At 42.3% G+C, this 144,179-nt stretch overlaps 2 protein-coding genes and 1 long non-coding RNA gene across 4 annotated transcripts; 2 read left to right on the forward strand and 1 right to left on the reverse strand.

Moving 5' to 3' along the window:
• Window positions 38,981-40,525, reverse strand: LOC100739644 (major allergen I polypeptide chain 1-like). The gene is made up of 3 exons (XM_013994895.1): window positions 40,419-40,525; window positions 40,095-40,282; window positions 38,981-39,131 (listed from the first exon to the last, which is right to left on the reverse strand). Exons 1-3 carry the CDS (start codon window positions 40,477-40,479, stop codon window positions 39,102-39,104), a joined length of 279 nt encoding a protein of 92 aa, XP_013850349.1. The 5' UTR covers window positions 40,480-40,525; the 3' UTR covers window positions 38,981-39,101.
• On the forward strand, window positions 52,767-55,061 carry LOC100739673 (major allergen I polypeptide chain 2-like). The gene is made up of 3 exons (XM_003481826.4): window positions 52,767-52,873; window positions 53,405-53,586; window positions 54,826-55,061. The coding sequence occupies exons 1-3, from the start codon at window positions 52,807-52,809 to the stop codon at window positions 54,925-54,927; spliced, it is 351 nt and encodes a 116-aa protein (XP_003481874.2). The 5' UTR covers window positions 52,767-52,806; the 3' UTR covers window positions 54,928-55,061.
• LOC110261275 lies at window positions 59,440-102,142 on the forward strand. Of its 2 annotated transcripts, XR_002345313.1 has the most exons (5): window positions 59,440-61,014; window positions 61,319-61,543; window positions 62,892-62,930; window positions 96,954-97,040; window positions 100,170-102,142. It is a non-coding gene; the product is annotated as an uncharacterized LOC110261275 (long non-coding RNA). The 2 variants fall into 2 exon arrangements; XR_002345312.1 differs by having other exon boundaries at window positions 96,954-102,142.

Below are 144,179 nucleotides of genomic sequence, written 5' to 3' on the forward strand. Positions count from 1 at the left end.
GCTTTTGTGGAGACTGTTGAGTGCCGGGTCCACTCATGTGTGTGTGTGTGTGTGTGTGTGTGTGTGTGTGTGTGTGAGTGAAACAGAGAGAGGTGAGAAAGAGGGAAAGAGGGGGGGATAGGAGAGGAAGTGATGGAGATTGGGAGGGAGACAAGAAGGGGCATGAGAGTGCGAGAGACACTGAGAGAACTGGATATTATGAGAGAGATTTTGAGAAAGACACTGTGTGTTAGAATGAATGGCTGACAGAGATGGTAAGGGCTTGATCAGGAGGTACTGGAAGAGGGAGATGGTGAAGAGGCAGAGATGGTGAGAGAGGCTGAGAGGGAGACTGAGTGAGAATAATGGAAAGATTGAGAAAGACACTGAGAGATGTGACACTGACCAGAGGGAGAGAGAGGAAGCTTGAATTAACTGAGTGAGGCCAAAAGAATTTAGGGTCCTTGCCCCACAAGGCAGGGGTCCACCAGGACCAGGTGATTTAGAAATGTTTGGATGGTCTTGGCCACAAACAGAAAAGGTTCACCTCCTGTAAGTGACAAAGATTGTGATATATGTGTGTGAGATGTTAGCCTGGGATGGTGGGCTCTTAGAGGTGGGTCTTGAACATGGAGTGCCTGTATGGTCTTAGGGCAAGAGGAGACGGTGCTGGTCCCTCTGGCCAGGAGACACAGATGAGAGCTTGCTGAACTGCAGGTAAACTTAAGTGCCTCCTGTGGGCTTTCTCTGGAGGGGGCTAGAAGGGGTGGGCAGTTGGGACTGTGATTTATGGTACCTGAAAGGGGTTGGGTACAGGAATCCACAGCAGCAGAGTTCCAGGGAGCAAGGTGGGTCAAGGAATGACTTGGGGTCAGGGGACCAGTGGTCAGGGGTTGAGCGTGGTCGTGTGTGGGGTTGTGCTTGCCACCATCTCCTTCCACCTCAACTCCCACCCCTGAGGCTGGTCTCCTAGTCAGCAGATGCCCCCTGGGAGGAGGGTGAAGGGGGAAGAACAGGCTCAGCCTGGAGGGGCTCCAGGAGGGCCTTGGGTTGGGATCTGAGGACAGGTCTGGGATTGGGGGTAGTGCTGACGTACCTGGTGACCAGCAGCCCTGGAGGACCTGCCCCTGCGTGGTGTGTGGGTATCAGATCTCTGTGCCCGGAGTGGGTGTGGTGGGTACCTGGCTGGGAGAGGGGTGTGTGTGCACATGCCCTGGGGACTCAGTGACTGTGGGGAGCAGGCCTGGGTTGGGGGGGCCATGTGAACTGGGACAGAGATGGGGAGGTTCCTCCTTAGTCATCCCAGGAGGAATTCTGTCTCCTGGGGTAACAACTACTCTGAGGCTATAAGCACTCACCAGGCCCCTGGTTCCTGAAGACACAGAGCCTGGGAAGTATCTGGGATCCAGGGGAACATGGAGAACTCAAGGGGACACAGCTGGAGTGGAGGGTGCCTTTTCCCTCCCATCTTCCTTCTCTGGTCCTGAGGATGCTGCTGGGCTTCCCTTCCTGAGTCTAGGGTGTCACAGGTAGGCCTCTTCTTGTCCTTCAAGGACAAGAAAATGTGAGAAAATGACACATAAGCTTTGCTGGGTCACCATGTGATGTCAGAAGCTTGAAATTTCAGGTCTCTCTTTTCTTTTTTTTTTTTTTTTTTTTGCTCTTTGCTTTTTTAGGGCCTCACCCTCGGCATATGGAGGCTCCCAGGCTAGGGGTCGAATTGGAGCTACAGCTGCCAGCCTACGCCACAGCCACAGCAACCACGATCCGAGCCACATCTTTGACCTACACCACAGCTCACAACACTGGATCCTTAACCCACTTAGTGAGGCCAAGGATGGAACCTGCAACCTCATGGTTCCTGACTAGATTCGTTTCTGCTGTGCCACAATGGGAACTCCTCACATGTCTCTCTTGACTCTAGTACTGAAGGCCCACTCTGTATTAGAGATGTGAAGTGGTGTTGGAAACTGTTTGAGACATTATGGAGAGATTTAATTATGTATAATAAAAGATCTGGTGCAGTCTGAAAAACAAAGGTGGATTATTCTTCTCACTTAGGTGAGCGATTCTCAAGTAAGACATTTCTACAGTTTGTAGGTGGTTCCCTGTGTGGGAGGGAGAGTGTCTGTGTCACTTCAGCAATGGTGTGTGTGACTTTCTATGCACACCTTGTAGCCGTGAGACCTGCCACTGAGTAGCTGGCTGGAGGACATGTGACTCAGACCAGGTATGGTGTGCGAGGTCCCTCAGGCTCTTGCTTTTGAGGTCCTAGTCTGGTTTTGAGGTCCCAGCAATGTCCTGGACTCAGGTCAGCTTCCTCCCGAGAAGGGGCCACGAAGCCAATGGAAGAGCCTCTGCACATTGTCCTCGCTGGAGGTGGATGTTCGGGGGCAGATCCCTCTGGCAGGCCTCTCTGCAAGGCCCACCTGTGTCCCATTCTGCGTCTCTTCCCCTCCTCTGTCTGCTGCAGGGGCCTCATCCCACCTCTCGTGCTGCTCTGAACCTCCTTTGCCTGGTCCCGGAGGGGGGTCTCCCTTCCCGCGGGCCCTGGGCTCGGAGCTGGGCCGGAAGCCCATCAGGAGGACGTGAGGGCCCGTCTTCCGGTTGCAGCGGCTCCGCCAGGGGAGGCCGCGGCGCGCTGGGAGGGCCGCAGGCCGCCGGCACGGGCCCGCGGGGCGAGGCGTCGCCGAGTTCGCCGTGTCCGCAGCGACCTTTGGCGGGACAGGCCCGGAGCCGGGGCGGCGCGGGGCTCTGGGCGGGGCTCTCAGGGTGTCAGGGTGCGAGAGGCCTGGGCCGCCGCTGAGAAGCCACCACCGGGCCGCTCGACGACGACGCTCCCTCAGGGAGCCCCCGCCTCGGAGGCGACGGCAGCGGGGCTGCGGGAGACCGCGGGAGACCGCGGAGGATGAAGGAGTGGAAGGAGGAGGTGAGGCCGAGATCCAGATCCAGGAGCTCGGCCGGTAGAACGCGGGTTCTCCAGTGGGGCCCGCAGTGCCTGCCCTGGGCGGGAAGAGCAGCTGCGGACACCGCCCCCACGACTGCAGGAGGAGGAGGAGGAGGCGGAGGCGGCGGCGGCGGCGGCCATCCGGCAGCCAGAGCTCGAGCAGCACAAGCTGTGGCATCTTCCAGACCCCGGCCACCAGTGGCCTAGCTCTCCCAAATCCAAGTGTGTCGGTAGCCGAGACTGCCTGTGGCTCCCCTTCCAAAACGCAGCCATGGCTGCCACTCACCTCTCACAAAGAAAGTGTGGAGGAGCCTCTTGTGGCTCAAACCTGACTAGTATCCATGAGGACGTGTGTTCGATCCCTGGCCCCCTCAGTGGGCCTTGCCCTGTGAGCTGTGGTGTAGATGCTGCTGCTCCGAACTTACATATGCGGCGTGCAGCCCTAAAAAAAAATCAAATAGAAAGTGTGGATACCCTTCAGTGAGGTTTTTGTTTTTTTCTACACAGATGCACATAAAATTAGTTTATTAATGACTACATTTGAAGCCAGCCATTTTGATCTAGTGTTTAAATAACAAGCTGTTTAATATTAAAGCAGAAGATACTGCCACAATGTGGCAGAAATACAGCTTTATCCATAAACCCTTTACAGCATTATACATTAAACACTATTTTTATTTAAGCAAGGCACCCCTGCTTGTTCTAAAATATGGGATGTGCTACCCCTCTGAAAAAGCAGACGAGGAGACTTAGATTCTTTCCTATCTAGAGCTGGTTTAAATTCTAGTGAAGTCATTAATGTCCTTACCAGTCAGGTCTGTTAGGACATGTCACTTGACAGTTTTTGAGACTAAGCACCCACCGTAAAGTTTACCTAAAAAAAAAAAAAGGTGGTGCGGGGAGGGTGTTTGGACATCTTTTAAGCTGAGACTGTAATTTCCTCCTTCATTATACAGGCACTAATATTAAATGCCTTTAACACAAGGCTTAGAAAGGCAAAATATTTTTAAAGACAAAACTGCCAAGTTGTTGTCATTTACACTTGTCAGTGAAGTTTTTTTTTTTGTTTTGCTTTTTAGAGCCGCTCTCGTGGCATATGGAATTTCCCAGTCCAGGGGTAGAATCGGAGCTACAGCTGTGGACCTACGTCACAGCCTCAAGATCCAAGTGGCATCTGCAACCTACACGACGTTTCACGGCATTGCCAGATCCCAAACCTGCTGAGCGAGGCCAGGGATGGAACAATATATCTAGTTGATGTTACATATCAGAATCTTTTACAACATTGATTAGAATTTATTGGGTGGCTCTTCTATTGTACATGTTTCCTTACTCTTCTTCTTTTTCTTTTTTTTTTTTTTTTTTTTTTTTAGGGCTGTACCCGCTGTGGCATGTAGAGGTTCCCAGGCTAGGGGCTGAATCAGAGCTACAGCTGCCGGCCTATGCCACAGCCATAGCAACAGCAACACGGGATTCCAGCCGCGTCTGTGACCTACACCACAGCTCACAGCAATGCTGATCCTTAACCCACTGAGCGAGACCAGGGATCAAACCCACAACCTCATTGTCAGATTCATTAACCATTGAGCCATGACGGGAACTCCTTCTTACTCTTGTTGCAGGAAGGGGGACACCTTCCAGAGCCCCAGTGTGAATTCTTGTCTAATACTCAGAAATGACTTGTCCAAGGAGATACATGTCCTGACAAAGCAAAAGACTTTATTAGGAAGGGGCGCGCAGGCGGAAAGTAGCGGGATAAAGGAACCCAGAACTGTTCTGCCACAAGGCTCAAAGCCTCAGATTTTGTAGGAATGGGGTTAGTTTTCAGGTTGTCTCTGGCCAGTCATATTGCTCGGCCCATCTTTGGTCTGGATCAAGGTCCTTCATGGTGGCCCCACATCTCTCAGCCAAGATGGAGTCCAGGGCCAAGGATTCTGGGAGGTTGGTCGTCTCCTCCCTCTTTTTGGCCCTCTGGAATTCTTCGGTTAATTTTCAGAACAGCACCATAATCCTTATTAGGGTCTCCTAATGTGAGACGACACTTATTATCATGCCAGGACAAGTTGGGCATTTTCAGTCAATGGTTCCCTGACATTCTGAGTCAAAGAGGAAGTCTTAAGAATTCTGTTGCATTTATTTTTTTGTTTTGTTTTGTTTTTTCTAGGGCCGCTTCCCACGCATGTGGAGGTTCCCAGGCTAAGGGTCCAGTTTGAGCCGTAGCTGTCGGCCTATGCCACAACCACAGCAACATGGGATCCGAGCCGCGTCTTCAACCTACACCACAGCTCACGCCACGCTGGATCCTTAACCCATTGAGTGAGGCCAGGGATCGAACCCACAACCCCCTGGTTCCTAGTCGGATTTGTTAACCACTGCGCCATGATGGGAACGCCTTCTCTTGCATTTGTAATTGCCTGGAGAGCCCTGGGAAGTGATAGTAACAGGCAAGAAAGGCAGGTAACAACTGTTGGGTCTCATGGGAACTCCCTTTGACACCTTAGGTTATTGAGTGTGCCTGTAGAGGGTGAGAGTTGATGACCCAAGAGGGAGTGGACAGATATAAGAATAATGACTTTCCTTATGTCTGTTGTCCCTTAAGTCCTTGCTTTGATAGTTGGGACTATCAGAGGACAGGTCCATCACCATCTCCCCAGGCCAGACCTGCCCTAAAAAGGCATTCTTGGCTGAGGAGTTTAAGTATTACTGGAGAAGCCTTAGGTATGTAGTCTTTAAGTCTGTTTTTGCTTGTTCTCTAATACAATACGCATTTCCAGATAGAACTGGGAGAGACACTTCTATAAGACATTAAATACTATTGCGAAAAATAAGACTTGGTTGAAGCCAAGATGAAAACATGAATTGAGCAAGGGACTAAGCAGATAGAAGTCATTAGTGAGTCTTGTTAAAAGTTAGCATTTCTCCTCTTGCCCCAAAAAGGAGTTCCCTGGTAGTTCAGCCAGTCAAGGATAGGGCATTGTCACTGCTGTGGTTCTGGTTACAATTGTGGCTATGTTTTGATATCTGGCTTGGGAACTTCTGCATGCCATAGGTGTGGCCAAAAAAAAAAAAAAAGAAATTTACATTTCTGGGCTATAGGAGAGGTCATGGAAAACAAAATAGCCTGGTAATAAAAACTGAGATATAGTCAGAGGGGTGGGGAGAAGGAAGTGTGGTCTCAGTTCCTCTTCCTCTTTCAACAGAAACTCATTGGCCTGCATCTGCCTTGGTCTCCCTGCCACAATCATGGGGAGAGTGGCTTTTAAGTATGTTCAAGCCGTCCTCATCCTAAAGATGATCCCTAGACCCAGAGCCCTGTCTTCTGTCATGCCCTCAGAGCTCAACTTGGAGTCATGGTTTTCCTTTTCTAAATTTTATATGGAGGAATTCCTGCTGCTGTGCAGTGGGTTAATGATCAGGCTTGTCTCTCTGGAGTTGCCAGTTCAATCCCCAGTCAGGCATAGTGGGTGAAGGATCCAGATTTGATCCCTGGCCCAGGGAACTTCCATATGTCGTGGGTGTGGCCAAAAATGGAAAAAAATTTAAAAAAAATTTTTTGGGGGCCGCACCTGTGGCATACGGAGGTTCCCAGGCTATTGATCAAATCAGAGTTGTAGCTGCCAGCCTATATCACAGACACACCAATGCTGGATCCAAGTTGCGTCTGCAACCTACACCACAGCTCACAGCAACACCGGATCCTTAACCCATTGAGTGAGGCCAGAGATTGAACGTATGTCCTCACAGATACTAGTCAGATTCATTTCTGCTGAGCCATGATGGGAACTCCCTGATTTTTTTTTTTTTTTTTAATGGCTGCATCTGTGGTGTATGGAAGATCCTGGGCCAGGGATTGAATCCCAGCCACAGCTGAAACCTATGCCACAGCTGTGGCAATGCCAGATCTTTAACCCACTGTGCCGGGCCAGGTTTCAAATTCTCGCTTCTGTAGTAAACCGAGTTGCTGCAGTCAGGTTCTTAACCCACTGTGCCACAACAGGAACTACTGCAACTGATTTTCGTATGTTGATTTTATATCTTGAAACTTTAGTGAATTGGTTAGTTTTAACAGTTTTTTTTTGGCGAAGTTTTTAGGATTTTCTATACATAATCATTTCGCCTGCCAACAGAAACAATTTTACTTCTTTCTAACTTGAATGTATTTTATTTCTTTTTCTGGCCTCATTGCTCTGGCTAGGACTTCCAGTACTATAATGAATAGCAGTGTTAAGAGTGAACACTTTGTCTCATTCACTCTTAGTAGAAAATCTGTCATTTTTTTCACCATTGAATTGACGTTAGCTGTGGGCTTGTCACATATGACCTTTATTATGGGGAGGTACATTTTCTCTGTACTTAATTTGTTGAGAGTTTTAATCATGAAAGGATGATAAATTTCATCAAATGTTTTTTTTGCATCTATTGAGATGATCACATGACTTTTATCTTTCATTTTATTAATATGGGGAATCATATTTATCTATTTGCATTGTATTGAACCATCCTTGCATGCAAGGGATAAACCCCACTCGATCATGGTGTATGAATTTGGTTTGTTAATATCTTGAGAATTTTGCATCTCTGTTTGCCAGGGATATTGTCCTGTAGCTTTCTTTTCTTATGGTGTCCTTATTCTTATCAGAATAATGCTTGCTGTGTAAAATGATTTTGTAAGAGTTCCCTCCTCTTCAGTTTTTGGGAAGAATTTGAGAAGGATTAGTTTAATTCTTTAAATGTTTGGTAGAATTCACCAGTGAAGCCATCTGGCCCTTGATGTCTCTGTGTTGGAAAACTTTAGATTACTTATTCAATCTCCTTACTTGTTACCAGCCTGTTCATATTTTCTCTTTCTTCATGATTCAGTCTTGGTAGGTTTTATGCTACTAGTATTTTGTCCATTTCTTCTAGGTTATCCAATTTGTTGGCCTTCTTTTATTTTCCTTCTAGCAATTGAAATATATTATTCCATTCTCTCCTGGCTTGTAACGTATCTGCTGATTAGTTTGCTAATGGCCTTAAATGGGTTCCCTTGTAGGTGAGGATTCTAAATTCTCCTCATATGCCTAACAGGATTTTTCCTAGTTGTCACCTTACAAAGTTTGCCTTTGGTGGTTTACTTAAGCTGTTCCACTCACCTTTATTATTTATTTTTTATTTATTTTTGGCTGTGCCTGCAGCGTGTGGAAGTTCCAGGGTCAGGGATCAAACCCATGCCACAGCAGTGACTGGGACTGCTGTGGTGACAATGCCAGATCTTTAACCTGCTGCACCACAAGGGAACTCCCCATTCACCTTTAATATCTCCACAACTTAGGTGATAACTTTTATCCATCCAGTTAGTATGGTTGATGCTGAGGCATAATAGGATTTGTTGTGCTATATTATACATATATATTTTTTAGTCTTTTGTCTTTAGAGGGCCGCACCCACAGCATATGGAGTTTCCCAGGCTAGGGGTCTAATCGGAGCTGTTGCCCCCAGCCCACGCCACAGCCACAGCAATGCCAGATCCAAGCCACGTCTGCAACCTACACTACAGCTCACAGCAATGCCGGCTCCTTAATCCACTGAGCGAGGCCAGGGATGGAACTGGCAACCTCATGGTTCCTAGTCGGATTAATTTCTGCTCCACCATGACCGGAACTCTGTGTTATAATATTTTAAAACTTCATATTTTCTGGTGCCTCAACATCCTCACAAACAGGGTGCAGTGTGATAAGGCTGGTCCCTTCCACAAGTTCCCTTTCTTGCCTTTCCATGACTGGTGATTTAGTGACATTCAAATGCATTAGTAAAATCTGCTCAGACCTTTTTTTTTTTTGCTTTTTTACCGCCACACCCACAGCATATGGAGGTTCCCAGGCTAGGGGTCTAATCAGAGCTACAGCTGCCGGCCTACACCACAGCCATAGCAACATAGGATCTGAGCCGCATCTGCGACCTACTCCACAGCTCATGGCAATGCTGGATCCTTAAGCCACTGAGCGAGGCCAGGGATTGAACTGCATCTTCATGGACCCTAGTCAGGTTTGTTAACCACCGAGCCACTAAGGGAACTCCCTGTTTTTTGTTGTTGTTGTTTTTATGGCTGCACCTGTGGCATATGGAAGATCCTGGGCCAGGGATTGAATCCCAGCCACAGCTGCAACCTATGCCACCACTGTGGCAATGCTGGATCTTTAACCCATTGTGCCAGACCAGGTATCAAATTCTCACTTCTGTAGCAACCTGAGCTGCTGCGGTCAGATTCTTTTGTTGTTGTTGTTGTCATTGTTTTTTTTTTTTTTTGGTTTTTTTGTCTTTTGAGGGCCGCACCTGTGGCATATGGAGGTTCCCAGGCTAGGGGATCTAACTGGAGCTACAGCTGTCAGCCTACACCAGAGCCACAGCAACACAGGATCTGAGCTGCGTCTGTGACCCACAGCACAGCTCACGGCAATGCCGGATCCTTAACCCACTGAGTGAGGCCAGGGATCGAACCCACAACCTCATGGTTCCTAATTGGATTCGTTTCTGCTGCGCCACGATGGGAACTCCTGCTCAGACCTTTTGCTTGTGTACTCTTCCCTGACACCCAGTTCCAGTGGTTGCCCGTGGGTCCTCAGTCCTGCTTGGTGGAGGCTGTTCTCTTGGTGCTTCTCCCATATGGCCCCCTCACTCTAGGACCTAGAATCAAAGTCCTTTTATTTCATAGGTCTCTTTGAATATAATTTTTGCAGCCATGTTGAAATGATCCTTAAAGACCCCACAAGGGGATCTTATTCCCCTGTTTACAACACATCCAGCCCCTGTGGCAGTCTGTGAGAACAAATCAGCTGTTTTGTTCCTACCCCTCCTTGGAGCACTTTATCTTTTTTGAGTCCTGCTAAGCTCCCCCCTTTAATCTCTCCCTCCCTCTATTCTTCACCATTTTGTTGAAATCTCACATCCTATAATGAACCCCTTCGGAAGTATTGTCTTTGGTGTTGTGAGGTAATCAATTTTAATACTTCTTTATGCTCTGGTTTGGTCACTGGTGGGAGAAAATAATGAACGAAGGAGTTCGGCCCATCATCTCTGATTGGAAATCTACATAATTTTACTTTTAGTGGCGTGTTGACATGCTGCAGTGGCTTCCCTTGCATGGACATATTTCCATTTTTGACTGCCTTCCTGTTGGCTTGGTGTGGCCAGGATCCTGGAGTTGGATGCGGGATGGCTGACTCTGAGCTGTCGCCTGGCACTGCGGAGACAAGAAGCTCAGCCTGGGATGCAGTAAGTGATATCTGCCTCCCCTCCCTCCTCTACCAGACTTTCCAGAACTTGCAGTTCCTGGGGGTCCTGAATATCTGAACTGGCTAGGGGGGTATTTCCTGCCCCAGGACATACCTCAGCACTCCCAGTCGTGGGGTATTACCTAGAGAAATGCTTTTACAAAATCGACACTCCTGGCAGGGGTTCTCAAACTTCTTTCATGTAAGGACCTCGACATTCTTTTTAAGACAATTAAATAGGATTCTCACTTTAAAACCATCTTTCTACAAAGCAACATGTATCTATGGAGCCCATTAGGAAAATTTAAATAATTTACTTCTTGTAAAACATTGTCTACTTTCCTACTGGAATTTAAGACATTGTTTTGTAAATCAGTAGTGATAAATAATATGGTAGCTAAGATTTGTGTCTGGTCTTATTATTATTATTATTATTTTTACTTAGGATAAAGTCCTAAAAGTGGAAATGGTAGTTTGAACTGTTTTCAGATTTAAACTGCTTTTGATGCATGCTGCCACCTTACCCACCAGATCATTTGTGCCTACTGTCTTTCCCATCAACAATATGAAAATATTTTTTCTGACACCTTAACTCTCCCTGGGTATTGCCAGTTTAAAAAAGTCTGTTCTGTTTTGGTGAAAATGTTTTATCGTGCATTATCATGCATTGTTATTATTGTGTTTATTTTTTGATTATTTGTGAGAATGAACAACTTTTCTCTGTGATGGTCATATGCCTTTGTTTTTGTGATTTTCCTATTAATGCCTCTTTTTCCAGTTTTCTAATTTTGGGTTGGAATGTTCTTAAACATTTATTCATTGCAAAAGAGAAAAAAATATAAGAATTTGATGGGAAATGCTTTCAAATTTTGATTACTTTGGGCATAATTTTTTTTTTTTTTGGCTTTTTAGGGCTACACACGTGGCATTTGGAGGTTCCCAGGCCAGGGGTCAAATCAGAGCTGTAGCTGCTGGCCTACACCACAGCTACGGCAACGCAGGATCTGAGCCACGTCTGCAACCTACACCACAGCCCACGGCAATGCCAGATCCTCAACCCACTGAACAAGGCCAGGAGTGGAACCTGCAACCTCATGGTTCCTAGTTGGATTCGTTTCCACTGAGCCACAACGGGAACTCCTACTTTGGGCATAATTGATCCCCTTTTAATATTGAGTAACCCTTTTTAGAATGCAGTACAGGTTTTCCATTTACGAAAGCTATTTCATGCTGTGCCTCACTTCTTTTTCTGGCTCTGTTTCATTGTTCAGAACTTCAGAGCAATGATAGACAATAGTGGGGGTGGCATGGTTTGCTTTTCTCCTGGCTTTAATGGGAAGACCAGGGAGGCAGGTTAAGTTCAGTTTTCTGTCTGGTTTTGACTGTTGATTTCATGATGAACCCAGGAGTTACACTTTGATAAAATAAGTAAGAAGAAATACTCCAAATTCAAGAATGTTTCCTGCATTGTGTTTAGCAGCTCTCTATATTCGAAAACAACCCTGTAAGTGTGTGAGAGGTAGAGTCCTGGCATGCATATGATTTCAGGACAACTTATAAAATATATGGGAAAACATTGCATTTGACTTAAATATGCTTTTTCTGAAATGTTAATTGTTGCGGAAATAGTATAGCAGCTTTAAAGAGAGGTGGGGACATCCTTGGTCCTGGGTGGCTCAGGGACCTGGGTCACAACCCTTGCTCTTATAGGGACAGGACTGCAAGGTTAGTGGTGTGCTGGTTCTGCCTAACTTCCTGTAGTCTCATCACTGTGGCCTTCTGTCCATTCCAGATGAAGATGGGGAGAGGAGGTGAAGGCAGGGAGCGAGGGTAGTGGGGTCGGGGGCAGCAGATTAGGCTGGTCCCCTCCCACCTTCCCTTCTAAGGTCAGTACTCAGCACTTCCCCCTTTAGCTAAAAAACACAAGCTCAGACTTGGTGAATGGCATGTCAAGTTTGTCAGGCAGCCTTGCCCTGACAGGTACAGGTCTTTGGGTGCAGACAGTGATTCACCGGGCCTGGCCCTGAATCAACCCAGTAGACAGGAGGGAGCAAGCAATATGCAGAGTAGTGGCTGGAGAAGGACTGGGGCCATCCAGGATCTGACACAGGCACTTACCAGTCTGGATAGGCAGCCTGGGCAGTGACTGGTGCCTCTAGTTGGGGCTTTGTGTCACAGTGCAGGCACCCTTTTCCCTGATGTGTTTCTGTGGGGAGAGGTGGGACGCCAAAGGAAGGGGTTTCCAGGAAGGAAAGGGAGAGAGATGGGCGTACCAGAATGGGACGGCTAAGGACGGCTAAGGATCCAGGCCTGAGGTCCAGCACCCCAGGATCACCATCCCAGGCAGTTGCCCACCTGCCTGGAGATTTCTTGATGAGAAATAGGTCGTTATTTGTGTTAAGTGGGTTTTCAGGGAAAATGACTTCTGCTTTGGAAGGAGATGAAGGGCAGTAAACAAGAGAGTGTGTGCGTGGCCCCAGACCCTGCTGCCCTCAGCCCCGGCTGCACCATGCGTGTGCTTATGGGTCTTTATGCTGCTGGCCACACAGTCCCTGAGCTGTGAGGCTGTGCTGACTTCCTGCTCTGTGGGTTGTTCTCATGAACCTGCTCCATGTAGGTGTAATTGCCCTCAGTGAGAAACTTGTTCTTGACGTCTACGAGGTGGCCAGGGTTTTAGATGGACTCTGAGGGGAGTCCAGGAGCACAGCAGCCAAGTGCGACCCCCTCCCTGGGACTGCAGGCAGGGGCAGTGGTGGTGGTGGGGTCCAGCCGACTCTGCTCAGTGTGTGTCTGAGAGGGAGAGACCTGCTGTGGGGGCCGGGGATGGGGTAGAGGGCTCTTCCTGGCGTGACAGGATCAGGGTGACTCTCCGGGGGAAAACGCATGGGAAGCAGACTGCTGGGGTAATTCACAAAGGTCTCGGGGAGGGCAGATCTGCAGGAAGGCAGAGCACTAATTTAGAGAGCTTTATCCTAGAGAGAGAGGTACGAGGATGATGTGGGGCCAGGGAGGACTGCAAAGGGGGGCGCCAGCTGCTGGACCTCTGCTCTTCCCCTTCCATCTCCCTTCCTTCTCTGGCCCTGAGAGCTCTGCTGGGCTGCCTTCCCCTAGCTGAGTGGGTGGTGAGCTGAGGTGCCTCTGGAGAGTCCTCTAGAGGCAGGAGATTCATTCCACAGGGCAGAGGGCCAAGGGGTTCCCTGAGGACAGGAAGCCCCTCCGTGCTGCCCAGCTGGGGGGACTGTGGCTCTGACATACTCTGGCACCTTGGAAGGAAGTGCTCAGCGGGGGTGTTCATCTTCCTGTTGCACACTTACCTGTCTATGTCCAGCCACTCACCTGTCACTCCATCAGCCCACATCTAATATGTGTGCTTGTCCACAACTGCTGTGCAGGTGTTGTATCTCCCATGTCACATGCCTGCCACATCATGTGACTGCCTCATGAACCCCACCTTAGCTGCCACACAGGTCACTTCACTTGCATGACACAGCCAGGTGATGCACTTTTCTGTGACAATGCCTGGGCCTTAGGAAGGTTTGTACCTGCATCCCTGATGACTCTGCAGGGTGGTAGTGGCTGGAGGCAAGGGAAGTCACCCTGCTTGAGACATCTACCTTACCTGCTTTTTATTCCATGGGACTTTTGATCTCCAAGTTGAGCCAAGAGAGTGGATAAGGATTTCCACACTGCCAGCCAGCTTCCTACCTCACCTACCCCAGTCTCATTCTTAGTCTGAGCCAGGATGTGGGGCCTGAGTGTTGGCCTTATTCTGAGCTGTGTGGGTCTTGGCCAGGGACTGTTATCCCTGAGGCCAGACCAGGGCGTGGAAATTCAGAAAAAAATCTCTCACCCCTCTGCTCAGAGGTTCCTCTCTGGGGGCCTGCTCTGTTCAGTCCTTGCCTACACTACCCCCTTCTTTGCCTGTTCTCTGGTCTTAGAGAGTCACGTTGACCTGGGGAGAAGGACTGCCTCAGCTGGGGAGAGATGGCGTGATTGAGGGTGTTGGGGCATCTTACTTTGGAACTGTGAGGCACAGGACTAACTCTGACTGAGAACAGTCTCAGTGACCTGAGAACAGAGGGGAATTCTGGCGCCCCTCCGGGGGTTCGTGTCAGGGCAATTACACTGACCTTGTTTCACTTCACAGCAAAACTCCCTGTAAGACGTGACGACTCCCGTTGTCTCCACATCCACATCTTCCACCTGGTCCTCAGGCTTTATCACTTGACTTTCATTCCCACATCTGCACTGAAGTAGTTCTCAGAGAGGTCACTGCTGGCTTCCAGTTACCAGATAGACATTGCCTTGTCCTCTTCTGGGGAGAGGTTTCTCCACCAAGGTCCAGGTGGGGTATACTGAGAGATGACAATAGGGACAAGATATTTAGACACAAATTTTATAGGAAATCTGGTGGATTTGATGTGAATGATGAGGGAAAGGGGGAAATGTAGGTTCTGGGTACCATTTGTGGAGATGGAGAAGACTTCCCTACGGTTAGGAGGATACAGGTCATTTGGGGGAAATTAGGGATTACACTTTGGATTTTGGCCCAAGCTAGATCAGAAATATCCAATAGGAGATTTCTTTTTTTGGCCACGCCTGCCGCATGTGGACGTTCTCGGGCCAGGGATTGAATTGGCACCACAGCAGTGACCCAAGCCACAGCAGTGACAGTGCCGGATCCTTAACCTGCTGAGTCATTAGGGAACTACCAGTGGGAAATTTCAAGTAGGCGGTTAGCTATGAGTTTGGAATTCAGAGATATAGACTGAAGATACACATTTGAGAATTAGTACGTAAAGAGGGTGTTTCAATTTAAACATATCCATGAGATGATGTGGGGAGAAAAAGAGGAAAGAGAAAAGGGTGGGTATTAAACATCTCTCATGTACAACTTTGAATCACGTCAGCCTTCCCTGTTACCCTGGCCACTGCTGAGACTACCAGTTCCATGAAAGTTTAAACCATCTCTAGATTGCTTGCCATCCGTGGTATTCCAACCACCATCCCTTCTGGCCAAGGACTCAGTTTACAACAAATGTCATCTGCCAGTTGTCTCATGCTCATTGAAGTTACTGGTCTTCCCAAGTTTCCCCTCAACCAGAAGCAGTTGGTTGATAATAGATTGCATGGCCTTTTGAAGACTCTCTCCATATGTGGTAGTAGATGGGTAGTGATACCTTGTGGGGCTGATGCAGTGTCCCCCAGGATGCCGTGTTTGTTCTAAGTCAGCAACAATGTGTAAATAACCAGCTTGCTGACTGGCGGAGGCACGTCGGTGCCTCTTGGGGTCTACGTGCAGGTATTTTCCCACACACCTGATTTAGGAGCCTGCCAGTTAAGGATTGGTTGCTCCCACTCTTACCCCTAGTTATCCAATAGCAGCATTTTTGCTTTTTGTCCCTGCAACTTCCAGATTTAGAAGTTTTAGTTCCTGAGAGGGATGCTTTCACTAGGGGGCATAGAACTGGTTCTAAGTGGAGACTGCTTGGGCACTTTGGTCTCCTAGCTCAGTGACCGGGTAAAAAGGAATTTATTGTGCTGACTGAGGTGATTGGTCTTGATTATAGAAGGGAAAGTAGGTTCCATAATGAGAGTAAGGAGAATGTCTGGAATCTCTTACGGTTCCCTTATGTGCTGTATATTATTGTGTTATACCTTATATATATATATATATATATGTATGGTAAAATCAATGGAAAACCACAGCTCCTCACTAAAGACAGCACTGCTGATGGCCCAGACCCTCCGGGAATGAAAGCATGTGTCATTCCACTAGGGAAGCAAGGATGACCAGCTGAGATGTTTGCTGAGAATAAAAAGTTTATGAAAGGAGGAGTTCCTGTGGTGGCTCACAGTAATGAACCTGACTAGTATCCATGAGGACGTGGGTTCAATCCCTGGCTTCACTCAATGGGTTAGGATCTGTCATTGCCGTGAGCTATGGTGTAGGTTGCAGATGCTGCATTGCTGTGGCAGTGGCATAGGCCAGCAGCTGCAGCTCCAATTTGACCCCTAGCCCTGGGGAACTTAAATGTGCTGCAGGTGTAGCCCTGAAAAGACAAAAAAAAAAAAAAAAGCTTATGGAATGGGAACGGGGTGATGGAAAGGCAGCTAGAAATGTAATTATATTTTTCCTTATTATTTATTTATTTATTTTTTTGCTTTTTAGGGCCACACTCATTGCATATGGAGGTTCCCAGGCTAGGGGTCAAATTGGAGCTATAGCTGCTAGCCTACACCATAGCTCACAGCAGCGCTGGATCCCTGACCCACTGAATGAGGCCAGGGATCAAACCCGCATCCTCAAGGATACTAGTCAGATTCGTTTCTGCTGTACCACAGCGGGAGCTCCTAGAAACATAATTATAAATACTAGCTATGAGCATATGAGCAGTTGCAGAAATCAAGACTGTGATCGTAATAAGTATTTCTTCCTTGTTTTGATTATGAACATCTTTGTGTGAACCTACTTGTCCTAAAATAGGACAAGTTCGGTTATAACAAGAGAGTGAAGGGAATATTCTGAGAAGAGGTTAGAGGAGAGTTTGCTGATGGCGCTCTGAGTTCCACAGAAAGAGGAAATGGGCTTTGAGGGGGTTAGAAAGGGTAGGGTCAGACTGCCAATGAAAACTCGGGTGGGGACTGAGGTCAGGGGACTGAGCCACAGTGGGTCAGCCCTGAAAGTCTCTAGGATGAGTGAGGGCAACTAGGAATATGGTGATATGGGCTAGGAGAGGCTAGATGTGGCTCTCTGGAGCTAGGCAACAAGGTAAGTTTTCTTTGATGTTGTAACTCCCCGCAGCTTTCTCCAGGCTGAGTGTGTGGTAGGGAATGAGGATTCTGGGGATAGAAACAAAGCCTGGCCTTCCCTGTCCCACCATTGCTGATATCAGAGCTGAGATGGTAGGGGAAGGACAGTTAAGTTTCTGTTTCTCCCTGGGACCAGCAGCAAAGAGAGGTATCCAGAGCAGATCCAGGGCCAGTGGGGCAAGCTGTTCTATAACAAAGGTTGTGGACACCAAGTGAGATTGCTCAAGAGCTAGCGTGAACCGTTTTCTGTGGCAAATATCTGAACAGAATGTGGCCCTGAGTTCACCCAGCACCTGGTTGTGGTTAGAAATGTGTGTGCTGGGCTGCAAAGCGGGTTTGCTCCCTGGCCTGGGAACTTCCACATGCCAGGGGTATAACCAAAAAAAAAAAAAAAAAAAAAAAAAGGAGAGAGAGAGAGAGAAAAAGAAAAAGAATTGTGTGTTGTTCTGGGGATGGAAGGGAGGGGATGCATGGGGAGATGGCTCCCACTGTGGATTAATCTCAGAGTGGAAGTGATCATCAGTAGGTGGGCAGCAGCAGTGTGGACCAAGCAGGTTAAGCTGGGGAACAGAGGCATAGAGGAAACAGGCCTTTCCTGAGGGCTTAAGAAGGGGTCGGGAGCTTCTCAGATGAGGCCCCTAGAGGGATCTGGATGGGGAGTTTTCAGGAACAGTGACACACAACACAATATAATACAATAGGACATGACACAATGAAACACATCAGGGCAGCACATAGCAGAGCTCAACTGTAGCAGAGCAGAGAAGGGCTGCAGGCGCCAGAAGAAGTCATAGGCAGACTGACTGGAGATGGTTCCCTCAGCCATGCTCCCAGGTCCATGGCCTTGAGTCTCCCACTTCCCTGTGATTATTGCAGAACCCTAATCTCCTTGAGGCTGAGAGTAGGAGCTGGGGCTGGAGTCCAGGCTGAGGTCTGCCATTGACTTCCATGCCTTTAGGCCCAAGTTATTTTGGGAACTGGATGGTCTTCCAGCTGAGCCAATAATGCTGATGGGTATTTCTGGGCATCCTCAGCTAGGCTTCCTTCCTGCCTGGCCAAACTGGCTGCCACGTGAATTTGGTTTTAGGACCTAAATGCCCTCCGTTTACGGAGCTGTATGATTTTCAGCCAGGGGCTATTGGCTCTGTGGCCAGGCTGGGATGTGGGAAATAGAGCCATCTCCAAACAATGCCTTCCTTACATAGCTCACTTCTTTGCCTTTCTGTGGTCCAGGGTGTTGGGATTCAGATGGACTTTGAGGGACTTTAAGGATCTGGGGCAAGAGTTAGAAAGGGACTGTGAGACAGAGACCTCTATCTGAACCTGGAGCCGGCTGACCAGGGAGTGGTCACAGTAGCACAGGGGCCCCCCTGAAAGGGGTGGGATGGGTGGGGACCCTGGTGAAATCCAGAAGAGGCTGCCACTGTGGAGCAGTTCATTTTGAAGTTTGAGCCTCAGCAGACTTAACTGTACCTGCAGCTTCTGAAAGAAGCAGAATCGGCACTTTGTGGTTCCAGCTTCTTGCTTCAGCATAAGGAGTCAGGTGCGTAATCACACACACATTCAACATGCACAAAGCCCAGTAAATCTATTAGAAATATGGTGTACAGAGCTTTGACACACCTGACTCAAACCTTGGAGGCTTTGGAATTGCCCCGTGCTTCCTGGATGAGGGTGCCAGGCTGATGGTGGTCACTGAAGAATTCAGTGGCAGCAATTGAGAGAATGCATGGAGTATAAGATGACCAGGTACCTGTTAAAAGAGTGAGCTTCTTCCAGTCAGAATGGCCATCATTAATAAGTCCACAAATAACAAGTGCTAGAGGTGGTGTGGAGAAAAGGGAACCCTCCTGCACTGTTGGTGGGCATGTAAGCTGGGACAACCACTATGGAGAACAGTATGGAGGTACCTTAGAAAGCTATACATAGAACTACCACATGACCCAGCAATCCCATTCTTGGGCATATATCCAGACAAAATTTTCCTTGAAAAAGACACATGCTCCCACATGTTCATGGCAGCACTATTCACAATAGCCAAGACATGGAAACAACCCCAAATGTCCATCAACAGATGATTGGATTAGGAAGATGTGGTATATATACACAAGGGACTACCTCTCAGCCATAAAAAAGAATGACATAATGCCATTTGCAGCAACGGATGGAACTAGAGACTCTCATACTGAGTGAAATAAATCAGAAAGAGAAAGACAAATACCATATGATACCACTTATAACTGGAATCTAATATGCAGCACAAATGAACATTTCTACAGAAAAGAAAGTCATGGACTTGGAGAATAGACTTGTGGCTGCCCAGGGGGAGAGGGAGGGAGTGGGAGGGATTGGGAGCTTGGGGTTAATGGATGCAAACTATTGCTCTTGGAATGGATTTACAGTGAGATCCTGCTGTGTAGCATTGAGAACTATGTCTAGATACTTACATCGCAACACAACAATGGGAGGAAAAATATGTATACATATATGTGTAACTTGGTCCCCATGCTGTACAGCAGAAAAAAAAAAGAGTGAGCTTCTGCTTCTCTGTTCCTGAAAAGGAGTGATGACTGGGGCCAGCACCTTTGTTGTCTCTGGTGCACTTCATTGGTGCTCGTAAAATTGGCTGACCCAGGCTCCTGGTCCACTGCTTTCTTCATCTCTGTGGTTTGCTCCAGCTGTCACTTCCCCTAAACAGCTCTTTATCCTTCCTCAGCCCAGATTTTTTTTTCTTTTTTCGTCTTTTGTCTTTTTAGGGCCGCACCTGTGCCATGTGGAGGTTCCCAGGCTAGGGGTCGAGTCGGAGCTGTAGTTGCTGGCCTGTGCCAGAGCCATAGCAATGCCAGATCCAAGCTGCGTCTGCGACCTACACCACAGCTCACAGCAACGCTGGATCCCCAACCTACTGAGCAAGGCCAGGAATCAAAACCGCAACCTTATGGCTCCTAGTCAGATACGTTTCTGCTGCACCATGACAGGAACTCCCTTTTAGTCCTGTTAATATGAAAAATTACATCAAATGATTTTTTATTTTATCGCCACACCTGCGGTATGTGGAAGTTCCCAGGCCCAGGGGTTGAATTGAGCTGTAGCTGGGGCCCACACCACAGCCACAGCAATGCCAGATCCTTATCCCACTGAGCGAGGCCAGGGATAGAACCCACATCCTCAAAAAGACACCACTGGGTCCTTAACCTGCTGAGCCACAGTGAGAACTCCCCGTTGAATGATTTTAAACCTGCCTTACATTTCTGGTATAAATGCCCCTTAATCGACATATAGTAACTTTTTAATATATAATTTCATATACTTGCCAATATTTGCTTCAGAATTTTGATGTCATGATTACACTAACCTCCTTAAATCAACTGGAACATTTAGTGATCTTTTCCATTTGTTCCAACAGGCCTAGTTTCCCCCCTTCCCCAACCTGCTCTGTATCCGATACGGCCTTTTTTGGACTGCATCACTGGGTTACTTTGCCCTTTGTTTTTTGATGGGTTGGCAAGGGAGATATGGCCAGACATTGGAAGGCAAGAGGAGAGTGAGACTGGGTTATTTATTTTTCAGCCGCTTTCCTTCAGGGCCGCAGTTGGCAATAGCTGCATTCCTCTCCTGGAGGCCAAAGGGCCTCTTTTCCAACTACAGATCTCACTGGATTTTAGATCTCTTTAGGCATTTTGCTGTTGCTAGCCTGAGACCTTTTTTTTTTTTTTTTTTTTTTTTTTAATTAGTTTCCCTTGGCTCTGCTCATGTGACAGAAATAGGCCATTCATTAAACTCTGTTCATGTATCTTGTGCAAGTGTGTCATTTGTTTCCTGCAAGGACACTGATTGATACCCTATTTGTCTATTCTTTGGAAGTATTTGTACGAGAGGAGTATTTCCTCATGAGTGTTTGCTAGAACCTTTCAGAAGAACCATCTGCATCTGGGATTTTCTTGTGAGAATTTAAAGAAATGTAATTCAGTTTCATAATTAGAGGACTGCACAATCACCAGCAATGGTCTCGGATTCTGATTGGCAATAAAACTTATAGACACAATAGGCATTCATCTGACACTAAATTAACTTACATTTTCGAAAGGATAAAACATGCCCAGCATTTTCAGTGTTATTCAGGGGTCCAGCAGTAGTCTAAAATTCCATATCCCTACACAGGAGAATACCTATTTGGGAGCTGAAGCCAAAGTGCTTGTGATTCCCCTGAGCATATTGCAACAGTATCATGCTGAACCAGAACATCTCACTAAATACAGAGACAGCTCCTCTGTGCTTTCACTGCATGGGGTGCACTCACTTGTAAGATACATATTGTCCACTTTAGTTCAAGGAGGTCATTGCCTTGCTTTCTAATTGTCTTTTATATCATCCTAATCATGTATCATCCAGCATCTATATACCAGTCATGGCCCACCTAGTTCAGATACAGTCCCCAAAGAAGAGATTTCCCTTGGGAATTCTCTGGTGACTTAGCGGTTAAGAATATAGTGTTGTCACTGCTGTGGTTCAGGTCACTGCTTTGGTGCCAGTTTGATCCCTGGCCTGGGAACTTCCATGTGCCACGGGCATGGCAAAAAAAAAAAAAAAGAAAAAGATTTCCCAACAAACAGTATCTTTTTTTTTTAAAACCATATGATGATTTTTATTTTTTTTTCATTATAGCTGGTTTACAGTGTTCTGTCAATTTTCTACTGTACAGCATGCTGACCCAGTTACATATTCAAGTTACATTCTTTTTTCTCACATTATCAGGATCCATCATAAATGACTAGACATAGTTCCCAGTGCTACACAGCAGGATCTCATTGCTTTACCCATTCCAAAAGCAATAGTCTGCATCTATGAACCCCAAGTTCCCAATCCATCCCACTCCCTCCCCCTCCACCTTGGCAACCACAAGTCTATTCTCCATGGCCATGATTTTCTTTTCTGTGGAAAGGTTCATTTATGCTGCATATTAGATTCCCAATATAAGTGGTATCATATGGTATTTGTCTTTCTCTTTCTGACTTACCTCAGTCAGTATGAGAGTCTCTAGTTCCATCCATGTTGCTGCAAATGGCATTATGTCATTCTTTTTTATGGCTGAGAGGTAGTCCCTTGTGTATATATACCACATCTTCCTAATCCAATCATCTGTTGATGGACATTTGGGGTTGTTTCCATGTCTTGGCTATTGTGAATAGTGCTGCCATGAACATGTGGGAGCACGTGTCTTTTTCAAGGAAAATTTTGTCTGGATATATGCCCAAGAATGGGATTGCTGGGTCATGTGGTAGTTCTATGTATAGCTTTCTAAGGTACCTCCATACTATTCTCCATAGTGGTTGTACCAGCTTACATGCCCACCAACAGTGCAGGAGGGTTCCCTTTTCTCCACACCACCTCTAGCACTTGTTATTTGTGGACTTATTAATGATGGCCATTCTGACTGGTGTGAGGTGGTACCTCATTGTAGTTTTAATTTGCATTTCTCTAATAGTGATGTTGAACATTTTTTCATGTGGATATTCTTTGAAGAAAGGTCTATTTAGGTCTTCTGCCCATTTTCCGATTGGGTTGTTTGTTTTTTTTGTTGTGAAGTTGTATGTTTTGTTTGCATATTTTGGAGATTAAACTTTTGTTGATCAAATCATTTGCAAAGATTTTCTCCCATTCTGTGGGTTGTCTTTTCATTTTTTTAAAAAATGGTTTCCTTTGCTATGCAGAAGTTTTGAGTTTAATTAGGTCCATTGGTTTATTTTTGTTTTTATTGTCATTATTCTAGGAGGTGGATCAAACAGGATGGTGCTGGGGGAGTTCCCGTCGTGGCGCAGTGGTTAATGAATCTGACTAGGAACCATGAGGTTTCGGGTTTGATCCTTGGCCTTGTTCAGTGGGTTAAGGATCTGGTGTTGCTATGAGCTGTGGTGTAGGTCACAGACGCGGCTTGGATCCCATGTTGCTGTGGCTCTGGTGTAGGCTGGCGTCTACAGCTCTGATTAGATCCCTAGCCTGGGAACCTCCATATGCTGTGGAAAGTGGTCCTAGAAAAGGCAAAAAAACAAAACAAAACAAAACAAAACAAAACAAAAAAACCCCTCAGGGTGGTGCTGTGATTTTTGTCAAAGAGCATTCTGCCTGTGTTTTTCTCTAGGACTTTTATAGTATTTGACTTTACATTTAGGTCTTTAATCCACTTTGAGTTTATTTTTGTGTATGGTGTTAGAGAATGTTCTAATTTCATTATTTTACATGCAGCTGTCCAGTTTTCCCAGCACCATTTATTGAAAAGATTGCTTTTCTTCTACTGTGTGTTCTTTCCTCCTTTATCATAGATTAGTTGAACAGGGCTTTCTATCCTGTTCCATTGATCTATAATTCTGTTTTCGTGCCAAAACCATACTGTTTTGATGACTATAGCTTTGTAGTATAGTCTGAAGTCAGGGAGTCTGATTCCGCCAGTTCCATTTTTTCTCCCCCAATATTGTTTTGGCTACTTGAGGTCTTTTTGTGTTTCCATACAAATTTTAAAATATTTTGTTTTGGGAGTTCCCAGCATGGTGCAGTGGAAATGAATCTGACCAGGAACCATGAGGTTGCAGGTTTGATCCTTGGCCTCGCTCAGTGGGTTAAGGATCTGACATTGCCGTGAGCTGTGGTGTAAGTCACAGACGTGGCTCGGATCTGGCATTACTGTGGCTGTGGCATAGGCTGGCAGCAGTAACTCTGATTAGACCCTAGCCTGGGAACCTCCATATGCCATAAGTGCGGCTGTAAAAAAGCAAAAAAAAAAAAAAAAAAAATTTCTTTTAGTTCTGTAAATAATGTCATTGTTAATTTGTTAATTTGATAGGGAGTGCATTGAATTTGTTAATTTGATAGGGAGTGCATTGAATTTGTAGATTGACTTAGGTAGTATTGTCATTTTGACTATATTGATTCTTCCAATCCAAGGGCATATATTTGTGTCAGCTTTGATTTCTTTCATCAGCATCTTATAGTTTTCAGAGTATAGGTCTTTTGTCTCTTTAGGTAGGTTTATTCCTAGGTATTTTATTCTTTTTGATGCAATGGTAAATGGGATGATTTCCCCAATTTCTCTTTCTGGTCTTTCATTTTTAGTATATAGAAATGCAATCAATTTCTGTGTATTAATTTTGTATCCTGCAACTTTACCAAATTCTTTGATGAGCTCTAATAGTTTATTAGCTCTAATAGTTTATAAAATTATGGTCTCAGATACTCTTCTCTTCTATGCCCTTACTCCTTAGATCAGTAATTCTCTCACTTTTCAAAGACCCTTTTATTCTCTTCAAAATTATTAAAAGACCCAAATAACTTTTATTTTGTGGATTATCTCTTTTGATCTATACCAAATTAGAAATTAAAACTAATAATGAAAAGTATTTATTTTTAATTTATTTAACAAAATCATTGGCAGTATAGTTGACTTAAAATGTTATGTTAGTTTCAGTTGTTCAGCAAAGTGAATCAGTTATACATATATGTATCTCCATTCTTTTTCAGATTCTTTTCCCATATAGGTTATTACAGAGTATTGAGTAGATTTCCCTGTGTGTACAGTAGGTCCTTATTTATCTATTTTATATATTGTAGTGTGTCTATGTTAATCCCAACCTCCTAATATATCTCCTCTCAACGTTTCCCCTTTGGGGAGGATTGATTTAGAAATCTTTGAATCTGTTTCTGTTTTGTACATAAGTTCATTTGTATCATTTTAAAATTAGATTCCACATATAAGTGATATCATATGATATTTGTTTTTCTCTGTCTGACCTAACTTCACTTATATGATATTCTCTAGGTCCATCTATGTTGCTGCCAATGGCATCATTCTTTTTTATGGCTGAGTAACTCCATTGTATATATGTATCATGTCTTCTTTAGCCATTCCTCTGTTCATGGATTAATTACTTTTTTTTTTTTTGTCTTTTTGTTATTTCTTCATATGGAGGTTCCCAGGCTAGGGGTCTAATCGGAGCTGCAGCCACCGGCCTACGCCAGATCCACAGCAACGCGGGATCCGAGCTGCGTCTGCAACCTACACCACAGCTCGCGGCAACACCGGATCATCAACCCACTGAGCAAGGGCAGGGACTGAACCCGCAACCTCATGGTTCCTAGTCGGATTCGTTAACCACTGCACCACGACGGGAACTCCGGATTAATTACTTTAAATATAACAAATTATATTTGTCATAGATAACATATATTGTGAAAAACTTTAGTGTTAAAAAATTAGTGAGAAGAGTGACCCTGTCTATTTTGTGAGTCTCCTTAATGCCTGGCTTAGTAGAAAACAGTTGGATTCTCATATATGCTTCTTCATTCAATCTGTTGTCATTTACTGTTTTGGTTGAAGTATATGAGGATACCTGGCTTCATTCAGATGTGTAACTGGAGGGAGTTCCCTGGCGGAGTGGATTAAACGCCTGGCATCGTCATGGGTTGTAGCTGTAGAACAAGTTTGATCCCTGGTCCCAGAACTTCTGCGTACTGTAGGTGTGGCAAAAAAAGAAGTGTAACTGGAAAGAAGGTAGTATTTTTTTCTTTCTTTTTAGGGCTGTAACTGTGGCATATGGAAGTTCCCAGTCTAGGGGTAGAATTGAAGCTACAGCTGCCGGCCTACACCACAGCCACAGCAATGTGGGATCTGAGCTGCTTCTGCGACCTATACCACAGCTCAATGCCAGATCCCCGACCCACTGAAAGAGGCCAGGGATCAAACCTGCATCCTCATGGATACTAGTTGGATTCATTTCCACTGACCATGGTGGGAACTTCATATATTATTTTTATGTTATGTATATTTTGATTGAAGTATAGTTGATGTATAGTATGTTACATGTGTACAATTTTTAAAGGTAACACTTCATTTATAGTTATTATACAATTTTGGCTGTATTCTCCATGTTGTACAGTATATTGTTGTAGTAATTTTATTTTATTTATTTAATTAACTAATTTATGTTGGCTGTGCCTGCCAAAGTTCCCAGGCCAGGGTTTGAACCCACGCCCGCTGCAGCAGCCCAATTCACTGCAGTGACAACGCCAGTCCTTAAGCCACTTCCCACTGGAGGTCTCCCCTTGTGGCTTATTTTATACATAATAGTTTGTACCTCTTAACCTCCTACCCCTAATTTGCCCCTCCCCCTTCCCTCTCCTCACTGGAAACCACTAGTTTGTTCTCTGCATCTGTGAGTCTGCTTCAGTTTTGTTTCATTCACTAGTCTGTTGTATATTTCGGATTCCACATGTAAGTAATATCATACAGTATTTGTCTCTGTCTGAATTATTTCACTTAGCGTAATGTCTTCCAAGTCTGTGGATGTTGCGGCAAATGGAAAAATTTCATTCTTTTTTATGTGTGAGTAGTATTACATTGTGTATTGATTTATTTATTTGTCTTTTTGCCTTTTCTAGGGCTGTTCCTGCAGTATATGGAGGTTCCCAGGCTAGGAGTCAAATCGGAGCTGTAGACACTGGCCTACTCCAGAGCCACAGCAACTCGGGATCTGAGCCGCATCTGCAACCTACACCACAGCTCACGGCAACGCCGGATCGTTAACCCACTGAGTGAGGCCAGGGATTGAAACTGCAACCTCATGGTTCCTAGTCGGATTCATTAACCACTGCGCCACGATGGGAACTCCTACACTGTGTATTTATGTTATGTGTATTTACATATACTCACATCTTCTTCATCAATTCATCTGTTGATGGACGCTTAGGTTACTTCATTATCTTTGTAATTGTAAACGATGCTGCTGTTAACATTGGGGCAAATGTATCTTTTTGATTTAGTATTTTTGAGGTTTTTTTTCAATATATACTCAGGAGTGGAACTGCTTGGTCATATGGAAGTTTTAGTTTTTTAAGAAACCTCCACAGTGTTTTCCCCGGTGGCTGCACCAATTTCTATTCCCACCACAGTGAACAGGGTTTCCTTTTCTCCACATCCTTGTCAATGTTATTATTTTGTCTTTTTCTGGGGGGGGGGGCTTTTTAGGGCCACACCCACGGCATATGGAGCTTCCCAGGTTAGGGGTCAAATTGGAGCTACAGCCACATCGCCCTATGCAACAGCCACAGCAATGCCAGATCCGAGCCGTGTCTGCGACCTACACCACAGCTCACGGTAATGCCAAATCTTTAACCCACTGAGTTAGGCCAGGGATCAAATTTGCAACCTCATGGTTCCTAGTCAGATTTGTTTCCACTGCACCACAGCAGGAACTCCTATTATTTTTGTCTTCTTTTTCATGATAGCCATTCCAATAGGTGTAAGGTAATATCTCGTTGTGGTTTTGATTTGCATTTACCTGATGATTAGTGATATTAAATATCTTTTCATGGGCCTGTTGAATATCTGTAGTCTTCTTTGGAGAAATGCCTGTTTAGGTCTTCTGCCTGTTTTTTTGGGTTTTTTTGGGGGGCCATGCCTGCAGCCTGTGGAAGTTCCTGAGCCAGGGATTGAAACTGTGCCACAGCAGTGACCTAAACCATAGCAGTGACAATGATGGATCCCTAACCACTAGGCTACCAGGGAACTCCTTCTTTCCATTTTTGATTGAGTTGTTTGTCTTTTGCTATTGAGCTTTATGAGCTGCTTATATATTTTGGATATTCATCCCTTGTTGGTCCCATTGTTTGCAAATATTTTCTACCATTCCATAGTCTGTCTTTTCATTTTGCTATGGTTTCCTTTGCTGTGCAAAAGCTTTTAAGTTTAATTAGGTCCCATTTGTTTATTTTTGCTTTTAATTATTCTGCCTTGGGAGCCTTATCCAAGAAAATATTAAATATTGCTGTGATTGTCAGATAATGTTTTGCCTATGTTCCCTTCTAGGATTTTTATGGTGTCTTATCTTACACTTAGGTTCTTAAAACCATTTTGAGTTTATTTTTGTATATGGTATGAGAGAGTACTTTGATTTCACTTATTAACATGTAACGCCTAACTTTCTCAACACTATTTGTTGAAGAGACTTTTCTCCCCTGTATATTCCTGCCTCCTTTGTTGTAAGTTAATTGACTGTAAGTTTGTGGGTTTATTTCTGGACTCTCTATTCTGTTCCATTCATCTATCTGTCTGTATTTGTGCCAATATCATGTTGTTTTGATTACTGTAGCTTTGTAATATAATCTTAGGTCTGGAAGGATTTTGCCTCTAGTTTTGTTCTTTTCTCTCAAAATTGCTTTGGCAATTTGGAGTCTTTTGTTGTTCCATGTGAAATTTAGGATTATTTGTTAGAGTTCTGTGAAAATGTTATGGGTATTTTGATAGGGATTGTATTAAATCTGCATATTGCTATGAGTAATATAGCCATTTTAATGATATTAATTCTCCAATCAAAGAGCATGGAATATTTTTCCATTTCTTTGAATCTTCTTCAGGTTCTTTTATCAATGTTTTATAGTTTTTTTTCTGTATATTTGTTTACTTATATGTTTTAAAGTATAGTCATTTACAATGTTGTGCCAGTATTTTATAGTTTCTGCATATAGGTCTTCCACATCTTTGGTTAAATTTATTCAGAGATATTTTTTGACGTGATTTTAAATGAGACTTTTTTTCTTTTTCTGATATTTCATTATTAGTATAAAGAAACAAATTTCTATATATTAATCTTGTATCCCGCTACCTTGCTGAATTAATTCATTTATTAATTCTAATAGTTTTTGTGTAGAGACTTCAGGCTTCTCTACATAGAGTATCATGTCATTTGCAAATAGTGGCAGTTTTACCTCTTCACACCAGTTTGGATACCTTTTATTTCTTTGTCTTATCTGATTATGGGGCTAGGACTTTCAGGACTATATTGAATAGAAGTGGTGAGAGTGGATATCCTTGTCTTGTTCAAGATTTTAATAGGAAGGCTTTCAGCTTTTCAATATTGCATATCATCCTGGCTGTGGGTTTGTTGTAAATGGCTTTTTATTATGTTGAGATGTGTTACCTTTTTTTTTTAAAGAAATAGTGATGCTTTTTATTTTTTCCATTATAGCTGATTTACAGTGTTGTGTCAATTTTCTATTGCACGGCAAGGTGACCCAGTTGAATGTGTTACCTTTATAACTACTTTGGCGAGAGTTTATTGTTATTATTATCATTATTATTATTATTATTTTTTCAGGGCCACACCCATGGTGTATGAAGGTTCCCAGGCTAGGGGTTGACCTTGAGCTGTAACTGCTGGCCTATGTCACAGCCACAACAATGGCAGATCCGAGCCACATATGCAACCTACACCACAGCTCAAGGCAACACTGGATACTTAACCCACTGAGCAAGGCCAGGGATCAAACCTACATCTTCATAGATACTAGTCAGATTTGTTTCTGCTGCACCATGACAGGAACTCCGAGAGTTATTTTTTTTTTAAATCATGAGTGGATGCTGAATTTTGTCATACTTCATCTAATGAGATGATCATGTAATTTTGTCTTTCCTTTTATTAATGTAGTGTGTCATATTGATTGATTTGCATATGCTGAACTATCTTTGGGACCCTGGAATGAATCCGACTTGATCATAGTGTATGATCCTCTTTATGTATTGTTAGATTTGGTTTGCTAATATTTTGTTGAGGATTTTTGAATCTATATTCATCAAAGATATTGGCCTATAATTTTCTTTTTCTGTAGTATCTTTTTCTGATTTTTGTGTTAGGATGATGGTGGCTTCATAGAATGAGTTTGGGAGTGTTCCCTCCTCTTCAGTTTTTTAGAGTGGTTCGAGAAGGATAGGTATAAATTCTTCTTTGTATGTTTGGTAGTGAAGCTGTCTGGTCCTGGACTTCTGTTTGCAGGGAGTTTTTTTTTCTTTTCTTTTTAGCTATAGATTCTATTTCACTTATAGTAATATATCTGTTCAAATTATCTGTTCCTTCTTGACTCAGTTTTGGAGAAAGTTTCATGTCTTCTACATTGTCTAATTTGTTGGCATATAGTATTCTCTTATGATTTTTTTGTATTTCTGTGATACTTGTTGTTATTTTTCTTCTTTCATCTCTTATTTGTGTATTTGAGTCCTCTCCCTTTTCTTGATGGGCCTGGCTAGAAGTTTGTCAATTTCATTTATCTTAAAAAAAAAAAAAGCTCTGGTTTTATTGATCTTTTCTATTTTTTTTCTTCTACTTCTCTTTCTTTCTCCCTTCCTTTCTTGCTTGCTTGCCACATCTGCAGCATATGGGAGTTCCCAGGTTAGGGTCTAATCAGAGCTACAGCTGCCAGCCTACACACAGCCATAGCAACACCAGATCTGACCTGAGTCTGCAACCTACACCACAGATCACAGCAACACCAGATCCTTAACCCACTGAGCAAGGCCAGGATCATACTGGCATCCTCATGGATATTAGTCAGGCTCAACAAGACTTCCTCTGTTGTTTTTTTGATCTTTATTTTAATTAATTTATTTCTTTCCTCTCTTATCTTTATTAGTTCCTTCCTTGTGCTGACTTTGGATTATGTTTATTCTTATTTTTCTAATTATTTTTGGTAGTAGGTTAGGTTGTTGTTTTCTTATTTCTTGAGGAAGGTCTTTTTACTATGTGTTTTCCTCTTAGAACTGCTTTTGCTTCATCCCATACGCTTCTTTAAGCTTTTTTTTTTTTTCCCCTGCACTTGCGGCATGTGGAAGTTGCTGGGCCAGGGATTGAACCTTTGCCACAATGGCAACCCAAGCTGCTTCAGTGATAATGCCAGCTCCTTAACCCACTGCAGCACAAGGGAACTCCAGTTGTGTTTTCATTTTAATTTGTTTTGAGGTATCTTTTGATTTCTTCTCTGATTTTATTGCTGACCCATTGGTTTTTTTAAGTAGCATGTTGTTTAGTCTCCATGTGATCTTTTTCCACATTTTTCTGTCTGTAGTTGATTTCTAGTTTCATAGCATTGTGGTCAGAAAAGATGCTTGAAGTAATTTCTACCCTTTTAAATTTGTAACCTGGTATGTGGTCTATCCTAGAGAATGTTCCATATGTATTTGAGAAGAATGTGATTCAGTTTTTTTTTTTTTGAATGTAGTGTCCTGTAGGTATCAATTAAGTCCAACTGAACTATTCTACCATTTAGGACCTCTTTTTTTTTTTTTTTTTTGTCTTTTGAGGGCCGCACCCACGGCATATGGAGGTTTCCAGGCTAGGGGTCTAATCGGAGCTTTTTCTGCCGGTCTACACCAAAGCCACAGAAATGCCAGATCTGAGCTGTGTCTTTGACCTACACAACAGGTCACGGCAACGCCAGATCCTTAACCCACTGAGCAAGGCCAGGGATCAAACCCACAACCTCATGGTTCCTAGTTGGATTTGTTTCTGCTGCACCACGACAGGAACTCTAGGACCTCTGTTGTTTTATTTATTTTCTGGATGATTTGTCCATTGATGTCAGTAGGGTGTTAAAATCTAATATCATTCTATTATTAATCTTTGTTTCCATTAGTATTTGTTTTGTATATTTAGGTGCTCCTATATTGGGTACATATATGTTAGTGAGTGTAATATCCTCTTCTTGTATTGATCCCTTTATTATTGTATAATGTCCTTCTTTGACTTTCTTTATGGCCTTTGTTTTAAGGTCTATTTTGTCTGATAGAAATTTTGCTATCCCCACTTTCTTGTCATTTCCATTTGCATGAAATAACTTTTCATCCCCTTAATCTCAGTCTGTGTGTGTCTTTCCCATGAAGCAGGTCTCTTGTAGACAGAATATTACATGTTCCCTTTCTCTCTCTCTTTTAGGGCTACGTCTGCAGCATATGGAAGTTCCCAGGCTAGGGGGTCGAATCAGAGCTGCAGCTGCTGGCCTATGCCACAGCTATGGCAATACCAGATCTGAGCTGTATCTGTGACATATGCCACAGCTTGTGGTAACGCCGGATCCTTAACCCACTGAGTGAGGCCAGGGATCAAACCTGCATCCTCATGGATACTATTTGGGTTCTTAGCCTCTGAGCCACAATGGGAACTCTGTTTTTTTTTTTTTTTTCCAAATCTGGTGTGATACTCTAGTCTTTTGATTGGAGCATTTAGTCTATTGACATTTAAGTGGTTATTGATAATTATGTACTTACTGCCATTTTAAACCTTGTCTTCCAATTGTTTCTATAGTTCTTTATTTATTCTTTCCTGTTTTTCCTTTTGTGATTTGATGATTTTCTTTTGCTTTCTTTTTTATTTTTGTGACTCTATTGTATGATTTTGGTTTGTGGTTACCATGGAATTCAAGTATGTTGACCCATAACTATATCTACTTGCTTTAAATTGATAGTCATTCAATTTCAAACACATTCTAAAAGATCTACACTTGCATTCCCTTGTGGCTCAGCAGATTAAGGATCCAGTGTTGTCACTGCTTTGCATGGGTTTGATTCCTAGCCTGGAAACTTTCACATGCTGTGGGTGCGGCCAAAAAAGAAAAAAATTTACACTTTTTATGCCCTCCTCTCCCATATTTTGTGATTTTGCTGTCTTATTTTATATATGCATGTTTATTGTAGATATAATCACTTTTATAAATTTTTTTGATTGCCTTTAATCCATGTGCTCCCTTAGGTAAGTGATCTTCAATCCTTTTATATATTTGCCTTTCCTATTGTGATTTTTCCCCTTCTTGTAGATTCATGCTTCTTTTCTACTTAGAGATGACCCTTCAGTATTTCTTCCAGTGTAAGTTTAATATTACTGTATTCTTAGTTTTTGCTTGTCTGAGAAATTTTCTCTTTTCTTCTATTCTAAATGATAATCTTGCAGGGTGAAGTATCTTAGGTTGCAGTTTTTTCCCTTTTAGAACTTTGAATGTATGATGGCATTCCCACATGGCCTGCAAAGTTTCTATAGAGAAGTCAGCTGACAGCCTTATGTGGGTTCCCTTGTAACTGACTCTTTGTTTTTCTCTTACTGCCTTTAGAATCCTCTCTTAGCCTTTGACTTTTGCCATTTTAATTGTCATATGTCTTGGTGTGTGTTTGTTTGGGTTCATCTTGTTTGCAACCCTCTGTATTTCCTGTACCTGGATATCTGTTTCCTTCTTTACATTTTGATATTTTTCAGCCATAATTTCTTCAATAAATCTTCAAATATATTTTGAATCCCCTTTTCTCTTTCTTTTTCTTCTGGCGTTCCCTATAATACATAGGTTGGCATGCTTTACATCACCCTATAGATCTTGTATGTTGCTTTTTTGGGGTGGGGGCATGGTGTGCAGCAGCTTGATATGGAATCTCATTTCCCAGACCAGGGATTGAACCTGGACCACAGCAATGAAAGTACCAATTCCTAACCACTAGACCACCATGGAACGCCCTCATTTTAAAAAATTTGTCTGCTGTTCTGATTGGGTGAATTCCATTATTCTGTCTTTTAGGTCACTCATTCACTTTCCTATGTCATTTAGTTGGCTATTCATTTTTTCTAGATAGGTCTTTAGTTTGGCAATTGAATTGTCTATTTTTGATTGATTCTTCTTTATAGTTTCTAGTTTCTCGCTATAGTGATCTGCATTTTTATGTACAGTCTTTCTCAATTCAGTTCACATTTTATTACCATTCTTTTGAACTTGGTGTCTAGTAGATTGGTGAGCTCTGTTTCATTACTTGTTCTTTCAGGGGATTTCCCTTGTTCTTTTATTTATTTTATTTTATTTTTATTTTTTGTCTTTTTAGGATTGCACCCACAGCATATGGAGGTTCCCAGGCTAAGGGTTGAATCAGAGCTATGGCTGCTGGCCTACACCACAGCCACAGTCACAGCAATGCCACATCCAAGCTGTGTCTGCAACCTATACCACAGCTCACGGCAATGCTGGATCCTTAACCCACTGAGCAAGGGCAGGGATTGAACCTGCATCCTCATAGATACTAGTCATATTTGTTTCTACTGAGCCATGATGTGAACTCCTCTCTTGTTCTTTTAGTTGGAGTAGTTCCTTTATCTTTTAATTTTACTTATCTTTCTCTGTCTCTATGAATTTAGAAGAAATAGTTATCTACTGTGGTCTTTTTTGTGGGTGTTTTTATGTGGGGGCATCCCACACATAGTGTAGACTGTGTGTCCAATATGTTTAGTGTCAGATATGGTTTTGGTGTGGATGCCAGCCCTGTCTTTCCTCAGGGTGTGCTGGTTGTTGTCCCTTTCATAAGGGGTGTATTTGGTGTTGTAATAACTACAGCCTGTTCTCGTTGTGAAACAGGGCTTCCTCTCTGCTCTGTGGCTGTCACTGCTCTGTCAGGGATGGGGTCTGCTCCATAAATGTTGAAGTCAAATCCCTGAGGGTTGGGTTTGCTCAGGGCTCTGTTGCCCTTAAGTGTGTGCTTTGCTCAAAGGAGGTGACTACTGAGGCCTGTGTGGTCACAAGGAACTTATGTGCCATCTATGCGGGTGTTCGCAGTTCCACCCAGAAACAGCCCAATTTTGTATCACTTTCTCAGTTTGTCTCAGACCTAGTACTAGGTTGTGGTGTGGAGTAGACTGGAGCTAGAGACTGGGGTGCTGTCACCAAAGGAATTGAAATAGCTGTGCTGTCTTCTAGACCTGGGCTGCCTCTATTGGCAGACTTCTCCCAGGACCTATCTGCCTCAGGTCTAGCTGCAAGATGCAGTGTGGAGTAGGTGGAGCTGGAGCACTCCTGCTGGGAAAGGAATTGCTACAGACTCCTATTTAGAGCCTGTCTGCTGAGACTCAGTGCCTAGTCGCTGTGTGTTTCTGTGCTACCCTAGGGCTGTGCACTGAAAAAGTGCCACAAGTGGACCTGCTGCTGCCATGCACATGCTGGCAGTGAGCTCCATAGTTCTCCACTCTGGATCATGCCCCAGGTGCCCTAGTCTCTCTCTGCAGAGCTAGACCAAATCTCTGCCTAATCTTGTGCCAGACTTCAGTGTGGAGTGAGCAGGATGGGACATTTGCCCCTTTGGATTAAGAAGTGTGGCAAGGCAATGGGCACCAGCACTGGTCTCTCTCCACCCGATTGTTAGCAAGTCAAAATGTGTGTGCTCCTTATAAGCAGAGTTGAAGCTTCTTCAGCCACTGTCTCTGTTCCAGTGGATTTAAGAGCAGGCAAGAGGGCTCCTGAGGGTGGGAGTCTGCCCACGAGGACCTTCTCTCTGTTACAGATCCCTCCCATGGGCATTGATCCCTTCCGAATGCCTTTCCCCTCACTTCCTACCTAGTTATGTAGAGATCGTTTGTGCAGCTTTCATTATATGGGAAATATTCTGCCAGTTTCCAGTGTGTTTCCTGTGAGAATTGTTCCACATGTAGATGTATTTTGGTTGTATTTGTTCAGGGGATGAACTCCACATCCTCCTACTCTGCCGTCTTGATCCTCCTCTGTTCTCATATTCTTAATTGTTTATCTATTTTCTACTTCATTGCTGTCATACTTTCTTTTCTTACTGAATTTGTTAGTATAATGGTTAGTAGAAGCCATCATTATGGTTGCTTCTTAATTTACATAGACTGATTGTAATGTTTTACCATCAAATATAATGTTTGTTGTGGTATTTATTATTTGTTTATTTATGTCTTTTTAGGGCTGCACCCACAGCATATGTAAGTTCCCAGGCAGGGGTCAAATTGGAGCTGCAGCTGCCTGCTTACACCGCAGCCACAGCAACGTAGGATCCGAGCCTCATCTGCTACGTGTACCACTGCTCATGGCAACACTGGATCCTTAACCCACTGAATGAGACCAGGTATCAAACACGCATCCTCATGGATACAACTGAGCCACAATAGGAACTCCCCAGTTTTTGTACCCTGCTGAGCACACATGGGGCGGTGAGCATTTCTGCAGGCCTATTTATCTAGCCAAGTGGAGAGTTTGCATTTACCTCAATAATCCAGGAATGGAGATGACGAATCTGCATGTGTTTTCTATGGTGTCTCTCTGAGTGGAAGGTGTGTTTCTGTCTCTTTCAACTCTTTCCTCTTGATGAGCAGTCCTCAGGATCTGCTAGGTCCTGTGCCTTACTGGGGAGATGCTCTTGGGCCACTTAAGAGGACATCTGCCCTTCCATGTGGACCCCTTCAGAAGCCTGGGTTTTAAGCCCCAGCTGCATGGACAGCCTAATGATGAGAATAAAGATGAGCAGAAATATGTCATATCTTGAAACAGAAGTCAATGTGTATGATCTTTAAAAAAAAGATCTTTAAAAAAAAGGAATTGAAGAGAAACTTCCAGCAAAGATGGTAGCACCTGTGTAGTGCATGTATCCATGCAGCCCTTCAGTGCAGTCATGGGGCAAGTGCTGCCAGCTGCTTTGAGCTCGGTCTAGGACTTTGCTCTGTCGGGAGCTTATCTCAGTCCTGATGGCTCTGAGCTGGCTCATAGAGTCTGCTCGCATCTCTCTGTCTTGTTCTGACTCCCAGGTTTGATGAGTGGAGCCTGCCTGAAACCTCCCATAGATTCCCATGGGGTGGGTTTGATGGTTGACCTCCAAAGCCCCTCATCAGGGCAGTTTGGGAATTCCACAGTGTGAAGTCCCTAGAGAAATTGCAAGAGAGCACCTCTCTTTCATACCCACTTTCCCTATGTAGGGTGGTGATGCTTCTGAAGGATCAGCTGGGGTGCCCTATTCCCTTCCTCCTGCTGCTTCCACTGAGCCTCTTCTGCTTGAATTCCTGTGCTTGCTGAACAGGCAGATGGACATAGGTCTCTATGATAGCTGGTGTTCCCACAGTGGAGACCCAGACACACGGACATGGAGTCAGGCAGTGTATTCGGTGGGTGATCTCAGGTGCTCAAGTGAGGAAGTGAGGAAAGGGAGAGGGCAGGTGAGAGAAGCCATGCGGTGGGCAAGTGAGCCTCAGGGCTGGTTGGTGGTGCCTTTGGACACATCCAGCAGAAGTCAAGGAGCTGGGGGTCTGTAGTGTTTGAGGGTCTCCCCATGGGCATTAACTCCCCACACTTTCAGAGTGAGCCTAACCATGGTTCTGCAAGCTCCCTGGTGCTGGAGAAAGCCAGCAGGGAAGAAAGATGCAAGAGTTTGAGGAGAGGATGTCTGCTGGTAGAGGGTTATCCACACAGGGGATTCTGCAGGGAAACTCAGGTCGGCCCAAGTGGAAACGGGGTGAAGCTTCTATGATCTCAGAGGCAAATTCAGAGCTCAGTTTTTGTGAAAGTTAGAGCTCATTTTTTTTTTTTCATTTTAGGGCCACACCTGGAGCACATGGAAGTTCCCAGGCTAGGGGTTGAAGTGGTGCTGCAGCTGCCAGCCTACGCCACAGCCACAGCCATGCAGGGTCTGAGCCGTGTCTGAGACCTACACCACCGCTCACAGCAAGGCTGGATCCTTAACCCACTAAGCAAGGCCAGGGATCAAATCTGCATCCTCATGGATCCTAGTCAGGTTTGTTAACCGCTGAGCCATGAAAGGAACTCCAAGCCCCAGTTTTGGACACTTACGTCCAAACCATCTGAGGATTGGATGTCATGTAGACAAAGATATGGGAGGACATTGGATCCTGAACTTTCTCTCAACCCCGGAGTAGATAATGATTCTTTGGTTTGGAGGAAGGCATTGGGAAGAGAGGAGGAGGCGGGCGATACTGAGGTATCTTCAGGGAGTTCTGTGGAAGGTGAGCAACAGCCAAGAGACAGATTGTGTCCCAGTGAGGAGAGACTGCTCCTCACTCATCTCCACCTCATCTTTGGACGGGTCACTTGTCATATCTGTACACTCACTGTAGAGTGGGGTGAGTGTTTCCCCAAGGCCTTGGAAGACCCACCCTTTCAGGAGTCCTTGGGCTTTACATCTATGGGATGGGGGATTGATGAAGACGCTTCCAGGGTCAGGTGACAAGAAGGGTCTCTGTGCTGTGACCTGCTCATACCCCCTAAACTCGACTGAGCTCCCACCGAGGCAGTTCTCTATTGTAGAAGACCCCCAGCCCAATGCTGGGTGGGGAGTGGTGGGGCAGGGACCAAGAGCCAGGTCTCACTCTGGGCAAGGTGACCTTCCGCGCCCCTGGCCCCCTGGCCCCCCCGCCCAGTCTGGTACACAGGGAGAGAAGCGGCCGCTCTGGTCAGGCAAGGGGACGTCTCTTAAACCTCCTCCCTGTGAGGACTTGGTGATTCCCCCCTCCTGGGCAGAGTGCTGTGGTGGGAGCCCAGCAGATGCTTCTTGGGAGCAAACTCTCGGGTGTGATGAAGCTCTAAGAACGGTGGTGAGGGTCAGGCTGAGAGGAATCAGACTGGGCGGTAGCGGGGCCCGAGAAACCTGCAGCACCCTGGTTGGGGAGCAGCGCCACAGGAGGACTAGGAAGCTGCGGGCCCCTGGCGGTGCCCTCTGAGCTTTAGACCCGCATCGGAGTCCTTCGGTGCAGGCAGCTGAATCCACAGTTGGGTGGCTGGCGTTAGAATAAACTGAGGCCAAGGAGTGGCGGAGTTCAGTGCCTTGACCCTTTGTTCTTTCTCTCCTGTCAGGCCCTCAGGACAGGGGCCCCTTGTCACCCATTATTTTACTTTGGCTTCACCACAGCCTTGGAGGTTGGAAGAATTTCCATTTGGTAAATGGGACTCCGAGGCTCAGAGAAGCCCTGTCACATGTGCACAGTCACAGGGGGAGCTGGCTGGCAGACCGTGTCTCGGCAGCAGCGGAGGGACGGGTTGTGGGGGCGGGGGTGGGTGGCGAGCAGATCCCGCTGCCCAGGAGCTTGTCATCTCTGGCAGAGGCTTTACCCCTCTGTGCCTCGGCTTCTTCCCTTGTAAAGCGAGGACAATTACTCCGATATCTCAGGGATGCGTGGGAGGCTAACATTTGGTTAGTAATGCGAGTGACCTGTGTGTTCCGGGCAGGGAATGATCACTCTGCTGATAGGATTCTCATCACGCTTCCCCAGGTACTGAATGCAGTGCAGGAATGACACCTGGTAGCATTCAAATCCTGCTGCGGTTGGAAGGCACACGGGTGTCCTCCACTGTGGCACTGCCTCCCTCTCCCCCAACCTCAAAGCCCAGTCTCCATCAAGTAAGTACTCTCATGTGAAATGCAAGGCTTTTATTTCTGGAATCCTCTAATCAGACACCCTGACATAACAGGTTGCTGAGACTACTTAGTGCTCAGGCAAGTGGCTTCCTTGGGGTTCCCGGCAAGGGTGGCTCCGTCAACACCCAGGGCTTGAGTATAGTTTTACCTGCAAAGAGAAGGACAGGAAACATGCAAAGGTAAGGCCTCAGAGGTCCAAGAGACATCAAGCTGCACTCAGCACGGGGGCCGGGCCCTGCAGGCATATCTGGAGGTTGGCCTCTGGATCTGAGCAGCTAAATGTGGATGCCTCCCGGTGAAGCTTCTTCCAGTGGAGTAGGGAGACGAGGAGTCCCCCTGGTGGGGTGGGGCAACTGGGGTAGGACAGGGAGAGACTGCTGAGGATGACCTGGCTGGGCTCCAGAGTGGACACCTGCAAGTCCCCAGAGATGAGCCACCCCCAGTCTGTTTCCTCCCTCTGCCCCTGGGACACTTGCAGCTGAAGCATCAGCTTGTGGTAGCACCTTAACTTGGGGCAGCAGAGAGAGGATTCACTTGGACCCTCCACTCTGGGCACCCTAGGCCTAGGGTGAGTGGGGGCGGAGCAGGAGGGGAGCTTTTGGAAGCAGAGCCCTCTCATGTCATGTGGGGCACAGAATGACACTTTAGGGTCCAGGGAACAAGCACAGATGTGGGCTTTCAGTGGGATGGAGCGGGGATTTGAGTCTTTCAGGGAGGGAGGTACTGATGTTTGGAGGAGGGAAAGCCTCAATGCTTGTGGTTTACAGAGGATCCAGGCTCATGTGCTGGAGAGGCTGGAGCTCAGGGAGGCCAGAGCTGAGGGCCTAATAGCAAGGCCAGGTGGTGCCCTAGGGACAGAAGGGTGTGGAGGGTGGCAGGCCTGTGGCCCCGCTCAGGAGCTCCAGGGCTGGCCTGAGTCTTCCTACCCAATCCTTTCCTGCCCTGTAGGGTCTGCCCTCAGCCTCTCTACCTCCTGATTCACGAGGTTCTTCTTCCCCCATATTCCCAGGGAAGGGCCATGGTGGAGAGGAAATGAGCTCCCCACCTCACACTGCCCTGAGCAGAGCTCCCCCACAGGCACCAGAGGCGCAGACACACACGGCTGACCCACCATGATGTTGAGAGCATTCTGCATGTCCTCCTGAGTCAACGTCCTATCCATGCATATCTTCAGTTTTTGAAGAGAGTCCTGTATAAACGGGTTGGAGTTGTTCTCTCTCACTTTTGCCATGTAGTCTTCATAATCTCCTGCCACAAACAGCGCAATTGTCTCCTTCAATTTTGGGCAAACGTCACAATCTGAAACACAAAGAAGGTGAGACTCCCTTGAAAGGCATTCCTCAGAACACACCCTTCTCATCCCCTAGCCAACATGCTCAGTGCTGCCCTGGGAAGGCGTCAGAACCACTGGGGAACCTGTGTCCCAGCCACCCACTTCCTTCTGAGATCAGGAGCAAGACAGCCCAGAGCAGCAGGAGAACTCCGGTCCACTTCATGGTGCAGGTGGCAGGTGCCTCTTACCTGCCTAGAGTCCCTTTATACCTGCTGTTGACACCACGTGGGGCCCGAAGGGCCTGTGTTTGATGCTTTGCTTTCCAAGAGGTACACCAGGTCTCTCTGAGGCCACAGCTTGGCCTGGGGCTGAGCAGGGAGGGGCTGTGTGTGTTGGCAGGATGCTCAGTCCTTGAATCAACAAAGGGTACTGGCTCAGCCTCCCTCCCAAATGGAGGGCTGTGTGTGAGGGTCAGCTTACACAGGAAGCTTACCAATGGAAATTTCCCAAGTGGACTGGCAAAAGGGCAAAAAGGCTCCCAAATCAGGTCTCCTGAATGATGGCCCATGCCAGGTTGCCACCACTGCATGTGACCTTGGAGATAGCCTGGTCTCTACTCTGGGTTTCCTAGGAAGCTCAGTGCTTAGCTAATGGTGTCACATGTAGTCAGTGTCAGGGGAAGGCCAGAGCACAAGCCCTGATGCCCTGGTCAGGCTGTCTGGTGGCTCCTGTTGTGCTTTCATCCCAGTGTCCTTGACCTGCTCAGTGGCCTCCCTTGAGCCACCCACTCTGATCTGTTTCTGGAGCCCTGAATTCCCCCACCTGCTGGTTCAGAAGTTCTAGGTGTTTGGTGACCAAGTCATGCCACGTGACTTTGACAGCACCTTGGTCTATGCACAAGTGTTTTCCCCAGGCTGCTTCTTCTCTTGAGTGTCTCCGTACTGTTCCCACCATCGCCTCTCCAGAGCTCCAACCTGAGGAAAATCCAAGCTCTTTGTAGGTCCACAACCCTTGGTCAGTTTGTACAATCAGCCCCTTGCCCATGCTGCCTCTGTGAACGTGGCCCTGCCCTAGTCTCTCCTCCCTCCCTGGCCTCCTTTCTGCTTCTTGACCAGGCCGAGTGTACTCCTGCCACAGGGCCTTTGCGTGTGCTGCCTTTGCTGCTTGGAGTGCTCTTCCGCCAAGTGACTGCGTGGTTCATTGCCTGATTCCTCAGTCTCTTTGATATCACATGTCAGAGAGATTTTCTCATATTGTTTTACATTTTTTTAATTTAAATATAGTTGATTTACAATATTGTGTTATTTTCAGGTGTACAGCCAAGTGATTAGGTTTGTGTGTATATATTCATATATATGTAAGATATATATTCTATTTTTATTCTTTGTGGCATATGGAGGTTTCCAGGCTAGGGGTCGAATCAGAGCTACAGCTCCTGGTCTATGCCACAGCCACAGCAATGTGGGATCCGAACCGCATCTGCAACCTACACCACAGCTCGTGGCAACACTGGATCCTTAACCCACTGAGCGAGGCCAGGGATTGAACCTGCAACCTCACAGTTCCTAGTTGGGTTCGCTTCTGCTGTGCCACGATGGGAACACCTATATTCCTTTTTTCACATTTTCTTCCATTATAGGTTATTAGAAGATATTGCTTATAGTTCCCTGTGCTGTACAGTAGGACCTTGTAGATTATCTATTTTATATATAGTAGTATATGTATTTTAATCCCAAATTCCTAATTTACCTCTCCCCTCCCCTTTCCTTCTTGGTAACCATAAGTTTATTTTTATGTCTGTGAGTGTATTTCTGTTTTGTAACTAAGTTTGTTTGTATCCTTTCTGAAGATTGTGCATATAACCTTTATATTTGTCTTTGTCTAGCTTAGTTCACTTAGTGTGATAGTCTCTACATACATCCATGTTATTGCAAGTGGTATTATTTCATTCTTTCTTATGGCTGAATAATATTCCATTCTACGTTTTTATCCCAAATCTTCTTTATCCTTTCATCTGTTGATGGATATTTTGATCATTTCCAGAGTTCCCCCCCATTTTAAGAAAAGTTTTAATGAAGTATAGTTGATTTACAGTATCATGATAATTTCTGCTGTACAACAACATGAGTCAGCTATACACATACACATATCCATTCATTTTTAGATTCTTTTCCCACATAGATTATCACAGAGCATTGGGTAGAGTTCCCCATGCTATAGAGCAGGTCCCCGTTGGCCAATTATTATTTTTTTTTTGTCTTTTTTTGTTGTTGTTGCTATTTCTTGGGCCGCTCCCGCGGCATATGGAGGTTCCCAGGCTAGGGGTTGAATCGGAGCTGTAGCCACCGGCCTACGCCAGAGCCACAGCAACGCGGGATCCGAGCCGCGTCTGCAACCTACACCACAGCTCACGGCAACGCCGGATCGTTAACCCACTGAGCAAGGGCAGGGACCGAACCCGCAACCTCATGGTTCCTAGTCGGATTCGTTAACCACTGCGCCACGACGGGAACTCCCAATTATTATTTTTGTGTGTGTGTTTTTTGTCTTTTTATGGCTGCACCTGAGGCATATGGAGGTTCCCAGGCTAGGGGTCGAATTGGAGCTGTAGCCACTGGCCTACGCCCCAGCTCCAGGCATGCCAGATCCGAGCTGCATCTGCGACCTACACCACAGTTCACGGCAACACCAGATCCTTAACCCACTGAGTGAGGCTAGAGATTGAACCTGGGTCCTCATGGATGCTAGCTGCGTTCGTTAACCCCTGAGCCATGAGGGGAACTCTGCATCTTTTTTTTTTTTCAATTATTCTATATACCATAGTTTGCATCTGCCAATGCCAAGCCCCCAATCCATCCCTCCTCCCCACCATGTTCCCTTTGATAACCATAAGTTTTTTTTCAAAGTCTTGAGTCTATTTCTGTTGTGCAAATTAGTTCATTTGTATCCTTTTTTTAAATTGCACATCTAAATATCATATGATATTTTTCTTTCTCTGTCTGACTAACTTCACTCAGTATGATCATCTCTAGGTCCATCCATGTTGCTGGAATTGGCATTATTTTATTCTTTTTTATGGTTAATGTTCCACTGTATATATGTTGACATCTTCTTTATCCATTCCTCTGTCAAGGAACAATTAGGTTGCTCCTGTGGTCTTGGCTATTGTAAATAGTGCTGATATGAACATGGGGGTGCATGTATCTTTCCTAATTATGGTTTTCTCTGGATATATGCCCAGGATAGGGCCTGTAGGAGCATATGGTATCTCTATGTTTAGTTGACTTTTTTTTTTTTTGGCTTTTTAGGACTGCACCCACGGCATATGGAATTTCCCAGGCTAACGGTGGAATCAAGGCTGTAGCTGCCAACCTATGCCACAGCCATAGCAACATGGGATCTGAGCCATCTCTGTGACCTACACCATAGCTTCACAGCAATGTGGGATCCTTAACCCACTGACCAAGGCCAGGGATCAAACCCGCAACCTCACTGTTCCTAGTGGGATTCGTTTCTGCTGCGCCACGACAGGAACTCCTAGATTATGAGGTTCTGGGTCACAAATCAAGCCTTGGTAACTTTAAGAACATTGGAATCATATCAAGCATCTTTTCCAACCACAACGCTATATGACTAGAAATCAACAACAAGAAAAAACCTGCAAAAAACACAAGCATGTGGAGAATAAAGAACATGCTACTAAACAACCAATGGATCACTGAAGAAATCAAAGAGGAAATTAAAAAATACCTAGAAGCCAATGACAACACTGATACAACACTCCAAAACCTATGGGATGCAGCAAAAACAGTTCTAAGAGGTAAGTTTATGGCAATAAAACTACAATAAAACAAACCTACCTCAAGAAACAAGGAAAAGCTCAAACAAACAACCTAACTTTACATCTAAAGCAGCTAGAGAGAGAAGAACAAAGACCCAAAGTTAGCAGAAGGAAAGAAATCATAACGATTAGGGCAGAAAGAAATGAAATAGAAAGGAAAAAAACCATAGAAAAGATGAAAGAAACTAAAAGCTGTTTCTTTGAAAAGATCAACAAAATTGATAAAACCTTAGCCAGACTCATTAAGAAAAAAGAGAGGACTCAAATCAATAAAATAGGAAATCAAGGCACATGTACCCTCATGTTCATTGCAGCGGTATTCACAATAGCCAAGACGTGGAAACAACCCAAATGTCCATCAACAGATGAATGGATTAAGAAGATGTGGTGGGAGTTCCTGTCGTGGCTCAGTGGTTAACAAATCCAACTAGGAACCATGAGGTTGCGGGTTCGGTCCCTGCCCTTGCTCAGAGGGTTGACGATCCGGCGTTGCTGTGAGCTGTGGTGTAGGTCACAGATGCGGCTCGGATCCTGCGTTGCTGTGGCTCTGGCGTAGGCCAGAGGCTACAGCTCCGATTTGACCCTTAGCCTGGGAACCTCCATACACTGCGGGAGCGCCCAAGAAATAGCAAAAAAAAGACAAAAAAAAAAAAAAAAAGATGTGGCATATATGCATAATGGAATACTATTTAGACTTAAAAAAAAAAAAACAAAATAATGCCATTTGCAGCAACATGGTTGGAATTGGAGACTCTCATACTGAGTGAATTAAGTCAGAAAGAGAAAGATAAATACTATATGATATCACTTATATCTGGCATCTAATATATGGCACAAATGAACCTTTCGACAGAAGAGAAAATCATGGACATGGAAAACAGACTTGTGGTTGCCAAGGAGGAGGGAGAGGGAGTGGGATGGACTAGGAATTTGGGGTTAATAGATGCAGACTATTGCCTTTGGAATGGGTAAGCAATGAGATCCTGCTGTATAGCACTGGGAACTATGTCTAGTCACTTATGATGGAGCATGATCATGTGAGAAAAAGAATTTATATATGTATGTGTGACTGGGTCACCTCTGTACAGTAGAAAATTGACAGAACACTGTAAACCAGCTATAATGGAAAAAATAAAAATCATTAAAAAAAGTAATGAAAAAGGAGAAGTTATAACTGACATCTCAGAAATATAAAGGATTATAAGAGACTACTATAAGCAACTATATGCCAATAAAAGACAGCCTAGAAGAAATGGACAAATTCTTAGAAAAGTTCAATCTTTGAAGACTAAACCAAGACAAAATTGAAAAGATGAATGGACCAATCACAAGTATTGAAATTGAAACTGTGGTTAAAAAGCTTCCAACAGGGGGAGTTCCTCTTGTGGCTCAGTGGTTAGCGAATCCGACTAGGAACCATGAGGTTGCGGGTTCGATCCCTGGTTAAAGATCCGGCATTGCTGTGAGCTGTGGTGTAGGCTGGCGGCTACAGCTCCCATTCGACCCCTAGCCTGGGAACCTCCATATGCTGAGGGAGCGGCCCAGGAAATAGCAAAAAGACAAAAAAACAAAACAAAACAAAACAAAAACTTCCAACAGGCGTTCCCATCCTGGCTCAGTGGAGACGAATCTGACTAGGAACCGTGAGGTTGAAAGTTTGATCCCTGGCCTCACTCAGTGGGTTAAGGATCTGCCATTGGCCTGAACTGTGGTGTAGGTCACAGAAGCAGCTTGGATGCTGTGTTGCTGTGGCTGTGGCATAGGCTGGCAGCTGTAGCTCTGATTTGACCCCTAGCCTGGGAAACTCCATATGCTGTGAGTGCAGCCCTAGAAAGCAAAAAAGCAAAAAAAAAGAAAAAAAAAAAAACCCAAAAAACAAACAAACAAAAACCTTCCAACAAACAAAAGTCCAGGACCAGATGGCTTCACAGGTGAATTCTCTCAGACATTTAAGAGAAGAGCTAACCCCTATCCTTCTGAAAAATTACAGAGAAAGGAACACTTCCAAACTCATTCTATGAGGCCACCATTACCCTAATATCAAAACCAGACAAAGATATCACAAAAAAGAAAATTACAGGCCAATTTCACTGCTGAACATTGATGCAAAAATCCTCAGCAAAATACTAGCAAAGTGAATCCAACAATACATTAAAAAGTTGTACGTCATGATCAAGTAGGATTTATCCCAGGGATGCAAGGATTCTTCAATATCTGCAAATCAATCAGTGTGATACACAACATTAACAAACTGAAGAATAAAAACCATATGATCCTCAATAAATGCAGAAAAAGCTTTTGACAAAATCTAACACCCATTTCTGGTTAAAAAAAAAAAAAACATACCTTCAGAAATTGGGCATAGAAGGAACCTACCTCAACATAATAATGGCCCTATATGACAAACCCAGAGCTAACATCATTCTCAGTGGTGAAAAGCTGAAAGATTGCCCACTGAGATCAGGAACAAGACAAGTATGTCCGTTCTCACCTCTACTATTCAACATAATTTTGGAAGTCCTAGCCGTGGCAATCAGAGAACAAAAAGAAATAAAGGAATCCAAATTGGAAAGGAAGAAGTAAAACTATCACTGTTTGCAGATGACATACTATAACTAAAAATCCTGAAGACGCTATCAGGAAAACTATTAGAGCTCCTCAGTGAATGAAGAATGAACTCCCACAGAATGGGAGAAAATGTATGCAAATGAAGCGACTGACAAGGGATTAATCTCCAAAATTTATAAACACCTCCTGCAGCTCAATACCAAACACACACACACACACACACACACACACACACACACACACACACACAACCCTGTCAAAAAATGGGCAGAAGATCTAAAAAGACAATTCTCCTGAGAGGACATACAGATGGCCAAAAAACACATGAAAAGATGTTAGGCATCACTAATTATTAGAGAAATGCAAAACTACTATGAGGTTCCACCTTACACCGGCCAGAATGGCCATCATCAAAAAGTCTACAAACAATAAATGGAGAGGGTATGGAGAAAAGGGAACCCTATTACACTGTTGGTGGGAATGTAAATTGGTGCAACCACTGTGGAAAACAGTGTGGAGATTCCTCAGAAAACTAAAAATAAAATTACCCTTTTATCCAGCAATCTCAGTCCTGGGCATCTATCCAGAGAAAACCATGACTTGAAAAGGTACTTGTATGCCAGTGTTCATTGCAGCACTATGTAAAATAGCCAAGACTTGAAAACAACCTAAATGTCCATTGACAGAAGAGTGGATAAAGAGATGTGGTATATATACACGATGGAACATTACTTAGCCATTACAAGGAAAGAAATAATGGCATTTGCAGCAACATGGATGGACCTAGAATTTATCATGCTAAGTGAAGTTAGTCAGACAGTGAGACACCAACGTTATATGCTGTCATTTACATGTGGAATTTTAAAAAAGGACACAAGGAGTTCCCGTCATGGCACAGTAGTTAACGAATCCGACTAGGAACCATGAGGTTGCAGGTTCGGTCCCTGCCCTTGCTCAGTGGGTTAACGATCTGGTGTTGCCATGAGCTGTGGTGTAGGTTGCAGACGCGGCTGGGATCCCGCGACGCTGTGGCTCTGGCATAGGCCAGTGTCTACAGCTCCGATTGGATCCCCAGCCTGGGAACCTCCATATGCCGAGGGAGTGGCCCAAGAAATAGCTAAAAAAGACAAAAAAAAAAAAAAAAAAAAAAGGACACAATAAACTTCTTTGCAGAAACAGATACTGACTCACAGACTTTGAAAAACTTACAGTTTCCAAAGGAGACAGGTTGGGGGGTGGCAGGATGAGTTGGGGGTTTGGGATGGAAATGTTATAATATTGGGTTATGATGGATCGTTGTACAACTATAAAAAATAATAATATGGAACACTTCCTGAATTTGCATGGCATCCTTGCACAGAGGTTGTAGTAATCTTCTCTGCATCATTACAATTTTAGTATATGTGCTGCAGTAGCAAGCACTATATGTAGAATTTTTGGTGGTGCCATTCTCACCAGTGTGCAGTGATATCTCATCATAGTTTTGGTTTGCATTTCTCTAATAATTAGCAGTGTTGAGCATCTTTTCATGTGACTTTTGTTTTCTTTGGAGAAAATGTCTTTTTAGATTTTCTGCTTGTTTTATGATAGGGTTATTGTTGTTTTTGATATTGAGCTGTATGAGCTTTTTGTCTATCTTGGATATTAATCCTTTGTTTGTTACATCATTTCCAAATATTTTCTCCCATTCTGTAGGTTATTTTGGTGTTTTGTTTATGGTCTCCTTGGCTGTGCAGAAGCTTCTAAGTTTAATTATGTCCTATTTATTTATTTATTTATTTTGTATTTTGTCTTTTTAGGGCCTCACTGCTGACATATGGAGGTTCCCAGGCTAGGGGTCTAATTGGAGCTACAGCTGCCAGCCTATGCCATAGCAATTGCAGATCTGAGCTGTGTCTGCGACCTGCACCATAGCTCATGGCAACGCCAGATCCTTAACCCACTGAGTGAGGCCAGGAATCGAACCCACAACCTCATGGTTCCTAGTCGGATTTGTTTCCACTGCACCATAATGGGAACTCCCTATTTTTTTTTTATTTCCATTAGTCTAGGAGATGGATCCAAGAAAATATTGCTATGATTTATGTCAGAGTACTTTGCTTGTATTTTCCTCCTGGAATTTTACAGTATCCAGTTTTATGATTAAGTATTTAAGCCATTTTGAGTTTATTTTTGTATATGGTGTTAGGGAACTTTCTAATTTCAGGGTGTTTTTTTCCACATGTAGCTGTCCAGTTTTCCCAGCTGCACTTATTAAAGAAATTATCTTTTCTACATTGTATATTTTTGCCTCCTTTGCTGTATATTAATTAACCATAGGTGCATGTGTTTATTTCTGGTTTTTTTTTTTATCATGTTCCATTGATCTATATTTCTGTTTTCATGCCACTACCATATTGTTTTGATTACTGTATCTTTGTAATAGTGTCTGAAGTCAGTGGATTCCTCCAGCTCCATTTTTCTTTTTCTTCTTTTTTTTCTTTTCTAGGGCTGCACCCATGGCATATGAAGGTTCCCAGACCTAATCAGAGCTGTGGCCGCCAGCCTACACCAGAGCCACAGGAACTTGGGATCCAGCCACATCTGTGACCTACATCACAGCTCACGGCAACGTGGGATCCTGAGCGAGGCCAGGGATCGAACCCACAACCTCATGGTTCCTAGTCAGGTTCATTAACCACTGCACCACGACGGGAACTCCACTCCATTTTTCTTTCTCAAGATTGCTTTGGGGGAGTTCCCTTGTAGCTCAGTGGGTTAAGGATCTGGAATTGTCACTAAATAGTACTGGTTATAGCTGAGGCATGGGTTCAATGCCTGGGAATGTCTGCATGCCACAGGTGTGGCCAAAATGAAGATTGCTGGATATTTGAGGTGTTTGTGTTTCCATATAAAATTAAAATTTTTTTCTCCTTGTTCTGAAAAAATGCTATTGGTAATTATGAGTTGTATTGAATATATAGATTATCCTTGGGTAGTATAGTTATTTCTCCAATATTGATTCTTCCAATCCAAGAATCCAGTGTATCTTTCCATCTCTTTGTGTCATCTTTGACTTCTTTCATCAGGGTCTTATAAGTTTTTGGAGTATAGATCTTTTGCCTCCTTAGGTAGGTTTACTCCTAGATATTTTATTCTTCTTGATGCAGTGGTAAATGGGATTGTTTTCTTAATTTTTCTTTCTGATCTTTTGTTGTTAGTATAAAGATGCAACAGATTTCTGTGTATTAATTTTGTATCCTGCAACTTTACTGAAATCATTGATGAGCTCTATTAGTTTTCTATTGTGTCTTTAGGATTTTCTATGTATAGTATCATGTCATCTGCAAACAGTGAAAGTTTAATTCTTTTCCAATTTGGATTTTTAAAATTTCTTTTTCTTCTCTGATTGCTGTGGCTAGGGCTTCCAAAACTCTGTTGAAGAAAAGTGGCAAGAGTGGGCATTCCTGTCTTTTTTCCTGATCTTAGAAAAAAAGCTTTCAGTTTTTCATTGTTGAGTATGAGATTTTCTCCATACTCTTGACTCCCTTATAGCAAAGGGAACTGCCTCTGTCCTTCCTCCCAGGGCACTTTCTCTTCTCCCCTCCTTCATGTTCCTCTATAGCATTTCTTGTCATTGGTTGAGTGTTTTTCACCCCCTCTTAGAAGTAGAAAGAGCTATAGGTGTGTGAGAACTTTGCAGTGTGTGCTGCTCCATCCCCAGGACTATGACAGGGGTCAACACACAGTAGGTGCTTCACCAGTATTTGTTAGATGAATGGAACATTTATTCCATTTCTCTGGAGTTGATGAATAAGTATTTTTACCTCTTTTTGCTGTAGATGTGCTTATGGATAGTACCTGGGATACATTAAACAAGGTAAAATTTTAAAATGTTTTGAAAAGTCAGAACTATCTTTTTGCTAGAGACTCCTGGCTAGCCCTTTTGCTGAGTCACCTGTGGCAGAATAAGTTTTGCTAAAACCCAGAGCTGAAGTTGGGACACAAGTTATGTGACCACAATCAGAACGCTATGCCAAATAGGATTCACATCCGGTAACTGCTCTTGGCAGAGAGTCACCAAGTACTGAGCACCAGGTATCACTTGGCCTCTGCGAAGCCAATCCTTGCCATGGCTACTGATGCCTGAGGGTCATACTCTGAAGGTCACATCATGAGGGGCTCAGGTGACTCCCGATGTGCTCAGATGTCCCTGGGCAGGAACACGAAAACCACTTACTCCAAGCTGCGCATTCAAATGTTGTGTTTCCTATAACCTGCACAGAGACTCTTTCTTTACTTGTCATGGCCGTGGCCATATTGAGTAGGACTGGCTGGGTGGTGCAGAGTGACCTGCAAGCTGAGCTTGTGTGCTGTTGTTTTCATGGTTGAGACTGGGGTTCAGATTTTGGTTTTGAGGAAGACACCAGTGAGGTGAAGTCCCCTTCTTGTCACCTCACATCAGGAAATATGTGACAGTGCTATTTCTTACACTGGTGATATTAGCCTTGATTACTTGATTGATATCATGTTTGCCAATTTCTGCTCTGTTTCCCCCTTCCCTCCTCTTTTCTCTGGAAATGAGTTCCTAAGTGTAGTCCACTCTCAGGGCGGGCAGGACAGTAAGTTCCCCCTCCTGGATGGGAGCATCTATGTATGTTATTTGGGTTGTTTCTCTATGAAACAGTTGTCTATTCTCTCTGATTTATGTATTAAATTACTTACTTATATCAGTGTGGACTCACCCATATTACTGGGTTATCATGCAGTACTGTGTTCTTTATTTTGTTGCTCAGATTGTTTGCAGTTTGGCCACTGGGAGTTTTCTCAGGCTTCCTTCTGCTAGAGTTTTCTAGGACCATCTCCTCTTGTTTGTGCTGGCAAAATGCTTCCCCAGAGTGGAAGTTTGAGTTTAACTCTTGAGAGAGTTTTGGGCAGATGAAGTGCCACCTGTGGTCAACCCAGCACTCTGGCATTGACCTCAGTCCACAGTGGCCTGTAGGGCTACAGACCTCAGCATCTCTGATGCAGGAGACAAACGGCACCCCACAACTGCTCACTGATGTTTCTGGATAAGCTATGCGGTCCAGGCACCTCTTGGGGCCGGTTCACTGACAGAGGAGGGTGAGACAGTCAGGAGAAGGGGCAAAGTTGGAGCTTGTGGGAGTCAAGAAGGTGCTCATGAATTTGCTCCCTTAAGAGTTTGAGGGAGTTCCCATCGTGGCGCAGTGGTTAATGAATCCGACTAGGAACCATGAGGTTGCAGGTTCGGTCCCTGCCCTTGCTCAGTGGGTTAAAGATCCGGCGTTGCCGTGAGCTGTGGTGTAGGTTGCAGACGCGGCTCGGATCCCGCGTTGCTGTGGCTCTGGCGTAGGCCAGTGACTACAGCTCCGATTCGACCCCTAGCCTGGGAACCTCCATATGCCGTGGGAGCAGCCCAAAGAAATAGCAAAAAAAAAAAAAAAAAAAAAAAAAAAGAAAAAGAAAAAAAAAAAGAGTTTGAGAAAAGCTGGTGGCATGATCCATAATTACAGAATTCCCAGCCCCTGAGAAAACCCACAGGGCCACAAGTCCTGTGACTTTTTGGCGGTAGGGAGTGATTTGGAGCCCAAGGATGGTATTCACTGGTCCTTGGGGCCCAGCCGAGACACTGCAGCAGTTAAGATGTACAGGGGGCTTCATCAAGGCCCAGCTCCTCATTCTTATGTCCAGGACTTAACCTTGGGCAAAAGTAAGGATTCTGGTGATCTTTTGTCTGTGTGTGGTTTGTAGACCTGTCCTTGAGCTCTCCTGTGATTTCGTCTCCACAGTCTGGGAGAGTCCCTCCCTGGGAGCCAGGATAGGTTGGAGGGAGGATGGCCAGCAAAACAGGTGATAGTTGGAGCTGGGAAAACAGAGCATTTGGCTCAGAATGGAGTCACTTAGAAATGTCAGCTCCAGTTGTCTTTGGCAAAGATACTACCACGTCTTCTTTGGGAGCTCTGCTGTCAGAGTAGGAAGGGCTTTCCACACTAAACACCCCAGGGGCTGAGGGAGCCACCTGTGCCAGGTCCCTGGCTACAGGCCTTTGAGATCCTGGGAGGGGTGTGGGCTGGGCTAGGGAGCTAGTAGTTCATAAAGCAGCAGAAACCCTGCCCTGAGCAGAGCATCCCATCCGCTGACATGATGAAGGGAACGCCACTGCTTGTGCTGGCCTTGCTGGTGACCAGAGGGCTGGGCTTCAATATGGGTGAGAGTAGGAAAGAGGGAGCAGGTGGTCTTCTTGATCCTTGGCCCACACCATCTCGCTCCATCCTTCCAGAATCATCTCCAAGCATCTTCTAGGAACCGAAGTAGGGCGGCTGGCAGATGAGAGTCCAGGAGTCCTGCAGAACCTCCCTGAGCCTTTCAGAACTTGACTGTAGGGAGAGGTTTGGATCCGGAAGGGTCCTTGGTTGTGCACACTGGAAGGGATTGTCAGTCGGGGGTAGAGGTTGCTTATTGGAAGGGAAGCAGCAGGCAGGCTGGTGTGCCTAGGGACAGTGGTCAGGGGCAGAGGGCTCTCCAGTCCTAGCCTGTCTCTTGGCTCCCTTCTTCTGGGAGTGCCTCACAGAGGATGTTTTCTTTCTGGTGTGTAAGTAGTTCTGGGAGAGGGCGGACCTCTGTGGAAGGTGAGTCTGGAGGCTCTGGTTATGTGGGTTACTGTCAAATGGGGGGAGGGAGAGGACCCTCCTACCCCTGCTGATTCCTCTGATGTGGTGTTTTCTGTCTGATTCTTCAGGAATTGCTTGCCCTATGTTTTATGAACTCCTCAGCGTGGTGAGCTTTGGAATAAGACCGCTTTTGGACTCATCCATGGATCTGATTAATGCTACTGAACCGGAAAGAGAAGCCATAAAAAAAGCCCAGGATTGCTTCATTGACACTGGAGTTTTCAACATGTTCAACCATGCCGTCTACGTGGTAATTTACTTGCCTCCAATCTTCACCCTGAAGCCACACATGTGGCATATTGCAATATGTAACATGGTAATAGCCATGCAGTCATAGGATATGCATTAAACAAAAGCTATAAACAATCAAGCACATAAACCTCTGTTCCACCCTGCAGCACATATAATATGCAACCACATGCCCTCTGCACACTAGCCTCTTCTGGTGTCACACATCCACACCTGTCCCAATAATGGCAATTATCTCAAAAATATTTAAAACTAAGGGACTAATATCAGTGAAACAGGTAAACAGTATTATTGACTCATGTAATTTTTCCTTGGTTGGGGAGCTAGCATTGCAGGATTAGAATTTTAATCTTTGACAGGAAAGAAAGAATTCAGCTTCTGTATATGTAGGAGTCCTGTCAGCTCTATTTTAAGAATATTGAAAACGAGTCCCTGCCTTTAGACTCTCTTCCTCAGAAGGGACTCCCTGGCTTTGTAAGTTTTCTGGCTTTTGGCCAACTTCACTCCTCTTGGGCCCACTCTGATGGCTGTCCCTCCGGCCCAGAGCCCCATTTCCGCAGACACAGTCTTAGTGTCTACAAACCCAGATATCTGCTCTGTTATTTTGGTGCCTGAGATCCCTGAGGCAGCTTTTAGCTACATGCACCTGTTGTCCAGGGTTAGTCCAATGTTCCTCTTCCATGAACTATCTTTTTGTTGGTGGTGGTGTTGGTATTGTTCTTGTCACACAATATTGTAGATTTTGAATAGTCTCTCTCTTACTCAATTTTCTCCCAAGTGGTGATTTTGCAAAACGAGAGGTTTTCCAAGAAGCAGAATTTCTTGCACACAGGCACACAGACACGTGGGACTGTTTACAACACCTGCACGCATGTTCCGTACAACCAGTACATCTGACAGGAGGGGCTCAGGTAGAAGAGTTGTCACCCAAACCCAGACTCAGCCACCTTGCTCCTCCCTCGACCAGTCCTCCAGAACCTTCTCACCTCCTCCTCTCCCTGGCATGGCTGGTTGCTCTGTCTTCCTCCTGACACCTGTGCATGGGTGACGAGGGAGCCATCCTCATTGTGGCCTGCCTGATGGCAGCCCCCTCTCCAGCGGTGGGTCTGTGGGCCAGAGGTTCTTTCTGGGGATGGCGTGCAGTCACTGAGGATGAGGAGTGAAGTGATCTTGGGGAGACAGGCCAGCCCTGCAGTGGCCTCAGGTCCTGACCTTCTTTCTTTGCCCTGCTTCCTCCCAGGCTGCTATCATGCTTAGCCCTGATTGTGCCGCCTTTGCAGCAGACACGCTGGAGCAGGATGCCAGTGAAGTCATTTCCACTCTCCTCCCTTTAGGGAGATAACCTTTGCCAGGGATGCCTGGTCTGTTCTCCATCTTCCTGCCCTGTTCTCCTCAACTGAAGCTGGAATCCAGACACCTGTCCCCACCTGATGTGATCCCTATCAGGCTGACTTGAATAAAATAACTGCATCTGTGCTCGGTGTGCCCAGTGTCTGTGTGTTGTGCAGGGAGTAGGCGAGGCCTGGCAGGAGATCTTGGGAGATGGCATGGAGAGGTGGCACGTGTGGTCATAGAGAACCTGGGGACCAGAGTCAGGGTAAACCTGGGCCCTGTTCCTGGCAAGCTGCAGAACCATGGGCAAGTCTGCTTTATCTTTCTCTGGCTATGCTCTCACCTGCAAAACAGGGATTGTGTGTGTGAGGATGAAGCAAAATACCATGAATTGAACCCCTGCCCTCACCAGCCTGGAAAGACAAAAGTGCTGTCCTTGGCCACAGGGAGCTTCTCTCCCACTCTGGTTTTTATCCCAGTTGCAGAGGCTCTAGTCCTTGAACTGTCACTCTGGTTAGTGAAGGGTGACTCAGGACATGACCTGAGCAGGCTTGTCACAGGTCCTCCGTTTTTCCCTGTGGCATTTGCCATTTTCTGCTTGTCGGGTAGATGTCTTCCAAGGATGCTGACCTTTCTTCAGGGACACTTAGTGTCACTGCTGTCCTTGGGTTCTGCTGCTGGGACTAGGACCTTCATGCAGTGTTGGGCCAGGAGGAAGGGAGAAGGGGAGTGGGTGGAAGAAGCCAGCCCAGAGGGAATGTTGTCTTAGAAAGAGCTTGGGCTCTGAAGTCTTACTTGCAGGCTGTGCCACATGGAGCAAGTGTCACTGCCCCCCACCCTCCCACCAGCCTACTTCTAAAAGACTGAACTGGGTAATTGTATTACCAGTACGAGACTTGGGAAGCTCAAGGCAGGGACTAAGTTTTACCCCTGTTTCCTAGAGTCTCGAGCAATGTTGGGTTGTAGTAAGTATGTCCCACAGGAAGAATGGCGTGCCTGGTTAAAATCTCTCTACCTCCTGGGCCAGGCAGGCACAATAAGGTCGCATATGGGGAGCTGAACTTGGGACTTGGGGCTAAGTGGCCAAGGCCTTGAATCTTGGCTCTTCTTTGATCTTCCGGCTGAACTTAAGCACTTTAATTCATCTGTTTGCTCCTTCTACACCTTGATTTTATACCTGCTAAGGGCTGGACACTCTGCTACACTTAGTATTTAGTGTTCAGGTCATACTAAAAACACCGAACATTTTGTTGAAAAGTATAAATAAAATTGGGAACGATAAAGGGCGAAGTCCTTCCTTTGAATGAGATGAATTGACTTGGTAGAAATGTCAGCTATTCCCAACTCTATCTAAATTAATTTTTGTTCCCATGAATGATTGGCTTAAAGTTCACCCCCACCCCCAGAATAAATGGTTGACGTCAACCAAGAAAGTTTAGAAAAACAGAAACTGTGAGGAAGCTTTTCTCAGCAGGTAGTGCAACACAGGTCTCCAGGTAATAAATAGTCTAGTTTTAGTGGAGGACTAGTTAGATAGTCATTGTTGCAGAAGAGAAAACACATGTATAGAGTTAAAGATATTTTAACATATAACAACAGTTTACTGAATCTTGAAAAATGTATTATTTTTAAAATGGCATTGAGAAAAATGGTCACACATTTAAAAAATTAAGATGGACCTGCCAAGCCTTTTCCTGTGGATTAATATATATTAATGATTTAATTGCCATAATTCCAATGGTTAATTATTCATTTGTCACAACTGATTTCTCTGTCTTTGTCTCTGTCTCAGTTTGACATTCATGATATCACCATCTCTTGTTTTTTTTCTCCTCCTGTACTGGAGGAGCCTTCTCAGCTTCTTTTATGATTTTTTATGTCCTATACCAGGGACCATTCTCTTTGTATCTATTTTCTTTTCTTATACATGTTCACTTTCTCCGTGATATCATCCAGCTTTATTCTAACTTTACACTTTTCAAATTTATATCTCCAGCCTCAAAACTAATACATTGCAAAGTACAGAATAGACCCTCAGTAAATATTTGTTCAATCAATCAATGAATATATTTTTTAAAACAGCTCTAAAATTTTCATGAGGGACAATATACATGGAATTAAATAAATAAAAAGTCTATGAAGGAAAAGTTTTCACCTGAATAAAAATATTATTTCCTCCTAAAGATAGAAGATAGAGGAGTTCCTGTCATGGCTCAGTGGTTAACGAATCTGACTAGGAACCATGAGGTTGCGGGTTTGATCCCTGGCTTTGCTCAGTGGGTTAAGGATCCAGCGTTGCCGTGAGCTGTGGTGTAGGTTGCAGATGTGGCTCGGATCCCTAGTTGCTGTGGCTGTGGCGTAGGCCGGCGGCTACAACTCTGATTCGACCCCTCGCCTGGGAACTTTCATATGCTGCGGGAGGGGCCCTAGAAAAGGCAAAAAGACAAAAAAAGATAGAAGACAGATAAAGTAATCCCAGTGGAAATAACAGGATTTTTTTCTGGAGAAAAATGTACTTTATTCTTACAAACTTGATCCTTATCATATGAGTTAAAAATCCCTCTCCTATGTTTACACTAAAAAAAAAAATGAAAATATATTCTGACATAAAATCTTGTCCACCAATGTTTATAGCAGCTTTATTCAGATTTCAGTTTACAAGTAAATCTATACACAACAACTATTGAATATATAAACAAAATGTGTCATGCTCCTATAGTTGAATACTACTTGGCAATAAAAAGGAATGAATTATTAGCACATGCATCACTATGGAAGAACATTAAAACATTATGATGAGTAGGGAGTTCCCGTTGTGGCGCAGCAGAAATGAATCTAACTAAAATCCATGAGGATGTGGGTTCAGTCCCTGGCCTCGATTAGTGGGGTCATGTATCTGGTGTTGCCCTGAGCTGTGGTGTGGATCACAGACACACCTTGGACCCTGCGTTGCGGTGGTTGTGGTGTAGGCCTGCATTGGTAACTCTGATTCAGCCCCTAACCTGGGAACTTCCATGTGCTGCGGGTGCGACCCTGAAAAGCAAAACAAACACATTACGATAAGTAAAAGAAGCCAAACTCAAAAGACTACAGTTGTATGGTTCACTGATATGCCATTTATGTTATATTTGGAAAAATAAGCAAGCATAGCTGAAAACAATTTAAACTCTAAACTACCCACATAAGAGTCACCAAATTCCCAGTTCTGTGAAAAATATTGATAAGGTCTGACACACAGTCTTAAATTTTTTTTTTTTTTTTCAGGAAGCAGAGGCCCACCAGATGAAAATCCCTGATTGCAAACATGTAGACACCAGACTGGTTGAAACAGATGAATGATACTTGAAACTTCACCTTGATGCTAACCAATCTGAGAGTTGTGCTGGAGCTGCTCATGTACCCTTCAGGTCCCTTTCTTTTCTTTTTTTTTTTTTTTTGTCTTTTTGCTATTTCTTAGGCCGCTCCCACGGCATATGGAGGTTCCCAGGCTAGGGGTTGAATCGGAGCTGTAACCACCGGCTTACACCAGAGCCACAGCAACGCGGGATCCGAGCCGCGTCTGCAACCTACACCACAGCTCACGGCAACGCCGGATCGTTAACCCACTGAGCAAGGGCAGGGACTGAACCTGCAACTTCATGGTTCCTAGTCAGATTCGTTAACCACTGCGCCACGACGGGAACTCCCTCAGGTCCCTTTCTTATACCGACTTAAAATCTTTTGTCTCCTAGGAAAGAATATACCGTGGAGAAAAGACAGTCTCTTCAGCAAGTGGTGTTGGGAAAGCCTGACAGTCACATGCAAATCAATGATGTTAGAATACACCCTCACACCATACACAAAAATAAACTCGAAATGGCTTAAAAACTTAAATATAAGGCACAACACTCCAAGAAGAGAACACAGGCAAGTCATTCTCTGACATAAACTGTAGCAATGTTTTCTTAAGTCAGTCTCCGGAGGCAATATAAATAAAAGCAAAAATAAACAAATGGGACCTAATCAAACGTATAACCTTTTTCACAGCAAAGGGAACTGTAAACAAAACAAAAAGTTTACAAGCAGGGAGAAAATATTTGTAAAACCTGTGACCTACAAGGGCTTAATTTCCAAAACATAAAAACAGCTTATACAACTGAATAGCTAAAAAACAAACCAATCAGAATATGGGCAGATGACCTAAATAGACATCTCTCCAAAGAAGACATACAGATGCCTAAAAGGTACATGAAAAGATCAACATTGCTAATTATTAGAGAAATGCAAACCCAAACCACATCTCACCAGTCAGAATGGCCATCATTAAAAAGTCTACAAATAGGATTTCCGTTGTGGCATAGTTGGGGGTTGGGGATCCAGCGTTGTTGCTGCTTCGGCTACGGTCACTTCTGTTGCAAGGGTTTGATCCCTGGCTGGGGAACTTCCATGTGTCACAGGTGGGGCCAAAAAGAGAAAGTCTAGGAGTGACAAAAGCTGAAGAGGGTGTGGAGAAAAGGGAACCCTCCTGTGCTGTTGGTGGGAATGTAAATTGATGCAGCCACTATGGATGACAGCATGAAGGTTCTTCAAAAAATTAAAAATAGAGTTGCCATATGATCCAGCAACCCCACTCCTGGGCATATATTCAGAGAAAACCATAATTCAAATAGATATATGTGGAGTTCTCACCGTGGTGCAATGGTTTAAGAATCTGACTGCAGTGGCTTGGGTTGCTGCAGAAGTGTGGGTTTGATCCCAGGCCTGGCAGAATGGGTTAAAGAATTCCAAGTTGCCACAGCTGCGGGATAGGTCACACCTGTGGCTTGGGTCGTTCCCTGGGCTGGGATCTCCATCTTGCCACCAAACAAACAAACAAACAAACAAACCCCAAAAGCAAAGCACAACAACAGATGAATTTAGTTACAAAACGGAAAGAGACTCACAGACATAGAGAATAGATTTTTTTTGTTGCCAAGGGTTGGGGGTGGTGGAGGGATGGATTGGGAGTTTGGGCTTAGCAGATGCTAACTATTACATACAGAATAGATAAACAACAAGGTCCTAATGTGTATCACAGGGAACTGTATTCAATATCTTGTAATAAACCACAATGGGAAAGAGTATGATAAAGAATACATACGTATAGAGGTATCTGAATCACTTTGCTGTACACCAGAAACTAACACAACACTGTAAATGAACTATATTGAAATAAAAAAAAATTAAAAACAAACAAATAAAAAAATCTTTTTCTTCTACCCAGCAACTTGGAGATGGTCGTAGGACATTAGTACAATCTTCCCAGGTTGCTGGCCTCCTGAATAAAGAACTTTTTCCTTTTTAGCCAACAGCCGTCTCTCCAGCATTAGTCTTTCCAACAGTGAGCAGCTGAACGTGGGTTTTGTATCCGCCTCCTCGAGTTACACTCCTGGGTTAAACACAGTCACTGACTACAATAGGCAGGGATGTTTACTCTGGGAGCTGCAGCCGAGCTCCACACTTGACAACTTGCTCAGGTCGCTCAACATCCCTCCCCTATTTTCTCCAATATGACCCTGTCTGGAGTTTTGTCTCTCTTGTCATTGCCCAAATACACTGTACCCCACAAAATTAACTTTGAAGAGAAATAAGATTTTACTAGCTTCCAGGTAATAGGCGTATGCACTGAGGACTGACAAGATTCCTTGTGTCTTGATTTTGTAGCTTTGCGAAGTATCTGAATAAAATATCTCTAAACATTCCTGTGATCGGTTGCAGACTACACTCCACGGAAATCTTCGTTCGTCCCTTTAAATGAAGTGAGACCCCATCCCTACATGGGTCCTTGCGGGCACCACTTCGGTGAGCCTCTCGCTTGGGGGATCTTGGCCTGGGCCCAGAGGTCTGGAGAGGGGGCCCCTAGCCAAGCTCCATCGGCCCAGCGGGAACTACATTACCCAGACGTCTCTGCGCCGCGCGTCCACGGCACTGCGCCAATGAAGGCCAAGGAGAAAGCCGCTTTAAATACTTTGCGCAACCTGTTCTGGCGGGGTTTCCGGCGTCCACCTGAAGAGGGTCACTTTGGCGACCTTTGGGTCGGTCCGGTTGATCCAGTTCTGCACTCTTGGTCCGGCCTGAGGTAAGGTGAGCGGGAAGGCGCTAGAGGAGACGTTGCCCACAGCTCATAGCTTCGGGTCTGTGGCTCGGAGCAGAGTGGCTGCGCCCGGGACGGGCTGGGGTTGGGGTTTGACTGAGCCTGAGATAACCTGGGCTTGGTCGTCCGCCTCTCCGGCTTCGCTTCACCGCAGGTCCTCGGGCGACCCAACGCAGGTTGATCTTTTGTGCCTTAGGCCTTCTCCTTCCCAGACCCCCCACCTTTGAATCCTAAAGCCTCGAATGAGGGGTGCCGCTCAAGCCACTTCAGCTTGTCTCCTTTGTTCAAGACAGTGGAGCATTCTTGGGTGAAGTCCCGATTTCTGACACCCACCGTGATGAGAAAACTGTTACATGCAGAGGGACCAGCATGTGCTGAGCAATGGAATCGCGACTGAGGAGCATGCGGGAAACATTGTGAATGGACAAGCCGTATGTGGAATGGTAGCTGCCTCAGCAGCTTGGCCAACATTCTGAAGGCGTTGGAGGGTTGTGAGCACAGAGACTAGATCTGAGTTAGAATTTTATTATATTATTATTTTTTCTTTTTGGGTTTGCACCTGTGGCATATGGAAGTTACCAGGCTAGGGGTCAAATCAGAGCTGTAGCTGCCAGCCTAGCCACAGCCACACATCGGAGCCGATCACCGCCTTAGCTTGCAGCAACGCTGGATCCTTAACCCACTGATGAGGCCAGGGATCAAACCCACACCTTCATGGGTACTTGTTGGGTTCTTAACCCACTGAGCCGCAAGGGCTCCTGAGTTAGAATTTTAAAAGGTCGCTGGGAGTTCCCGTCGGGGCGCAGGGGAAACGAATCCGACTAGGAACGAAGAGGTTGCGGGTTCGATCCCTGGCCTTGCTCAGTGGGTTAAGGATCCGGCGTTGCTATGTGCTGTGGTGTAGGTCGCAGGTCCGGCTCGGATCCCATGTTGCTGTGGCTCTGGCGTAGGTCCGCGGCTACAGCTCCGATTGGACCCCCAGCCTGGGAACCTCCATATACCCCAGGTGCGGGCCTAGAAAAGACAAAAATAAAATAAAACAAAAGGTCGCTAAATGATACTGAGATTAGTCTGCGGCAAGGTGGGGATGGGGAGTGGGGGAGTAGGATTGATGATGATATTGGCTATGGGGTGATATTGTGGAGGCTACAGCAAACAGACTATGAGAATTACCATGGGGCGCTGGAGCAGATAGGTGTATGTAGACTGGGAGAAGTGATCCAATTATGAGACTTTTAAGGTTAGAAGACTAGCATCCACTCAGCCCCTTTCCCTATTTCTAACTTAGGAGTTTATGAAACAGCCACTCCTTGCAACACTAAGAGATCAGTGTTCTAAATGTGGAGATACAGGTAGGCAATTAAACGCTGAAATGTATGAATCTAACACGTTTATGCAAGCACGTAATATTTCGGTTCACATCTTAATATGCTATAAAGCAGTGTATTGGCACTAAAAAGTCTTAAGTATTACATTTTCTTAAATACTTAAAAGATAAGTATAACACAAATATAAAATTTCAAAACCCATCAAGTCTTTTGCACTGAAAATTTTGACAAAGCCTTAATTCTGTGCAAAATAAAAGCACTTGACATACACTAAGGCATTTGATACCAACAGCGTCTTATGAGGTTGGTACCATTCTAATGCCCATTTTATAGGTGAAGACACTAAGGCACAGGAAGAGTGAATCCTAGTTTAAGGTTACACAGCTAGTAAGAGGCAGCATCAAGACTGAAATCCGGAAGTGAAAAATAGTCAGCTGGAGGTCATTTTGCTTCAGGGCAGGCTTAGGGGGTTGGATCAGCCTTCAAGACCCCAGCAGGGATGCCCTTCACTCACAGTTCTCTCTCTTCCCACAGGTTTCCATGGTTTCAGAAGCATTTATGAGCCATGCACAGGTGAGTAAAGATTGTCTCAGGCCCTCACTCTCTCCATCTTCCATTCATGGTCTCCAGGATGTGTCCCGGGACTCTATGCCTGCCACTCTGCTGTTGTCATTGCTTTTGACGCCTCTCTCAAGACTCAAGATCTGAATTCAGGCCATGGGTTATATTGAGAGGTCCTGATTTCTGGCCACCAATAGACTGTCCTATAGAGAGTATTACAGGTACTGTCCTGTAGACAGTATTACAGGTACAGGTGCAAATGCTTAGAAGTGAGACTAGGTGGCAACCATAGTTCTCCATTACTTCTTGTGGGATCAGAGAGCCAGGATGCAGGAGTCAGGCCTGAAATGGCAGGCTGAGAAATAGTGCCTCTATGCTGAGGGTACTGGGAGCCTTGGAAGATTTGATGTAGAAGAGGAGAGAACTCTGAATCAGGTCTTAATAGACTTTCTCTGGGCCCAGAGTGGAGAACAGGCAATAGGAGTAAGGGAGGCTACTGCAGTACTCTAGATGAGAATGGTAACAGCTTGACCAGGTTGGTGGCTGGGTCAGGGTAGTGGCTGTGGATGAAGGGGTGGGGAGGGAAGCATGGGTCTATTTATTTATATATTTATTTATTTATGTCTTTTTGCCATTTCTTGGGCCACTCCCATGGCATATGGAGGTTCCCAGGCTAGGGGTCGAATAGGAGCTGTAGCCACTGCAATGTGGGATCTGAGCCGCACCTGTGACCTACACCACAGCTCACAGCAACGCCGGATTGTTAACCCACTGAGCAAGGGCAGGGATCACCCACAACCTCATGGTTCCTAGTCGGTTTCATTAACCACTGCGCCATGACGGGAACTCCTATTTTTTTTTTTTTAAATTTTATTACAGTATAGTTGACTTACAAAGTTGTATTAGTTTCAGGTGTACAACAAAGTAAATCATATACATATATCCATTCCTTTTCAGATTATTTTTCCATATAAGTTATTATACAGCATTGAATAAATTACCCTGTACTATACAGTGGGTCCTTGTTACCTATTTTATACGTAGTAGTATGTATATGTGAGTCCTAACCTCCTAATTTATTCCTATGCCCCACCCATGTTTCCCCTTTTGTAACCATAAATTGGGTTTCAAAATCTTTGAGTCTATTTCTGTTTTGTAAGTTCTTTTGTTTTTTGTTAGATTCCACATGTTAGTGATCTCATATGATATTTGTCTTTCTCTGTATGACTTACTTCACTTAGTATGATAATTTCTAGGTTCATCCATGTTGCTTGCAAATGGCATTATGTTATTCTTTTCTATAGCTGAGTAATATTCGATTGTATCTATGTACCACATCTTCCTGGATTTGTTTTTAAAGTAGATCCAACAAAACTATTTGATGTAGAGAGAGGAGGAATACAAATTTTGGCCTTTGCAGAAGGAAGGAGATGCCATCAACTGGAATGAGGAGGTCAGTTGTAGAAGTAAGTTTCAAGAGAGAATATTAGGAGTTAGGTTTTGTCCTAATCATTGCTCCAACCTTATCATACGCCATACAATTCATATCACAGTAAATCCTTATAAATGCAGTGAATTCAGGAAAGTCTTCACCTGTAAACATAGACTTGTTTAACATAAGAGATTCACACTGGAGAAAGACCTCATGAATGTAGTGAGTGTGGTAAAGGCTTTAGCCGGAAATACAGACTTGATCAGCACCAGAGAATCCACAGTACCTGATGAATGCAGTGAATGTGGGAAATGCTTTAGGCAAAGCTCTGGCCTTATTGAACATCAGAGAATTCACACTGAGGCAAGACCTTATAAGTATAGTGAATGTGGAAAAATCTTTAGTCACAAAGTCACACTTGTTTGGCACTAAAGCATAAACACTGCAGAAAAGCATTGTAAGTTCACTGAGTGTGGGAAATTCTTTAGCTGACGCTCTGGTCTTATTGTACATCAGAGTTCACACTGGTGAAAATCCGTAGTGCACAAAATGTGGGAAATTTTTTAGCAAAAAGTCCAGCCTCATTTTACACCAGGGAGTTCACAATGGTGAAAAGCCTTATGAGTATAACGAATGTGGGAAACCTTCAGCCTTAAGTCCACACTTGTTCAACACCAGATAATACACACTGGAGAACGGCCTAATGAATGCCATGGAATGTGGGACATTTTTTTTTTTGGCCACCCCACAGCAGATGGAGTTCCCGGGCCAGGGATCAGACCCAAGCTACAGTTGCAACCTACGCCACAGCTCTGGAAACACTGGATCCTTAACCACTGTGCTGGATTGGGGATCGAATCTGCGTCCCAGCGCTCCAGAGATGCTGCTGATCCCATTGTACCACAGTGGGAACTCCATGTGGGGCATTCCTTAGCCACAAATCTAGCCTCATTAAACATCAGAGAAGTCACCTTGTAAAAAAGCCTGAAGCTAATGGTCTTTCCTTACTTGTTACCAGAAAGTTCAAGCTGGAGAATGGTCTTTGCAGTGCAGGATGTTTGCTCTTTGGTCAGTGAGAATGACACTAGGGAGAAGTTCTGAGAGTAATCTCTATAAAGTAGCCATTGTTCAAAAGTTTTATCTCATACCTTAGAAATCTATACATAGAACTTCCATATGACCCTGCAATCCCACTCTTGGGCATCTATCCGGACAAAACTCTACTTAAAAGAGACACATGCACCCGCATGTTCATTGCAGCACTATTCACAATAGTCAGGACATGCAAACAACCCAAATGTCCATCGACAGAGGATTGGATTAGGAAGATGTGGTATATATACACAATGGAATATTACTCAGCCATAAAAAAGAATGACATAATGCCATTTGCAGCAACATGGATGGAACTAGAGAATCTCATACTGAGTGAAATGAGCCAGAAAGACAAAGACAAATACCATATGATATCACTTATAACTGGAATCTAATATCCAGCACAAATGAACATTTCCTCAGAAAAGAAAATCATGGACTTGGAGAAGAGACTTGTGGTTGCCTGATGGGAGGGGGAGGGAGTGGGAGGGATCGGGAGCTTGGGCTTATCAGACACAACCTAGAATAGATTTACAAGGAGATCCTGCTGAATAGCATTGAGAACTATGTCTAGATACTCATGTTGCAACAGAAGAAAGGGTGGGGGAAAAAATGTAATTGTAATGTATACATGTAAGGATAACCTGACCCCCTTGCTGTACAGTGGGAAAATAAAAAAAAATTATATATATAAAAAAAAGTTTTATCTCATATATCTGAACATCTACAATGGAGAGATTCCCACTGGTTAAGTTCTGGTTAAGTGGGAGGCTCTCAGCATCTGTATTGCTCTTTGGCCTCCCCAAGGCCCTTGCCTGAGTTAAATCATTACCAGTACCTGTGGCAGAAGCTATGTCACCTCTACCTGCTGGCAAATGTGCATCAGGTCACCCAGTGTGCCCAGGTAAGATAGACCTCTGTATCCATCCCTGGTTTCTTGGAGGAAATCATGAGTGGTTATTGGAGTCCACCATAATTACATTCACACACTGGGTGTGATAAATAGTTGGGAGCAAGCTAAAGAGGATGTACCCTGTCTAAAGATGCTGCGAGAAATACTTTGGTCACTAAAGCTGTGAGGGATGAGCGTGTATAGATGTTCTCAGGACTTGTAGATTTATATCTCTCCTATGGACAAGGTCACTGGGAGAGCAAATAATCTTAAAAAGTTTTCTAGATTCCTGGGACTTCTTGAGCTGATTACCTCAAAGTCACTGTTAGGCAAGAAAATGGAGACTGAGAGAAGATATTGTCATCCAAGCATGTGACTTTTGTGACTCAGTCTTTATTGCTTGCTAGTCTTTCCTTCCCTTGAAGTAGGGCTCTTCCACAAAGGGATGAGGGTAGTTATGGTCAAATCAATATGTTTGTCAAATTTTCTAGCTTTTCAAGAGAAGCAGGAAATCCATATTTGTATGTGGAACCTTTTTATTTTTCTTTTCTGTTCCTCCCTCCTTTGCTCCCTCCCTCCTTTCCTACCTTCCTTCCTATGGCATATGGGAGTTCCTGGGCTAGGGGTTGAATTGGAGCTGTAGCTGCTGGCCTATAGCATAGCCACAGCAAAAACCAGATATGAGCCACGTCTGCAATCTATACTGCAGCTTGTGGCAAATGCCAGATCCTTCACCCACTGAGTGAGGCGAGGGGTCGAACCTGCACCTTCACAGACACAGTGTTGGGTTCTTAACCCACTGAGCAACAAGAACTCCTGAAACCATTTTTTGAAAGATCTATTGAGATAAAGTTGATATTCCCCTTTATAACTGTGCACATTTAAATTGTAAAAGGTGATGTTTTTTCTTATGCATAGGCCTAAGATGATGATGTATGGGTGATGTTTTATCTTATGAAACCATCACCATAAAATGATATTTAATATATCCATCACCCTCCAAGTTACCTCATTCCTATTAATTAATTAATTAATTTTTTGTTTTTTAGGGCCACACCCATGGCACATGGAAGTTCCCAGGCCAAGGGGCGGATTGGAGCTACAACCGCTGGCCTGTGCTACAGCCACAGCAATGAGGGATCTGAACCACATCTGTGACCTACACCACAGCTTATGGCAACACCAGATCCCCAACCCACTGATCGAGGTCAGGGGTCAAACCTGCCTCCTCATGGATACGAGTTGGATTTGTTTGTGCTGTGCCACAACGAAACTCCCTCATTCCCCTTTATAATCCCTCCTTCCTGCCCACCCTGGTTCCCCATTCCCATGACATTTGATTGACTGTCTTTCACTATAAACTTCAAATTCTAGAATTTTGCATAAATGGAATAAGCAAATGTTTGCTTTTTTGCCCCCTCCCCCCACCCTCAGCCTGGTGATAATTATTTTCAGATTCCTCCATGTTGCATGCATGGGTACTTTCATTCTTTTTATTACAGAGTAGTATTTACTTATATGGATGTAGCACAGATTGTTTTTCTGCTCATCTTTTAATGGACATTTGGGTTAGTTCTAGTTTGGGGTCTATATTGCAAATAAAGCTGCTATGGATGTTTATGTACTAGGGTTTCTCTTTGAGTTTGTTGGTTTAAAGAAAAACACAACATAAGAGTTGTGAGTTTAAGTTATTCAGGGTCTTACTGAGGACTGTAGCACAGGAGACAGCTCAGAGGAACTGCTCTAAAGAGGTAGAGGAGGAGCAAGGAAATATGTGAATTTTTTAGCTAGGGAATACATCTTGGTAAAAAATTACTGCTAATCACAAAGGACGGATATCTCAAGTCAATAATTTTAGTGCTTTTCTATATATGGGAAAATTCAAGAATCTGGGGTCATTAAAATTCTCCCTGAGATATGTATCTTAACTTGTTTTTTCATCCTAAATTCCCCTATTGGTGCATACTGTTGCTGAGTGACTGCAGGGGGTTGCAACTTAACCTTTGCATAACTGGATGATGAGCGATGCTCTTTGTTCTTTTTATTTATTTTAATTATTTTATTTTTTGTCTTTTTAGGGCCTCATCCATGGCATATAGAACATCCCATGCTAGGGGTCAAATGGGAGCTGTAGCTGCTGGCCTACACCACGGCCACAGCAACACAGATCCAAGCCATGTCTGCAACCGATACCATGGCTCACAGCAACACTGGATCCTTAACCCACTGAGTGAGGCCAGGGATCGAACCTGTGTCCTCATGGATACTAGTCAGGTTTGTTACTGCTGAGCCATGATGGGAACTCCTATTTTTAAATTTTTTTTGGCTGCCCCAAGGGTTGTGGAATTCCTGGGCTAGGGATCAGATCCGAGCTGCAGTGGAGACCTATACTGCAGTTGTGGCAATGACAGATCCTTAACCCACTGTGTAGGGCTGGGAATTGAACCTGCATCCTAGTGCTCCAGAGATGCTGCTGATCCCGCTGGGCCATAGTGGGAACTCCTCTTTGCTTCCTTTTTTTTATTCAGCGTCTAAGACTTAAGAGTAAAAAGCTTGAGTGTCTCCTTTGTGCCCACAGCATTTTAATTTATGCAGTGACTGAGTGTCAACACAGGTTATTAACATTGAAAGAAAAATTTATTACATTTTGTAAGGAAAAGAGAACATAGGGCCATGTGGAGAGAGAGCACCAGTATTGGTCAGGAGGCAGAAAAGAGTGAGGGGAAAGCAGAGGCCACGGCCTTTATTGAGGTTTCCATGGGAGAGGCCAGGCAGGGTAGAGTAAAGAGTTTAGGACTGGCCAGCTTGAATAATTACAGCAGGTCTTGATCTATGAGATTGGTCTGGTACCTGGCCTTCTGATTTAGGGCAGGGGAAATACCGGCTTGGTATGTGAGTTAATTGGTGGCTAGCGCTATAGATTTGAACTGGTTGGTTTTATAGTAGAGAGGTACTTTTGGCTAAACCCTTTGCTGTCTCAAGAATGGGACAGCCCAGGGAGGGGTGGTCTCTTCCCTGGACAATAAGCTCTTTAAGATAGCAAAACATTAAAACATACAGGAAGTAAAAAACATAATAAATACATTGAATCAAAGGGTAAGTGTATGTATATCTTTTTATGCACTGATAAGGTGGTTATACCATTTTACATTACCACTAGCAGTGTCTGAGAATTTTAATGTTCCATATTCTTACCAGCACTTGGTATGGGCAGTCTTTTTAGTTGTAGCCATTTCCTTTGGTGTGTAGTGGTGTTCCTTTGTGACTCTGTTTTGTATTTCCCTAATGGCTAGTGTTTAGAATTTTTATACATGCTTACCACCATCCTTCTCTTTTCTTGGGTTAAGTGTCTCTCAAATATTTTGCCTACTAAAATTTTTTTCTGATGTATTTTTTGAGTTTCTAGAATTCTTAAATTCTAGATTCAAGTCTAATTAGAGATGAGATTTGCCAATATAGCATTCTAGCCTCTGGCTTGGTTTTTCAGTCTCTTAACAATTTTTCCTATGGCAGGAAATTCTAATGTTGATAAAGTCTAATATATTACTTTTTCCTTTTATTAAACATGTTTTTGATTGTATATGAGAAGTCTTCGTCTAACCAAGAGAAAACTCTCCTGTGCTTCCTAATGGAGGTTTTTCAGTTTTAGGTTTATAATCTACTTTGAGTTAATTCTGGTATACTATGTGAGGTTTAGGGTCAGGTTTTTGTTTTTGTTTTTTGTTTTTTTAAAGGACATCCAATTGCTTTACAACATTTGTTGAAAGAACTGTCCTTTCTCCACTAAATTGCCTTTGCATCTTTCTTAAAAATCAGTTGATCACATATGTGTTACTTTTTCTGTACTTATTTCATCTGTATTTTTGCAAATAAAGTTGTTTTTTTTTTTTTTTTTTTGTCTTTTTTTGTTTGCTCTTTAGGGCCATGCCCATGACATATGGAAGTTCCCAGGCTAGGGGTCCAATTGGAGCTGTGGCTGCTGGCCTACACCACCACCACAGCAACACAAGATTTGAGTCTGTGATCTACACCACATCTCACAGCAATGCAAGATCCTTAACCCACTGAGCGAGGCCAGGGATTGAACCTGCATCCTCATGGATACTAGTCAAGATTTGTTTCTGCTGTGCCACAGTGGGAACTCCATTAAAGTCTTTTTTTTAGTTTTAGTATAATTTTATGGTGTTTCTTGAAATCAGGTAATATTGTCTTTCAACTTTGTGCTTTTTCAAATTTCTTTTGACTATTCTGAATCCTTTGCATTTCCATATGAATTTTATTTTTCTCCTTATTTGGTATTAGGGGAGTGGGATATTGTTTGTTTATCTTATGGATGATACAGAAGAACTCTTAAAGTAGAGGTGTTTGTACAAGAGGTCTGGCAGGATGGGAGAGTGCAGGTCAGTCCATGTCCTAAGAAATCCAGAGAATCTATAGCAGCTCAGCCTCAAGCCTTTTTCAGAAATAGGCAGAGAGAGGAGTTCAGCTTTGATCATAGCAAAGTTAGTTGGCACCTCAGCAGTCACCACAGAAGTTTCCTTGTCTTGAACAAAGGAGTCCCTACTTCCTTTCCTAACCCAGAAAATCCCACTAAGCCTTTGAGAATTGTGGACATGTGTGGAGGTTGACATCTAACTTGATATCTTCCTCTGGGAGTAGAGATTTTATTTCTGAGAGTTTCTGAATTCCAGATAGATCAGGTCGGGAGAAAAAGGTGAATGTTTCGATTCTGCTTAAAGAGGAATAATTTACCAAATTGCTATAAATCTTTTAAAAAAATTTCCTTATATCTGATGGTCTTGGAGAGTCTCCCCAAGATGCAGGAGGTAAGGGGTGGTGGTGACTTATCCTGGGGACATAGACACTGGTGGCCATTCTTGGGATCGCCTTGCACTGTGTGGACCTCCATATGAATTTTAGAATCTACTTACCAATTTTAAGTTGGGATAATGAGAAAGAGTAGATTTTTTTTTTGTCTTTTTGTGTTTTCTTGAGCCGCTCCCGTGGCATATGGAGGTTCCCAGGCTAGGAGTTGAATCGGAGCTGTAGCCACCGGCCTATGCCACAGCCACAGCAATGCGAGATCGGAACCGCGTCTGCAACCTACACCACAGCTCACTGCAACACTGGATCCTTAACCCACTGAGTAAGGGCAGGGAATGAACCCACAACCTCATGGTTCCTAGTAGGATTCGTTAACCACTGCGCCACGACAGGAACTCCAAGAGTAGATATTTTTTAAAAATACATCTAGCAGGAAGTTCAGATGACAATGTAGGAGGATCCTAGACTCACCTCTTCCCACAGATACACCAGATCTACAGCTGAATATGAAACAATTTCCTTTGAAAACACCCCCCCCCCAACTATTGAGTGAGCAGCAAACAAATTGAGTGAAAGAGAAAAATAACCCACATCAAAGTTGGTAGGAGAGGCTGAGACACAAACTTGCTATAAGTGCAACCCCCAGCATGGTGACTTAGAATTGTAAGGAAACACAAAACCTTGAGCTTTTCCTTGAGGAGAGAATATTTGAACCACACATCAACCAGCACTTGAGCAATGAGCCCCCAAAACAACTAGCTTTGAAAGCCAATGGGGCTTGTTCATGAGACCCACAGTTCATGCTGAGAACTCACCTAGGGCTTGTGAAAGAAGTAGATGGCTGAAAAACACCCAGACTTTGTGTGAAAGAGACTTATTTGCTTATCTTATAGCATTGATTTGAGGAGCAGGCATCTAATTTATCACACACTTAGGAACATACTGAAATGCCCTCTAAAGATTGAGGTCAGTGGGCTCCATCTTTGTGCTTTCCCTCTGCCTCATTCCAGCTTGCTGGTACCTCCCAGAAAGGAACTTGTACCCTTGTCTGGCTTTTTTTGGCTACTGCCCAGAGGACACTTCTAGATTGCCTGGCTCTGGTGATCAGCTGGACTTATGTTAATATATCTAGTAGGATTGTAACAAACAGAAACTTATTGGCTGGCTACCATCCCTAGGTGACTGAACACATCCCCTCTTCCTGTGAGGCTCATTTGCTTGCCCTGGAGCTTTGGCCTGAGAGACTTTATCTGGTTTGGCACACATCTAGGAGCCTAATGAGGCACTTTCCAGGGACAGACGTGAATGGATGACATCTCTGTAATCTCCTTCTTCCTCACTCAACTTATTGTATGTCCTGTAAACTCATCTGGCATCTATATTTTTGTGGCTGCAGTCCAGGGGACACCTCTAGATTGCTTGATGCTAGTAGGACTAATACTTTTAGGTGTCCCACAAGACTGTAACAAAGGGTTCTTAATCAGCTACTACCCCTAGGGCACAGCAGTGATGCAACATACTGAAAAGCCTAGTCTTTCTTGAAAGAGGCCTATTAGCTTATCTTCTTAGCTGTGGCCTAAGGGGCAGGCTTCAAATTAAACATAAATCTAAGGGCAGACTATAATCCTCTCCAGAGACCTTGGAAGATGGTTGCTATCTTCATGCTCTTCCTCTGCTGCACTACAGAAGGCTGGTGTCTCTCAGTGGGGAGCTTGTAGACCTGTCTGGTTTCCCAGTTTTTGTGGCTGCCACTCAGGAGATGTCCTGTGATTGCTTTGCTTTGGTGGCTTGTGTTCATGCCATTCATAACAGAATAGTAGCAAAGAAAGAAAGAGTTCTTAACTGGTTATTATTACCCAACACTCAGTGCAGAGGAAGCAGACAGAAACAGCCATCTTTCAGTATTCCTTTGAAAGAGATATATTTCCATACTTTAAAAGCTGCTGTGTGGGCATCTGGCTTCTAGTCAGCCTGAATCTAGGTGCTGACTGAGATCCTCCCCTTTGGGACACTGACAGGTCTTGGCACACCTTCAACTACTAGAAGCCACTTAAAAATAAAGTAGATCACTTAGAAAATCACAAAGGTTTGAGAAAACAAAGAAGTAAGGCAGAGTTGGATAATAAGTCTCATCTACACGAGTTCACTCATCTACACAAGATATTGAATATAGTTCCCTGTGTCAAGACTGACAGGGGTCACTATTTTATTTAATGCATATAAACCATAGAGAATCAAGGAAAAGGAATAAACATGAATATTTTCCAAATGAAAGATCAAGATAAAAATATCAGAAAAGGGAGTTCCCATCGTGGCACAGTGGTTAACAAATCCGACTAGGAACTATGAGGTTGCGGGTTCGATCCCTGGCCTTGCTCAGTGGGTTAAGGACCCGGCGTTGCCGTGAGCTGTGGTGTAGGTTGCAGACGTGGCTCAGATTCCACGTTGCTGTGGCTCTGGCGTAGGCCGGCGGCTACAACTCCGATTCGACCTCTAGCCTGGGAACCTCCATATGCCATGACAGCGGCCCTAGAAAAGGCAAAAAAAAAAAAAAAAGACCAAAAAAAAAAAAAAATGTCAGAAAAGGCCTTAATGAAATGGAGATAAGTGATTTACATGATAGAGATTTCAAAATAATGGTCACAGCAGTGCTCTCTGAGCTCAGGAAAAGAACAGATGAACAAGGTAAGAATTACAACAAAGAGGTAGAAAATACAAGAAAGTACCAAACAAAAGTTAGACAGCTGAAGAATACAATAACTGAAATGAAAAATACAGTAAAGGGCTTCAATAGCAGATTAGATGAAGCAGAAGAAAGGATCAGTGAATTTGAAGAGAGCAAAGTGGAAGTCACCCAATCAGAGCATCATAAAGAAAAAAGAATGAAAAAATCAGTGAAGACAGCTTAAGGAACAACCTCAAGCAAACCAACATTTGCAATTATGGGGATCCCAGAAGGAAACAGGGTAAAAACTTATTTGAAGTAATAATGACTGAGAACTTTCCTAACCTGGGGAAGGAAACAAATACTCAGATCTAAGAAACCCAGAGAGTTCCATATAAGAAGTACTGAGAGAGACAACACCAAGTCACGTTATAATTTAAGTGTCAGAAGTTAAAGACATGGAGAGAATCTTAAAAGCTACAAGGAAAAAAAAAAAAAACGTGTTATGTTAAAGCAAGACCCGTAAGATTATCAGCAGATTTTTTATCAGAAAATTTGCAGACCAGAGGGAGTGGCACGATGAGTAGTAGTCCATTGTATGTGTGTGTGTGTTGTGTGTATTTCTTAAAGCACCTGTCTCTTGGTGGGCACTTGGGTTGTTTCCATGTCTTGCCTATTGTAAACAGTGCTGCTATGAACATTGGGGTACATGTATCTTTTCCAATTAGAATTTTCTTGTGCTGTATAAAAGGAATCTAAAAGTAACACTGAAGAAAACCAGAAACCATGAGAGAAGAAAGGAAAAAGAGGAATTAGAAAAGCAGCCAGAAAACAATTAACAAAATGGTAATAAGCACACACTTATCAATAATTACTTTAAATGTAAATGGAATAAATTTACCAATCAAAAGACAAAATGGCTGAAAGGATCTTTTACTTTATGTTATTTTAGCTACGCCTGTGGCCTGTGAAGTTCCTGGGCTGGGTATTGAATCTGTGTCTCTGTAGTGACCTGAGTAACTGCAGTCAGTTTCTTAACCCATTGTACCACAGAGGGAACTCCAAAGTGATTTGGTTTTATATATATATATTTTCAGACTTTTTCATTATAGATTATTACAAGATGTTGAATATAGTTCCCTGTGTCATGCAGTAAATTCTTACTACTTATCTGTTTTATGTATATTGGTTTGTATCTATTAATCCCATACTCCTAATTTATCTCTCTCCCTTCTCCCTTTCCTCTTTGGTAACCATAAGGTTGTTCTTATGTCTGTGAATCTACTTCTATTTTGTAAACAAATTCATTTGTATTATTATTTAGATTCCACATAAAAATGATATCATATAATATTTGTCTTTCCTGTCTGACTTCACTTACTGTGATATTCTCTAGGTTTATCCATGCTGCTGCAGACAGCAAGATTTCATTCTCTTGTGGCTGAGTAGTATTCCATTATATGTATATGTGTGTGTTGTGTATTTCTTAAAGCAACTGTCTCTTGGTGGGCACTTGGGTTGTTTCCATGCCTTGCCTGTTGTAAACAGTGCTGCTGTGAACATTGGCGTGCCTGTATCTTTTCCAATTAGAATTTTTATCTTTTCTTGCTGTGTGCCCAGGAGTGGCATTGCTGGGTTTTATGGGGTTCTTTGTATGAGAGAAAATTTTTTCTCTTGCTGCTTTTAAAATTCTCACTTAGTCTTTGAATTTACACAATTTAATCATAATGTGTTTTAGAGATGATTGTTTTAGATTGAAATGTTTTGGTTTATCTATTAGCTTTATGAGTTTGGATGAGAATCTCTCCTCAGGTTTGAGAAGGTCTCAGAAATAATTTCTTTTAAAGAGTTTTATACTTCTTTCTGCCTCTCTTCTCCTTATGTTATTCCAGTGATCCATAAATTGCTTCTCTTAATGGTGTCCCATGCATTCTGTAGTTCTGAATGTTCTTTTTTATTCTTTTTTTTCTCTTTGTCCCTCCAGTAGAATAATTTTAAATAATCTGTCTTTGAACTCACTGCTTCTTTTTTTTTTTTTTTTTTTTGTCTTTTTGTCTTTTTGTCTTTTTAGGGCCGCACCCACGGCACATGGAGGTTCTCAGGCTGGGGGTCGAATTGAAGCTGTAGCCACTAGCCTGTGCCACAGCCACCACAACACCAGATCCAAGCTGTGTCTGCGACCTACACCACAGCTCACAGCAGTGCCGGATCCTTAACCCACTGAGTGAGGCCAGGGATTGAGCAGTGCCGGATCCTTAACCCACTGAGTGAGGCCATGGTTCCTAGTTGGATTCGTTTCCACTGCGTCATGACGGGAACTCCTCACTGCTTCATTTTGATGTTGAAGCTGTCTGTTGAATTCTTCAATTTAGTTATATTCTTCAGCTCCAAAATTTGTTTGCTGTTTTTTTTAAAATGCTGTCTTGAACTTCTCATTTTGTTCTTGTATTGTTTTCCTGACTTTTGTTAAACTGTTCTCTGGTAGTTCTCTGAGCATCTTTAAAACAACTATTTGAAATATTTATGAGGCAGTCATGCTCCTTTTTGGTGTGAGTCAGTTATAGGATGTTTACTGTGTCCCTTTGGTGGTATCATGTTTCCCTGATTCTTCATGACCCCTGTAGCTTTTCATGGGTGTCTTCTTTGCATTTGAAGAAGTCAACTTTTCTGACTTTGCGGACTGACTTTGGAAAGGAAAGAACTTCACCTGCAGGTGGGGACATGCTGGAGCATGTTGAGACCCTGGTCTAGTGGTGCAGGGCATGAAGTGTAAAGATGTGTGTTCTCTCTTGGTCTGGGTGGGAATGGTAAATCATCTAAGGCTTCTGGGTTATGTGGCATCAGTAACTATGTGGACATTGGTGAGTGATGCAGGGAGTCCACAGAGGCTGTAAGGGTTGTAGAGGTCTTCAGCAGTGCCTCCAGTTCCAGTGGCTGGGGACCAAGGCAGGCAGTGGCGATGGCCAGAGCTGGTTGTGTATATGTGTACATGCCCACCTGTGAGGGCCAGTTGTAGACACATAGATAGTGGTAGGGGCCGAGGCAAGTTGCAAGGGCCAGAGTCAAATGTGAGTGCACCAGCTGCTGCAGGAGCCCTTGCTGTCAGTGTCTACAACTGTGGAGGTTGTGTGTTGCTGTGGGTGCATGGTAGTGGAGGCCAGGTTAAGAGGCTGGGGGTGTGCAGGCATACAGCTGGAGGAGCAGGCTTCAGGTGAATCTGGTAGTGCAGGTCAGTGAGATAGGGTCATATCCGAGTTCCCAAGCAGCTGTGGAGGCCCTGGCTGTCCACATGCACTACTTTGGCTGCAGGATCTCCCTATCCGTGTGCCACAGCACTGCAGGCCAATGACGGGGGTTTGGGCCAGGCGATGAAGGTATATAGCTCAGAAGGCTGGTTGTAGTAAGCCCTGTGATGTAGACCTGTAATAGGAGATGGGGCTGAATCCAGGCCTACAAGCGGCTGGGGGGTGGGGGTGGGGTGGCCGGGCAGGGGGCTTGGCCATATTCTGTAGTTACAGGATCTTGCTTCAGGTTTACACACTGTAACAGAGACTGTTGATAGGTGTTTGGCAGGGAGTGTGTACATGCACAGGTGGAAAGGCCAGCCCTGAGCATGTGCATGGCATTGGGAGTTTAGGCTGTTGTGTCTGCAGTCACAGAGGCCTGGCCCAGCTGTCATTGTGGGTTCTTGTGGGTGTAGTGGGCAGGAAACAGAGGCTTAGGCAGCTGGCATCAGCAAACTTTGATGGGTCTAAAACCATTGAGATCTGCAGGCGTCTGTGGTGCTTCTGCTGCCATTGGTTTCTTCAGTCGCGAAAGTTGCTGGGTTGTCCACAGAGCAGCTCATTGGGGACCATGATTGCTCCTGCTGTGTAACTGATGTTGATAGCCTCTACTTCCTTGTTCCTGGCTGTCTCTTCTACATGTCAGTGAACTTTGTTGGAGGACAGAGGCTGGGGTTTCCTACACTGCCACTTTGGGATGTCACTCTCAGTGCTAATCTTTAGAAATTTAAAACACATTCTCGGAGTTCCCAAGACACAGTGATTAACAAATTCGACTAGGAACCATGAGATTGCGGGTTCGATCCCTGGCCTTGCTCAGTGGGTTAAGGATCCGGCGTTGCTGTGAGCTGTGGTGTAGGTTGCAGATGCGGCTCGGATCCCACATTGCTGTGGCTGTGGCGTAGGCCGGCGGCTACAGCTCCGATTCGACCCCTAGCCTGGGGACCTCCATATGCCATGGGAAGCAGCCCTAGAAAAGACATAAATAAATAAATAAATAAATAAATAAATTTAAAATACATTCTCAAGAGTTTCTGTTGTGGCTCAGTGGGTTAAGAACCTGATTAGTCTCTGTGAGGATGTACGTTTCATCCTTGGCCTTGCTCAGTGGGTTAAAGATTTGGTGTTGCTGCAAGCTGTGGTGTAGGTTGCAGGTGCGGCTCAGATTCAGCATTGCTGTGGCTTGCAGCTGCAGCTCTCCTTTGACCCCTAGCCTGGGAACTTCTATGTGCTGCAAGTGCAGCAGTAAAAAAATTAAAAAAGCATTTTCTTTGAGGATCAGTCAATAATAAAATATTTTAATGCATACCAAAATTGTAAAAACATCTGTTTTCAATTAACTAAAGCAGGTTATAGTAATTGACTATATAGTAAATAAGACATTATTGATAAAGTTCATTTTTCATTCACCTGATTGGACTCCTTCATTAGCTTGTAATTTGTCTTAAGACAAGCTTCAGAATTCTTGCTTTATGCCAAGTGCTTATTCAGAACTGTCGCTTTCCTTTCCAGTGTCATATCCTGCCATGTCTCTATATTCAAAACACGTCAGATTGCTACCATTACGCTGAGGCTGCACGAGACTTCCATAGGATTCTTCCAGTTGATTGTCCTAATGTCAGAAGCACCTGAATTATGCTTAGAAAATCCATCATGAACTTTGATAGTGAGAGGCTTCTTCCAAATCTCCAAACAAAATATTTTCCTTTACCACACTTATTTTCTGGATTTCTTCATTGAAGAGCCTAGCATAGTTAATTGGAGTAATCTGTATATAATTAATTATATACACAGAGTTAATGTGTACACCTGTTATAAGATTTATGTGTTCCGGGACATAACTTCTCCATCCATTGTCCACTGAATCACAAATCCTAGGGAGAATCTGAAACTTAATAGTTTCCTAAATATTAGCAAGTGATGGGAAGAATGACTGAATGTCCTCTAGAAAACAGAGTCATATAGTTTTAGCCAAATTAGGAAAAATTGTTTTCCTTTCCCAATGCCATTTACTGAAGTGTCTGTCCTTTTGCCATTGTGTATTCTTGGCACTGTTGCAAAGATCAGTTGCCTATAAGTGCATAGGTTTATTTCTGGGCTCTCTCTTCTTTTCCATTAATCTATATGGCTGTTTTAATCCCAGTACTATCCTGTTTCTATTACTATACATTTACAGTATATTTTGAAATCAAGAGGTAGATGTTGTCACCTTTGTTCTTGTACAAGATTGCTTTGGCTATTTGGGGTCTTTATGGTTCCATTTTAATTTTAAAATTATTTCTGCTATTTCTGTAAATAATTGCTATGGAATTTTAATAGGTATTGTATTAAATCTAGGGACTTTAATAATATTAATTCTTCTAATCCATGAACATAGGATAACTTTCCATTTGTTTATGTCATCAATCTTTGGATTTGTTTCTATTTTCACTTTATTTTCACTTTTTCAGTGCACAGATCTTTCACCTCCTTGAGTAAGTTTATTCCTAAGTATTTTATTGTTTTTGATGCTATTTAAATGGGATTTTCTTTTTCAGAATGATCGTTGTTGGTGTAGAGAAATGGAACTAGATTTTATGTGCTAATTTTGTATCCTGCAACTTTACTGAATTTATTAATTCTAACAGTTTTTTGGTGGAGGCTTTAGGATTTCTATATATCATATTATGTTATCTGCAGAAACTAAATTGTTAAGTTCTTTTCCAACTTAGATGCCTTTTATTTCTTTTTGTTGCCTAATTGCTCTGGCAAGAACTTCTACTATGATGCTGACTAGAAATGGTGATAATGGGCACCCTGGTCTTGTTCCTGATTTTAGAGGAAAAACTTTCAGCTTTTCACCATTGAGTATGTTGTTAGCTGTGAACCTGTCATATAGGGCCTTTACTTTGTTGAAGTCAGTTCCTTCCGTACCTCATTTTAAAGTGGTTATCGTGAAAGAATGTTAAATTTTGTCATATGCTTTTTTTTGCATCTTATTCAGATGATCGTATGGTTTTATCTTTCATTCGAATGTGATATATCACTTTTATTGATCTGCATTTTTTTTTTTTTGTCTTTTGTCTTTTTGAGGCCGCACCACGGCATATGGAGGTTCCAGGCTAAGGGTCTAATAAGAGCTACTGCTGTGGGCTTATATCACAGCCACAGCAACGTGGGATCCAAGCCATGTCTGGGACATATACCACAGCTCACAGCAATGCCGGATCCTTAACCCACTGAACAAGTCCAGGGATCAAACCTGCATCCTTATGGATACTAGTCAGCTTCGTTAACCACTGAGCCATGATGGGACCTCCATATGTTGAACACCATTGCATCCTAGAGATAAATCTCAATCAAGTGCTGTTGAATATCATTTGCTAGTACTTTGTTGAGTATTTTTACATCTATGTTTACCAACACTTGGCAACTACCATTCGACTGTCTGTTTCTATAAGATTGACTTTTTTTAGATCTCACATACAAATGATATAATATTGTATTTGTCTTTTGCTTGTCTTGCTTACTTCACTGAGCATAACGACCTCTAGATTTCTCCTTCATTCTTTTTTTTTTCATCTTTTTTAGGGCCGCACCCACAGCATATGGAGGTTCCCAGGCTAGGGTTCAAGTTGGAGCTGTAGCTGCGGGTCTACACCACAGCCACTGCAACACAAGATCCGAGCAGCGTCTGTGACCTACACCACAGCTCACAGCAGTGGCGGATCCTTAATGCACTGAGCGAGGCCAGGGATCAAACCTGCATCCTCAGGGATCCTAATCAGATTCGTTTTTGCTGAGCCACAACTGGAACTCCTCTCCTTCATTCTTAAAGGATCATTTGCTGGGTAAAGTATCCGTGGTTGGCAGTATTTTCTTTTAGTAGTTTGCATGTATCGTCCCACACTTACGGCATGCAAAATTAAGCTTATTATCATTTATCTTCTCCTTCTAGAAGGACTCCCATAATGCATATATTGGTTCTTTAGATGGCTCTTATTAAGTCCCATTGGTTTCACTCTCATTCTGTTTTCTTTTTCTTAATCCCTAACTGGATAATTTCAAATGATCTGCCTTTGAATTCACATGTTCTATTGCCTCATCAAGTCTTCTTTTAAAGCTCTCTATTGAATTTTATTTTATTTTATTTTATTGTTTGCTTTTTAGGGCTGCAACTGTGGCATATGGAGGTTCCCAGGCCAGGGGTCTAATTGGAGCTACAGCTGCCAGCCTATGCCACAGCCACAGTAATGGGGGACATGAGCCATGTCTGTGACATACACCAGAGCTCATGGCAATGCTGGATCCTTAACCCACTGAGCGAGGCCAGGGATTGAACCTGCATCCTCGTGGATCCTAGTTGGGTTAGTTAACTGCTGAGCCACCAAGGGAACTTTTACTGAATTTTTGATTTGTCATTGTATTCTCAGCTCCAGTATAAATGCTTGGTTCTATCTTAAATTTTCTATTTCTTCATTTAACTTATTTTGAACATGTATTTTTTTTTTTTCTGGTTTTGCTAAGCTGTGTTTCCTTTTAGCTCATTCAGTTTTTTTCTGAGATGATTATTTTTTAATTATTTGGCCATCAATACTTAGATCTCAATTTCTTTTTGACTGGTAACTGGAAAATTATTGTGTTCCTTTGGTGGTATAATTTTCCTGTATTACTATTCTACTTTCCTGTATTACTATTCCTGTATTACTATTATACTCTGCATCCCATACTTTCCCATCCATTCATCCATCCATCTTCCCATTTCTCAGAGAGAAGCAATCTTTAGCTGCATTATCTTCCTGGCCCTCCTTTTCTATAAAACCTTAAGGCAGTATTTGGCTTTGTCTGGCCCACATCACTGAGAACAGCTGGAGTCATCAAGTGTCTTGACTGGCACCACTGCAGAGTTGTGGTCTTATCCTTTCTTACTTCCTTGTGCTGCTCTGTCAGTTGATGTGTCTTTAACGCCCTCCTCAGCCCAACAGTCTCTTCCGAATACTTACTTTGCTATTATATTCCACATGTTCCGTGAAATACCTAGTGCCTAAGAAGGAAATCATGATCTTGCCCACTCCTCCATCCTCCACAGTTTCCGTGGATGGCCCTGTCATTCAGACAATTGAGAAAGTGGGAAAAGACCTTGTACAAACCCTTAACACACTGCCTCCATCTAACCCAATGTGCAGCCATCGTCAATCTCCTTATTTTGTTTTCCATATCTAGTGAATCCACTACCTCCGGGAGCTTTACCACAAACATCCTAGTCTAAACTCTTCTCATCTTTTGCCATGATGACGCCAAGACACTGCCAACAGGGTGGTTCACATCTGGTGTGTGTTTCTGCTCAGCTCTGTCTCCTGCACCAGCTCTCCCACCCATGCAGCCATTGGTCCAGTCGTTCATCAGTCCCTGAGCCAGTGATGTCTCAGAATACAACCTACTTCATGCCCTTCTTTCTTGTTCCTCAGCTACACAGGTCATCTCTATTTGTTCGATACCTGTAGCTTCCTTTCCCGACTTTGTGGAAGACGTCTTGCCCCTGCCATGGCCACTTCTTGCATCAGAGACCAAGTCATACCTTCTTCTACAATTTAGAGATAACCAATATTTACTCTATCACTGCAGCTTTGACTGTTCTTTAATTTATCTAAATGGAACCCCACAGTTTCTTCTGTTGTGTCTGTCTTCTTTGATCATTGTTATTTTTTAGAGTGTCATTCTTGTGGTTCAGCTCTTTCTTTTTTAATACTCAGCTGTACCTCATTGTAAGTATGTCCATTCTCCTGTGATTGTGATTTTAACTTTCTCCTATATCTGATATTCATGTTATGTTTATAGATACAAGTACGTATATAAGTACTCGTTTCTGTCGGGAAACAAGGCAGCAATGACTGGGTCTTAGGGTACGCATACGTTTAGCTTGAACAGAAACTGCCAAGTGGTTCCACAGAGTGGCCACACCCTTTCACACTCCTACCAGCTGTGTGAGAGAGTGCCCATTGCTAGACACTCTCATCAGCACTTGGTTTTGTCCCCTTTCCTTTCTGAAGCCCAGTGGTGAGGTGGCTCAGAACCACAGCACTAAAACCATTCTTCAGTAGGTTACCCCTTTTATCCTAATTGCCAAAGGTAACAACAGTAATAACAATCGTGGAAATGGCTCACAGTATACTGATCATTCAGCCTGTGCCAGGCACTATGCTAAATACCTTACAGGCATTTTGTTTACCCACATGACGGCCGGTGAATTAGGAACTGGGAGTCTCCCAGTTTTTCAGATTAAGAAGTGGAGATTTAGAGGCAGTCAAGATGACTGTGCTTGGTAGAGGCAGGATTTGAACTGAAGTGACAATCTTTATCACTACACTGTACTGTTTTTTGTTTTTTAAACGCTATTCCTGTGGCATATGGAAGTTCCTGGGCTAGGGGTTGAATCGGAGCTGCAGCTGCCAGCCTATGCCACAGCCACAGCAATGCCAGATCTGAGCCACAACTGTGACCTACCCCCCAGATCCTTAACTCACTGAGTGAGACCAGGATTTGAACGTGCATCCTCATGGATACTAGTCTAACCCTCTGAACCACAATAGGAACTCCTTACTGTACTGGTTTTTGATGCAGCAGAAACCCATTCCACTTTATTGCAACTAAGCTCAAGTAGCACTTAGTTCCAGTGGTCCATCTTTTCCAGTTCTGACTGGATTGTTCACTGCTTCATACTCTTCAAAACTGGCTTTGTCTGGCATCTCACAGCCCTGTCCTCTTTTTGCTGTAATTAGTCTCTCTGAATGATCCACCTCAACTTAGTTCTGCAACTTCAACTGGTGCATATAGTGTCCCATGTCCATGCTGTAATGTGGACAGGATAATTAACAAGCATTTGTTGCTTTTTTGGTGTTTGTACCATATTAAGCACTGTATATGCACTGTTTCAGTTCATTGTCAGATATTTTTTTGAGAGAGACTCCCTTTGTACTCTGATTTTTCAGTGAGGGAGCAGAAACTTGTGGAAGTTTGGCTTGCTGAAGGGCAGAAAACTAGCAAGGGAGTGTTGCTGGAATGTGAGCCTGGGCTGATTCTCCCCAGGAACTTGATGTTAAGCACGATACTATGATGGCTTCTAACATTTATAATTGACCACAGGTGTATAGGTTTATATTAATCGTAAACAGTTTATGACACACTCTCATCATTTGTCAGTGCACTGCCATGGTATCTTTTTAAACTTTTCTCAGTTACTTATTTCCTCTAGAAAGAGTATCGTGAACACCATCAGCCAGTGCAAGAACAGGAGTTTACCAACCAATATCTGACTTCAATCTGTACATTTCTTGCTTTCTGCAAGACATAATCACTATCTTGAACTTGCTTTCATAATTTTACCACCTTCTATGTGGCAGTGTTTTGTATTGTAAATTGAATTTCTTTGATAGATGTGGTGCATTTTGGATTTTCTGTTTCTTGTGCTGAATTTGTTATTTTGTATATTTCAGGCAATTTGTCTATTTTATCTAGTTGACAGTTCATCACTTGCTTTAATTATTGTATCATACCTGTTTGTAAACATATTTATTTTTTAATTTATTTTCTTTTTATGGCTGCACCTGCAGCATATGGAAGTTCCTAGGCTAGGGGTTGAATCGGAGCTGCAGCTATGGCTTATGCCATAGCCACAGCAACACCAGATCCAAGCTGCATCTGTGATCTATGCCGCGGCTTGTGGCAACACCAAATCCTTAACCCACTGATCGAGGCCAGGGATTGAACTCACATCCTTACAAACACTATGTTGGGTTCTTAACCTGCTGAGCCACAATGGGAATTCCTGTAAGCATATTTAAAGAGTGTCTTATATAGTTTTGTTTTTAAAAACTTCTGATAAATGGTATCATAGTTGATCGTTACGGCTTGAACATGCCCCCCACAAATTCATATGTTGAAATCTTCTCCAAAGATCATGGTATTAGGAGGTGTGGCCTTTGGGCACTGCGAAACTCATGAGGTTGGAACCCTTAGGAATGGGATCGGTGTCTTCACAGATAGGCTTCGGAGGGCTCCTCTGCCCCTCCCACCATGACAGCAAGAAGCCACCAGCTATGAACCAGGAGTAAGGTTCACACCACAATGTAACCATGCTGACACTTTGATCTTAGACTTCCAGCTTCTAGAACGGTAAGAAAAAAATGTCTGTTGTTTGTAAACTACCTAGGCTGTAGTGTGTTGATACACTAGCCCAAATGAATTATTGTACTACATTGATGTAGCCTTCTGATATATGTTTAAAATTTTTAATGTTAAATTACTAAGAATCATGATGCATGAGCTGTATGTTTTTTCTTCTTAAAATATTTGATTAAACCGATATATCACAATGTATTTATCCATTTTTATGGTCATTCACCTCTTTTCATAATTATATCCAAAAATTATGACTAGACTACATTGTTCAGTTAAAGAGTTAAAGATACTTGTTTCCTTTTTTTTTTTTAAATGTAGTTACTGTGCTGCTATGAAGAATCTTTTTTTCTTTAATTTTTAAGTAAAAAATTTATTGGGGTATAGTTGATTTACTTTTTTTTTTTTTTTTTTTTTTTTTTTGTCTTTTTTGCCTTTTCTTGAGCCGTTCCCACAGCATATGGAGGTTCCCAGGCTAGGGGTCTAATTGGAGCTACTGCTGCCGGCCTCTGCCACAGCCAGAGCAACAGCAGATCCAAGCCGAGTCTGCGACCTACACCACAGCTCACAGCAACGCCAGATCCTTAACCTGCTGAGCAAGGCCAGGGATCAAATCCGCAACCTCATGGTTCCTAGTTGGATCCGTTAACCACTGCGCCATGATGGGAACTCCTACAATGTTGTATTATCTTCAGATTTATAGCAAAGTAAATCAGTTATACATATATACATTCTTTTTTCCCATATCAGTTATTACATTGAATAGACCTCCCTATACTATCCAGTAGGCACTTGTGAGTCATCTGTTTTATATATAGTAGTACGTGTGTGTTAATCCTCCCAATTAATCCCTCTCCCTCCCACGGTTTCCCCTTTGGTAACCTTACATTTGATTTTGAAATCTGTGAGCTTGTTTTTGCTTTATAAATAAGTTCTTTTGTATCATTTTTTGGCCACACCTAGTCATGCAGAAGCTCCCAGGACAGGGAGCAAACCCAGGCCAATAGCAGCCACCTGAGGTGCTGCAGTGACAATGCCAGATCCTTAACCCAGTGTGTCACAACAGAATTACTGTATCATTTTTTATTAGATTCCACATATAAGTGATATACATTTGTCTTTCTCTTTCTGACTTATTTCATTTAATATGGTAATCTCTAGATCCATCCATGTTGCAAATGGCATTATTTTGTTCTTTATTATAGCCAAGTAGCAATCCATTATATATACGTACCCCATCTTCTTTCTCCATTCCTCTGTCGATGGACATTTAGGTGTCTCCATGGCGTGGCTGTTTATTTTATAAATAGTGGTGCAGGGAACATTGGGGTGCATGTATCTTTTTGAATTACGGTTTTCTCTAGATATATGCTCAGAAGTGGGATTGCTGGGTCACAGGGTACCTATATTTAGTAAGGACCCTCCACACTGTTCTCTGTAGTAGTTGTATCGGTTTACATTCCCACCAACAGTGTAGGAGGATTCCCTTTTCTCCACTCCCTCTCCAGCATTTATTGTTTGTAGACATTTTGGTGATGGCCATTCTGATTGGTGTGAGGTGATACTTCATTGTGGTTTTGATTTACAGTTCTTTAGTAATTAGCAATGTTGAGCATATTTTCACATGCCTTTTGGCCATCCACTTTGGAGAAATGTCTATTTAGGTCTTCTGACCACTTTTTCAGTGGGCTTTACATATATATATAAAGTGAAGTAAGAAAGAGAATATATATAGTTGCGTAAGGCATTTGTATATTTTGGAGATCAATCCCTTGTTGGTTGCTGTGTTTGCAGAGATTTTTCTCCCATTTATGGGTTGTCTTTTCATTTTTTTTTTGTCTTTTTAGGGCCGCACCTGCAGCATATGGAGGTTCCCAGGCTAGGGGTCTAATCGGAGCTGTAGCCGCCAGCCTACGCCAGAGCCACAGCAACACGGGCCGAGCTGCATCTGCAACCTACATCACAGCTCATGGCAACGCCGGATCTTTAACCCACTGAGCAAGGCCAGGGATCGAACCTGCAACCTCATGGTTCCTAGTCAGATAAGTTTCTGCTGTGCCATGACTGGAACTCCTTGTCTTTTCATTTTTAAAAAATGGTTTCCTTTGCTGCACAGAAGCTTTTAAATTTAATTAGGTCCCATTTGTTTTATTAAAAATTTTTTTTCCATTAGAGTTGATTTACAGTGTTCTGTCAATTTCTGTTGTACAGCAAAGTGACCCAGTTGTACATATGTATACATTCTTTTTTTTACATTATTCTCTATCATGTTCTATCACAAGTGGTTAGATACAGTTCCTTGTGCTATACAGAGGATCTCGTTGCTTATCCACTCCAAATGCTATAGTTTGCATCTACTAACCCCAATTGCCAGTCCATCCCACTCCCTCCCCCTCCCCCATAGCAACCACAAGTCTGTTCTCCACGTCCATGAGTTTGTTTCTTTTCTGTAGATAGGTTCATTCTGTAGATAGGTTCATTTTGTGCTGTATATTAGATCCCAGATATAAATGATATTGTATGGTATTTGTCATTCTCTTACTTCACTTAGTATGAGAGTGCAAATGGCATTATTTGTTCTTTTTATGGCCTAGTAGTATTCCATTATGTATGTGTACAGCTTCTTCTTAATCCACTCATCTGTGGATGGACTTAGGTTGTTTCCATGTCTTGGCTATTGTGCATAGTGCTGCAATGAATATAGGGGTGTATGTATCTTTTTCAGTGAATGTTTTGTCTGGTGAATATATGCCCAGGAGTGGGATTGCTGGGTCATACGGTAGTTCTATGTTTAGTTTTCTGAGTTACCTCCATACTGTTTTCCATAGTGGTTGTACCAATTTACATTCCTACCAAAAGTGAGGGAGGGTTCCCTTTTCTCCACACCCTCTCCAGCATTTGCTATTTGACTTGTTAAGGATGGCCATTCTGACTGGTATGAGGTGGTACCTCATAGTAGTTTTGATTTGCATTTCTCTAATAATTAGTGATGTTGAGCATTTTTCATGTGCCTGTTGGCCATCTGTATACCTTCATTGGAGAAATGTCTGTTCAGGTCTTCTGCCCATTTTCATTTGGGTTGTTGGATTTTTTTGTTGTTGAATTGTATAAATTGTATATTTTAGAGATTAAGCCCTTGTCAGTTGCATCATTTGAAACTATCTTCTCCCATTCTGTAGGCTTCCCTTTTTCTTTTTAAAATGGTTTCCTTTGATGTGCAAAAGCTTGTCAGTTGATAAGGTCCCATTGGTTTATTTTCATTTTTATTTCTGTTGCCTTGGGAGACTGACCTAAGAAAATATTTATATGGTTGATGTCAGAGAATGTTTTGCTTATCTTCTCTTCTAGGAGTTTTATGGTGTCTTATGTTTAAATCTTTAAGCCATTTTGATTTTATCTTTGAGCATGGTGTGAGGGTGTGTTGTAGTTTCCTTGATTAAATGCAGCTGTCCAGTTTTCCCAGCACAACTTGCTGAAAAGACTGTCTTTTCCCCATTTTATGTTCTTGCCACCTTTGTCGAAGGTTAATTGAGTGTGGGTGTGTGGCTTTATTTCTGGGTTCTCTGTTGTGTTCCATTGGCCTGTATGTGTGCTTTTGTACCACTACCACAGTCTTATTATAGCTTTGTAATGCTATCTGAAGTCTGGGAGAGTTATGCTCCTGCTAGGTTTTTGTTCCTCAGGATTTCTTTGGTAATTCTGGGTCTTTTATGGTTCCAGATAAATTTTTGGATTGTTTGTTCTAGTTCTGTGAAAAATGTCATGGGTAATTTGATGGGGATTGCATTGAATCTGTAGATTGCTTTGGCTACTATGGCCATTTTAATGATATTAATTCTTCCAATCCAGGAACATGGAATATCGTTCCATTTTTTTGAATCTTCTTTAATTTCCTTGATTAATGTTTTATGGTTCTCAGCATATAAGTCTTTCGCCTCCTTGGTCAGATTTTTTCCTAGGTATTTAACTTTTGGGGTGTGATTTTAAAAGGTATTTTTATATTCCTTTTCTAATATTTCATTGTTACTATATGCAGCCAATTTCTGAATGTTAAATTTTGTATCCTGCTACTTTGCTGAATTCATTGATCAGTTTGAGTAGTTTTTCTATATATATAGTATCATGTCATCTGCGTAGAGTGACAGTTTTATCTCTTCTCTTCCAATTTGATACCTTTTATTTCTTTTGTCTGATTATTGTGGCTAGGACTTCCAATACTATGTTGAATAAAGGCAGTGAGAGTGGACATCCTTGTCTTATTCCAGATTTTAGTGGGAAGGCTTTCAGCTTTTCTCTGTTGAATAATATTGGCTATGGTTTTGTCATAAATGGCTTTTATGATGTTAAGGTATGTTCCCTGTATACTCACTTTGGTAAGAGTTTTTATCATGAATGGATGTTGGACTTTGTCAAATGCTTTTTCTGCATTTATTGAGATGATCATGTGGTTTTTTTGACTTTTATTAACATGGTGTATGACATTGATTTGCATATATTGAACCATCCTTGTGAACTTGGAATGAATCCCACTTGGTCATGGTGTATGATCTTTTTTTTTTTTTTTTTTTTTTTTTTTGTCTTTTTGCCATTTCTTGGGCCGCTCCCATGGCATATGGAGGTTCCCAGGCTAGGGGTCAAATCGGAGCTGTAGCCACTGGCCTACGCCAGAGCCACAGCAACGCGGGATCCGAGCCGCGTCTGCAACCTACACCACAGCTCACGGCAATGCCAGATCCTTAACCCACTGAGCAAGGGCAGGGACCGAACCCACAACCTCATGGTTCCTAGTCGGATTCGTTAACCACTGTGGCATGACGGGAACTCCTGTATGATCTTTTTAATAGGTTGTTGGATTCAGTTGGGTAAAATTTTGTTGAGAATGTTTACTTATATGAAAGATATTGGCCTATAATTTTCCTTTTTGCCAGTATCTTTGTCTGGTTTTGGTATTAGGGTGATGGTGGCTTCATAGAATGTCTTTGGGAGTGTTCCTTCTTCAACCTTTGAAAAAGTTTAAGAAGAATGGGTATAAATAAGTTCTTTGTATGTTTGGTAGAATTCACCTGTGAAGCCATTTGGTCCTGGACTTCTGTTTGAGGGAGTGTTTTTATTACATATTCAGTTTCATTTCTAGTGATTGGTCTATTCAAATGATCTATTTCAGAGTTTCTTTCATGGCTCAGTGGTAATGAAGCCAAGTAGTATCTGTGGATGTGGCCCTAAAGAGAAAAAAAAAATCTATTTCTTCGTGATTCACTTTTGGTGAGCTGTATGTCTCTAAAAAATGGAGAAATTTCTAAAGTTTGTCAAATGTGTTGGCATATAATTGTTCATAGTATTCTCCTTTGTTTCTTTGTATTTCTGCATTTCTATCAAGTTCCTTTTTCCTTTCTTATTTTGTTTGAGTTCTTTCTTCTTGGTGAGTCTGGCCAGTGGTTTGTCAGTTTCATTTTAGCCTTTCAAAGAACCAGCTCTTGGTTTTATTTATTTTTTCCATTGTTTTTTGAATCTCTGTTTTATTGAAGTCCTCTATGATCTTTATGATTTCCTTTCTTCTGCTGACTTTAGGTTTTGTTTGTTCTTTTTCTAATTCTTTTAGGTGGTAGGTTAAGTTGTTGATTTAAGATTTATCTTCTTTTCTGAGGAAGGCTTGTGAACTTACCTCTAATCACTGCTTTTGTGGCATCCCGTAGGTTTGAATGGTTGTGTTTTTCTTATTTGTCTCAAGGTATTTTTTTTTCTCTTTTGATTTCCTTGTTGACCAGTTGATTTTTATTTTATTTTTTTAGGGCCACACCCATGGCATATGGAGGTTTCCAGGCTAGAGGTGTAATTGGAGCTGTTGCCACTGGCCTACACCAGAGCCACAGCAACGCCAGATCTGAGCCACGTCTGCAGCCTACACCACAGCTCACAGCAATGCCAGATCCTTAACCCACTGAGCAAGCTGATTTTTTTCATAGCATGTTGTTTAGTCTCCATGTAGTCAGTTTTTTTCCCTCATTTTTTCCCTGTGGTTGATTTCTAGTTTCATGCCATTGTGCTCAGAGAAGATACTTGAAATAATTTCTATACTCTTACATTGGTTGTGGTTAGTTTTGTGGCCCAGTATGTGGTCAATCCTTGAGAATGTTCCATGTGCACTTGAAAATAATGTATGTTATTATTTTTTGGATGTAATGTCCTGTCAATGAAGTCTAACTTTTCTGTTGTGTCATTTAGGATCTCTGTTGCCTTACTAGTTTTTAAAATTTATTTATTTTTGCCTCCCCCCCCTTTTTTTCTACAGCCACGCCCATAGCATATGGAGGTTCCCAGGCCAGGGGTTGAATCGGAACTGTAGCTGATGGCCTGTGCCAGAGCCACAGCAATGTGGGATCTGAGCCGCATCTGTGACCTACACCAGCGCTCATGGCAATGAAGGATCCTTAAACCACTAAGCAAGGCCAGGGATTGAACCTGCAACCTCATGGTTTCTAATTGGATTCGTTTCCGCTGAGCCATGATGGGAACTCCGTTTTTTTTTTTTAACATGTTTTCGGGAGAAGGTGAACACGTCTTACTCCTCCACCATATGATCCCACTCCTATTTTTGTTTTTAACTTCATTATTCTAGGAGTTAGATCCAGAAAGATATTGCTGTGATTTATGTCAGAGAGTGTTCTATCTATGCTTTCCTTTAGGAGTTTTATAGTATCTGGCCTTACATTTAGGTCATTAAATCATTTTTATTTTGTGTATGGAGTTAGAAAAATATTCTAATTTTATTTTTTTACAGTTTTCCAAGCACCACTTACTGAAGAGTCTTTTTTTTTTTTTTTTTTTTTTTGCTTTTTAGGATCATGCCTGCATCACATGGAGGTTCCCAGGCTAGGGGTCGAATTGGAGCTATAGCTGCTGGCCTACACCGCAGTCACAGCAACACAGGATCTGAGCTGAGTCTGTGACCTATATCATAGCTCATGGCAGTGTCGGATCTTTAATCCACTGAACAAGGCTAGGGATTGAACCTGCGTCCTCATGGATGCTAGTTAGATTTGTTAACTGCTGAGCCATGACAGGAACTCCTGAAGAGACTGTCTTTTTCCCCATTTTATATTCTTTCCTCCTTTTTCATAGGTTAGTTGACCATCAGTACAGGGGTTTACCTCTGGGCTTTCCATCCTAGCCACTGATCTATATTTCTGTTTCTGTGGCATTTTCAGACCATTTTGATTACTGTAGCTTTGTAGTATATTCCAACAACAGGGAGCCTGATTATTACTGTTCTGGTTCTCTTTTTCAATATTGCTTTGGCTCCTCTAGGTCTTTTGTATTTCCATACAAATTAAAAATTTTTTTGTTCTATTTCTATGAAAAATGGTATTGGTAATTTGATAGGGATAGGGATTGCATTGAATCTAGATTGCCTTGGGTAGTATATTCATTTTGACAATATTCTTTTAGCCCAAGAGCACGGTATATCTACCTGTTTTCTGTCATTTTTAAAATTTCATTTCAGAATACAGGTTTTTTTACCTTGTTAGGTAGGTTTATTCCTAGGTATTTTATTCTTTTTTGGTGTGATGGTAAATGGGATTGTTTTCTTAATTTCTGTCTCTAGTCTTTCCTTGTTAGTGTATGGGAATGGACAAGATTTCTGTGTATTAGTTTTGTATGCTGCAGCTTCACCAGAGTCATTGATGAGCACTAATAGTTTTCTGATAGCATCTTTAGAATTTTTTCTTCTATTTGCTTTTCAGGCCTGCAGCTGTGGCATTTATAGAAGTTCCCAGGCTAGGGATCGAATTGGAGCTGCAGCTGCTGGCCTGTGTCGGCCATGCCAGATCCGAGCCACATCTGCAACCTACACTGCAGCTCACAGCAACATCAAATCATTAACCTACTGAGTGGGGCCAGGGATTGAACCTACATCCACATGGATACTAGTTGGGTTCATTACTGCTGAGCCACAGTGGGAACTCCCAAGAATTTTCTATGTGTAAGTATCATGTCGTTTGCAGTGGAAGTTTTACTTTTTTTTATAATTTGGAGTCCCATTATTTTTCTTTAATTTTTTTTTTTTTTTTTTTTTGTCTTTTGTCTTTTTGTTGTTGTTGTTGTTGCTATTTCTTGGGCGCTCCTGCGGCATATGGAGGTTCCCAGGCTAGGGGTCGAATCGGAGCTGTAGCCACCGGCCTACGCCAGAGCCACAGCAACGCGGGATCCGAGCCGCGTCTGCAACCTACACCCACAGCTCACGGCAACGCCGGATCGTTAACCCACTGAGCAAGGGCAGGGACCGAACCCGCAACCTCATGGTTCCTAGTTGGATTCGTTAACCACTGCGCCACGACGGGAACTCCTATTTTTCTTTTCTTTTTTTGGTCTTTTTTTGTCTTTTGTTGTTGTTGTTGTTGCTATTTCTTGGGCCGCTGCCGCGGCATATGGAGGTTCCCAGGCTAGGGGTTGAATCGGAGCTGTAGCCACCGGCCTACGCCAGAGCCACAGCAACGCGGGATCCGAGCCGCGTCTGCAACCTACACCACAGCTCACGGCAACGCCGGATCGTTAACCCATTGAGCAAGGGCAGGGATCGAACCGCAACCTCATGGTTCCTAGTCGGATTCGTTAACCACTGCGCCACGACGGGAACTCCCCCTATTTTTCTTTTCTTATTGCTGTTACTAGGACTTCCAAATCTATGATAAACAAAAGTGATGGGAGTGGAATCCTTGTCTTGTTTCTGATCTTAGTGGAGGTGCTTTCATCTTTTCACCATTGAGTATGATGTTAGCTGTGGGTTTGCCATATATGGCCTTTATATTGTTAAAGTATGTTCCTTCTATGCCCCACTACTGGAGGGTTTTTATCAAAATTGGGTGTTGAATTTTGTTAAAACTTTTTTTCTGCGTCTGTTGAGGTGATCATATAGTTTATATCCTTCAGTGTGTTAATGTGGTGTATCACACTAATTGATATGCAGATATTGAAGAATCCTCCCATCTCTTGGAGAAAACCCACTTGATCTTGGTGTATGTTTCTTTGAATATGTTGTTGGATTTAGTTTGCTAATACATTGTTGAGGGTTTTTGCATCGATGCCCATCAGTGATATTGGCCTGTAATTTTTTTTTTTTTAATAATATCTGTCTGGTTTTGGTATGAGAGTGATGGTGGCCTCAGAGTCAGTTTAGGGTATTCCTTCCTCTGCAGTTTTTTTTGAAGCGTTTCAGTGGAATTGGTATAAACATTTCTGTAAATGTTTGATAGAATTTATTTGTGAAGCAATCTGGTCCTGGACTTTTGTTTTTTGGAAGTTTTTAAATCATATACTCAATTTCAGTACATATGATTGGTCTATTTATATTTTCTATTTCTCCTTGGTTCAGTCTTGAAAGGTTGTACCTTTGTAAAAATTTGTCCATTTCTTCTAGGTTGCCCATTCTATTGGCATATTATTGCTTGTTGTAGTCTCTTATGTTCCTTTGTATTTCTAGTATCAGTTGTTACTTCTTTTTCATTTCTAATTTTATTGATTTGAGCCTCTACCTTTTTTTCTCCATGAGTCTGGCTAGAGTTTATCAATTTTCCTGATCTTTTCAACGAACTAACTTTTGGTTTCATCAATCTTCTCTGTTTTCTTTATCTCTATTTCATACATTTCTTTTCTGATCTTTATGCTCTTTTCCCTTCTAGTAACTTTGAGTTTTATTTATTCTTTCTCTAGGTGATTTAGGTGGAGGATTAGGTTGTTGGGGATTTTTCTTATTTCCCTAGGTAAGATTGTATCGCTATAAACTTCCCTCTTATAGTTGTTTTTTTACATCCCATAGATTTTCTTTTCCTTTCTCTTTTCCTTTTTTTGCTTTTTAGGGCCACACCTGCAGCATATGGAGGTTACCAGGGCAAGGGTCTGAATCAGAGCTACAGCTGCCAGCCTGCACCACAGCCACAGAAACACTGGCTGGGTCCGAGCCACATCTGTGACCTACACCACAGCTCATGGTAACACCAGATTCTTAACTCACTGAGTGAGGCCAGGGATCGAACCCTAATCCTCATGGATAATAGATTCGTTTCCACTGCACCACAACGGGAACTCTATGCATCCCATAGATTTTGGACTGTCAACTTTTGTCATCTGTCTTTAGGTATTTATTTCCTCTTTAATTTTTTCAGTGATTCTTTGGTTGTTTAGTAGTATACTGTTTAGCCTCAAGATGGTTTATGTATTTTTTTTTTCTTGTTGATTTCTAGTCTTATAATGTTGTGGCAGGAAAAGATGCTAGAAATAATTTCAGTTTTCTAAAATTTAATTAGGCTTGGTTTGTGGCCCAAGATATGACTATCCTGGAGAATGTTCCATGTGAATGTATATTCTGCTGTTTTGGGATGGAATGTTATAAATATCAAATTGTGTGCACTGGTGTGTCATTTAAAGCTTGCGTTTCCTTGTTTGTTACATGTTCATTGATATAAATGGGATGTTAAAGTCCCCCTGTTAATTGTGTTACTGTCAATTTCTCCTTTTATGATGTTAGCATTTGCCTTTTATACTGTGGTGCTCCTTCGTTTGGTGTATATATATTTACAGATGTTATATCTTTTTGGATTGATCCTTTATTATGTAGTATCCTTACCTCTTTTAATTGTCTTTAAAATGTATTTTGTCTGGAGTTCCCATAGTGGCTCAGTGGTTAACGAATCAGACTAGGAACCATGAGGTTGCAGGTTCGATCCCTGGCCTCGCTCAGTGGGTTAAGGATCTGGCATTGCTGTGAGCTGTGGTGTAGGTTGCACACGTGGCTTGGGTCCCGAGTTGCTGTGGCTCTGGCGTAGGCTGGTGGCTACAGCTCTGATTCGACCCCTAGCCTGGGAACCTCCATATCCTGTGGGAGCAGCCCAAGAAATTGCAAAAAGACAAAACAAAATGTATTTGTCTGATATGAGTATTGCTACTCTGGGATTCTTTTTAATTATGTTTACATGAAACATCTTCTTCCATCAGTTTATATGTGTTCCTAGAACATACAAAGTGGGTCTCTTTTAGACAGCAAATGTATGGGTTTTATTTTTGTATCCATTCAGCCAATCTTTGTCTCTTGATTGGAACATTTAATCCATTTATATTCAATGTAAGTATTGATATGTATGTACTTATTGCCACTTTAACTGTTTTAGAGTTGTTAAATTTAGGTACTTTTTCTTCTCTCTTTTGTTCTCTTATGATTTGATGACTACCTTTAGTGTTGTATTTGGTTTATTTTTTGATGTTGGGTCAAGTGTAGTTTTTTGGTTTGTGGTTCCCATTAGATTTTGATATAGCAGTCTGTGTGTGTACAGGATTGTTTTAGGTTGGTCTCAATTTCATACATTTTTCATGTTCCCTTTTGTACTGTTTATTTTTCTTATGTATAGTTGATTTATAATGTATCAATTTATGCTGTACAGCAGAGTGACTCAGCCCTACATTTAAATACATTCCTTTTCTTATATTATCATGGTTTAGCCCAGGAGACTAGATATAGTTCCTTATGCTATATGGTTTGACCTCATTGCTTATCCATTCTAAATGTAACACTTTGCGTCTATTAACTCCAAATTCCAGTCCATCTCACTCCCTCCTACCTCCGCCTTGGCAACCACAAGTCTATTCTATATATATTTCTGTCCTTTCACTTTGACTTTTTGTGGTCCCTTTTCCACAGGCCTGCAGTTCCTCTTGCTTCTGGTGTCTTCTCCTTGGTGGGTGGAGCTGGATTTTGTTCTTCTGGGGGTCAGGACTATGTCAAGAGGTATGTTTAAAGGTGACTGCAAGCTTGTCTGTGTTTAATTTTGGGGGGGTGGTTGTTTAATGGATGTCTCTCAGTTTTCCTCTTTGCATGCCAGCCTCTATCCCTCTGATAGGAGGTGTAACTGATGGTGTGGTGACCAGAACCTCTGCCGGATATTGAGTTGGGCCTCCCCTTTGCTCTGTGGTTGTCAATGGCCCTTCAGGGGCAGGGTCTGCTCCCTAATGATTGGAACAGTAGCCCCCAGATATTCCTGAGCTATATGTTTTTTGGTTGTGGCACGAGGTAGGTAGGATTGGAGCACTCCCACTAGGAGGAGCCCCCTCAGGGTTCCTCCACTGGAGCTGTTCACAGTTTGCTCTGTTGTGTCACCTTTCACCCCTTGTGTGGATTCACAGAGTACACCACTGGCACCACTGCTATGCCAGGGTATAATTGGCCCTGGTGTTTCCCAGGCATTGGTTTCATCTGCCCACCAGTGCAGATCTACTGAGGTCAGGTCCAAGATTGCAGTGGTTGTGTACCTGGCCCACTGTGGGCTCTATGGAGAAAGCCTAGACTCTGTTCCAGATCTAAATTACATGCTTGCAAAGCCCACAGCTGCTAAAGCCAGACCTGTCTGAGCTGTGGGGGCTTATTGTCCATTTGGATATTCCACAAGTGCTGAATTTACAAAGCTGCGAGTGGAGATGTAAATCTGTTGTTCACAAGGCTGGGAGGAGTGACTGCAGTTCATCCTCAGTTGGAGAACCCGGAGTCAAGTGTGGTTTCAGCCCCCTCTCTGTGTGGGCAACACACTGGAGACTCCTCCCAAGGCAGCAGGAGCTCAGGAGCCTATCCAGGTGGGAAGAGGATGGGGCAGCATCTGGTTGTACAAGCCTACCCAGAAGGGAGGTGGGCTGGGGATCAGGCTCTCAGGCTCACTCTGGCAGGAGTGGGCTTGCCTGAGTTTGTGCTGAGTGAATCTGCCCCTAGTGTAAGCAGGCTGGAGTCAGGTAATGGAAATTCACTCCAGTGGCAGAGCTGGCACAATGGTCTTGGTGGGCAGGCCAGCCCTATTGCAGCCTCTCCTAGGCTGCAGGGGCCTCCATGTGCAAGGGGGCTACAGTGGTTGCTCCTTGCACATCATCCAGTAATGATGCTCCGTCTCTGTGGCTGTCTGGGCCTACCCCCGGAACCTTTGCAGCTATGGTGCTTTGCCCTCCCACCCCTTCCAGTTGCCTCTGCCTAGCCAACTGCAGTTCTGTCCCTGGGCCTGCTCTCCAAACGTGACACTCCAGGCCCGGGCCCCTGCCCACATCAGTGGTTGGGAGTCTCAGGCTGGGGCACACAAGGCTGTGACAAGGATATCAGTCTAGGTCTCACTGTCCCACCTGCTGTAGACCAGCTGCTGTGTTTTTTTCTCTGAGCCTCCAAAGGACCTTTCCTGTCCCAGCTGACCCCTCTGCTGGTGAGGTGACTTCCCCAGGTATAGGAACCTCTCTTCCCCTTCAGCTCCCTCCCTGGGGTACAGGTGCTGACTTGTTTCCATTTCTCATCTCTTTTTTTTTTTTCCCCCTTTCATAGAAGATCCCTCTTGTACTTTCAGGTGTTTTGAGTTTTTCTGTCGGTGTTCAGTCACTGTCCCCTAAGGAGTGTTCCACTTGTAGATGTATTCCCAGTGTATTTGTGGGAAGAGGTGATCTTCATTTATCTCTCTCCTTCATGAGTTTCCAGTAACCAGTCCTCCATATTGTTTCCTTAAAAAGTACAAGCCTGTGAGAAGTAGTTCTGGCTTTTCAAGGAACATGCACTCGGGGATACCAAGGGGCAAAAAAGAACATGGATGCCAGTTTTCCAGGTGCCTCAAGAGTCTTATACATCTATGTGTAATGATGCACATGTGCAGGAGTTCTACTTGTAATTCTTTTTATGAGCGAGCAGAATGACTAGATTGAAGACACCTATTTACAGAGCATTTACATTGTATTAGGCATTATAGGTAATCTGCAGATGGTTTCAAGTACTAGGAGGAAAGTCATAGGTTATACCCAAGTACAATGCTATTTCTATATAAGGGGATTGAGCATCTGCAGAATTTGGTATCTGCAGGAATTCCTAGAACCAATCCCTTGCAAATACGAATGGACAACTATATTTGGCAACCAGGATCTAGGTGCTGGGAGGGTTTGTTGCTGCAGTGTTGCTTCTAGACCCTCTCAGAACAGACCTGAGGAATATAGGTGTGTATGATTATTTCTCAGCTCTAGTCAAGTACAACATGATTCCTCCTAGTTTTCCATCCTTATTTATAACTTCTTTTTCTGACCATGACAAAACTGGCTTCCATTATCTATAATTTATTGACTTAGTTTCTCAACTTGATTATAAATGTAAAGTAGCATCCCTGGGAAATTAATTTATCTACTAGACTATACTGTTTATGAACAATTTTTTTGTCTTTCACTTTATAGTTTGCAGTCAAAACACCTGGCTGCTTGTTCACTGCCTGCCCCAGTGCCAACTGGAGCACATGCATATGACGGGCCCCCAACACTGTACAAATTCCCACAACTAGTTTTTTAACTGTGCCACATCCATGCTGCTCCCCAGCCAGCACAGATGCATGCAGCTGGTCTTGACTCCCATTTTTGGCTTTCACTGTGGCATGCATGCATACAGGCTGCCTACCATGGACCCAACACTGGCCTATATGCCACAGTTACACACCTGCACCTGGTCCTTGTGACTGTACACATATATGCCAAGAGCTTCAGTCGTCCAGCTACACATATACCCCCGGTCATTATGCGTGTGCCTGCAGTTGAACCTTGCTACCATACACACATCTGTAGCCAGCCCACAGCTGAGCACATGTCCATCTCAGGCCCTTGCCACCAATGCCACCTGCCCTGGTCCTCCACTACTGGAGGCACTGATGAGGACCCTAAAAGCCCTTGCAAATCTCTTTGAACCTGTCAGCTCTTGCTGCTAAGGACCAGAAAGTTGCACACCAAAGCTGCCTGAACCTACAAGACACCACACTGCCCCAGCCATGGAGCCCACCACACCCTGCCCAGACTTGTTTCCCCAGGCCACTACCCTGGGGACCACAGTGTGCTCCAGCACTAGCATCTGTCCCCCAACCCACAGGTGAAGGCTTTTCCGTACTAAAGCCAGTCCATGAAGTCTGGATGAAGTGAATGTTTCTTCAAATGTCCAGACACATGCAAAACTACAAGGATCACAAAGTATTAGGGAAACATGACATCACCACAAGTACATAGTAAGCTTCCAGTAACTGACACTAAAGAAATGGAGATCTGTGAACTGCCTGACAAAATTAAAAATCATTATACTAAAGATACTCAGAGAGCTACAAGAGAACATAAACCATTTGATGAAATCAGAAATACAAGAACAAAATGAGAAGTTCAACAAACAGAAAAAAGAACCAGATAGTTTGGAGCTAAAGAATACAGCGAATGAAGTAAAATATGCAACAGAGAGAGCTGCAACAGAAGCCTCCATTAAGTCGAGGAAGCAAACGGACACCACCTAGATCTGTCAGAGATGGGGATATCTAGGTACATAAAGCTCAGAGGTCCCAGTCAGGTTCAACCCAAATAAGATTTCACTGATACACCACCTTAAAATCAAACTACCAAAATTCCAAGACAGAATTTTGAAAGCAGCAAGAGGAAAGAGGCTCATCACATGCAAGGGAACATCCCCCATCTCCCCACATAGAGCTCTGTAGTTTTCAGCAGAAACTCTGAAGCCTAAAGAGAGTGGGTAGATAATATTCAAAATGCTGGGGGGAAAACAGACTAACCCAGCAAAGCTGTTCTTCAGAACTGAAGCAGAGATATTCTCAGTCAAACAAAAGATAAAGAAGTTCATCAACACCGGTCCTGCCCTAAAAGATATTTTAACAGGAGTTCTTTGAGCTGGAAAAAAAAATGACACTGGTCAGTAACATGTAAACATATGAAAGTAAAAACTCATCGGTAAAGGTGAAAATATAGTCAGGCTCAGAAGACTTTAATATGGTAAAGATGTAAATTATTGTTTAACAAAATAATCAAAAGTCCAAAGTATTAAAAATAACTAGCTATTAAAGGATATACAATATAAAAAGGTGTAAACTGTGATATCAAAAAAAAAAAAAGCCCATAAAAAGGACAAGGTGTAAAAATGTAGAGCTTTTGTATGTGATGAAAGTTAGGTTGTTATCCACTTAAAATACTCTTAGAGCTATAAGACTATAAGACATGTTATGTACAATGTTTTATGTAAGCCATATGGTAAGCACAAGAGAAAAGTCTATAGTAGGCACATAACAGTAAAGACAAATGAAGCAAAATGTAACACTGTAGCAAGTTCCCAGATCCCAACAGAAGACCTGGAGGGAAGAGGAGAGAAGCAAAGATTATAGGGAACACCCATTTAACAAAATGGCAGTATTACTGTCAAGGATACTTTAAAGGAAGGGATGGAAAAAGATATTCTATGTAACTAGCAAACGAAAGAAAGCAGCAGTAGTTATACAGACCATATAATATAGACTTTAAGTCAAAACTGTAGAGATAATGATAAAGGAGTCAGTTCAACAGGGGAAATAATTATAACTATATACGCATGCAACATTGGAACACCTAGATATATAAAACAAAACTGGGGGCATCCAATTTCCTCATTTCAAAACAGAGTACCAAATTACAGTATCAAAACAGTAGAAACACAGGCAGAAGAAAAATGGAACAAAATAGCAGAAATAAACACAAACATTTATATTTAACTGATCTTCAATAAGTGTGCCAAGAATATACAACAGAAGAAAGGATAGTCCTTTCAATAAATGGTGTTGGGAAATCTGGATATCTTCATGCAAAACAATAACAACAGCAACAACAAAACGGACTTCTGCCTCATACCATCACAAAAAATAAACAAAATGGATTAAAGATTCAATTGTTACATCTGAAATGGTAAAACTCCTAGAATAAGCAGGGGAAAACCTTTCTTTTTTTTTCAGTTGGAGAGAACATGGTTTAATTAAAGGCAAAGCTGATTTCAGCAGCTGCAGGGCTTGCACAGACAGGCCAAAACAAAATGGAAAAAAACAAAAACAACAAAAACGAAACTTTACTACACAAAACCAGTTTCTGATAAAGATTCTCCTCTCCCTCATTACTCCACACTGAGGATGATAAGGTGAGGAACCCCGCCCCAGGAAGGGGAAAACCTTTCTAAGAGTCTCTGCAATGATTTCTTGAATGTGACACCAAAAGCATAGGAAAAGCAAAAATAGGTAAGTGGAACTACATTACTTTCTGCACAGCAAACGAATCCATCAATAGAATGAAAAGATAACCTATGAAATGGGAGAAAATATTGGCAAACCATATACCTGCTGAAGGATTAATTTCTAAAATATATAAGGAAGTCATGCAATTCAATTAAAAAAAAAAAAACAAGGGAAAAAAAGATTTTAAATAGGCAATGGAAGAAGTTCCCATTGTGGCACAGCAGAAACAAATCTAGTATCCATGAGGATACAGGTTCAACCCCTGGCCTCGCTCAGTGGCTTAAGGATCCAGCGTTGCCATGAGCTGTGGTGTAGGCTGCATGTGCGGCTTGAATCTTGCATTGCAGTAGCTCTGATTCGACACCTAGCCTGAGAACTTCCATATGCTGCTGGTGCGGCCCTAAAAAGCAAAATAAATAAAATAGGCAATGGACCTGAAAAAGACCACTCCCCCCCCAAAGCAGACATACAAATAGCTAATGGGTGTATGAAAAAAAACTTGCTCATTAGGGTAAGGCAAATCAAATCCATGGTGAGTTACCACCTCACATTAGAATGGTTATTATTAAAAAGTAAAAAAGGTTAACTAACAGGTGTAGGTAAGAATGTAGAGAAAGGAGAGCACTTGTATATTGTTGACAGGAATGAAAAGTGGTGCAGCAGCTATGGAATACAGTGTAGAGGTTCCTCCAATATTGAAAGCATAACTAACGTGTGAATGAATTAAAATCAGCATCTAAGTAGATATCTGTTCATTGCAGCATTATTAAAAATAGTTAAGATAAAGAAACAACTCAAGTGGCCATCACAGAGGAGTAGAGTGGTGTAGACATAAGAGAGATTATCCAACCTCAGAAGAAAGAAATCCTTTCATTTGTAAGAACATAGATGAACCTGGAAGACATTATGCTAAATGAAATTAGTTAAGTCACAGAAGGCCAAGTACTGCATGATTCCACTAAGATGAAGTATCTTAAATGACCAAACTCATAGATGCAGAAAATACAATAGTGATTGCCAGGGTCTGAGTGTAGGAGAGACAGGGAGTTACTGTGGAGTGAGTATAAAGTTTCAGTTATGCTAGATGAATAATTTCTAGAGATCTGCTATACACCATAGTGTCTGTAGTTAAAACAGAATGGTAATGTGCACTTGCAATTTTGTTAAGAGGGTCGATCTTGTGTTCATTGTTCTTACCACAAAAGAATTTTTTTAAAAAGACCCAGGGAAGCTCTGGGAGTTGCTGGATATTTCTGTTACCTTGATTGTGGTGATGGTTTCATGGGTATTTACCTATTTCCAAACTCATCAAATTGTACAACATTACATGTCTGTTCTTTTAATGTCAATTTTACTCAATAAAGCTGTTCTAAAAATTGGGTCCTTTTCCTCTAGACTTTGAAAAATAAATAGACCTTGATTCTGCAGATGCAGCAATCTTATTAATTCAGCTTACTGGATTCCTATTACAGATTAGAAAATAAAAGCTTAGAGAAAGAAAGTAATTTACTACTATTACTACTAAATTATTTATAAGCAGAGCTAATGCTATAACTGTGATCTTCAGCTTCTTAGACAAATGTCCCTTCTTACATTTAACAATTTTGGTCCATTTCAGATTGGCATGATTGTAACAATGAGGGGATCATAGGATTGCTTATGCACCATGTATACTTGTTCCTTAGAACTATAAACCTGAATATATGTTTTCTGTAATTGAAGGAGATGCTATTTCCTACCCTGTTAAATCAGGAAAAAGTAACTCCCATACCTTCCTTTATTAATATTTGACATACTGTTATTCTCGAAGTTTAAGAATTTTCCACAGTATAATCAGACATAAATTCTGCCTGTCTCATTAATAGATGCTGAAACGAGGTAATAATTAAGTACATTGCAGTTTATAAGAACATTTGCTTGCCAGTAAGTTTAATGCTGGTTTTGTTTTGTTCTGTAGAGTGGAATAATTGTTTGGCCTTTGAGTCTATGCTGATATCTTGTTTTTCTTTTGTGGGTAGGCTTATTTTAGTCAGGGCAATCAGGTGGTATGAGAGCATTGCAGGAAGCCAAAACCCTGGAAATAAAGACCATCTTCACCCCGAAAAAAAAAATATTCAACACCATTTCATAAGAAGACATTTAACAAACTAGGAGTAGAAAGAAACTGCTGTGACTTAATAAAGGCTGTCTATGAAAAGTTCACAGTTACTAATCACATTCAGTGTTGAATGATTGAAAAAATCAGGAATAATACAAGGATGGCTGCTCTTGCCACTTATATACTTAGCAGAAAGTCCTTTCCAGAGCAGTTAGGCAAGAAAAGAAATAAAAAGACGTCAAAATTGAAAAGGAAAATTATGTTTACAGATGACGTGATTTTTTATGTATTAAACTGATTATTAGACACACTTAGTAACTGTAAAAGGTAATAAATTCCACGAAATTGGAGAATTCAAAATCAATACTCAAAATCAGTTTTGTGTGTATATATTTACAATGAATAATCCAATAAGGAAATTAAGAGGATAGTTTGAGGATAAAAAATAAGGACCTATTGTATAGCATAGAGAACCGTATTCAATATCCTGTAATAAACCATAATGGAAAAGAAAAAATTAAAAACAATTACAGTAGCCTCAAAAAGATTAAATACTCAGGAATAGGGGAGTTCCCGTTGTGGTGCAGTGGTTAACGAATCCGACTAGGAACCATGAGGTTGCGGGTTCGGTCCCTGCCCTTGCTCAGTGGGTTAACGATCCGGCGTTGCTGTGAGCTGTGGTGTAGGTTGCAGACGCGGCTCGGATCCCACGTTGCTGTGGCTCTGGCGTAGGCCTGTGGCTACAGCTCTGATTGGACCCCTAGCCTGGGAACCTCCATATGCCACAGGAGCAGCCCAAGAAATAGCAAAAAGACAAAAATAAAAAAAAAAAAATACTCAGGAATAAATTTAACCAAGGAGGTGAAAGACTTGTATACTGAAAAGTCCAAAACACTGTTGACAGAAATTAATGAAGAAACTAATTAATGACATCCACTGTACAAGATTACAGGACATAATTTGTTAAATGCCAACATTAACCTGAAGAGATTTATAGAGTCTTGCTATCAAAATCCCAATGATGGGTATTTTTTTTTGCATTTTTTTTCCTTTCAGTAATAGAATTTTATATATATATATATATATATATATATATATATATATAGTATATATGTGTGTGTGTGTGTGTATGTGTGTGACAAGACGACTATATATATAGTCTTTTTGTCTTTCCTAGGGCTGCACCCTTGGCATATGGAGGTTCCCAGGCTAGGGGTCCAACCGGAGCTGCAGCTGCGGGCCCCTGCCACAGCCACGTGCCAGATCCAAGACACATCTGCGACCTACACCACAGCTCACAGCAACAATGAATCCTTAACCCACTAAGTGAGGTCAGGGGTCGAACCCGCAACCTCATGGTTCCAAGTCGGATTCGTTAACCACTGAGCCATGAAGGGGACTCCAAAGTAACAGAATTATAAAATACCAAACAATTAGCCAATACAATTTTGAAAGAGGTCAAAGTTGGAGGTATTACACTTCCAGACTTCAAAACTTATTACAAAGCTACAGTAATCAAAGTGTGGTACAGGCACATATACCAATGGAATAGAATATAAAGAAAGAAAGAAATCTTCCTATGTATGATCAAATAACCTTTTATGAGGGTGCAAAGACAATGTGGAGAGTCTTCAGAAAATGTCGTTGGGAAAAATCAGGTACCCACATGTGCAAGAACAAAGGTTATCCTACACTGTACATAAAAACTAACTAAAAAATGGCCCAATGACCTAAATGTGAGGTAAAACTATTATAAAACTCCTAGAAGAAAATACAGGGGAATACTTTTTTTTTTTTTTTTTCAGGCCACACCTGAGGCATATGGAAGTTCCCAGGCTAGGGGTCGAATCAGAGCTGCAGTTGCCGGCCTCTACCACAAACATAGTGACTTGGATCTGAGCCGCATCTGTGACCTACACCACAGCTCACAGCAACACCAGATCCCAGACCCACTGAGCAAGGCCAGGGATTGAACCCGCATCCTTATAGATACTAGCTGCATTCCACTGCACCACGATGGGAACTCTGGGGAATACCTTTATGACACTGGACTTTGTAATGATTTTTTTTGGATATTAATAAAACCTGGGCAATAGAAGTAAAAACAGACAGGTGGTTACATCAAACTTAAAAACATTTGAGCATCAAAGGATACAATCAAGAAAGTGAAAAGATGACCTATGGAATGGGAGAAAATACGTCACTAAATTGTTAGGGCTTAATATCTAGAATTTATGAAGAACTCAACAAGAAAATTCAAATAACCAAATTTTAAAATGAGCTGAGGACTTGAATAGACATTTCTCCAAAAAAAAAAAAAAAAGATGGCCAGTATTCATAAGAAAAAATAATACCACTCATCATTAGAAAAATACAAATCAAACCTAGAATAAAAAATTGCTGCACCCATTAAAATAATGGTTACTGTCAAAAAACATTTTTGTCTTTACACATTTGGAAAAGATATGTGGCATCCTTTTGGATTTTTGTGGCATCATAAAATGGTGCAACCACCATGGAAAAATATATACAAGTGCCTCAAAAAATTAAAAAAGGAGATCAAGATGACAGAGTAGGACATGGAGCTCACCTTCCACCAATTAAAAAAAAAAATAGATCTACATCTAGAACGTTTCTCCCAAATAAAAGCTGACAGATCTCTTATTCTTTACACAACAAAAGCTGCAAGAAAGATTCCACTGTGTGACTGTGTAGGACAACAGGCAAAAAATCTAAAAGGGAATCAGGAAGGGACCTGTGTGTGCCCCTGAGAAGGCGTCATCCTGGGAACCTCCTTCACTGAGAGGCCTGCTGGGACAGATAGGGCAGTGCGGTGGCATGGAATTTGCCCAAGAGGAGTGTGCTGGACAGGGCAGAGAGGGACTGCAGCTAAGTCGTTGCACTCCCAACTCAAAACACATGCCGGCTGGTGTGTGCAGCAGCTGGGGGTGGAAATCAGGCTTCCAGGAGAGGACTTGGTTTTGACTGTGTGGAGATAGCCCAAAGGGCTTGGAGTGTGGTCCAGGCCACAGCCTGTGCACAGGTAAGAGCTAGACCCAGAATAGAAGCTCATGGGTCTGCTATAGCAGCCTCATTGTCAGCAAGCTAATTGTGGGGCTTGGCTCTGGCTGCAGTGGGCGTTGGGAATGTGCATGTATTGGGCTGATGTGCAGCCCATTATCACTGTTCCTGTAGCTAAGATGGATCAGGGAATGGCGCCAGTAGCAGTGGAATTAGTGGGTGGGCACACATGGAGGTGACTTATACATCTGAGCCAACTGTTGGCACTTCCACAGCAGGCACAGCTTCAGCAGACCTTGGGAACTTGTGCACTCAAAGTGTATATGCACCAGGGTTGACATCTAAGGTGATGTGCACCCTAAGCAGAGACTGGTCCAAGGATGGCACCAACAGAAGTGGATTTTGTGGACTTGCACATCAGGTGGTGTCAAAGAGTCACATGTCCTGGGGACACTTTCTGGGGAGGAATGCACAGCTGCTCCTTTTTGAGAAGGAGCAATTTTGTTCCACTTACTTCACACCACAGCTTGGAACAGGATCTAGAGCTTTTATTCCAACACTGGGGAACAAGACCCTGCCTCCAACAGGGCTGTGACAACTACAGAGCAAAGATAAAGCCCTGCCCAACTTCCAGTGCTGGCTTCAGTCACCACAACACTCACTGCGCCTCTTAAAAAAGGGACAAGCAGGAGTTCCTGTCGTGGCGCAGTGGTTAACGAATCCGACTAGGAACCACGAGGTTGAGGGTTCGGTCCCCGCCCTTGCTCAGTGGGTTGACGATCCGGCATTGCCGTGAGCTGTGGTGTAGGTTGCAGACATGGCTCGGATCCTGTGTTGCTGTGGCTCTGGCGTAGGCCGGCGGCTACAGCTCCGATTCAACCCCTAGCCTGGGAACCTCCATATGCCGCAGGGGTGGCCCAAAGAAATAGCAAAAAGACAAAAATAAATAAATAAATAAGGTCACAATAAAATAGATATTAAAAAAAAAAAAGGGACAAGCAGCACACTTTGAAGAAAGATGTGGCAGCTGTACCACAAATAGCCCTCACACAGAAAGTATTGGAGTCACGTAGTCTACACAGGAACAGTCCCACATAAAAACAGCCCTTCAGGACAACCATAGATAACAGTTTCTCCTATATTCATAGAGGCAGGGAAAGATGGGTGAAATGAAAGCGCAGAGGAACTACGTCCAGTTAAAAGAAGAAGATAAATTCCTTGAAAGAACAATGAAACAGACCTCTCCAGTCTTCCAGACCCAGGGCTGAAAAAGAAGTTAATAAAAATGCTGAATAAATTAAAACAATAAAATGGGGGTAGTAATAGTCATTAGACAAAACGGACTTTAAAACAAAGGCTATTAGACAAAGAAGGACACTGATGATTTAAAAAAATAATACAGGAAAAAGACATTACACTTGCTAACATATATGCGCCCAACATAGAAACACTGAAATACATAAAACGAAGACTTACACAAAGGGAGAAACTAATGAGAATACAATAACAGTAGAAGGTTAACACCCTTCTACTGACATTGATGGACAGGTCTTCCAGACAGAAAATTACTACAGCCACAGAGATCCTAAATGACACAGAAGAGTAGTTAGACTTAATTGATAGCTACAGAAAACTACCCCCCCCCAAAAAAAAGAACATACTTTTTTCAAGTCCACATGCAGCATCCTCTACGATAGGCCATAGGCCACATACTAGGACACAAAACAAACCTCAGCAAATTCAAGAGAACAGAAATTCTTTCAAGAAATTATCTTCTGATCACAGTAGCATGAAATTAGAAATCAACCACAGACAGAAAAACAAGAACGATGACAGAGACTAAATAACAGGCTACTAATAAACCAATGGGCCAATTTAAAATATACCTCAAAAGACAAATGACAATGAAAACACAATCATACAAAATCTATGGGACGCAGTAAAAGCAGCTCTAAGAGAGTTCATAGTGATACAGGAATTCCTCAATAAAATAAGAAATATCTCAAGTAAACAACCTAACCTACCACCTAAGAGAATTAGAAAAAGAACAATCTAAAGTAAGCAGACAGAAGGAAATAATAAAGATCAGAGAGAAAATGAGTTCCTGGCTCAGTGTTTAACGAATCCAACTAGGAACCATGAGATTGTGGGTTCAATCCCTGGCCTTGCTCAGTGGGTTAAGGATCTGGTGTTGCCGTGGCTGTGACATAGGCGGGTGGCTGCAGCTCTGATTAGACCCCTAGCCTGGGAACCTCCATATGCCATGGGAGCGGCCCTAGAAAAGGCAAAAAGACCAAAAAAAAAAAAAAAAAAAAAAAAAAAAATCAGAGAGAAAATAGATTGGGGGGAAAAAGTCAATAAAAACCAAGAGCTGATTTTTTTACTTGATAGACAACAATCAACAAACCTCTGGCCAGTCTCACCAAGAAGAAAAGAGAGGATCCAAACACACAAAATAAGAAATGAAAGAGAAGAAATAACAATGGATACCAAGAGAGAGTCGTAAGAGGGTACCATGAACAGTTATATACTCCCCCAAAATGGACAACCTAGAAGAAATGGACAACTTTCTAAGAACATACATCCCAAGAAAACTGAATCAAGAGGAAGCAGATAATTTGAACAGACCAATCACTAGAAGTTAAATAGAATCTATACTTAAAAAAAAAACCCTGCAAATGAATGTCCAGGACATGGCTTCATTGAGGAATTCTATCAAACATACAAAGAACTGGTACAGATCTTCCTGAAACCCTCTGAAAAGACTGACCAGAAGGCAACATTCCTAAAATCATTCTATGAGGCCACCATCACCCTGATACTGAAACCACTTTTTCTCTTTGATAAATGTAGATGCAAAAATCCTCAACAAAATATTAGCAAACTCGATCTAACAACACATAAAAAGAATCATACACTGTGAACAAGTTGGATTCATTCCAGAGTGACAGGGATGGGTTCAACATATGTAAATCAATAGACCACATCAATAAAAGACAAAAACCAATTCTCTCAATGGATGCACAAAAAGCATTTGATAAAATTCAACATTCATGTTTAAAAAAAAATCTCACCAAAGTGGGTATAAAAAACATATCACAACACAATAAAAGGCATTTATGACAAAGTCAATATCATAATACTGAAAAGATGAAAGTTTTCCCACTAAATTCTGGACAAAGATGCCTAGTCTCACTACTTATAATCAACATAGTATTGGAAGTCCTAGCCTGTCATAGCAAACAGACAAGAAAAGTTATCAGAATTGGAAAGGAAAAGGTAAAAGTCATTATATGTAGATGACATGATACTCTACATAAAAAAAATCTAAAGACTCCACACAAAAACTTAGAAATGAATGTAGCAAGGTAGCAGGTTACAAAATTAATATATCACACTCTCTTGTCTTTCCCTTCTTCCCTCCCTCTCTTTCTTTCATCATTTTTGGCTTCCCCGGCATATGGAGCTCTTGGGTCAGGGATTGGAGCCACAGTCACAAACTAAGCTGTGGCAACACCAAATCCCTAACCCACTGTGCCGGGCTGGGCACTGAACTTGCATCTAGTGGCTCTCAAGATGCCACCGATCATGTTGTACCACAGTGGGAGCTCCTGTTGCATTTCTTATAGTAAGCAAAACATCATGGTATTGGTGCTGAAACAAACGTTCAGTGGGACATAATAGAGAGCCCAGAAATAAACCCACACCTACCTTCAATTAATCTTTGACAAAGGAGAGAAGAATACACAATGGAGAAAGGACAATTTCTTCAGTAAATGGTGTTGGGAAAGCTAGACAGCTTGCATGTACATCAATGAAGGTAGAACACACCTTCACACCATACACAAAAATAAGCTCAAAATGCCTTAAAGACTTTTTTTTTTTTGCTTTCTAAGGCCACACCCACGGCATATGGAGGTTCCCAGGCTAGAGGTCGAATTGGAGCTATAGTTGCCAGCCTATGCCACAGCCACAGCAACATCAGATCCAAGCTGTGTCTGCGGCCTACACCACAGCTCATGACAACACCAGATCCTTAACCCACTGAACGAGGCCAGGGATCGATTCTGCAACCTCATTGTTCTTAGTTGGATTCGTTTCTGCTGCGTCATGACAGGAACTCTGGTTTAAAGACTTAAAATGTGACACCTTAAAACATCTAGGAGAGAACATAGACAAAACATTCTCTCAATGGTATTACTTTCTTAATTAGTCTCACAAGGCAAAAGAAATAAAAGCAAAAATAAGTAGGATCTAATTGAACTTCAGAGTTTTGCACAGCAGAAAGTTTTTGCAAACAATGTTACTGATAAGGTTAATTTCCAAAATGCAGGTACAGCTCATGCAACTCATTATCAAAAAACAAAACAACCCAGTCAAAAAATGGGCAGAAGTCCTATATGGACATTTCTCCAAAGAAGACCTACAGATGGCCAAGAGGCAAATGAAATGATACTCAGCAATGCTAATTATTAGAGAAATGCAAATCAAAATCACCTCACACTGTTTAGAATGACAATCATCAGTCTACAAATAATTAAGCTAGAGAGGGTGTGGAGAGAATGGACCCCTCATACACTGTTGGTGGGAATGTAAATTGGTGAAGCCACTATGGAAAACAGTATGGCGGTTCCTTAAAAAACCAAAAATAGAGCTACCACATGACCCATCAATCCCACGCTTGGGCATATATCCTGCAAAGATGAAAACTCTAATTCAAAAATATACCTGCACATCAATGTTCATAGTGGCACTATTTATAATAGCTGAGACAGGGACACGACACTTACAAGTGTCCAACAGTTGAATGGTTAAAGAAGATTATACATAAATACCATAGAGGAATATTGCTCAGACATTTAAAAATACTGCTATTTATTACAATATGGATGGACCAAGAGATGATCATACTTAGTGAATTTAGAGAAAGGCAATTATATGATATCACTTATATGTGGAATCTAAAAAAAAAAATACAAATGAATTACAGAAGAGGAAACTGACTCACAGACAAAGAAAACAAAGGGGAAGATATGGGATTAACACATAGCACATATATAGAATAAACAATGACTTACTGTATAGTGCAGGGAAGTATATTCAGTATCTTGTAATAATGTATAATTGAAAAGAATCTGGAGTATAACTGAAATATATGTATGTGTGTATCTGAATTGCCTTATTGTACACCTGAAACTAACACAATATTGTAAGTCAACTATCATTCAGTTAAAAAAAGAACTACCATATGATCCAGCAGTCCAACTTCAGAGTATATACATCCCAAAGAATTGACAGCAAAGTCTTGGAGTTCCCGTCATGGCGCAGTGATTAACGAATCCGACTAGGAACCATGAGGTTGTGGGTTCGATCCCTGCCCTTGCTCAGTGGGTTAACGATCCGGCGTTGCCGTGAGCTGTGGTATAGGTCGCAGACACGGCTTGGATCCCGCGTTGCTGTGGCTGTGGCATAGGTCGGTGGCTACAGCTCCGATTAGACCCCTAGCCTGGGAACCTCCATATGCCGCTGGAGCGGCCCAAGAAATGGCAAAAAAAAAAAAAAAAAAAAAAAAAAAAAAGAAAGAAAGCGAAGTCTTGAGACACTGTACACCTATGTTCATAGCACTGTTTAAAATAACACTCTCTAAAGGCTGAGCTCAGCAGAGGAAGATTTTAATAATCTGGTGGATACTGGATGACCCATTTTTCTGGATACCAGACAGCTGCCTTGTGTCATCCTGCGCTGCAGTTTTCAGCCTCCTTAGTCTCCAGAATCATGAGGCAATTACTCAAAATAAATCTCCCTCTAATGTATCCGCTTAGACAAAATGTATTGGTTCTGGTTTTCTGGAGAACAAGATTTTTTTTTTTCGATAAATGAGATAATTTGGAGAAGTGGCATATTTAAAATATTGCGTGTCCTCACATAAGAACATGAGGACTTCTTTCTGCCACGTGAGGATATCGTGAGAAAGTAGCTCCCTACAAGCCTGAAAAAGAGCTCTCACCAGAAAGTGAACCCTGAAGGAAACCTGATCTTGGACTTTCCAATCCGCAAAACTGAATGTAGAAAAAAGATGCAATATGTGGCAAAAAAAAAAAAAAAAAAAAAAGGCGGGGGAGGGGAGGGGGGTGTAAACAACTAATGACTGAAAGGAGACTAGATGGCTGAGTAGAAGGACTTTGAACTTGCCAACTCTCATGAGCACATGAGAATCTCACAAATAGCTCCTGAATATTATCAGTAAAAAAACCTGTAACCTACCCAAAAAGATATTCTACATCCAAAGACATAAAGAAGAAACAAAGCAAGACGGTAAGAGGGGTGGGGGGGTGCACTCATGATATAATTAAACAATTATATTGCACATGTTCTCCCACAGGAGTGAGAGTTTTGAGTCCCATGTCAAGCTCCCCAGCCTGGGAGTCTGGCATCAGGAGGTGCAGCCCTCAGAGCATTTGGCTTTGAGGCCAAAGGAGCTCCCGAGGACTGGGGAAAACAGATTTCCCTCTCGGAGGGCACACACAAAGTCCCGTAGGCACTGAGACCCAGGGCAAAAGCAGTGACTCATAGGTTCCTGGACTTCTAATGAAGCCTGGTCTTGGAGGGTCTCTTGGGGTGGTGGGGGACAACTGTGGCTCACACTGGGGACATAGACACTGGTGGCAGAGCTATTGGAAAGTATTTATGTGAACTCTTGTTGGAGGCAGACATCTCACATAGGTCATTAGCACCAAGACTGCATGACAGCCTGTAGGTTGGTTCTGTTGCTCCCAGCAGGGCAGGAATACAGCCCCACCTGTCAGCAGACAGGCTACCCTAAAGTTTTCCTGAGCCCAAAGCCACCTGTGGACTTGCCCCTTGACATGGCCCTGCCCACCAGAGGGCCAAGACTCAGCTCCACCCTCCAGTTGGCAGGTACCAGCGCCTCCTGTCAGGAAGCCTGCAGACTAGACTGAAGAATATTCAGGGAAGAAAAGCCAGTCTTTTCAGTAAGTGGTGCTGGGAAAACTGGACAGCTAAGGATGACATCAGAATATTCTCTAACACCAAACACAAAAATAAACTCAAAATAGATTGAAAATCTAAATGTAGGACCAGATACTGTAGAATTCCTAGAGGAAAACACAGGCAGAACATCCTTTGATACTAATTGCAACAATGTCTTTTTGGATCCCTCTCCTAGAGTAATAGAAATAAAAATAAAAATAAATAAATGGGACTTTAATTAAACTTAAAAGTTTTTGCACAGAAATGGAAACCATAAACAAAAATGAAAAGGCTACCTACAGAATGGGAGAAAACCCTTGCAATGATGTGATCAAAAAGGGATTAATTTCCAAAATAGGGAGTTCCCTGGTGGACTTAGTGGTTAAGGATTTGGTGTTGTCACTGCTCTGGCTCGTGTTCAGTCCCTAGCCTTGAAGTTCTGCATGCTGTGGGCATGGCCAAAAATATTTTTTTTTTTTTTACAAAATAGACAAACAGCTCATACAACTCATTATCAAAAAAAACTAGGGAGTTCCTGTCGTGGCGCAGTGGTTAACGAATCCGACTAGGAACCATGAGGTTTCGGGTTCGGTCCCTGCCCTTGCTCAGTGGGTTAACGATCTGGCGTTGCCGTGAGCTGTGGTGTAGGTTGCAGACGTGGCTCGGATCCCGCGTTGCTGTGGCTCTGGCGTAGGCCGGTGGCTACAGCTCCGATTCAACCCCTGGCCTGGGAACCTCCATATGCCGCGGGAGCGGCCCAAGAGATAGCAACAACAACAACAGCCAAAAAAAAAAAAAAAAAAAAAAAAAAACTAAACAATCCGGTGAAAAAATGGGCTGAAATAAACATTTCTCAAAAGATACATAGATGGCCAACAGGCACCTGAAAAAAAAAAGAAAAACGTTAGAGAAATGCAAATCAAAATCACAATGAGGTACCACCTCACACCAGTCAGAATGGCCATCCTCAAAAAGTCTACAAATACTAAATGCTGGGGAGGGTGTGGAGAAAAAGGAACTCTCCTACACTGCTGGTGGGAATGTAGATTGGTACAGCCACTACGAAGAACAGCATGGAGGTTCCTTAAAATACTCAGATTACCATAAGATCCTGCAATCCCACTCCTAGGCATATATTCAGAGAAAACTGTAATTTGAAAAGATACATGCACCCCAATATTCATTGCAGCATTATTTACAATAGCCAAGACATGGACACAACCTAAATGTCCACTGACAGATGAATGGATAAGGATGTGGTATATATGTCTATATAATATTACATTACTGAGCCTTAAAAAGAATGAAATAATGCCATTTGCGGAAACATGGATAGACCTAGAAATACAAAGTGAAGTAAGCCAGAGAAAGACAAATAGTATATAATATAGATTATATGTGGAATCTAAAATATAAAGATATAAATGAATTTATTTACAAAGCAGACATTGACACAGAGACATAGAAAACAAACTTATGGTTACTAAAGGGGAAGAGGGGTGGGTGGAGGAATATACTAGAAGAGTTTGGGATTAATATATACACGCTACTATATATAAAATAACCAACAAGGATCTACTGTATAGCACAGGTAACTATGCTCAGTATTTTATAACCTATAAGGAAAAATAATATATATATAGTAACATGAAAGAATATTGTAATCAATTTGCTGTATACCTGAAACAACACTGTAAATCAACTATACTTCGATAAATAAATTTAAAAAATGAATCTTTGATTTTTAGAAAATATTTTAATTTACTGCCCTACCATGAAAACAAACAAAGGTATTTTTGCAACACAATTCCACTATTCTCTATCCTCCCCTCTAATCTTTCCTATTGATCTTGCTCTCAGCATAGATAGATATCAAATTCTCACAGTGGTTAAGGTTTGCTATTTGAAGTGAAGGGAGGAGCATCCTCCTCCTTTAAAAGAGAAGTGGTATCTCCGTGTGCTCCTTTCTTGAAATGAAATTGCTTTACAAGACTCTTACCTGCAGCTCTTAACTCTTTAGACCCACATCTAGGTTGAGAGCCTCAAGAGTTACCAAATTCACTTCTAGGCACTTCAAATAAGTATCTTCATTTTGTGTCTTACAACTCACTTTAATATCTGCAGTCTATCAAATCTTGCTGTCTCAGTTGATACTTCCAGTTTCAGATCCTGACATACGCTGCTACCTCCTCCTGGGATCATCAGGACAAGGTATTACTGTGTGTGTGTATGGATGACTCTTATTTAAGACCCAGGTAAAGCAACACCTCCTCTGGGAAGTATTTTATATCCTCTGCCACCAGGCTAAGCTAACCATTCCTCTTAAGGGTGTACAGTGCATTCCATATAAACTATTACATTTTTTTTTGCCACACTGATTTGCTCTGGAAGGAAAGGTTCAAATCTTCCTTTCACCAACCCTATCATCTTAAGAGTGTTCTTGACCTTTTTATTCCAATAGCCTCTAGAATGCATTTTTAAAAAAACATTTTTATATAGAAAACGCTGTACATAATTCAGGCTTAGAATTTGATGAATTCAAAATAAGTATTCAACCATTATACCATTAGAATAATCTTTGTCAATCTTTGTCAATTTCCCGAAGATTCCCCCCACTTTCTTTTTGGGTCTGTGGTAACATTTGACATAAAGATACACTATTTTCATACACTTCCAAGTATAAAATAGTATTATTGTATGTATACACCATGCTGTACAGCTCTCTAGAATTTATCTTGTATAGTCAAAGCTTTGTGCTCTCTGACTAAAACCTGTATGTTTTCCTCTCAGCTCATTTCCTGGAAACCACCATTCCACTTTCTGTTTCTATGATTATAACTATTTTGATTCATCATGTTAAGTGGTATCATGTAATTTTTGTTCTTCTATGTCTGGCTTATTTCAGTAACCAGAAAGTCCTCCAGTTTATCCAAGTAACTGCAGAAGATAGGATTTCCCTTTTTAAGGCTGAATAATATTCCATTGTGTGTATATGCTACATTTTATCTGTATCTATCAAGTCGACCATGTAGTGTTTAGCCTTCATTCTATTAATGTAGTGTTCCACACTGTTTTGCATATGTTGAGCTATTCTTGCATCGCAGGGATACATCCTCCTTGATCACAGTATATGGTCTTCTTAATATGTTGTTGAATTCAGTTTGCAGATGTTTTGTTGAGGATTTTTCATCTATGCTGATCAAGGATTTTGGTCTATAGTTGTCTTTTGGTGTCTTTGGCCTTGCTATCAGGGTGATGTTGGCCTTCTAAAAAGTTATTTGGAAGTGTTCCCTCTTCTTTTTGTTTTGGAAGAATTTTTTTTTTTCCCCAAAGGATTGATAATAATTGTTCTTGATTTTTTTCCATTTTTTATTTTTATTTTTTTAGGGTTGCACCTGCAGCATACGGAAGTTCCCAGGTTAGGGATCAAAATGGAGCTGCAGCTACCACAGCCACAGCAGATCTCAGCCACATCTGCGACCTGTGCCACAGCTTGTGGCGAAACCAGATCCTTAATCCACTGAGTGAGGTCAGGGATCGAACCAGCATCCTCATAGATCCCAGTCAGGTTCTTAACCCACTAAGCCACAATGGAACCCCGTATTATTTTCCATTTTTAAATAAAACCTGAAATATAGCTGACTTACAATGATTCTTTAAATGTTTGGTACAATCCACCTGTGAAGCTGTCTGGTCCTAGGCTTCTTGAAAGGATTTTTATATGTGATCCAATCTCATTATTCCTGATGTTTAGGCTGCTGGGATCTAGGTCTGCTGGAGTGAGTCTGGACCCTGGATCTGTGACAAAGTAAAACACTCACATCACTCTTTTCCTCTCGAGGGTTCCTGAGTGGAGGGAGTCTCTCAGTACTCATCTAAATGGGTTTGAGCAAAAGGCGATGCAGGTCAAGTGGAACTGCTGATCTTGCCCCCTTCAGTGCACCTTTTCTCACGTCTGTGCTTCACCCGAGCACTGTAATCTCTCACCTGGACACCAGAGCTTTCAAGAAGGTATTTCTGCGTGTGGATCATTGTCAAATTGGAGTTTCTGTGAGAGAATAAAGGCTAGAACCTCCCATTCCACTATCGTGCTGGTGTCACTCTGTTTATGTCTTAACTAAGCAAAGTCTTTTCACATCTGAAGTCAAATAACATGAAGGGATTCATTCTAAGCTCCCCTAATGGCATCCAATGATGAAGTTTCCTTAAAAGGCACCATCTTAAAATGAAGATAAAGTTCAAGGAAATAATCTGATTTGCTGCAACAGAAAGAAATGGTACGGAGCTAATCCAAGTTGGAAATCTGGGTCTAGCTCTCTCTAGTATCTTTGCTGTCTAACCACAAAGCTTCACAAGATTGCCAGAAAGTCTAAACTCCAGGCACAGACTTAGATGATGATGGTAAGACCAGGATGAAGTAGCAACATCAGTGGAGACCAAAATTGTCAGCTCTCACACCCAGGGTGCAGTGGATTCTGTTCTCAGTTTTGTCATATATTAAACCATTTACTCTCACTACAGCCCTATGAGGAAAGTACTGTCTGATTAAATTATCTATTATTACCAAAGCGGAAACTGAGGCAGAGAAAGATGCACAGGTCTGTACCGCTCCTAGCTAGTAGAGCTGGGATTTGATACTGGGTGTTACGGCTCCAGGACAGGGGTCAGAGCATTACACTAAGCAGGAAAGACCTCACAGCTCTGTCAGGAGCCAGCAGCCTTGGTGAGAATAAGCCATGGAGGTGGGAGGGAGAGGCAAATGAGGTTTTAACCATGGGGAACAGGAGAACAATGGAGGGCCATTTTGATGCTTCATAAAGTAGTAAAAAATATTGTTTCCTACAGTGAGGGTCCTATTGTGGTAACTAAAAGACAACTGTTAAGTGAAGGCCTTTCCATATTTACCTGCTTATCTCATGTGAACCTGCTAGTATTTTATGTGATGTGACTTGAGCATGAAAGCTTTCCTACACTTTGACACACTCACAGGGCTTCTCTCCAGTGTGAACATTTGTGTGTTGACTTAGATTAGAGTTGTAGCAAAAGCCTTTCCCAAGAGATTTAGCATTCCTGTGCTTTTTGCCTACTGTGGGTCATATGACGAATACAAGATGAGTGCTGGTTGAAGGCCTTTCCATATTTATTGTATTCACAGGGCTTCTCTCCAGTATGGATCCTCAAGTGTTGACTCAAATTAAACGTGGAGCAAAAGGTTTTCCCACATTCTTTTCACTTAAAGGATTTCTCGCCAGTGTGAATCCACTCTGACAGAACCAGAGTGGTAAGAGAAAGACTTTCTCCATTTACTGCACTCACAGGGCTTCTCTGCAGTGTGAATTTCATGTATTGACTCAAATCTGTCGCAAAAGGCTTTCCCACAGACTTTGCACACAAAGGGTTTTTCTCTAGTGTGGGTCCTACAATGCTTAATAAAAGCAGACTGTTAGGTGAAAGCCTGTCCACACTTACTAAGCTCACAGGGCCGCTCTTCAGTGTGAATCCACTGGTGCTTTGTGAAGAAGAATCTATGTTTGAAAGCTTTTTCGCATTCTTTGCACTCAAAAGGTTTTCCTCCAGTATGAATCCGCTGCTGCTGCATGAGGTCTGAGGTCCCCCCGAGGCCTTCCTACACTGTCTGTACCCATAGGGCTTCATGTCAGCATGAATACAGTTATGTGCAAGATCCTGATTCCTGATATTTCTGCATTCCTTATATCCATGACAGTTCTTCTCTGCATGATTCTTGGGGTCCTTAACTAGTCTGTTTGAGTTGTGTTCCTGGAGAACACCTATTGGAGAAAACTTGCTCCTATAAAACTTTTGAATGTAGACTGTCATCTGTCCCTACCTCATCACATTTAGGGCTCATCTTCCCAGAGCTAGTCTCCTTGTCGGGATCTGGCACAGGACTTAGGATTCCTTCCTGCATTTCTGATGGCCCTTCTTGGATTCTGGTTTCTCCACCCCTGGAGTCCCTTGAAGCTCCCTGTTTTAGCCATAGCTGAAGTGAGGGTCCTTTGGACAAGAGCAGCTGAGAAGGGGCTGGCTTTCTAGTCTCATTTTTCTCTGGCTCCTGAAAGAATTCAGGACATGACAGTAACCTATGAGTGATGCCAACACAGAAGAAACCAAATTATCACGTTAGAGGGAAAACAAAGATGAAAACATGCCTCTGAGCCTGTTATATTCCCCCATTCTGAAAACCAGCGTCTACAATTTTGTTCTTTCCTTTCCTTGAGTTCTTGACGTTTAAAAGGGGAAACCTAAGAGGCCATGGTGCGGCAGAAGATAGAGGGTCTGGCAGGAGAATCCTCCTTGTAGTCCTGAATTGAGGAGGGCAGACAAAATAATGATGATGTTACGTACAGTATGTCCGGTTCTGAGAGAGAACATCTCACCGCAATGCTAAGAGCACAGGTACAGTGCACCAATTCTGGCCCAGACAGGAGAATGAAAGAGAACACAGAGATTTCCAGGAGGTGCACCATGAGCTGTTTCCTAACAGAGAGGTAGAAACCGCCTGACAGAGACATGGGAGGGGTGCTGCAGGCAGAAAAGACAGAATGTACGAAATGAGTCCCGAGTGACACTTGGATGCTTAGAGAACTTCAGGGCATGAGACGATGTTGGAGCTAGAGGCAGACAGGGGCAGAGGGCAAGCGGAATTCCAGGGTTCGGACTCAGATGGCAGTGAGCACAGTCATTACCATTCCCCAGACAAGGTTTATAAGGCAGATGTGAGCATGGTCTGGGCAGATACAGTCTGCTACGCCAGAGGAACAGCCAGGTGCAAAGACACCAAACAGATACAATCCGAAGAATGAAAATTACCAAATACCAAATATTAATTCTATACAATCTCTTCCAGAAAACAGAAAAGGATGGAACGCTATTTCACTTTGTGAGGTCATCATTACCTCAATACTAAAACCAAAAACAAATATTAAAAAAGCTACTGACTAATAATACCTCTTAAAATTATAGACACAAATAGGAGTTCCCATTGTGGCTCAGTGGTAACAAACCTGACCAGGATCCGCAAAGATGCAGGTTCGATCCCTGGCCTCACTCAGTGGGTTAAGGATCTGGCGTTGCTGTGAGCTGTGGTATAGGTTGCAGATGCAGCTTGGATCTGGTGTTGCTATGGCTGTGGTGTAGGCTGGCAGCTGTAGCTCTGATTTGACCCCTAGCCTGGGGGGAAAAAAAAAGAGATTATAGACACAAATATATTGAAAAACATATTAGCAAACTGAATCCAAGATATGAAAGATAATACATCACTGTGAGAGTCAGTGCAGGAATGAAGGGCTGGATAAACACTTAAAAATAGGAGTTCCCATCGTGGCGCAGTGGTAACGAATCCGACTAGGAACCACGAGGTTGCGGGTTCAATCCCTGCCCTTGCTCAGTGGGTTAAGGATCCTGCGTTGCCGTGAGCTGTGGTGTAGGTTGCAGACGCGGCTCGGATCCCGCGTTGCTGTAGCTCTGGCGTAGGCCGGCGGCTGCAGCTCCGATTGGACCCCTAGCCTGGGAACCTCCATGTGCCGCGGGAGCGGCCCAAGAAAAGACAAAAAAAAAAACAAACAAAAAACCTTAAAAATAAATCAATGTAACTGACCTTATTAAAAGACTAAAAAAAAAAAAAAACTGTTCTTACATCAACAGATGCAGAAAAAAACGAATCAAGAAAATTTCACATTCATTCATGATTTTAAAAAAATAATTCAAAACTACAGAAGATGTTGGTGAGGATATGGAGAAAAGGGAACCCTCCTAACATTGCTGCTGGGACTGTCAATTGGTGCAGTCACTGTGGAAAACAGTGTGGAAGTTTCTCAAAAAACTAAAAACAGAACTACAATATAATCCAGCAATTCTACTCTTGTGTATATATCTGAAGAAAATGAAACACTAATTCAAAAAGATACACGCACCCTAATGTTTACATCAGCATTCTTTACAATAGCCAAGATATGGAAGCAACCTAAGTGTCCATCAACAGAGGAACAGTTAAAGAATATGTGATATGTGTGTGTTGTATTGTACTAGGGTGGTGAGTACATGCCTCTATGCATTTGTTAAAACCCATAACTGTCAAAACGGAGAGTGAATCTTTTTTTTTTTTTTTTTTGTCTTTTTAGGGCCGCTCCCGTGGCATATGGAGGTTCCCAGGCAAGGGGTCAAATCGGAGCTGTAGCCGCCGTCCTACACCAGAGCCACAGCAATGCGGGATCCGAGCCACGTCTGCAACCTACACCACAGCTCACGGCAACGCCGGATCCTTAACCCACTGATCAAGGCTAGGGATCAAACCTGCAACCTCATGGTTCCTAGTTGGATTAGTTTCCACTGCGCCACGACGGGAACTCTGACGGTGAGTGAATATTAAAGTGTACAAAGTAAAATCAAACAAAACCAAACCAGAAAGCAGGATATTAGGGGATCTCAAGATGGAATGCAGACTGTGTCTAATGAACCAAATTAAAACTGTATGGCATAGGAAGTTCTTTGTGGTGCAGTGAGTTAAGGAAACAGCACTGCACATCACAACTGCAGCATGGGTTCGATCCCTGGCCTGGGAACTTCCACATACTGCAGGTGTGGCTCAAAAAAAAAAAAAATGTATAGCATAACCCAAATAAAAGAGGTAGGGGGAAACCAGCTGACCTAAATAATGCTGGAAAATGGTGTTTTGCCTGCATACCATATGGCTAAAACACTGTACTTGGTAAATTTGTTTCCCAGAGATACTATCTTACATGTATAATTGAGTTGAAAAAAATAATTCAATAGATTTCTGATAATGTAAGCAAATTTTGTCATGGTCAGAGAAAGGAGTTACAAATAAGCAAGGAGGGAAGGAACCACGTTGTACTAGCTTAGAGTTGAGAAATACTTACACATTCCTATATTCCTTAGGTCTGTTCTGAGAGGGTCTAGAAGCAACACTGCAGCAACAAACCCACCAACACCTAGATCTTGGTTGCTAAATACAGTCGTCCCTCAGGATCTGTAAGGGATCGGTTCTAGGTATCCCTGCAGATACCAAAAACTGCATATGCTCAACAATCTTATATATAAATGTCACAGTATTTGCAATATAACCTATGCACATCCTCATGTGTGCTTTAAATTATCTGTAGATCACTATAATTCCTAATACAGTACTATGTAAATAGTTGCTGACATGCTGCAAATTCACGTTGCTTTTTGGAACTTCCTGGATTTTTTTTTTTTTTTTGTCTTTTTAGGGCCACATCTGTGGCATATGGAAATTCCCAGGTTAGGGGTTGAGTTAGAGTTGCAGCTGCCAGCCTATGCCACAGCCACAGCCACACGGGATCTGAGCTGCATCTGAGACCTACACCATGGCTCATGGCAATGCCAGATCCTTAACCCACTGAGCAAAGCCAGGAATTGAACCTGCATCCTCATGGATACTTGGTCAGGTTCATTACTGCTGAACCACAATGGGAACTCCATTTCTGGATTTTTTTTTTCCCTGAATATTTTCAATCCCTGGGTTGGTTAAATCCATGGATGCAGAACCTATGAATTCAGAGGGCCAATTGTACTGTTAATTTGATAATATTTATCAAATACTACTACTTAGCAAGGGGAAGCAGGGATCCTTGGAGAGAGAGCTCATTCTATGGCAGGGAAAGGGAAAAGAGACAAACTAGAATCCTCTCACACTGCCAGAAAGCAAGAAGGTCCTCAAAAACTAAGGAATAGGGATATGTCAAAGGGACATAGGAGTCAAATGGAAAGAACTTCCAGTGTCCAAACCTGGAGTGATTTGTGCAAGAAAACAAGTAAGTATTAGGTACTAGATTATAACCCAAAGTATAAAACAAATCCACATGGGTCCACACTGATATGAATACATGATCAATTGGTAAATAAATAAATGTGGGAGAAAAGATAAATAAAGACCCTAAACAACATATGTAGACAGTTCTCCCCCACCTTGAGTAAGGACTGGACTTAGGGACTCACTTCCAATGAACAAAGGTACAGATAAGGAAAAATAATAACTTCTTGTGAAGAAACCGGGTAGACACTACCTAACCAAGTGCTTAGAGTCACCATCACCGGGGATGTTTTGTGGATATTATGTATCCTTCATATGAGGTGATGAGAAAGACCATTCATCTATGTGATGGTCTTCTCAAAACCCCAAATGCCAGTCTAAACATGAGTAAATGTCAAAGAAACCCAAATTGAATAACATCCTACAAGATGCCTGATGAGTGGTCTTCAAAATTGCCAAATAAAATGCAAAACAAGTCAAGCCAATAAAAAACTGTCACAGGCCAAAAGAGACTAAGGAGACGTAAGAACCAAATATAATTCCACACCGGGTACAGAAAAAATTAAGGATGTTGGTGGAAAGCTGGAGCCATCTAAATAGTCTGTTGTTTAATAAATGAAACTTGACATAGGTAACATGATTATATAGATATTAATATAAGGAGAGTAGGTAAAGAAAGAGTGTAAGAAAATTTATGGCTATTTATAGAGCTTTTCTGTAACCCTGAAATGATTCTAAAATAAATACTACTTAAAAATGGATGTTTAGGAGTTCCCACTGTGGCACAGTGGGTTAAGAAGCCGAGTACAGAAAGTGATCAAGATGGTGGAGGAGTAAGACATGGGGCTCACCTTCTCCCACAAACACCTCAAAAAACAAAACAAAAAAACAACCCATCTACATGCAGAATGATTCACACAGAACATCTACTGAACACTGGCAGAACACGTAAACCTCCAAAAAGGGCAAGGAACCCTCCACATAACTGGTTAGAAGAAAGGGAAAAAAGAAAGAGAAAAAGGATGGGAATAGCGCTCCTGAGAGGGAGCTGTGAAAGAGGAAAGGAACCCACACCCTGGGAAGCCACTGACTGGACAGGGAGATCAGCTGAGGTGGAGGGACTTCAAAGTCTCTGAGAAAAGTGCAGCAACTGGAATGAAGAGGGCAAAGCTAAGTGAGAGCCATACAGACCATTGGTACCACTGCCCCTGGACACCACAGCCTGAGACACTCAGGTGGGGGCTGGATGCTGAGACTCAGGCTCTGGAGATCAGTTCCAGGGAGAGGACTAGGGTTGGCTGTGTAGAGACAGCCTGAGAGGTGGAGAGGGAGCAGTGTGCCATGCTCTGGGGAGCAGAGCACCACAGCCAAGAGTGTGTGGGAGGAGGCCTGGGCCCAAAAGAGAAGCAAGGTGCCATTGCTGGGAAGGATGAGAGGAGGAGGGACAGGATCAATAGAAACATGTTTCTCTGTGCTCTGGCAGGCTCTCGGGTGGCAGGGTGCCTCTTGCACAGGCAAGTACAGACTGCCTCAGCCATTGTGGACTCATGAGATGGGCTGGGACCTTTACTAAGGTCCTGTAAAAAGGCACTGTCTGTGGCCCTAGTCACATCAGGAGTCCCAGCCAAAGAGGGCCCTGTAACCAAGTGCCACCAGTTGCCCTCACTGCCCAGAGAATGTTCATGCCCTGCTGTTGCCACTGCTCTGGGTACTGCCTACAGTTCCATGGGGATCACTGCCAATGCCCTGGGCACTGCAACCAGGAGCATAATGTGCCACTTTCCCACAGGTCTACACCACCACCAAGGGCCTGGGAATCCGCCCACTGCCACTATCTCCATAGAGGCACACAAAGTCTGAACACCACCACACCCCCTATATCAAGAGGATAACAATCTGTACACATGGAGAAAAGAGACACCAAAGCAGCCCTCACACCAAAAATAGCAAGCCCTCACAAAATACCCAGAGGTGCTCTTGCTGCAAACTACAGTTTCCCTAAACTCACATGATAAGAAAAGTATAAGCAAAATAAAGAAGCTCAGAAGCCATTCCCAGTTAAAAGAGCAAGAGAATTCTCCTGAAGGAGAAAATAAGGAAACAGACTAACAGACAGAGTTCAAAAAGGAGACAGTGAAAATACTGAAGGAGTAAGAGCGAATATAAAGGAATTAAAAGTGAATATGAATGGTAATGCAGATTACTTCAGAAAGGAACTAGAAAATATAAGGAGCCAAGAAAAATTAGAAAATCATTTGCAGAGAGGACAAGATGTCGGAGGAGTAGGGGGACACGCTTGCCCTCTCCCACAAACACAACAAAAAAAGCACATCTACAGAATAAATGACTCGCACAGAACAGCAACCAATCGCTGGCAGAAGAACCTAAACTCAAATAACAGCAAGAAGTTCGTGACATTACTGGGCAGAACGGGAGAAAAGAGGAGAGTGAGAGAAGGTGAATTTGAGCGGGACGGGCGCTCCCGAAAGGGAACTGCGGAGGAGAAAGGGATCCCGCACCCTGGAAAGTCACCTACATGGGGGAAAGATCAAACGAACCGGAGCAATCTCCAGATGCAGAGAAGAGTGTAGCAGTAAGTTGGAGTATGGAAAAGCCGATCAAGAACCGAACGGACCATCTGAACTACGTACGGGCACAGTCACCAAAAATTGAGACGCCTGGGTGGGGGCTGGGCACCGAATCCTCGGCTCCAGAGGTTAGTCCCCGGGCTGGGGGGGCGGGGCAGAGCGGAAACTGCTTGGGAGGTCTAGAAACCATTTGACCGGGCAGAGACTGCCTGGGAGACTAGGAAACAAAGCTGTCGCAGAGGAAGGGAGCAATACTCTAGGGGCGGGGAAGTGGAAAGCCGCATCAGAGGGAACCTGGGAGAAGAGCCTGGTCTGCGCCCGTGCTGGAGAGGGGAGAGAAGAAGGGGTGGGTCCCCATAGAATACCCCCCACGCCACAGCAAGCTTACAGGCCCGCTAGCTAGCTGAAAGCTGTGCTTCCCAGTGCATCCCCTCCCCCCACCCCCACCACCCCCTACGTTTTCTTGCCGAACCTGGGGCTGCCTGCCATCCAGGAGGGCTGGCCTCAACAATTGCCTGAAGCCTACCACCACAGGGGCTGTCCCTGCACAGGCCTGCTTGCCCTTTGGAGGGGCTACACTTCTGCAGAGTAGCACCAAACACCACCAGCCCCCGAGAAAAGGCCTGCAGCCCAGAAAAGCTAGAACAAGCCTAGCCAGGCAGTGAATAGATCTGCCTAATTCTTGGACGGTTTTTCTGAGTCGGGCTGCCCCAGGGAGGAGCCTCTTCGGTTTCCAACGGCCCTGCTACCCGCCCAAGCCCCCGGGGGTGCCCTAGTGGATCAGCTGCATAGGACTGCCAGCTCCAGGCAGGACCCCCTGCAGCCCAGAAAAGCTGCAACAAGCTCAGCCGAGCCGGGAAAAGATCTCAGACGGTCTTTCTGAGTCAGGCTGCCCTGGGGAGGAGCCTCTTGGGTTTCCAGTGGCCCTGCTACCCGCCCAAGCCCCTGGGGGTGCCCCACTCCTGTGGAATAGCTGCTCAGCACCACCAGCCCCCTAGAAGAGCCCCTGCAGCCCAGAAAAGCTGCAACAAGCTTGGCCAGACTGTGAAAAGATCAGCCTACATTCTCAGGCCGTCCTTCTGAGTTGGGCTGCCCTAGGGAAGAGCCTCTTAGGTTCTCAGTGACCCAGATAGCTGCTACAGCCCCCAGGGGGTGCTGCACTCCTGAGGAACAGCTGCCCAAAACTGCCAAGCCCCTGCAAGAACCCCACAGCCTAAAAACACCAGCGCAAGCTCTGCATGACCAAGTGAAATCTGCTACCATCGTGGTGTGGACCTCCCAGTCCTGTCTGCCCTCAGGAAGTCCTCCTTTGCTTCAAAGAAACACTGTTAGCCCCATCAACACTCCAGAAAAGCCACACTGCCTCAAAAAAGATTGACCAACAACGCCAGCCCTCAGGAAATATTCCACGGCAGTGACAAGGCAAACACTGCCCGATAACGGAGAGTACAACTCCCTCAGGAAAAAGAAAACAACAAGCAAGATGAAGAAGCTGAGGAACCACCCCCAGTCAAACCAACAGGAGAACTCACCTAAAACAGTCAACAATGAAACAGATCTCTGCAGTCAGACAGACCTGGAGTTCAAAAGAGAAATAGTGAAAATACTGAAGGAATTAAGAGAAGATATGAACAGTAATGCAGATACCCTCAGAAAGAAACTAGAAAATATAAGGAGGAGCCAAGAAAAACTAGAACATTCATTTGCAGAGATGCAAACTGAACTAAGAGCAGTAAAAACCAGAATGAATAATGCAGAAGAACGAATCAGTGATATGGAAGATAGAATAATGGAAATCACTCAATCCGGACAACAGACAGAAAACCGAATCAAAAAACTGGAAAGCAATATAAGAGACCTATGGGATAATATAAAGTGGGCCAACCTACGCATAATAGGAATTCCAGAAGGAGTAGAAAAAGATAAGGGGATGGAAAATATATTTGAAGAAATTATCGATGGAAACTTCCCAAATCTAAAGGATACTGGGTTCAAGATACAAGAAGCACAGAGGGCCCCAAACAAACTGAACCCAAACAGACCCACACCAAGACACATCATAATAAAAATGGCAAAAGTTAGTGATAAAGAGAGGATCCTAAAAGCAGCAAGAGAAAAACAGAATGTTACCTACAAGGGAACCCCCATAAGATTATCAGCTGATTTCTCTACAGAAACACTACAGGCCAGGAGGGAATGGCAAGAGATATTTAAAGTGCTAAAAGGAAAAAATATGCAACCTAGAATACTCTACCCAGCAAGAATATCATTTAAAATAGAAGGGGAAATAAAAATTTTTCCCAACAAACAAAAACTTAAAGAATACAGCAACACAAAACCCAGGTTAAAGGAAATATTGAAAGGGCTTCTCTAAACCAAAAAGAAAGGAAGGAAAGGGAAGAAAAAAGAAAAGAAAAAAAAAAAAAAAGAAGAGGAGGAAGAACTAGGACTGAGGAAACCGCAGTCAGAGAGAAGTTACTCAAATAAGCCAGCATACAGATTTAATCATGAACATGCTTCAAACAAAATAAAATTAAAAAGAAAAAAATAAAAAAGAGTCATCAAAACCATAAAATGTGGGCAAGGGATGTTAGGAAGTAAATAACCCTTTTTGTTTGTTTGTATGTTTCTCTTCTTAATTTTAATATAGTAATGAAGTGTTTGAACTTACAGGACCATCAGGCTAAAACACACAATTATGGGAAGGGGTTAGCATACTTAAAAAACAGGGCAACCACAAGCCAAAACCAAATATTGCATTTGCAAAAAATGAAAAAAAAATACACTCAAGCAGATAATAACAGGAGACCATCCAACCAAAAAAAAAAAAAAAAAAAAAAAGAAAAGAAAAGAAAAGATAGGAAGAATGGAGAACCATAGAATCAACTGGAACACGAGGTTCAAATGGCAATAAATAATCATCTATCAATTATCACCTTAAATGTCAATGGACTGAATGCCCCAATCAAAAGACACAGAGTGGCTGAGTGGATAAAAAGGCAAAAACCTTCAATATGCTGCCTACAAGAAACTCACCTTAGGACAAAAGATACATATAGATTGAAAGTGAAAGGGTGGGGAAAAATATTTCACGCCAATAGACATGACAGAAAAGCAGGAGTCGCAACGCTCATATCAGACAAAATAGACTTTAAAACAAAAGACATAAAGAAAGACAAAGAAGGACACTACTGAATGATTAAGGGATCCATCCAAGGAGAGGATGTTACTATCGTCAACATATATGCCCCAAATACAGGAGCACCCAGATACATACAACAAATATTAACAGACATAAAGGGAGATATTGATGAGAATACAATCATAGTAGGAGACCTAAATAACCCCCTCACATCAATGGACAGATCCTCTAGACAGAAAACCAATAAAGCAACAGAGATCCTAAAGGAAACAACAGAAAAGTTAGACTTAATTGATATCTTCAGGACACTACATCCAAAAAAATCAGAATACACATTCTTCTCAAATGCTCATGGAACATTCTCAAGAATCGACCACATATTGGGACACAAAGCTAACCTCAATAAATTTAGGAGCGTAGAAATTATCTCAAGTATCTTCTCTGACCACAATGCCATGAAATTAGAAATCAATCATGGGAAAAGGAAAGAGAAAATACCTACTACATGGAGACTAAACAACATGCTACTAAAAAACCAATGGGTCAATGAGGAAATCAAGAAGGAAATTAAAAACTACCTTGAAACAAATGATAATGAAGACACAACCTCTCAAAATCTATGGGAAGCTGCGAAAGCAGTGCTCAGAGGGAAATTTATAGCAATACAGGCCTTTCTCAAAAAAGAAGAAAGATCCCAAATTGACAACTTAACCCTCCACCTAAATGAATTAGAAAAAGAGAAACAAAAAAGTCCTAAAGTCAGCAGAAGGAAGGAAATTATAAAGATCAAAGAAGAAATCAATAAAATAGAGATTCAAAAAACAATAGAGAAAATTAATAAAACCAAGAGCTGGTTCCTTGAAAAGGTAAACAAAATTGACAAACCCCTGGCCAGACTCACTAAAAAGAGGAAAGAAAGAACCCAAATAACCAAAATTATAAATGAAAAAGGAGAAATCACAACGGATACAGCAGAAATACAAAAAACCATAAGAGAATACTATGAACAACTATATGGCAACAAGTTTGACAATCTGGAAGAAATGGACAATTTTCTAGAATCTTACAGCCTGCCAAAACTGAATCAAGCAGAAACAGACCAACTGAACAGACCGATCACTAGAAATGAAATTGAAGAGGTCATAAAATCACTCCCTACAAATAAAAGTCCAGGACCAGATGGCTTCACAGGTGAATTTTATCAAACATATAAAGAGGAATTGGTGCCCATCCACCTTAAACTCTTTCAAAAGGTTGAAGAAGAAGGAATACTCACAAAGACATTCTATGATGCCACCATCACCCTCATTCCAAAACCAGACAGAGATACCACCAAAAAAGAAAACTATCGGCCAATATCATTGATGAATATAGATGCAAAAATTCTCAACAAAATCTTAGCCAACCGAATCCAACAACATACCAAAAAAAAAATTATACACCATGACCAGGTTGGGTTCATCCCAGGTTCACAAGGATGGTTCAACATATGCAAATCAAACAGCATCATACACCACATTAACAACAACAACAACAAAAAGTCAAAAATCACATGATCATCTCAATAGATGCAGAAAAAGCATTTGACAAAATCCAACATCCATTCATGATCAAGACCCTCGCCAAAGTGGGTATAGAGGGAACATTCCTGAATATAATCAAAGCCATTTATGATAAACCCACAGCAAATATAATACTCAATGGGGAAAAACTGAAAGCCTTCTCACTCAAATCTGGAACAAGACAGGGATGCCCACTCTCACCACTGCTCTTCAACATAGTTTTGGAAGTCCTAGCCACAGCAATTAGATAAACAAAAGAAATAAAAGGCATCCATATAGGAAGAGAAGAGATCAAACTGTCACTGTATGCAGATGACATGATACTATACATAGAAAACCCTAAGGACTCAACCCCAAAACTACTGGAACTGATTAATAAATTCAGCAAAGTAGCAGGATAGAAGATTAACATTCAGAAATCAGTTGCATTTCTGTATACCAGCAATGAAACATTAGAAAAGGAATACAAAAATACGATACCTTTTAAAATTGTACCTCACAAAATCAAATACCTCGGAATACACCTGACCAAGGAGGTAAAGGACCTATATGCCGAGAACTATAAAACTTTAATCAAAGAAATCAAAGAAGATGTAAAGAAATGGAAAGATATTCCATGTTCCTGGATTGGGAAAATCAATATTGTAAAAATGGCCATACTACCCAAAGCATCTACAGATTCAATGCAATCCCTATCAAATTACCCATGACATTTTTCACAGACCTAGAACAAACAATCCAAACATTTATATGGAACAACAAAAGACCCAGAATCGCCAAAGCAATCCTGAGAAACAAAAACCAAGCAGGAGGCATAACTCTCCCAGACTTTAAGAAATACTACAAAGCCATAGTCATCAAAACAGTGTGGTACTGGTATCAAAACAGACAGACAGACCAATGGAACAGAACAGAGAACCCGGAAATAAACCCTGACACCTATGGTCAATTAATCTTTGACAAGGGAGGCAAGAACATAAAATGGGAAAAGGAAAGTCTATTCAGCAAGCATTGCTGGGAAACCTGGACAGCTGCATGCAAAGCAATGAAACTAGAACACACCCTCACACCATGCACAAAAATAAACTCCAAATGGCTGAAAGACTTAAATATACGACAGGACACCATCAAACTCCTAGAAGAAAACGTAGGCAAAACACTCTCTGACATCAACATCATGGATATTTTCTCAGGTCAGTCTCCCAAAGCAATAGAAATTAGAGCAAAAATAAACCCATGGGACCTCATCAAACTGAAAAGCTTTTGCACAGCAAAGGAAACCCAAAAGAAAACAAAAAGACAACTTACAGAATGGGAGAAAATAGTTTCAAATGATGCAACCAACGAGGGCTTAATCTCTAGAATATATAAACAACTTATACAACCCAACAGCAAAAAAGCCAATCAATCAATGGAAAAATGGGCAAAAGACCTGAATAGACATTTCTCCAAAGAAGATATACAGATGGCCAACAAACACATGAAAAAATGCTCAACATCACTGGTTATAAGAGAAATGCAAATCAAAACTACCATGAGATACCACCTCACACCAGTCAGAATGGCCATCATTAATAAATCCACAAATAACAAGTGCTGGAGGGGCTGTGGAGAAAAGGGAACCTTCCTGCACTGTTGGTGGGAATGTAAACTGGTACAGCCACTATGGAGAACAGTTTGGAGATACCTTAGAAATCTCCACATAGAACTTCCATATGACCCCGCAATCCCACTCTTGGGCATCTATCCAGACAAAACTCTTTTTAAAAGAGACACATGCACCCGCATGTTCATTGCAGCACTATTCACAATAGCCAGGACATGCAAACAACCCAAATGTCCATCAACAGAGGATTGGATTCGGAAGATGTGGTATATATACACAATGGAATACTACTCAGCCATAAAAAAGAATGACATCATGCCATTTGCAGCAACATGGATGGAACTCGAGAATCTCACACTGAGTGAAATGAGCCAGAAAGACAAAGACAAATACCATATGATATCACTTATAACTGGAATCTAATATCCAGCACAAATGAACATCTCCTCAGAAAAGAAAATCATGGACTTGGAGAAGAGACTTGTGGCTGCCTGATTGGAGGGGGAGGGAGTGGGGGGGATCGGGAGCTTGGGCTTATCAGACACAACTTAGAATAGATTTACAAGGAGATCCTGCTGAGTAGCATTGAGAACTTTGTCTAGATACTCATGTTGCAACAGAAGAAAGGGTGGGAGAAAAATGTAATTGTAATGTATGCATGTAAGGATAACCTGACCCCCTTGCTGTACAGTGGGAAAATAAAAATTAAAAAAAATAAAAAATAAAAATAAAAGAGGAAAAAAAAAAGAAAAGAAAATAATTTGCAGAGAAACAAGCTGAGTTAAAGGCAGTGGGGAGCAGGGCGAATAATGCTGAGGAAGGAATTAGTGCCTTGGAAGATAGAATAATGGAAATCACCCTATCAGGACAGCAGACAGAAAACCAAATGAAAAAAAATGAAAGCAATAGGATGTATAGGATAATATAAATCTACACATAATAGGGCTACCAGAAGGAGAACAAAAAGAAAAGGGGATTGAAAATATATTTCAAGATATTATGGCTAAAAACTCCAAATCTAAAGGAAACAGATATCAAGATACAGAAAGCACAAAGGGCCCCAAACAAGTTGAAAACAAACAGGGCCATACCAAGACATATTATAATAAAAATGGCAAAAGTTAAAAGAGAGGATTCTAAAAAACAAAGACTTAACTATAAGGGAATCCCCCATAAGGCTAATTTCTCTACAGAAACACTACAGGCCGAAGAGAGTGGCAAGATATATTCAAAGTTCTAAAAGGGAAAAATTTTTAGCCTAGAATACTCTACACAGCAAGAATATCATTTAAAATAGAAGGAGAAATAAAGGGTTTCTTCAACAAACAAAAACTAAAAGAGTACAGCAATACTAAACCCATAATAAGGGAAATACTGAAAGGGCTCCTCTAAATAAAAAAGAGAGAAGAAATAGGAGGGAGGAAATCATAGTTGGAAAGTAATCACTTAAATAAGCCAGTATGGGAGTTCCCTTCATGGCACAGTAGAAATGAATTCGACCAGGAACCATGAGGTTGCAGGTTCAATCCCTGGCCTTGCTCAGTGGGTCAAGGATCCAGCGTGGCCATGAGCTGTGGTGTAGGTCACAGATGTGGCTTGGATCTGGCATTGCTGTGACTGTAGCATAGGCTGGCAGCTATAGCTCCGATTAGACCCCTAGCCTGTTCTCCTTCTGGTAGCCCTATTAAGTGTAGTGGGTGCAGCCCCCAAAAAAAGGACAGAAAAAAAAAAAAAGCCAGTATGCAGATTTAAAAGGAAAAAACAAAAAACAAAAAACAAAAAACAAGCTATTGTAAAAACAACAATAAATTAAAGGAACAGCAAAGGGATACACATGAAGATGTTAAAAAAGTACATCAGAAGAGCAACAAAAACAAATCCAAAGTTGTTAATAAAATGGCAATAAGAACATATCTCAACCATTACCTTAAATGTTAATGGACTAAACGTCCCAACCAAAAGACAGAAACTGGCTGAATGGATACAAAAAGAGGGTCCATATATATGCTGTCTTCAAGAGACCCACTTCACTCCTAGGGACACATATAAATTGAAAGTGAGAGGATGGAAGAAAATATTTCATGCAAATGGGAATCAAAAGAAAGCTGGAGTAGCAATACTCATATCAGACAAAATAGACCTTAAAATAAAGAATATTATAAGAGACAAAGAAGGACATTACATAATGATCAAAGGATCAATCCAAGAAGAAGAAATAACAATTGTAAATATATATGCACCCAACATAGGATCACCTCAATATATAAGACAACTGCTAACGACCACAAAATGAGAAATTGACAATAACACAGTAATAGCAGGGGACTTTAACACCCCACTTACAGCAATGGACAGATCATTCAGACCAAATCAACAAGGAAACACAGGCCCTGAATGAAGCATTAGGCCAGATAGACTTAATAGATATTTATAGGATATTCCATCCAAAAGCAGCAGAATACTCATTCTTCTCAAGTGCACATGGAACATTCTCTAGGATTGATCACATTCTGGGCCACAAATCAAGCTTTGGTAACTTTAAGAAAACTGAAATCATATCAAGCATCTTTTCTGACCACAATGCTATATGACTGGGAATCAAGAACAAGAAAAAAACTGCAAAAAACACAAACACGTGGAGACTAAACAACATGTTACTCAGCAACCAATATATCACTCAAGAAATCAAAGAGGAAATTAAAAAATATCTAGAAGCAAATGACAACACTGATACAACGCTCCAAAACCTATGGGACGCAGCAAAAGCAGTTCCAAGAGGGATGTTTACAGCAATACAAGCCTACCTCAGGAAACAAAAAAAAGCTCAAATTAACAACCTAATTTTACATCTAAAGCAGCTCAAGAGAGAAGAATAAACAAGACCTAAAGTTAGTAGAAGGAAAGAAATCATAAAGATCAGAGCAGAAATCAATGTAATAGAAAAGATCAATGAAACTAAAAGCTGGTTCTTTTGAAAAGATCAACAAAATTGATAACCCTTAGCCAGAGTTATCAAGAAAAAAGAGGACTCAAATCAATAAAATCAGAAATGAAAAAGGAGAAGTTACAATGGACATCACAGAAACACAAAAGATCATAAGCGACTACTACATGCAACTATATGGCAATAAAAAGACAACCTAGAAGAAATGGACAAATTCTTAGAAAAGTACAATCTTCCAAGACTAAACCAAGATGAAACAGAAAAGATGAGTGGACCAATCACAAGTACTGAAATTGAAACTGTGATTAAAAAACTTCCAACAAACAAAAGTCCAGGACCAGATGGATTCACAGGCAATTCTATCCAACATTTAGAGAAGAGCTAACACCTATCTTTCTGAAAGTATTCCAAAAAATTGCAGAGGAAGGAACACTCCCAAACTCATTCTATGAGGCCACCATCACCCTGATACCAAAACCAGACAAAGATTCCACAAATAAAGAAAACTACAGGCCAGTTTCACTGATGAACACAGATGCAAAAATCCTCAACAAAATTACTTGCAAACCAAATCTGACAATACATTAAAAGGATTGTACATCATGATCAAGTGGGATTTATCCCAGTAATGCAAGTATTCTTCAATATCGACAAATCAATCAGTGTGATACACCACATTAACAAACTGAGCAATAAAAACCATATGATCCTCTCAATAGATGCAGAAAAATCTTTTGACAAAATCCAACACCCATTTTTGATAAAAACACTTCAGAAAGTGGGCAGAGAGGGAACCAATCTCGACATAATAAAGGCCATATATGACAAACCCAGAGCTAACATCATTGTCAATGGTGAAAAGCTGAAAGAATTCCCATTGAGATCAGGAACAAGCACAAGGATGGCTGCTTTTGCCACTACTATTCAACATAGTTTTGAAAGTCCTAGTCATGGCAATCAGAGAATAAAAAGAAATAAAAGGAATCCAAATTGGAAAAGAAGAAGTAAAACTACCACTGTTTGCAGGTGACATGATACTATACCTAGAAAATCTTAAAGACACTACCAGAAAACTGTTAGAACTCATCAATGAATTTGGCAAGTCACAGGACACAAAATCAATTCATAGAAATTGACTGCATTTCTATATACTAATAAGGAAAAGTTAGAAAGAGAAATTAGGGAAACAATCCCATTTACCATCACATCAAAAAGAATAAGATACTTAGGAATAAACATACCCAAAGAGATAAAAGATCTGTACTCTGAAAACTGTAAGATGCTGAAGAAAGAAATTAAAGACACAGACAGATGGAAAAACACACCATGCTCTTGTATTGGAAGAATCAATATTGTTAAAATGACTATACTACCTAAGGCAATCTAGAGATTCAATGCAATCTCTATCAAGTAACCAAGGACATTTTTCACAGAACTCGAACAAAGTATTTTAAAGTTTGTTTGGAAGAACAAAAAACCCAGAATAGCCAAAGCCATCCTGAGAATGAAAAATGGAGCTGGAGGAAATCAGTCTCCCTGGCTTCAGACTATACTACAAAGCTATAGTCATCAAAACCGTATGGTACTGTCACAAAGACAGAAATATACATCAGTGGAACAGGGTAGAAAGCCCAGAATTAAACTCACGCACCTACAGCCAACTAATCTATGACAAAGGAGGCAAGAATATACAATGGAGAAAAGACAGCCCCTTCAATAAGTGGTGCTGGAAAAACTGGACACCCACATGTAAAAGACAGAAATTAGAACACTTCCTAGCACCATACACAAAAATAAACTCGAAATGGATTAAAGACCTAAATATAAGACCAGATATTATAAAACTCTTAGAGGAAAACATTGGCCAAACACTCTGACATAAATCACAGCAATATCTTCTCAGATCCACCTCCTAATGACAATAAAAGCAAAAATAAACAAATGGGACTTAATTAAACTTAAAAGTTTCTGTACAGCAAAAGAAACCCTAAACAAAACGAAAAGACAACCCACAGAATGGGAGAAAATATTTGCAAATGAAGCAACTGACAGGGATTAATCTCCAAAATATATAAACACCTTCTGCAGCTCAATACCAAAAAAAACAAACAACCACATCAACAAATGGGCAGAAGATCTAAACAGACAATTCTCCAAAGAAGACATACAGATGGCCAAAAAACACATGAAAATATGTTCAACATTACTGATCATTAGAGAAAGGCAAATCAAAACCACTATGGGGTACCACCTTACACCAGCCAGAATGACTATACCATCAAAAAGTCTACAAAAGTAAGTGCTGGAGAGGGTATGGAGAAAAGGGAACCCTACTACACTGTTGGTGGGAATGTAAATTGGTGCAATCATTGTGGAAAACAGTATGGTGATTCCTCATATAACTAAAAATAGAATTACCATTTTATCCAGCAATTCCACTCCAGGGCATCTATCCAGAGAAATCCATGACTTGAAAAGATACTTGTACTCCAATATTCATTGTAGCACTATATACAATAGCCAAGTCATGGAAACAACCTAATTGTCCATCAGCAGTGGAGTGGATAAGGAAGATGTGGTAGATATACACAATAGAATATTACTCAGCCATCAAAAGGAAAGAAATAACAGCATTTGCAGCAACATGATGGGCCTAGAAATTATCATTCTAAGTGAAGTCAGTCAGACAGTGAGACATCAACATCAAATGCTATCACTTACATGTGAAATTTTAAAAAATGAAACAATGAACTTCTTTGCAGAACAGATACTGACTCATAGACTTGGAAAAACTTATGGTTTCCAAATGAGACAGGTTGGGGATGGGGGGGATGTGCTGGGGGTTTGTGTTGGAAATGCTATAAAATTGGGTTCTGATGATCATTGTACAACTATAAATGTAATTGAATAATAAAAAAATGCTATAAAAAAACCAAGCAGGAGGCACAACTCTCCCAGACTTCAGACAATATTACAAAGCTATAATAATCAAGACAGTGTGGTACTGGTACAAAAACAGACATACAGACAAATGGAACAGGATAGAGAATCCAGAAGTAAACCCAGATACCTATGGTCAATTAATCTTCTACAAAGGAGGCAAGAACATAAAATGGGGGAAAAAAATCTCTTCAGCAAGTTTACATTAATAACTATGTTAATCAATGAAACTGGAACACACCCTCACACCATACACAAAAATAAACTCAAAATGGCTTCAAGACTTAAACATTAAGACAAAACACCATACAATTCCTAAAAGAGAACATAGGCAAAACATTCTTGACATCAACTGTACTGTACAAATGTTTTCTTAGGTCAGTCTTCTAAGGCAACAGAAAAACAAAAATAAAACCAGTGGGACCAATTCACACTTACAAGCTTTTGCACAGCAAAGGCAACCATAACAAAACAAAACAAAACAAGACAACCTACGGAATGGGAGAAAATAGTTTCAAACAATGCAACTGACAAGGGTTTAATCTCTAAAATATACAAACAACTTCTACAACTCAACAGCCCAAAAAACAAAACAAAACAAAATCCAAAAAAACCCCCACAACAACCCAATCAAAAACTGGGCAGAAGACCTGAATAAACATCCTTCCAAATAAGATATACAGATGGTGAAAAGACACATGAAAAAATGCTCATCACCACTAGAGAAATGCGAATCAAAACTATGATGAGGTACCACCTTGTAGGAGCCAGAATGGCTATCATCAAAAAGTCTACAAACAATAAATGCCAGAAAGGGTGCAGAGAAAAGGGAACCCTCTTACACTGTTAGTGGGAATGTAAATTAGTACTACCACCACAGAAAACAGTATGGAGCATCCTCAAAAAACTAAAAATAGCACTACCATATGATCCAGCTATCCCACTTATGGGCATCTATCTAGAGAAAACCATAATTTGAAAAGATGCATGCACCCTAGTGTTCACTTCAGCACTATTCGCAATAGGCAAGACCTAAATGTCTATCAACAGAGGAATGGATAAAGAAAATGTGGTACATATACACAATGGACTATTACTCAGCCATGAAAATAATGAATGCCGTTTGTAGCAATATAGATGAACCTAGAGATTATCATACTAAGTGAAGTTAATCAGACAGAAAAAGACAAATATCATATATCATTTACATGTGGACCTAAAAAAATGGATATAAATGAACTTTTGTGGAGAAGAGAAACAGACTCACAGAGTTTGAAAATAAACTTATGGTTACCAAAGGGGATTGTTGGGGGTGGGAAGGGATGGAATACAGGTTTGAGACTGGCATATATATACTGAGGTATATGGAATGATTGGCCAACAGGGACCTGCTGTGTAACACAGAGGCCTCTACCCAATATTCTATGATAATCTACATGGGAAAAGAATCTGAAAGAGAATGGATGTGTGTACATGTATGTATAACTGAATCACTTTCTTTACAGCACAAATTATCACAGCATTGTAAGTCAACAACAACAAATTTTTTTTTTTTTTTTGTCTTTTTAGGGCTGCACCCATGGCATATGGAGGTTCCCAGGCTAGGGGTCGAATCCCACAGCCACAGCAACATGGGATCTGAGCTGTGGTTTCGACCTACACCACAGCTCACGGCACTGCCAGATCCTTTAACCCACTAAGTGAGGCCAGGGATCAAACCTGCAGTCCTGATAGATGCTAGTCGGGTTCATTAACCCCTGAGCCATGATGGGAACTCCTAAACCAATGAAAATTTTTAAAAATGAAAAATTAATTAGAAAACATAAAACTTACAGTATAACTCATAAACATGTATGATCCAATAACCAATCCATGAGTTGATAGTGATGTTGGGAGCCATAAGGCTGCTCCAGTAAAGAAAGCAAAGCCACGGTCAGCACCTGCATGAGGCTTGTCTGGTTAGCAGAGCTACAGACAAGCTGAAGAAAGAAGAAGGATTGCAGAGCAATCCCTTGAAAAACATCGGCTCCTGGAAAATAAAAATGATACCTCCTAAAAAATATGTTAATCTATTTTTTCTGCGTTTATCCTTCTTTTTCTATCTTTGATTCACAGCTTTCTTACAGCTAAGGATTTGCCCCGGGTACGTAAAACACCTGAACCAAACAGAATGAAGTCATTTAAACAATGTAATGGAAAAAGCCTTTGTTTTGGAGTAACAATTTATGGCACCTATTTTGTGAGAGTATACAGGGGAAACTTATGATTTCAGTCCCTTTACTTAAAAAGAAGTTTGGGGCTGGGAAAAAATGTTGTTCGGCCTATAAATTGCTATTTTCTATAATAGATACATTTTTTATCAAATAACAGTGTCACCTGTAACTTTCATCCCTTGTGGGGGCATTTGATAATTTTTGGGTATAATACTCCTTTCTATTGAAATTGGTGGTTTGGAACCTACGTAAATCAGCACAATAGGTTAAATGCTTAGCTTGCTGGCGCCAAATAAATCGTAGCCTCAAGAATGTCATGAGCCCAAGGCTTTCATGTGTTTTTGTTAACCACATACGCCTTTAGTTAAAGAATGTTAGGTTTGAACTTGGTTTCTAATTTCACTACCTTATACGTGGGAGTGTTTTAAACTGTAAATTGACTTTCTTTTTAGATGTGGTGTATTTTAGATTTTCTGTTTCTAGTGCTGGATTTGTTATTTTGCATCTTTCAAGCAATTTGTTTCATCTCACTATGCCAGGGTCCAGCCCCAGCAGCCAGGGAGTGAAACTATTCTTTAACTAAACTATTCTTTAGTTAAAGAATAGTTTATTACTTATTAAAGCTTTGTTCTTAATATAGAATAGAATAGCTACTGTTGTTGACCTTTTAAGAAAAATACAGTGTGAAACTTTAAGTTTGTAATCTTGAAGAAAAATCTAAAGTTGAAAGGAACATGTTTTAACTAACCTTTTTTTTTTTTTGTATCTCAGGTGGAGGGAACAGAAAGGGCTTTAAATCAAATGTTAATGTCAAATCTTACACGATTGTGATTGTGAAATGGTATAAAAACTGATGCTTTTCTTTTAATAAAGTGGGTCATCTGCAGCATGCAGCTGAGGAGTTGGCTCCAATTCTTTCCGTGCCGTTTGTAGCCCATCCTCTCCTTCGGCACTCCCTGGCTGCTGGGGCTGGACCCTGGCATAGTGAGATGAAACAAATTGCTTGAAAGATGCAAAATAACAAATCCAGCACTAGAAACAGAAAATCTAAAATACACCACATCTAAAAAGAAAGTCAATTTACAGTTTAAAACACTCCCACGTATAAGGTAGTGAAATTAGAAACCAAGTTCAAGACAGTGATTATCTCTATCAGGAAGAGCAAGGATGCAAAAAGCAGGAAGAAATGTATAGATTGAGGTCAGATGTTGGTCAGTAAGCTCCTGTCTTGCATCAGCTGATGGTGCTCACAATAATCTTTTTATTTATTTATTTATTTATTTTGTCTTTTTGCCTTTTCTAGGGCCGCTTCTGCAGCATATGGAGGTTCCCAGGCTAGGGGTCGAATCAGAGCTGTAGCCACTGGCCTACACCAGAGCCACAGTAACGTGGGATCCAAGCCACGTCTGCAACCTACACCACAGCTCAGAGCAACGCAGGATCCTTAACCCACTGAGCAAGGCCAGGGATCTAACCCGCAACCTCATGGTTCCTAGTCGGATTCATTAACCACTGGGCCATGATGGGAACTCCACAATAATCTTTTTAGAGGAAATAAGTAAAATGACTGAGAAAAGTTTTAAAATAATATCATGGCAGTATATTGACAAATGATGAGAGTGTATCATAAACCAAGGTTTATGATTAATATAAACCTATACACCTGTAGTCAATTATAAATGTCAGACTCTACCAGAGTACTGTGGTTAATGACAAGTACCTGGGGAGAATCAGCTCAGGCTCACATCTCAGCAACACTTCCTTACTAGTTTTCTGCCTTTCAACAAGCCAAACTTCCACAAGCTTCAGCTCCCTCACCAAAAACCAGAGTATGAATAGAGTCTCTCTCGAAAATCTCTGTAAGGATGAAGTGAAACAGTGTGCATACTTCTCTTAATATGGTACAAACACCAAAAAAGCAACAACAACTTGTTAACAATCTTGTCTACATTACGACATGGACATGGGACACTATATGCATGAGTTGAAGTTGCAGAACTAAGTAGAGGTGGATCATTCAGAGAGACTAATTACAGCAAAAAGAAGAGAGGGCTGTGAGATACCAGACAAAACCAATATTGAGGGGGTTATCAGAGCAAGAGGCAGTGAGCAATTCAATCAGAATTAGAAAACAGGGACCAAAGATTCAAAGCAATCCCTATCAAGTTACCCATGACATTTTTCACAGAACTAGAACAATCAAAAAATTTATCTGGAACCATAAAACTCAGAACAGCCAAAGCAATCCTGAACAACAAAAACCAAGCAGGAGGCATAACTCTCCCAGACTTCAGGCAGTATTAAAGGCACAGTAATCAAGACAGTGTGATACTGGTACCAAAACAGACATACAGGCCAATGGAACAGAATAGAGAACCAAGAGATAAACCCAGACACCCATGGTCAATTAATCTTCAACAAAGGAGGCAAGAATATAAAATGGAAAAAGACAGTCTTTTCAGCAAGTGGTGCTGTGGAAACCAGACAGCCACATGTAAACCAATGAAACTGGAACACACCCTCACACCATACACAAAAATAAACTCAAAATGGCTCAAAGACTTATTAAGACAAGACACCATCAAACTCCTAGAAGACAACATAGGCAAAACATTCTGACATCAACCTTACAAATGTTTTCTTAGGTCAGTCTCCCAAGGAAACAGAAATAAAAGCAAAATATACCAATGGACCTAATCAAACTGATGAGCTTTTGCACAGCAAAGGAAACCATAAAAAAAACAAAAAACAAAACCCAAAATGGGAATACAGAATGTATTCCAAAAATCCAAAAATACAGAATAGGAGAAAATAGTTTCAAACAATGCAGCTGACAAGGGTTTAATCCCTAAAATATGCTAACAATTTATACAACAGCAAAAAAACCAATAATGCAATTGAAAAATGGGCAAAAGACCTGAATAGACATTTCTC

This window comes from Sus scrofa, chromosome 6 (assembly GCF_000003025.6).
Source record: "Sus scrofa isolate TJ Tabasco breed Duroc chromosome 6, Sscrofa11.1, whole genome shotgun sequence".
Taxonomy (NCBI): domain Eukaryota; kingdom Metazoa; phylum Chordata; class Mammalia; order Artiodactyla; family Suidae; genus Sus; species Sus scrofa.

Bases quoted from the DNA above. Each gene is read 5' to 3' on its own strand.
- LOC100739644 (XM_013994895.1), bottom strand. From the start codon at position 40,479: ATGAAGTGGACCGGAGTTCTCCTGCTGCTCTGGGCTGTCTTGCTCCTG. The intron at 40,283-40,418 runs GTGGGTGGCTGG...TTTGTGTTTCAG, and splicing joins GCTCCTGATCTCAGAAGGAA to ATTGTGACGTTTGCCCAAAA. The intron at 39,132-40,094 runs GTGGGTCAGCCG...TTCTCTTTGCAG, and splicing joins AGAATGCTCTCAACATCATG to GTAAAACTATACTCAAGCCC.
- LOC100739673 (XM_003481826.4), top strand. From the start codon at position 52,807: ATGATGAAGGGAACGCCACTGCTTGTGCTGGCCTTGCTGGTGACCAGA. The intron at 52,874-53,404 runs GTGAGAGTAGGA...CTGATTCTTCAG, and splicing joins AGGGCTGGGCTTCAATATGG to GAATTGCTTGCCCTATGTTT. The intron at 53,587-54,825 runs GTAATTTACTTG...GCTTCCTCCCAG, and splicing joins TCAACCATGCCGTCTACGTG to GCTGCTATCATGCTTAGCCC.